Source organism: Buteo buteo, chromosome 15, assembly GCF_964188355.1.
Source record: "Buteo buteo chromosome 15, bButBut1.hap1.1, whole genome shotgun sequence".
In the NCBI taxonomy this organism is placed as follows: Eukaryota; Metazoa; Chordata; class Aves; order Accipitriformes; family Accipitridae; genus Buteo; species Buteo buteo.
The window spans coordinates 10,144,370-10,288,548 of record NC_134185.1 but is presented as its reverse complement, the minus strand read 5'-3'; the positions used below and the strand labels follow the sequence as shown (position 1 = coordinate 10,288,548).

At 40.7% G+C, this 144,179-nt stretch overlaps 2 protein-coding genes and 2 long non-coding RNA genes across 18 annotated transcripts; 1 reads left to right on the top strand and 3 right to left on the bottom strand.

The window, feature by feature from the left end:
* Positions 1–29,342: 29,342 nt before the first annotated feature.
* Positions 29,343–38,848, bottom strand: LOC142039724 (uncharacterized). Its single transcript, XR_012653043.1, has 3 exons — positions 38,710–38,848; positions 32,864–33,078; positions 29,343–32,316 (listed from the first exon to the last, which is right to left on the bottom strand). It is a non-coding gene; the product is annotated as an uncharacterized LOC142039724 (long non-coding RNA).
* A 4,637-nt stretch (positions 38,849–43,485) lies between these two features.
* LOC142039723 (uncharacterized) lies at positions 43,486–45,743 on the bottom strand. Its single transcript, XR_012653042.1, has 2 exons — positions 45,603–45,743; positions 43,486–45,425 (listed from the first exon to the last, which is right to left on the bottom strand). It is a non-coding gene; the product is annotated as an uncharacterized LOC142039723 (long non-coding RNA).
* A 129-nt stretch (positions 45,744–45,872) lies between these two features.
* CEP162 (centrosomal protein 162) lies at positions 45,873–100,482 on the top strand. Of its 12 annotated transcripts, XR_012653041.1 has the most exons (31): positions 45,993–46,186; positions 47,178–47,263; positions 48,127–48,217; positions 53,239–53,377; positions 62,041–62,193; positions 62,461–62,647; positions 63,641–63,693; positions 65,835–65,950; positions 66,907–66,937; positions 67,333–67,455; positions 68,142–68,333; positions 68,516–68,597; positions 69,439–69,706; positions 70,889–71,156; positions 72,906–73,048; positions 73,302–73,529; positions 74,251–74,388; positions 75,298–75,410; positions 76,219–76,324; positions 77,862–77,988; positions 78,869–79,032; positions 80,554–80,658; positions 81,745–81,969; positions 83,131–83,801; positions 84,679–84,820; positions 87,589–87,687; positions 90,674–90,808; positions 93,318–93,540; positions 94,129–94,925; positions 96,581–97,128; positions 99,637–100,482. XR_012653041.1 is itself a non-coding variant. In XM_075046544.1 (30 exons), exons 3-28 carry the CDS (start codon positions 48,158–48,160, stop codon positions 93,534–93,536), a joined length of 4,287 nt encoding a protein of 1,428 aa, XP_074902645.1. In that variant the 5' UTR covers positions 45,993–46,186; positions 47,178–47,263; positions 48,127–48,157; the 3' UTR covers positions 93,537–93,540; positions 94,129–94,146; positions 97,033–98,527. The 12 variants fall into 12 exon arrangements, 10 of the variants coding, with proteins under 10 accessions (XP_074902637.1, XP_074902645.1, XP_074902643.1 ...); XR_012653040.1 differs by lacking the exon at positions 99,637–100,482 and having other exon boundaries at positions 96,581–98,527; XM_075046544.1 differs by lacking the exon at positions 99,637–100,482 and having other exon boundaries at positions 94,129–94,146; positions 97,033–98,527.
* Positions 100,483–100,673: 191 nt separating this feature from the next.
* Positions 100,674–121,583, bottom strand: MRAP2 (melanocortin 2 receptor accessory protein 2). 4 transcript variants are annotated; one of them, XM_075046548.1, is made up of 6 exons: positions 121,465–121,583; positions 115,636–115,733; positions 111,371–111,475; positions 110,070–110,219; positions 104,655–104,754; positions 100,674–101,099 (listed from the first exon to the last, which is right to left on the bottom strand). In XM_075046548.1, exons 4-6 carry the CDS (start codon positions 110,194–110,196, stop codon positions 100,706–100,708), a joined length of 621 nt encoding a protein of 206 aa, XP_074902649.1. In that variant the 5' UTR covers positions 110,197–110,219; positions 111,371–111,475; positions 115,636–115,733; positions 121,465–121,583; the 3' UTR covers positions 100,674–100,705. The 4 variants fall into 4 exon arrangements, with proteins under 4 accessions (XP_074902649.1, XP_074902647.1, XP_074902648.1 ...); XM_075046546.1 differs by having other exon boundaries at positions 111,371–115,733; XM_075046547.1 differs by lacking the exon at positions 121,465–121,583 and adding an exon at positions 121,319–121,442 and having other exon boundaries at positions 111,371–115,733.
* Positions 121,584–144,179: the final 22,596 nt, after the last annotated feature.

Below are 144,179 nucleotides of genomic sequence, written 5' to 3'. Positions count from 1 at the left end.
GGCTTTGAGCAACCTGGTCCAGTGGAAGGTGTCCCTGCCCATGGCAGGGGGGTTGGAACTGGATGATCTTTAATGTCCCTTCCAACCCAAACCATTCTATGATTCTGATTCCCAGTAGGCTGCCAGGGTAGAAGGACCTACAGAAACTCTCAAGTTCCACAGCACATTCAAGGAACTATTTATTTTTGCCTATCCAATTTTAGGATCAGGGTTTTTTTAAGTGCTCAGATTTGGCTTAACTCTGATCCCACTGACTTCAGAAAGAACAGAAATGATCCACTGCTGAGTTCTTCTGCAAACCTCACTCTTAATTGTCATGCAAGAAGGAAAAATGCAGCCTAGGAGAGGAACGGGTCATGTAAAGAAGTTGAAATGGAGGATCTCTAGGCTCCTAGTTGTTTGTTTAGAAAGTACATGGATGCAACAGTGAGTCAGAGGCATTATACCAGCAAAGCATGGTATCATGTACACATTCTAGATGCCAACTAATTCTCTGCCAGGGTAAACTGTGAATAGCTAAGATTTCTTATTTGGGAAAGAGAGATCAAGGACTCAGGAGCAGGTCATATTTCACACAATGGAAATATGCACTTCTGGGAGCAGGCTGCCTTTTTCTTACTGCAAGCAGCTAAATAAAAAAGCTGAAAAAGAAACAGGAGCGGCCAACCTATGACTCTTGAAGCACATGTAGCTCACAAGCAGTACAGGAGTTGTTTCCTAAGCTGAGACTGCTCCGCACGAGCAGCAGCAGGAATGTTTTGGTGGATACTGGGATGCTCGGGGATAGGAAGAAGGGACCATCAGAGGCTACAGCAGCTGGTGGTCACTGAGTCTGTCAGGATCCTGGTTGCTTCCCTCCCAGTGGAACGAGTTGGACAGCTGCAGAACATCTGCCATCTTGCAGTGTTCTTTCTCCCCTTGGCTTTTTGAGGTACGTGGTACATACGCTGGACTTTTCAGCTAGGTCAAGAGCTTGATATACTTAGAGGGGCATCAGGGAAGGTTGGCGACTCCCATTTGTTATAAATCCACTCCCCTTGTGGGAGCAGCAGATGTAGTAACACCCAGTTGGTCCCCCACTCACTCTACTGGAGGCAGTAGCTCCTGCCCTACTTGCTGTCCGCTGATACAGAAGTCTCCTTGGGGGCAATGCTTATGGCAATACAGGATTCCCACACAGGGAGTAAATCTTTCATGACAGACTAGCAGACTTAACCCCTGCAGGTACATATTCTCCAAAGCTTAGAGTAGGGGTCTCCTACAGTAGGATTCCTCAGCTGGTCTTCAACTGCACTATAGACAGAGAAACCTGTGGAAGTGCTCGGAAGAAGCTAAGTACAGGTAGTTCCCTATTCCATCATACACATTAGATAAATTGACCATAACATACTGCCTTCCACCTCTGGTTGCTTTCTTCTCAAACAAGTGTGATCCGGGTGAATAAAATTTGGAACAGATATTTGGACCAATATGGAATGGCAGAGTCAAGCACACTGTCTCACTCCTTGATACATTGCCATATATTATACGTCTATAATGATCCTGGGATGCTTTTACCAAACCATGCTGTTGCTGTCAGTAAACTTACCAAGTGGAAACCATGGGAATTTAGAAAGAAAAGAATCAAAATGCCCTTCAGAACTTCTAGGGCTGTGTTAAACTACCTTGCCTTTGTGAATTGTCATTGAAATCAATGGGGCTTTTGGTGGGATGAAGAGGCGCATAGTACAAACTGTGCAAGCTGATCCAATACATCAGAGAACAGAATTTGATCTGGTCCTCAGTGTGCCAGCTATAGCTGGGGGCATTACTCAGGATGTCCTCTGGGTCAGCTGCCTCTAAGTGTTCCCTGCGGGTCTGGGGAGACTTGCTCTTTGCTGGTGTTATTGTTTCCACGTAGGAGGTGCATCAGAAATGGGCCAAGATTCCAAGTCCCTTATCCACAAGTCCTTTGGACTGAATTCCTATCACTGTACCCTTCCTGCTTTGCTTGTGAAGCCCCTGAAAGAGCGATCAAAAGTGCTTTGTCACCTCCTCCAGGCGGCATATTCCCACCCCATCTCAGCAAGCCGCTGCCGACTCCGGCACCTACCCTCATGTACAATGGGTGCTTTTTATGAATGTTGTCCAAATTGTCTTTTGATAGCTACAGCACTGCTTTGCATACTGCGAATGCTTAAGTAAATATATTAACCTTAGATCTGTAACTTCACAAAGCCTCATTATGTTTTGTATGCTTCACTGAAACCTTACCCTGTAGTACTTAACGTCCGTGATTCAGGGTGTCAAAGTGTTAATCAGCTGGCATGATCAAGATTAAACAAGTAGATTATTTTGATATTCTTCAGTAATATATTAAAAGTGAAACATGATCCGTTGGTCCTTGAGATTCAGTCTCAGCACAGGCAATTATACAAGGAGTTCCCTGTAAAAGTGATCTGGAGAGCTGAAAAAAGTGAGTCCTTCCCAGATGTGGTCTTAGCAGTGGTCCATAATACATGACATCAATGAGTTAAACTAAGGAAACTAGTGAAGGCCAACATCTCGGTTTTAAGTTTCAGATGAGGTTTTTGCTTATGCCCACCTCAGGAAATGAATATTGCATTCATAAATTGTTTTTCTTATCCAGGAGATGAACCTTAACATTTTCATTCAGCCCCAGAGTATTAGATTTCTTTAACACTTTGCCACATTAGAATATGTTTTCCATCTGACTCTGATGATGCAATATCTGAAGAAAAAGTTGGCTGAGTGGCATTCCATAACAAGCAATAAAAGTTTATGATGCACAGAGTATGATAATTGGCACAATATGAATTGAATGCTTCCTTATGGATAATATTTGATAAGATATAGCATGTGTAGCTATCATAACATTTCAATCAACCCACGATTGCTACTTTAAACTGTATTTATTTTATTGTCTCCATAATGGATTTTACAGTGCCAAAAATTGGTCTGACTTCACTAGAAAGATGAAAAATCAGTGTGTTGTTTTCCCTGGTGCATTTATTTCCCACTGAAATCCTTCTCTCTTATTTTCTTCTCATTTTCTTCTCATTTTTTTCAACCCACCTCCCTGCCATGAGCTGTTGACATATGATTTGTTGAAAGTCGAAGCTAGTGGACACCAGTGTTTTATTCCGCCCCCCCCTCCCCATCGTGGCATTATTTTTGCATAGGGGCTTTTACAAGGTTAATTAAACCATAATGGGGAAATCATTCACGGACAATGTCCTTTCCCAGTTTCCAGATTTTATAAACCTCACACCTGTTTTTCTTAGGTTTTTGTGCTACATCAGCCTATAAATCCTCCTATATTTCCCAGTGTAGTTTCTTATGAAATAAAACTTTTTTCCCTCCATTTGCTCAACTGTTTTCAATACTTGCAGTCAAGCCTGAAGTTGTCAATCAAGGAACAGCTTATCAGTCTGAGCTTTTCCTTTTCAAGCTTATACTCAGTGACTTTTGAGACCTGTCAACACCCAGTTGATTTTAGCCTTAACAATAAAGTCACACTCTATCTCCCACCTAGTAGCTTTAGATTAAATTCTGATGTCATATACGTCATATTTACATAGTTAAAACTCATAACAAAGCAACCCACAGGCAATAGGATGTAATAACCATGCAACAGAGCCATTTCCTGTCCCCTTTTTTCTCTCACACTATGTTTCGTGTAGTTTATTGGATGTGAATGTTTTGAAAATGAAAATCGTCTGGGAGAAAACTGCTAGCCAGGCGTGAGGTTTAGAAGAATTCAACTAAAAGAATATATAGAGTTGTAAATGCTTGGCCACCTCTGGTATTGTAAAATAGAAACTCTTTCAATATTCCTTTCATTTCCACAAGAAGAATAGATGGGAGGCCACAATTATGTGCTCCAACAGTCGATTTTTAATATCTTTAATTCTGCTCATATTAAAGGAAAACAATTAACTTGGAGTCAGAAAGCCTTAAACACCAAAAGTTTTACAGTTTTCATTTTAAAGCACAAAGGACCTACTTCAAATACAATGCAACGGGAACTTTAACCACGGGCTATGTTTAAAGGACAAATCCACCATGGTACTTTAAACAATCAATTAAGGCAAGTTTAACAATTTTTTTTCAGCCTCACAAAATAGCCCCATTAAAAGTAAGAAAATAAAAACTGCTGTGTGCTTCTCTCCCCCCCGCCCCCCCCACACGCACACACAGAGTACTCTAAGCATAGTCATATCAAGAGATTGTGTTTTATCTACAAATAAAGGAGTAAGCCTTAACCGGTGAACTGTATGTAGAGCAGTGCAGTACCTTCTGCAAACTGGCTTTTCAAACTGAGACCAACTGAAACACACCCATTGATTTGAACATTGCTAGGACTCTGAGTGAAAAGTAAAATATCACTTCAAACTATTTATCGAGGGGGATTTTTTTTCACTAGGAGTCATTTATTTTAAAATTTGAACCTAATTCATAAATAAGAGAATACAAAGAGTGAAGGAAGTTTCTGCCAGAAGGCCAAAGAGGACCCTTCTGGTGGGCAGACCCTGCGATGCTTCCCTCCTACCCTAGCCATGCCCTTCTCCATGATGTTCCTGCATGGAAATAAATGGTCCTTTAATGCTGAAGGGGAGCACTCCAGGGGATCCTCCAATTGCTAAAAGCTTACCGGTAGGCTGGGCTTAAACGCACATGTCTGTCTGCATTGAGCAAGGCTTGCATCATGGGTTGTGTGTGCAGTGGGCTTGCCCAGATGTATGGCTGGCATCCAGCTCCTGAAAACCTCCCTGCTCCTGTTTTCCTTGCTGCTGTGGCTGCTACTATTGTTCCAGCAGCTTTCTTTACTACGATGGCCTGGCCAGTGGAGGTTAAATCAAACTGGCCTTGGGGTCAGACAGCTCTCCACAAACTCGGGAGAACAGTTTTATTTGTGCTGAGTTGTCCAGTTTTTCCTCAGGAAATAATGGGCCGTTTCAAAATGAACCATGTGTCAAAGCACTGGCTTTCGAGTTTGTCCTGACAGTGCTTTATTCCTTAGCAATCGGCAGCCTCAGTTCCTCAGGAGGGACAGCTTGTTACACAGCACGCCCATGGAAAAAGGACCCTATGGGTGACCCTGGCTTGGACATCAAATGTGAGCTACTGGTGCCGCACAGGGAGCTGCAGGGAAGGTGAATGCTGGGGGCAGAGACAGGAGCAATACTCGTGAGACATGCTTCAGCTCGCTTGGAGGACTGCTGAAGAAGAAACACATCTGACAGGAATGGTTTTGGCACAGCAGATCCTGTCTTGAGCCAAGGAGATGGGTAACAACATCCCATGGCTTCTCACACCGTTGTTATCTCTAAGTCTATGCTCGGCCTTTGTTAGTCCTGACTGACTCCATATCGACACCTGTCCCTCCTCCCAAGCCATCCTGCTCAACCCCGCAGCCCCTCCTGAGGCAAAGTTAATCATCAGCAGGCAGTAGCACTCACTGGAATTAGCTACCTTTATTCCCCCAGCTCCTGCGGCTGTTTCCTGACAGGAGCTTACAACGCGGGGAACGGATGACCAACGGCAGCAGCAGAGAAGGGAAGTCACCCAAGGTCAAGCTACTGGTCAGCAGTTCAGCAGTCATCTTGGGCCTCCTGCGCCCATAGACTTGTGAATCCCGTGGATCACGTTATGTCTGTCAGTCAACTGGCCTTCAGTACCAGGGTTTGGCTATCTCTACAGAAGGAAAAAATATATGGGTATAGTTAACATGTGTAACTCTAATGCATAACACATGTAGCCATGTATGTAGCCAGAAGGTGTTCATTGTGCTTGCTGGAGTGATGATTGCCTCAGCTTGCACCACATTTTTTGTGCCACTGCTGCATTTCCCCCATCAACTGCCTGTTTGGCCACAGAGCATGAGTGCTTTTTTCTTCCTGCGTAGTGAAACAGCCGGTCTCATGCCAGCATCAAACCCACTGTGGACCTCCCTGTACCGCAGAAGATTTCAGGATGTCACGCAGCCAGTCTGACATTCAGAGTTGCTGAGCTCTTGCTGAGCTTTTGCACCGTGCGCTGAAGTCAGCAAGAACAACAGATGTTCAGCAACTTTGGAAATCAAGCCAAGAGCCTTTGCTGGGGTTGGTCTGATGGCAGGAGGACCCTGTTCTGTGTATGTCATATAAAGCCCAAGCTGTAGACTGCCAGCTTGTCAAATGGACATGCCATGTACAGTGAAATTGCACTCTAAGTCTTCTGACTGCCTCATTTTGTAGCAAGGAGGTTCATATGAAGCCTTCAGAGAAAGTATAAAGCCTACGTAATGGAAAACTTGAAGGAGTGGACATAGACTGCTTAGTCTTGCAGCAGCCAAATTTTTAAGGGAGATGAGGCAGACTTTGTTTTTCTTTCCTGGAGATTACATGTGCCTGTAGAAACACATGAGATGCTGCTCATTAGAGAAGCACGATGCCACTGAGCAGCATCTGTCCCTGGGCTTCTCGCAGGCTGAGGTTAGTGAAGGCAGGATGCAGGAGCTGGTGCCCCCACAGACACCCCTTTTATGATACTGTGGTTCCCATCTTCAGGCCTTGCACCAGTCCTGCTGCACGTCAGCCACCACGTCCTGGGTGCCAACCTTGGCGCTGGAGCGGAGGCTGTTGACCCGCTGGTGTAAGCTACCTACAGGATACCACCCAGTTGCTTTAAGGACTCAGTGGGAGAGCTTTTCAGCTGACCTGAAGTAGCACACATATATGTGTGAAACAGCTACTGCCCTTCTCGGTTTTTGATCATTGAATGAGGCAATGAATCCCGATGGAAGAGCTGAGCAAGAGCCCACATTGGTGGACCTGCGTATTTCAGCCCATGAAGGCAGTCGGTCCCTTCTCAGCTTTGCACGCAGAATGATGCTGAGGGATGAGGTCTCTGCTGCCCTCACAGCTCACAGTGACCCAGCTCTACAAGGGCTTGTCTCGACCAGCTGGGACGCTGGCCATGACCCTCAGTGCTCAAAGCCCTTTCGTACTGCCTTCTCTTCTTACTAGCAAAGCTTTGTCACAACTTTTCAGACAACGTACATGTTTCTTCTTCACTTTCCTTACCTTTTTGTTTATTTAATCAGAACATTTCCTCTTCCTATTTACCAAGATTTCAATTTGTCTAGGATAAAGGTGCTTTCTTTTAATCTGTCACTCATTTGTACAGTGGCTGAGACATTGCTCTGAACCACTATTACTATTACTATTCTTATTTAAAGAATAGTAGTGGTGATGATAAGATCTGTAAGGCTTTATATCTCAGGGAGACCTGAACTGGGAGCCACATGCCTGCAGGAAATGTTGGGAGAAGGAACCTAGAGGTGACTTGCTTAGTAAATGTATCCATACATTTTCTCCTGCGAGTCTTGTATCATACATCAGGTTTTCTGATTCCTTGGTGAATGAAGCATAGTGTGTATAATATGGAATGAAGACATTGCACATGAGAAGTTTATGATGATTACAAAGACAGAAGCCAGGGTGCCATGTGAGTTTCCTTCAACTAGTCTTCTACCAGACAGTCTAACAGGGAGGAAATACAGGGCTAATAAAGCGAGTAAAAGAGAGGAGTAACTGAATTAGTTGGAGGAATGAAACAGACTGACATTCAGCTTGCCCAGCTTGTCACTATTAGATGTGCAAGTGACAAAATAATCAGATGAACAGAATGGCCTCAGATACTGCACACTGTTACACAAGTCAACTCCGTGTGTCACATTAATGAGTATTTATGAAAATTAATATGAAACAATGGAAATGTTCAGTCGTTAAAATATGACCTGCCAACTGCTTCTACCATTGTTTTCACTGCACCCCATGAAACAAAGAACATTTGGAGTCCAGGCCTCTGCTTCATTTTCAGCTTGTCCCAAGCTTGTGATTTGTTGTTGCAATTTTGTCAAGATGCAAGAAAACAGTGGCTGGTTCCACCACCAGCATCTTCCAGCGGGCTCTACAAGGACTTTGCTATGCAGCAACTGCCACGCTGAAATGAACCGTTTCTTCTCAGAAGAGCATTGTGTTCTCTTTTGTGGAGCTAAGGGCATTCTCCTGTCCTTAGTTATGCAGGACAAATCCTGGTTTTTTTCCACTGGGAGCTGGGCCTGCAGGGCTGGGGCAGACACCCATGTGATGAAATGGCAGAGCAGACAGTTGCAAGCCGAAATCAGGGCTGAAGCGCTACCTCTCTACTGAAGCCGATCAGAACTGAGGACCTCACTCAGTATCATCAGCATATCAGCACGGATCTAGAATTCACACACAAGGATATCTGAGATTAATATGTTTTTTCTTTACACTTTGGCTAGAAGATATCTGTGGTCCCAATGAGGTAATGACTGGCAGACGCTGATTTTCCAGTGACCTGTAAGGATGCTTGCTCTTGATCTCTATGCAGCACTCCTGCTGGTATGTTTTCTTACCCTTTTTTAACTCACAGTCTTGGACTGGCTCCCACACATCCAGCCTTAGTTTTCTCAGGCTACATGTAGCAAATGCTGTCCCCTTTCTGCAAGAGCCTCTTTTCTAAATTACTTTCTAGTCTTCAACAGGTTTTACTCCCTTTTTTGTTCACTTCCTTTCTCCTCTCTGTAAGTTAGCTTTCCCTGCTGAACTGTCGGTCTCAACTTTCCGTTCAGCCTTCATTTCCACCTTGGGCTTTCTGCACTCATTATGCTCTGCCACCCCTTGTCTTTGGCTGGGGGCCTCCTCTTGCTTTTGCCAAGCCCCGTTCCGGGCCACAGGAGGCAATCTCTGAGCAGTGCCAGCTTCTCTACACCAGCTCTGTCGCTGTCTCGCATCCCAACCCTCCTTCTTTCCAGAGCAAAGGATGGAAAACCAAAGTAACAAATCATTTTCTTGACTTGGGGGTTTACGCGTGGATCCCTCTATGGTCCTGGCACCTTCCATTCTCCTTTAATCTTATCCATAGCTCCTTCTTATGCCATTTCAGAAGTGAAATGAAATATGCAGCATATAACGCATCTTTCCCTTGCTTCCTGCTTTCGCCAGCTTACTTGCTCTTGGAATTTGAAGTGTTGGTGCTCTCTTTTAATGTCTGAATGTCATTCTTTTTGATTCCCACTCTTGGCTTCGAAATTTTGGGGCATGCTGTCTCCTCTTTGCCTACGTGGTGTATCTTACAGACACTGCTTGCCCCTCCGAAGAGAAACCATTAGTACGAATACAGAACGAACAACCGAGATGAATGAATACCTGGGCAACCGTGATCAAGTAAGAAAACTGATCAACTTAGAAAAATTGTAACACAAACTTTTAAGAGCATTTGGGAAAAAAAGGCTTTGCTTTTTACATAGCTCTTCCTTCCAAAGACAGCTGCAAAGGACAGCTGCAAAGAGAGTGGGGGTTTTTTTTGTTTGTTTCCCTGGCTTAGATGGTAGATTCATGTGGTAACTTGAAAAAAAGTTCATCTTGGCTTTGGATACAGTCAGTTGTCCCCTACTGTTATATCCAGAGATAAACCAGTAACGCAAGCACGGCTCTGAACACAGGTGGATTCTGCACATAAATCAGACTGTGCCCAACAGTCCCAACACCATCTCTCCCCCGTCTTGAGGTCCCACTGGCATCCCCAACACAGGCAACGCATGGGGTTTAAACAAAACCAGGAGGGTTGGAGCCAGCCCTGGATATTTCAAGTACCTGTTCATATTGCCTTGTCCAAGCTCATTGTCTTTCATAATTGCTATCATATGTTACTACGTGCAATGTGACTGAAAGATAGCTTTATATCCTTTTCGTTGTTTGCTTATGCTGCATCACAGTGTATAGAGCAGGAGTCTCTCACAGCTCTACAAAAGTCGGGACCAAAGAGTCCACAAACATGCACAATCAGTAGCCTGGACTAGTTTTCACTAGCAAAAATATTTTAGTTGTGTGTTTTATGATGGGAAGTAGCTAAAATCAACTCTCTGCTTCTACTGATATTAAATGCAGATAGTATTTTCCCTGCCGTATTTGTGTCTCTTCCTTTAGCTGTAGTTTGGTTAAAGCAAAAGTAGACTATATCACATTTTAAAATAACATTTCTTTTGTTTTTCCTCAAATGTAGCAATAATATTAACTTAATATGGCAGAAAAAATACTTTATTTCATTCTTAAAAAGTTCAACATGAAATTCAATCTATGTACTTAATTTGTCTCAGATTGCTTCACACACTACTGCCAATACTGCTTTGCTTTTTTTCACGTGTTTGTTCATTTTGTTTTTAATACGCCCTAATTCTAAAATTGCCATGAGGAAAATTTCACAATTCTGTGTACTCAAGGAAATTTGACAATGTTACTTCACCAAAGACATTTCTACTTGCAAACTAAAATGAAAGAATTCTGAATGGATGGCAGGACTAAGTTATAAAATGAATGATAGTGTTGCAAACTTCACAGCACCACTATAAATCAGGATTTTTCAATCTCTAAGTCACATGATCACCATGGTTCCTTATTTCCTCCACAAATTAGGAATATCTGTCAAACTTCAAATCTATCTATTGACAGGGAGGAACATCTCCAAGCTCAGTAAATACATATCCAGTTACAGAAATACAGTAATATCAAGAAGATCCTGTGCATAAACAGAGATTAAAAGTATCCTACATAGTTTCATAATTTTACACAGCATCACCCAGACAAAAGAAAATCATCATCTGAAGTCAAAGGACTTGAACTTAGACAGCATCACTCAGAGAATAGTTCATTCATCTGGGAGACTGGGGACTTGGAGTGCCATCAAAATGTTCATAATGCCTATGATGAGGTGCACTGCTAATTATCAGTAGAGTGCTCCCTTAGACAGAGATTTTCATGGGTTAAACAACTCCCAGGGACCAGACAAACATGTCTACACAGATGTCCCTCTGCCTGTCTTGGTCACCACCTTCTAGATTTCAGCCGAACTGTGTTTTCTTTCTGCATCAAACCATCAAAGGAGGCCAAACACAGTCAGGGAATCCATTAGAAACCTCAAACCTTGGTCCAACCTGCTAAATATTTATTGAATTTGGAAAAAATGTGAGACAAATTTAGACTGAACTTGGGCTGATTTATTGTGTTTGGCAAAACATGGTTGTTTCGTATGATTATGACTCTCAAACCAGACAAAGCTAAGTGGTTTCTTTTGAATGAAACTAAAGCTTAAATCAAAGCTGGAGAGACATTACTGGAACAAAACTTGTTGGGGTTTTTGTCCTTTTTTTTTTTTTTTTTTACAGGAACAAATGTTATTTTGGTTTGGTTCTTTTTTCATCTTGAGCCAAACTCCATAAAATATTTTATCTGCGGCTTTATTCCGCCTGCACATATACGAATGGAAAATCATGCTGATTTTTGGTACAAGGTTTTTCCTGATCTTTATTTACCTATCTTCACCAAAATGTATGAAGTCCTCACAGTCTTCTCAAGGTGGATTTCTTCACAACGAATAGATTGTCCAGAACAGAGAACTCTTTTTGCCTAAAATATGCAGAGACTTTCAACCAAAAACAGAGAAAGAGAAACGCTCATGGTTTTATTGGAGAGGTTAAAATAAATTACTATTCCAAATGTTAAATTACAGGGAATAGGCAAGTGAAAGCAACAATAAAATAGCAACAGAAAGATGCAGAAAAGAGAGGCTAATTTTGCTATGCTGGAAAATTCCTGTGCATTGCAAAATTTATAGCACTTCCTTATACCATCATCTTCATCGTTATTACTTGGAATCATCAAGTGGAGTGGTTTTTCCCAGACAGAATTGTTTTGGAGAATGTAAGTTGCAAACAGTTTTCTCCTCGTTTCATTGATATTTTTACATAGACTTGATTTTTACCTAGTGAAATAATTCATTTGAAAAAAAAAAAAAATCTCATCTTCAAGCTGATGCAGATATATAGCCAACTCCTCACAAAACCATATCTTAAACAACAAAAATTAACCAACTTGGGCAGGTAGCACTACATTTTTTCCTCATATGTTTATACAAAATCATTTCCTTTCAGGTTTGAATTATAAAATTCACCAAAGCAAACACAATTTTTGCTTTGAATTGCAGATGTTTTCCTTGACAGAAGAATGCATTTAATTTAATTTGCAATGCAGCTGATGCTGGAGTAAATATAACAGCAGTTGTACTGCAATTTTTCTTGAGATAGAATTAAAATGTATTTAATATTTTCATCACTGGAGGGTAAAGGAGAACATTTTGGTACCACCAAGGCCACGTAAAGCAGAATACGATGTAGTTATGAGTTCATTTACAGAGATACTCTGGCAACTGAAAGTAGAATCAGGGCCTTTTGAGTGTCAATCAGAAAAACCCAAAGACGATGTATAAACCTGAGCAAAATGCAAAGGGAGGGCACAGAGTACTTTAGCACAGTACATGAACAAAGGTGAGAAAATGAGGGTTAAAAATAGATGGGGTTTTTATAGAGCTAAGAAGACTATCTAGAAATGCAATGGGTAATGCTCAGGAAAGAGGTGGTGAGAAACACGCACCTCGGAGCTTCATCCTGGGATTGTTTATCCCTCTAACACCCCGTAACCAGAGCGTGCCCTTCGTGGGGTCAGCCCCTTGTGTAGAAGCTGGCTGTGCTCCCCGAGCCCTACTCTGCTCCCCTCCGCGGTGGACAAGGGGCACCAGCAAGGCACGCCGCTGGGGCAGGGGCAGGGGCAGCTGCTCAGTGCCCCCAAAGACAACGCTATGGTAGTAGAGCCACGTGAAGGACAGTGTAAAGCAAAAGCCTGCAAAGTTTCGGTACGGCAGATGCTCCGCAGGCGGCTGCTGGCTAACCCCTAGCCCGGCCGGGGTCTCCCCCTCGCCTTCCCCGCTGCCCCGCGCGATGCCGTGCCGCTCAGTCTGAGGGACGTTTCACAGCCTGGCCTTTCGGAGGGTCGCCCCAAATTAAACGTTTGCAGAATAACACCCCAGAAAGGTAAAGCGAGGCCATTTTAAACTCTGCCACAAGCACATCTAAAATAATACCCGCTCCCACTGTGGCAGGAGAAAAAGGCTAGCTGTAATTAAGCTGCTGAAGTATAGCGCTTTCATTCATTAAAAACAATTCTTTGATTTAGCGCACAACACAAAACACCCACAGACCACAGGAAATCTCTGGGCTAATTCTCCTGCCCTTTCACCTCTCACACATTCGAGCTTTCTGCTTTCTTCCTCCTGTCCATCTGCTTTAATCATTAGCAAAAGCCTTGTGCAACAGCTCTAGCAAGTAAAGTCAGCTGTCATCAGAGCATATTTAAACTCTGACTGTTAGTTTCCACTAAATCAGCTCTATGCCCACAGGCCTCATTAAGCACAGAGAAGGGCAGTGGTGCAGGTCCCAAAAAGCTCTAGGGGGAACCAGCCTTTCCCAGATGAAATTGTCGTCCACGCGGTCCTCGGACCAGCTTTATCCTTTCCTGAGTTTTCCGATAGCTTTGAAGTGGAAACACGATCAGCGCAGAAAACAGTCACTGCGTGACCAGCACATTGGGGGTGGATCTGGGGATGGTGGGTTTGTATTGTAGGTATTTAAGTGCCAAAATATACTATTGTTAGGAGGAAAAATAAGTGCAGCTCTTCACAGTGGACTAATAGGATAAGTACAGAGAAGACTGCAGTAGAAGACCTGCAGAGGGTTTGATTATGCTTAGGAAATGAGTTCTCCTTTCATGACATGCTTGCCTTCCCACAGAGCAATGGCTGGAAGAAGAGAATGAAGGCAAGGGCAGGGGAAGCTCTTGATGTCCGACCAGAAGACGCACATGGGCAAAGAGGCTTGGAAAAGTCACAGTGCTTGCCCTTGAAAGCAGCAACAGCATTCATAATAAAGCAAATAAAATGAAGATGCAGTCCTGTGTTGTGAAAATGTTTACACACTTGGATTACCTCTGCTGGAAAACAGTGTATGAAATTCAGAGATGTAACTGAAACTACCAAGTTAGGCCAAAAAAACAATTGGCAAAAGGTAATCAGGCAAGCTGAAGGGATACCAGGGCACTTCAATTTCCATTGTCTTAGAAGAAGCTTTGGTTTTTTCAGCCATGCTCCTAAGTGTGCACACATTATCTACTTTGTATGTGTACTATCCACCAGAGTGGTAAATCAACCATTAGGTAGACCTAGAGATCAACACATCAATGGAATATAGTCAAGTAAAAAATTGAGGCATTTGTCCTGCATATTCAAGTTAAATGTATGGCTAAGTACACATCTTTGGACTAGATCCTCAAATGGTGTGAATCCATGTACTAGAATTAGAGAAAATACAAAGACAGGCAACACATAGAATCATAGACTCACAGTATGGTTTGGGTTGGAAGAGACCTTTAAAGGTCATCTAGCCCAACCCCACCGCAATAAGCAGGGACATCTTCAACTAGATAGGTTGCTCATAGCCCTGTCCAGCCTGACCTTAAATGTCTCCAGGAATGGGGCTTCTACAACCTCTCTGGGCAACCTGTTCCACTGTTTCACCACCTTCATCATAAAAAATTTCTTCCTTATATCTAGTCTGAATCTACTCTCATTTAGTTTAAAACCATTACGCCTTGTCCTATTGCTACAGGGTCCACTAAAAAGTCTGTTCCCATCGTTCTTATAAGCCCCCTTTAAGAACTGAAAGGCTGCAATAAGGTCTCTCCAGAACCTTCTCTTCTCCAGGCTGAACAACCTCAACTCTCTCAGCCTGTCTTCATAGCAGAGATGTTCCATCCCTCTGACCATTTTTGTGGCCCTCTTCTGGACCTGCTCCAACAGGTCCATGTCTTGTACTGAGGACTCCAGAGCTGGACACAGTACTCCAGGTGGGGTCTCACAAGAGAGGAGTAGAGGGGCAGAATCACAGAATCATAGAACAGTGTGAGTTGGAAGGGACCTTAAAGATCATCTAGTTCCAACCCCCCTGCCATGGGCAGGGACACCTTCCACTAGACCAGGTTGCTCCAAGCCCCATCCAACCTGGCCTTGGACACTGCCAGGGAGGGGGCAGCCACAGCCTCTCCGGGCAACCTGTGCCAGTGTCTCACGTCCCTCAACCTGCTGGCCACACTTCTTTTGATGCAGCCCAGGATATAGTTGGCTTTTTGGGCTGCGAGCGCACGTCACTGGCTCACGTATGGCTTTTCATCCACCAGTACCTCCAAGTCCTTCTCCACAGGGCTGCTCTCAATCCCTTCATCCCCCAGCCTATATTGATACTGGGGCTTGCCCCAACCCAGTTGCAGGAGCTTGCACTTGGCCTTCTTGAACCTCATGAGGTTCACATGGGCCCACTTCTCGAGCTTGTTCAGGTCTCTCTGGACGGCATCCCATCCCTCAGGCATGTCAGCTGCACGACTCAGCTTACACAGCACCTGCCATTCAAGAGGAGAATACTTAGGTTAGGTGTCCTCAGTTTGGAAAAGTGACAGCAAAAAGTGGTATTACAGAGCTACCAACAGTATTGTGTCATGGTAAAGATGGATAAAAAATAGTTATTTACCGTTTGGAGGGAGCCGCACTGCCTTTGGACCTACCCTTTGCCCTGTGCAACCTGTGAAATTTTCAGATGCTTAAAATGCTTGTAAGGAAGTAGTTTTTAATACTGCATGCAGTTAAGTTATGGAAGCTAAAAAGAATCAGATTTATGGGAGGTAGGTCTATGTCACGTTACTAATCACAGTGGATGTCAGTGTAGGGCATCGCTCAGCCACTGATTTCTAGAAGCTGAGAAGCTGGGTGAAGCTCTACATGTCTTGCGTTAGTATTCTGTCACTTCATGCCTGCTGCCAACCACCGTTAGAAACAAGATACTGGCTTTCAGTGATCTTCAGCTTTCCACAATGACAAGAACATGTTTATGTTCTCCAGAGAGCTTAACAACTCATAGGACATCTTGCCAGGTATTGAATTCAAACATTAAAGTTACAGACTGAAACACTACAAAGCAAACAAAAGAATAAGCAGTGAAAACTCATGTTCCCATCACAGGATTGCCAAATTATCACCTGGTATCTTGAATAGTGTTTTTAATCTCCAGCATACTTTACTTATTAGCTGGAGGAAGGGTGGCAAGTCTACAGAGGAAATTACCCTGAGCTTCAGAAAATAAGGTATGTTCCCCTTACAGCAGCAACAGATTCAGGTTACCCTGACTGTACACTCTATAAATGGGTACATTTAATGAAATAAGTTTGAATGTTTCAACAAAGCTGAATCACTAGCATTAATATAAGCATAACTGAAGTTATATCAGCACCTTTGTTCTGAAATTGCATTTTATCAGGTGAGTTTCAAAAGTGTATTTTGGACACCAGTTTCATCAAGTAAAAAAAAATATCTGTGCTGAGGATGGTCCGAGAGAGGCAGCTCCAGAGGGTGCAGCTACACGCAGAGCTCCTGACTTAGGGCTCCAGGTTCCTGCTCTCCACCTCCCTCCGGAGGAGCCTGGAGCTCTTGGTGGTTAGAGAGCGAGGGAGCGCCTTGGACCAGCCTCCCAACTAAGGCACCCTTCCATATGTCTGCTGAAATGAATCTGGCTGTTTTCCGCCTTCTTACACCTCTCTAAATGGCCACATTTTAAAATACACACATACACAGCGCACACGAGAACATTTCACATTTGGTTTTTGCAATGTAATGGTTTTGCTTGCTTTGTTATGGTTTCTTGCACCAGATGTAGGAATGCTGAGACATATGGAAAAGAAAATCAGCTACAGCAAGAGCAAGCTACCAGTCATTGTTGCAGGTTCCTCAGAGGTAGGTGAATAAGATTAAAGACAACATCAACCAACTGCCAGAACGATTTAGAGAACCACTAGCGTTTCCTTCTTCCTTATCGACTCCCTCAGCCCAAAACAGTGTAATGCTGGGGCACGCTTGCTCGGTTCTTCAAAGGAAGCAATTCCAGGAAAAAATCCTATGATGACAGTCAGTAATTAAAGATCCCATTGTGAATGTTGCAAGATCATAGCAATTGAAAGAAATTTAAGCCTCTTCACAGGCTGGTTTGGGTCTCCACCAAACACTTAGGGAGGTTAAACTGACCTCTTACAAGCAGTCCAGCCTTAGAGATGTTACACAAGACAAACATCACAGAACAAAGTTTTAAAATCTCTCCATACTAAGTGAAAACTTGGATGTAGAATGGAAAGACTCGTGAGGATCTACTTACTCCTGCTTTACAACTTAGCACAGTGCCCTCCACTCCACCCCAGCCTTACTAAATGTCACCAGTTCCTCACCCCTATCTGCCTGGGAGACTCAGCGGAGACCACACGGGCATGCTTGAACTAGCTTTTATCTCCCCAGCCTCCGGACCTGTGGCTAGGGACCGGCACAGGCACAGTGACGGCCGCAGAGAGCTGCACGGGGTGCAGAAAACACCCACAGCTCCGACATCTGCCCTGCTCGGCTGCCCCTTGTTTAAAACTAGCTTAAGTACGTCTGCCCTGCACCACGCTTCCAGCCGCGCTCACCGTCTCAACCACGCCGCGGGCAATCTGGGCTCCGGAGATAACCCGTTGCCTGCACGGTCGTGCACAGAAACCCCTGGTTTTCGAAAGGGTTGACTCAACCTTCAAGCAGGCATCAGGATCGCTTACAGAAGCATACAGAACACTTTGTTTCAGCGCTCAATGGTCTGTTTGTGTGTTTACCAACTGGAGGGGGTTGTAGCATGCAATTTTGCCAAGGCAAAAAGGTGTTCCAAGAAGAGCAGCAGCAGCTGTGAGCAGGCTCTGGGAATTAAATAATGGCATCTTATAAAACTTCACAAATTGAGCCAATAAGTGTGCAATAAGTCAGTTTTGAAATTACTGTCTTATATCAAGTTTCTCTAATAAAAGTCAAATTTGTGCTTAGAAAAGCTTAAAGCCCATATGTAGGAAAACTTTATAACTCTAATGGGAGCCATGATAGAGCAGCATGTTAGTAAATACATGTGTAAGCAGCGCAGTACAAAGAGAAAAGTAGCAATATGTTAATTATCTCCCTCCTGTATTATTTTTGGTTGTCACTATGGATGCAACTGCAGCGAAACACATGCACGTTCCTGACAGCTGCTTTGTTCTACGAGGAATAAAACGGCAGGAAGACTGGCAATGTGAACGAGAGAAAACAGAGGCTTTCCTTCTGTAAAAATTAATTATGTGTCCATCCAGAGATAGAAATAACCTTTTTATGCTCTCGGTGACTGATTCAGATGCAACTTTTTTAAAAGAGATATATGGGTTGGAAAAGAAAGCTGTCTGATGCTGAAGAACTAGTCTGTAGGGACAGGCTCCTTATTAACAGCCATAGGTTCTCACTTAGCTTGGAAATGGTTGCAAACCGTCGTGCCAGCACTGACAGAGAGGTAGTCTCTCGCATCCTGAAAGCCCGTACAACCTCTGGCAGGCTCACCCAGCGCGCGTGGAGCCAGCCTGGAATCCAGTTCTCCACCAGACGAAAGGTGAGCTAGGCTGTTGCTGCTTTGCAGGTGTGAGACTTGGACACCGTGCAGAAGACACGTCCTGTCGCTGGAGAGGTTCCAGCCGTGCCGTGCGGAGCACCACTGAGTAATGGCAACTCAACCAGTGGCTAACTGTATTTGCCAAGTGGGCAAGCTTTCCATTGCCCTAAATAAAAGTGGGCAAACTCCTTTTGCTTGCATTTTTCCTCAGCCACAGTACAAAGCAGCATCACTCTGTCCTGTCCAAATGAGGTAACCACTGCTCTATTGGTTGAGGTATAATAATAAAAGTTCAGCTGAAATGAGCCAGGCAAGCTCTTCAAGGACAGATACTGGTCCTCTCATTTGAGCTTTTAGAGAAAAAAAGTATCTAATAGAGCACCAAGATACAGGACACTGTAGGCCTTTTTCCACTGCAAGAGCATACCCTTAAATAGGAAAGGTGGAATGACAAAGGACTGAGCAGCTTGACAAGGTGGTTTCAGACGCTGAGTTAATCCAGTAAATTATGGGATAAAAAGAGCATGTGACACATGCAGTCATCCCTGCGTCCTCTAAACCTCACCAATCTACCACACCGCAGAATCACCTTCTCACCTAGAAGACATTAACCATAATGGGGCAAATAATCAGAAATTTTTCCAAAGTTATCAAAGACTACTTTGGCCAATCCACAAAGGTGTGGATGACTAAACTGGAGATGTTGCATAAAAAGGGTGACAGATTACTTAACTCGAAAAGGACATTCAAGGCTACAAGTCTCAGTGAGTCCAGAGTAAATAATCTAAGTTCCACAGTAGGATGGGTCTTTAAGATATACCTCTCTCTTCACCATTTCTTAGTTTATATGACTCCAGTTCAGCCTATTGAATTTTGTGGTTTCTGTTCTTAGGCACTTGACCCATGTACTGCACTGCATAAGCACCAATCCTAATATCTTCATTAGATAATGTCTAAAACTTGGGCATTATAATGCCTACTTTGTTTTATGGAGCTACGCTTGGGCTTAATGTAGTAGGCCAAGTCACCTGTTTAAATTTTTTTTTAACATTTTGAGTTATTAGACAAGGCCACTTCAAAGATTTCCTTTGCCTTTGAGAAAAAAATGTAGCTTCTATAACCTTTCCTTATCACCAGGTCTCGTTAAGACCTACTGTTCTTCAGATTACTGCATGTTGTGCTTTTAGAAATAGACAAATTATGTCCTCTTCCTGTGATATGGTGACTAAAACTGTATAAACAAGCGTTTCAGATAGCAATGTGTAAACAACACACCGGGTCATCCCAGTCTGCAAATATAACAGGAATGCAAAATTTCCTGGGCCACAGTGAGGGTGTAAGCAAAGTAACTTCCCAAATATGCAGGGACTCTGGACTTGGAGGCCAGAAAAATTGCTTTATCTGTTGGATTCGACATTACTTTGGTCATCACAAGAGTATGCAAGTATGGAAGCCCCTTTCTTTAGCATGGTATCTGTTATATATGGCTGGTTGTCTGGACAAGAGTTGTGTATATGGCAGTGGTTTGTTTTGCTTGGGCTTTTCCTTTTGTGTTTTGCTTTTTGGGTACACAGAGAGGTCGGGTGTGTTGGAGAGAATGGGTCACGGATGCACACCTTGCTCATCGGTCAGGTGTGGGTGGTCCTCCTTTCTCATAATAGGTTATTCCATGGGCACGGACGGTCCCTGTTTCTGCCAGAGTCTTCAAGGTGAAGGCCGGAACCCATCCATGGTCTTCCCTCCCAGACCTCTTAGCCAGTCCTCTGGAAAACCTGAACTCAGGTCCTGTCTTGTTTTGAAAACAAGCATCAACACCTTGAACTTGATTCACAATTCAGGGGAAAAACAGTTTTCCTGCACATTCCAAAGAAGGAAGAGCTGCCTAGAGCTCCTTGGTCCAGATTTTGGCCAGCCTAATTCCACATAAATCCTTGTGCTTAGGGTTTCCTGTGGCTGGCCCTAGGCCTTCAGGCATCCAAGGCAATATAAAAACACTAAAAAAGGGGGTTTGGAGGCAATTGAGGCTGACTGAACCTAGGCCTGTAGGTTTTCACTCCTAAAGGTGTTTTTTTCCCATGTTTTATTCTGTAGTATGATCAAGATAGGCAGGAAGTGTCCAGGTTGAGAACATATTACACAACAACCTCCTGCAAACAGCCTTAACTAAACCACTTGACTTTTAATAGGGCTTCCAACTCTAGCACTCTGGATCCAGCTGCTGGTCTTCAATTTTGGCTGCAACACAGGGCAGAAAGCTGCAGCCTCCGTTGAGTGCAATGAGAGGAGGAACACCCAGAGATATTTTGGTCAGATGTTGTGAGAAGGGCTAAGGTAAATAAACAGAGTTCCAAAATCCAGTACCTGAAATAGCAGCTCTTGCCTGCACCTTCACAGCACTGTATCTCTGACGTTTCAGATTTTTCACTCACCCTCTTGATTTTTTGTGTGTGTGCATGTATACTATGAAATGGAAGAAGGTTCTGGAGCAAATAGTACAGTCTGGTTTCACGTAATGACTCATGCAAATCCATAAAGCTGTAGTAGAATTTAAGTTGCATTCTATTAGTACAATAAATACACAGTGTTTTAAAAAATATTTGTATTTTCCCATGAAAAGATTACAGTTTATCCCTAGCTTTTGAAGCTTTTTTGCCTTTGAGATGATAAGGCTCCACAAATGTGTAACGAAGAGGGTTTTTTCCTAGAATGTCACAACATGCTCTGCTCCTAAATTGGAAAATATCACTGTCTCCATATTTCATGATATTCTGGGGAATACGAAGTGAGCTCTTTTATGGACTAGGACAGAGGGGCATTGGAACAGCATGTGCAGGAAGTCACAGAGCGACCACTGGGGATACAGTGAGATGCAAAAAACTCACATTTCTACCTACAGTGCTATCTGGGAAGCAATTTCCCAATAATATAAGAAGATATATGGATAGTCTGACCTATTTTTTTGTAGAGACTCACTGCAGCTGAGTATTTCCTGTACTGACCTGGATCCAATATCATAGAACCTAATAAATCAGTTAATATTTCAGGTAACTAAAATATTAAAAGATGCCTTAAAGATTCAAAATTTTTCCACACATCATACTCCAGCTTAACAAACAAAGGTAATGTGAAACATGTAAAAATTCCCCTCCTTTATTAATTTTTCATTCTTTTTTTTTACTTGAAAGCTATCCAGCTAAGCAAGGGGAAGCCATGACCTTAGAAAGCGGTTTTGTCTTTACCAGAGTGTTCAGAGACAATGTGTGTGGCACATTTAAGTGATACATAATCCCCAGTTCTTCCCCTCAGTCTCTAAGGAATAAAGACAGAATCTCTTGTTGTGGTAAGAACTATTCCCCAGAATACAGATTTCATCTATTCGGTGCATCTAATGCTGTTCAGTTATTAAACATCCTGTTTAGTTCTGATCTGTCCCCAAATAAGAGATTTTCTTCTGTGATTTGGCTCAAGAATCCAAATCTTTAGTTGTGTCACATAGGCTCCACAGTGATCCTTCACTTCTCCTACGTATGGAGACTCCATATAACCACCCCAGCAATAAATATACTTGGAACAGACCCAACTCCTTTCACTTCGTTGGGCTGTGCTGACCATGATGCAACTGCACAGGCATCAGCTGCTTAGCCCAGGAGAATCTGTCCATTAAAAATGAAAAAAAAAAAAAGAAAAAAAAAAAAGTAGCCTTCCTATTGTTTTCCTAAAACAAAAGAATCCCAGTTTCATAAAGCCAAGGCTTTTGTATTAATCAAAGTATCCGTTGATCTTTGCCAGCCACTACATTTCTTGGAAGTTCGAGGAGCTGAAACAGTTAATTCAACATGATGTCTAAGAAAGATCCTAGTAGCAGAAAAGGGTTGGCTGAAGGCATTTTCCTGTACTCAGGGTTTTAGTTAATTTTATACACAACAACTAGGATGACATGCTATTATGGAAAAGGTCATAATTCATTCCAGTCCATTTGCAAGCCAGGAATTTTAGGATTTGTAGAAGTCTTTTGTAAAACGGCCAATTTCATGTAGAGCATGCAAACACTCAGAATTGCAACTGTCAGGAGACAAAATTCACCAACAGCCGAATGGAATTAAACACAAAAACATTTCAGTTACTGTCTTTCATACTAGATAAGCTCTCAAAGAAATTTTACAAAAAAATGATTGTGACATCAAAATAATATTTTGCCATCTCTCCATAGGTATGAATCCAACCCCAAAATGCATAACACTCAAGGTTTTGCATTCTTCATGAAACCCTGATGCAGGCTTCTATGCTTTTCAAGTTATCCTGCCTCTCCCAGCCCTGCAGTGAAGCGTGTGCACTAAAAGTCCTTGGTGTAGCCTTAGCTAACAGCCTAGTTACTGAGTTTAGTTGATTTTCCTATTTGAAATATTCTATGAGCAGGCTGTAGTTTGACTACTTATTTCTTTCATTTCATGTAATTTCATAGCTGGCATAATGTGTTTCAGGTTACAGACCGGACACACGGTATGCACTGCAAATATCAAGCAAAATCCATCTAAGATTCGAGGTAAGATTTCAGGTCATCACTGATAAAGCAGTAGACAAAGACCTAACTTTGTGTTTCCATGCTGAGATTTAACTACATAATGTCATTATGTTTACACATATACCTAATGCTAGAAGTTAAGTAGTTCAGCTTGCAGCTGGATCAAAGGACTTGTCACATGAGGCACATCAAAATGCTCTTCGGCATTGTTTTTATTTTAGAATAAAGAATAAAAGGGGGTTTTATTTCATTTAGTTGTTTGATTTTTATTTTTTTTTTTTGCATAAATGTCAACGTGACATCATTTTTTTTAAAAAAAGTTTAAGAAGTCCTTAGACCTATAGGGTCCCTAATGTTTTAGGATTTTAGCTGTACTATCCACCAAAAATCTCTGAATGTTTTAGGTTTGGGTTAACTTGATTTCACACACCCCCCCCTTGAAGTGCAAACAAACCAGCCTTCCTGGAAGAGCTCAACAGAATGACAAACCAGTCACAAGCCAGTCTGGAACTAGCCCGACTTTCAGTCCCCCTCGATGCCGTAAGCAGGGCTGGCGGTGGGACCTTCCCACGGGAAGGCAGCCCCCTCGACCGGCCAGAGCCCCTTCAGCCACCCGATATTAATCCGTTGCCACATGCGAGTCAGAGCCCGGAGACTCCCCGGGGAAGAACTGCCATTTCATAGCAACCTTTCCCGGTGCGCTCTAAATCTGGCCAAGTCAAGGAGCCGCAATCCTACGTTAGTCGTTTGGCAGGCAGGTTGGTCCTGCAATTTGTTGAGCGCACATAGTAGTCCTTTAATGTATTTCATTAAACAAACCTCGATGCATGTGAGCAGTCCTCGAATTCAGTGGGAATACTGCAGCAATTGAGAGATTTTGGTTTCAAGTGTCCCATCCTGGCCAGTACGTGGGAATTTTGCCATTGAATTCCACCAGTGTGTGGGGGGATACTCCAGGAACAGATCAACTCTGTAACTACACGGAGGAAAAAACACTTTTAGGTGTCACGTGTGGTTTAACCCTGCATTGTTGTTCTGCTACAGAAAAGTTTTCTGCATGCAAAATCTGCATTTTCACTTTGTAATCTTACAATTACAGTCTTTGCAAGTGTCTGCTTGGATCCACTATGAAAGTGGGGGTAAAACTGAAACTACTCAAATTAAAGGTGTCGCATGTTTGCAAAGGCTTAAAATGCCTTTTTCTCCTAACTCCACACAACATACATCCTCCCGGCTAATCCCGTGAATCCAGGGAACAAAAAGCCACTTCACACAGTCTGGCTCCTCTGGATAATGAAATATCCAGAGGAATTAGGTCTGGGGAAATGCTCTGATTTGCAGTTGTTTGAAGGCAGGACAAGTTAATAGTGTCCCTGGTGAAGATAATCCAAGGAATTTCAGAGATAAACAGGAGCTGAAATGTCCCTGGTTTAACGGATAGCTGATGTTACACCTTGGGGTTGTTTTTTTTAAAGTCTGCACCTGTAAAGACTGTCAACAGCAATGGATATAGCGGACTTGAGCCTCCTCATATCCAGCAGACAATCCTGTTCTTACCCGATTCTCATATATTCTTTGACTTGCAGCTACTTTTCAATGTACGCTGCTACACATCAGTGCTGACCCAGCTCAATTTCAGAGCATGTGGCTATTGCTGTTCCCAGAGCACTGATAGCTGGCTGGAGGCTCTACCGTGGAGCAGAAGAAAAGGTCGCTGCTGAAATAGCTTTCCAACTACAGGCCCTGTCTGCAGGGGCAGATGCATCTTCTCACACACACCCTGCGTCCCCCTGCAGTCAGAGGGCTCCAGGAGGAGCAGACAGGTCTACCTGCACGGAGAAACTGAAAAAAAGCGCAGCTACACGCCTGATAAGAGAGAGGGGTCAAGAGAAGGGGAAATAAAAGTGCGCTGGAATAAACCTTGCTCGTTACAAGGGTCTGGAAGCCAGTCTGGGTGATTTTTTTTCCTCTGACCTGTAAATGCCTCTTTTGAAAAGAAGACATATAAGCCACTTAGGAAAAGTGCATTTTAAGGAAGTGGTTAAAAGAAAAGAATATGAAGGCAGAGTCAGCCAGTCACTCCAGGCAAAGGAGACTGTTTTTATCAAAGTTGTTTTAATAGCAGAAAAAAAGTCTATGTTGGTCAAGTAATTTCTTCCTGCTGAAGACGGCAAAAATATTAATTGAACAACTTACTTGACAAAAAACTCGGGCTATTATTTAGTCAGCTGTAGTTACAGCCTAATTTATGTCCGTTTCCATCCTCATTGTTGTGAGAGTATCCCTCAGGAGCTAACAGTGTGAGATAGTACAAAAATGCTTTTATTTTATTTTATTGCCTACACCCAAATGTTTGGTAATTGTACTAGGTTTTCTCAACATGACAAGCAGAGGACATGCTGAGTGAGAGTTTTAATAGCAAAAATTATTTAAGAAACAAAAAGTCTTGTTTCCCTCCACTCCCAAGCTCTTGGACACCAGCAAATAACTGAGTAGAAAAATGTCACCCAGAAAGAAGTACTCGTGACCCAGCCAGTGCTTGAACTGGCTTTAATGACATGACAAAGTACCTAGAATCCAGCTGTCTACAGCAAATCTCCCGGGTCATCAAGGTGGGGGTACTTCCACGTCATCACGCTAGTCTAGTACCCGTACAGCAGGCTCTGAGATCCCCATCACAAAGCGTCCCTACGACCTCCGCTTTGCACGTACACACAAGGCATGCATGTAGTTTTCAAAACGCCCGGAAAAGCAATCACAGTACGAAACAAAAAAAATGCAACAAAGCTGGCAGGTGTTTGGGGACGCTGGAGTATTTCCTCCCTTTATTCTTTTGCTTTTTTTCTTCTGCTTTTATCCTCCCTCTCCTCCCGGCAGCAGCCCTTTCTGCGCTCACCCCTTAGCCGCGCTACCCCTCTGCCGCAGCCCTCCTCCCGTCCCCCGTCCATCCGTCCATCCCCGTCCATCCCCATACGTCCTGCGGCAACCAGCGGTGCCAGCAAATACTCAGCGGCCGGCCGTGGCCTGCCCACCCAAAAGCAGAGGGAGCAATCGAAAGATTCCCTCCAGGGTTTCCCTTAAGCATTGCCATCAGGAAACTCGCTGCTGACAAAGGCGCTGTGCCGGCCCCAGGAATCAAACGCCGGCCGAAGAGCAGGGGCTCTCGCCGTAGCCCAAACACAACTTATTGTAATCCCTTGCTGCCTCCTGTGCTTATACAGTACAGACCTTCTTGGGTTACAAGACACTTTGAAGATCTCACCTTCTCCCATTACTTGTCTTTTACATAAAATGTCCACAGATGTGAGTCTGCTAGTGTGTCGGAGGACTGCGGTTAATAATTTATAAACCAATACTTCCTATTGGGTGTATTGTTGAACGGAGGGGTGTATGGCAGAGGGAGCGGGCTGCCTTGCTGCAGGAGCACCCTCTGCTGACTCCCGTGCAGGGCAGCAGCCCTGAGGTGGGGTGACGGCCGCTGCGGGGACGCTGCCTCTCAACTTCTCCAGGGTCGTGGTGACTGTTAAGCCCCTTGCTCTGCAGCAAATAGCGAGGCTTAATGTCCCAGCAAAGCACAAATGAAGAGGACTCTAGTGGAAATGCTCCAGTGCGCAATCCTCGGGAACCCCATGAGATGCACCCCTACCTCGTGAAGCATCACCTGCAGGGAGCCCGGAGTTCTGCCGTGTGCATGCTCCAGCAATCCCACTCAAAAGGCTCCTCTTGAGCCAAAGCCACAAGGAAATGGTCTAGACGGCTACACCTGAAAATAGGCTCTTGTGCGTGACGGCGTTTGCCCCGGACTCCTAATTCCCCCCAGGTCCGAGTGGAGCACAAGAGAGGCTGTGGGCAGATATATCTGCCATGTCAAAGAGAACTCTCTGCAGGTGGGACTGATGCTCTGCACCAGCAGTCGCAGGCTAAGAAGAAGGGTCCTCCCTGGAAGCGTGCACTGGGTGGATCTTCTTCAACTCCCTTCCCATCCGTGACAGCTCTGGAGCTGGAAATGCCGGTAACAATGGTGAGAACAGTTGAACAGCATCTTCCTGCAGGGACGTGTGGACTACATCATCATAAATAAACAATGTGGCATCGCTAGCAATGGCTGCTCAATAAAGAACCATTGTGTAGCTCAAGAGCGCTGGTGGCAAGTGCTTGTCCTTCCTACTCTTACCACATCTATCTCGAGGAACAGTAAGTCCATTTACTATTTCACTTTTTAAAAATATTTTTTCAAGTTTCTAAACACTTTTTAAGTATTTGCTAATTGGTGAGCTAATGGTTCTTCACATCATCAGGAATCCTTGAGAGATTTTAAAATGACAATTAATTTCAGATTCCCCAAATGCAGTAAGTGGTATAAATGTTACAGAAATGCTTTCCAGGGCACTGTGCAATTTCAGCTTGCTTCCAATTTTGCTTAAGTCTTAGGCCATTTTTTTACCGGAAAAGTGATTACAAAACCAAAACGTTCATAGCTCTCTAGGCACACCTTTACTGACCTGAGGAAGAGTTTGTCTGCTGAAAGCTTGTCTGCTTTTTCAGACTACTGTAATAAAAGATATTGCCTCCCCTTACAAACCTTGCTTCGTTGACTGATCAAAATGTTGCAAATGTTATTTCCAGCAGTGCGTTATTATTCAGATTAGAAGGGCAGGTTTAAAAACCTACGGTAGAGGCATGCCCTCATTTAGCTAGAAACCAAACTGACATCCTCCTGCCTGAAACTTTCGGCTGCTTATCTCCAGCCTGTGGCAGAGGAGCCCATTTTTGCACCAGCGGGAAACACGAACGGCCATTGGAGGCTCTGGGCTGGAGACCCTCCACGGCGGGATGGAGGTCAAGGCTTCAGTGTCCTCTCACCATGCGCCAAAGATCCCGGCTGGGCTATTCCTTCCCCCACACTGGTCCTTGTGAGCCCCAGGCTGCCCTTTCCTGCTGTCCTCATCCTGGACTTGCTGCTGGTTTATGCATAGCGGGAGGCGTCACCAGGACAAGCGGTGGGACATGTGGAAGCTGCTGTGTTGATACTCACGCCGAGGACTGTCAGAGACTCCTTCACACCCACAGCACGGTCCTCACCTGAGCTAAGGGCTACCTGTCTTCACAGGCTGCTGCACCTCCAGGAACGCCTGCAGGGACTGCTGTTACCAAATTTCATTACACTCTGCTGTCTCAGATTATCATACGACATAGAATTTGTCTTGGTGGTCTGCTGTTAACAGGGCAGGGATACAGGCAGAGGTGATTTTATGGTAAAAGCTGAAATCTTTCCCATTCACTCACCCAGGGGGAACCAACACCTTCACAGAGGGCAGACCTGAACCTTTGCAAGGACAGACAGTAAATCAAGACCAACTGCTGTCAGAAATACTGTGTGTGTTATACTGTGGTGGAGAGGCCATTTATTGAGCCCTGTTTCTATGTATCAAGACATTTTATATTTTTAAAGGAGGTGGAAAAAATACAGACAGCCTCCTTCTGCCCAAACGTAGATGGTAAGAGATCTTGGGCTATATTTAATTGGAAAACTGTTCTCATTGAACTGGCTTTTGGATTTTACTTCCAATTCTGTTAGAGTTAGTGTACCAAGCCCACACATACCATCTCTTTTCCGCAGCTATGTAAGCATCTCAGTTTCCTCCCAGTGACTTCCTTTTGTCACTTTTCCTTTTCATATCTGTGTTTTTCTCTTCCATTCAATAGGGAGGAGGAGTTTCCTCCAGATTGTCAATCATGACGTGGACCAAAGCTGGGCTCTGCAAAATACCAGCCTTAAGCTGGGGGCTGTAGTGTCACAAGGTGAACCGTGTTCCTATGAAAAGGCTGAGCCTCTGGGGTTTTCGTCAGACCGTCACTTCCATGTGACAACAACAGAGCAAAGACTGTCAGTAGCAATCCTGGGCATCTTGAACTTCACCCGGTTGCAGATGTCTGCACACAGCGACTTCCAGCCTGTTCTTTTACTTGGCTGCCTTTAACACAGCCTTGGGCCAAAGCAATCCTCGAGTAAAATCAGTGGGAGTTCTTTTCACTGGAAACCAGGTGTTTCCTCGTGGGAGATGCCATGTTTTTCCACCGCATATAGTGTTCAGTTTTGTCTTTTAGGTGCCTCCTACCTCAGAGGCTCATCCTCTGTATTTTTTCCAGGTTTTGGATCAGCAACAGTTTGCTGTTATGTGTGTGCTTGCTATTCATCCTCATTGTGGATAGGCAGTCATTGGGTACAGATAAAAGGCAGTTTTAACTACACTTTGTTTCACTAGTGCTTGTTACAAAGCAGCATCTAACAAATTCCCTGGCTCACTCAGCCAAGCACCCACAGAGAATAAGGCGCATGCTGTCCGAAAGAGAAACCCCCTTGCAACAGCAGTAAGAGGATTTGTTCTGAAGGTCTTTTATTTAGGAAGAGGAGCAAAATGTTAAGAAGTGCCAAGATTCTTCTTTTGCATATAAATCCCCTCACTTTTTATTTCAGAGGTCATGCACCGCTGAGGTATGTGGTAAGGAAATAGCATCTTGAACTTGCCTTATACTGAAAAATGAAACAGATCTTCAATATTCCATGGAGAAGAGGGTGTGCATCGTTTCTTGAGAATAAGGCCTTTGTGTCTCTATTATTTTTACAATGCACTTTAATGACCTGAAAGCATGTGTGTGCCTTCTTAAATCATCGCATACAAAACTACATTTTGACTGTAAAATATATTAAGAATCTTATAGAGGAATTTATGCCAGGTGTGGGGTTTTTTCCTCTGTTTTCAAAGATAGGATGAGTTGTGCCCATATTACAAGGACAAGCTCCAAAAATGAAAAAATAAGGTGGGAAGGGGGAAGGTATTTTTTTTTAAAAAGAATAAATCCTAGCCCTAGACACCAGTGTTAGAAAAGTCACCCTTACCAGATGGCTAATACAGACAAGGGAAAATAGCCAACTTGATTTCAAATGTGAGAGTGATTTTTAAAATGAATGATAGAAACTACTTCAGATTCATTATTTTAAGCGGGGAAACTCATGTGTTTAGCTTATGGGTCTGGTTTGAATAAAAGTTTGTCTTTCTTGAATAGAAATCATATGTGATTCCAGGCAGTGGCCTGGACCATTTGCTAATACTAATTGTTGCTGGTTGAAAGTAGGGTAGAAGATTGTTAAAGTCTTCCCTGGCAGTAACTTGATCTGTGGAAATGTACTTTACAGGAACTGTGATGAGGTTTACAGCTGGCAGAAGCTTGTGATAGGATGGCCACATGACTTTACATCTCCCTTTTAATAACTGAATAAAAGCTCGCATGACACAAGTTTGGTAGGTAAAGGATGGCAGGGAAAAAAACCCACTGAAACAGGGATATATATTTTTATAAACATTTCACATTTTGAAAAGTACTCGATGATATGGCTATTTTGCAATAATATTATCACAATATGCTGAAGTAAAGCTGGCAAGTTAGAAAACCACCAACTGAGGCCAGATGGGCTGTTGAAGTTCTCACATGAAGCATCAGTGGTGAAAAAAAAAGTGTCAGATTATAATCATATCAGTTTGCCCTTGCTCAGTCTCAACAGAAACCTGGTCAGTTGGTAAATACTTCATCTGCTGATAAGGAAGAGCTCTAACCTTAGTTAAATAGATAAAACGTGATTATTCTGCATAATTTACATGTTAGCACCAGTATCCTGGTAAATCCCAGAGTGAAACCTTATCTTCGGTTTCTGAAATGCCAGGGTTACACTATTTCCAAGCTTCAGCCATAACCCATAGCGCAGCGTTGCTGCCCACATTCCCATCCAAGCTGGCTGCGTCTCACCACCGTGTGAAACTCCTAGGGCATGATTCAGCTGCCCCAAATTAGGTCTGGGTGCCCTTCGAAGTGCCCTGACGTGTCTGAGACATCCCCAATGGGCTGGCAGACGTGGTCCACAACCCACCGCACCCCACGTCCCTGCATCCCCCTCCGGAGTGGCAGCCAGCTGCCTCGGGGAGACGCCCTGCGGCATCGCAAACAGCGCAGAACGCCAAAGGTTGAAGCGCTGATCCGAGTCCCCTATGTCTGTGGTGTAAACCTGCTGAGCCACCTCAGGATCAGGCTTTGTAGGGACCTGTAGCAGAGCTGTGGCTGGGGAGCAGAAAGGAGCTGTGGGTTTGATGCCCCGGCGGGATGCCGTGGCTCCTTCCCCACAGGGAGCGTGCTGGAGTTGTAAGAAAAGCTCGGCCCTGCTCGAAGGGATGAGCGGCATTTCGTTGGTGTTCATACTGATGACATGTCACTCGTGAGCTCATCCAGAAGAATTTCAGCCTGCAGTTCCAGTCAGAGAATCGCACACTTATTTTCATTGCATATCCAATCAGTATCAATGTGTTTTATGAAGCCTTGTCATGCTCGGGTAGACAGAAAGTATTATTTTCACTAATATTTGTATTGTTTCACATCTGGTTCATAATAATTCTTATGCTATTGTCAGTGGAATTGCTCTGCCATTCCCTTTCATGATGTGCTTGATGGCTGCTCTGGAAAACAGTTTATTTACAGGTTCAAGAAGATGCCGTGTATTTTCCATTTGGCAAACTACAAAAGTAACATTCACAGTTATAAACACCTGTGTAGACTAATGTATATGTTGCATAACTTTCTTGACAGAGAGGTATACACATAAATATCGTGTAAACAGCTTTCCACAAGTCAAAATGAATGCAGAAAAAACGCAAGACTCTTAGGGAAATAAAAAATAGAGAAGTGCAACTTTTTTTAAACCTTTTCACTTCCGTTCCTTCCCAATCCCAGTCATGGTTACTTCACATTTTCTCCAGCGACTCTCTTTTGGAAGTAGTGAGTATTGTGTACTCGTTCTATATTCCATCGAAAAAGCCAAAACCTTCACAACCACTGATTCTTTTTATTCATGATTTTATGTCTCTACCCATTTGCAGAGTAGCAGCTAGCTGTGAAAATGCTCTCTGTTGTGTCCTGTTCTGTGTGCTCCTATAAGAAGTTTCAGTGTGCTCTTCTTTGGGGAAAGCTGAGCTCCTCAGCTGAGTCACATCCGCGGCCAAAGCTGTCATTAAGTCCTTTCATCTTTTGCTGGTTCTCGCCTGAGCATCCTCTGGCATTTTTAGGTAGCACAATGTCCTTGCCCCAAACACAGCTAATCAGTTTTCAGACTCATTGCTCAGATGGAGAGCAGATATGTAACTTTTAGGATTAATATACTTGACATTAAAATGTGGGCTTCAGTCATGCTGTTGACTGGGCTAATTCTTGCTTTTTCTTGATGGTTTGTTTGGGTATTCTTGGCAATCTCTTGTGAAGATGACAATAACCTTCCAAGTATAGCTCTAAAAGCGGATTTTTCTAATTTCTTCACAGTTGTCTGGTGGAAATAAATGTAGTAGGGTGGCATGTAGAAGAAAGTAAATATTTCCATTGTTCTGACATGTTTTGAGCAGTATATTGCAGCATCAGGTACATCATTCATGGACAAGCACACAACACTACCCATATAAATACTATGTTTGGATACGTAATGGCCACTTGGGTATAAACACTAAAGCTTCCCTGACTGTGGAGTTTCCAGAAGATTGTAACAAACTCACAGCTGCCCACGGCAAAAATCCCTGGGAGAAAGTTCAGCTCTGACACTCATAAACCTGATATTACTGACTGAAACCTACCTCTTGCCTGCATCTCTCTCAAGAGGAATGAAGATGGCTGTGGGACAGACCTTCTCGTCTCTGATTCAAAGACCAACGCAACATCTCCCTTGTTTTCCTGGCCCTCACGTTCCTGAGGAATTGCACATTTTTTCCCCCCGCCCCTTGTATGTCCTTCAGTCCTCTTCCAGTGGAGGACATGTGGGCAACAGGCACAAACGGTGCAACAACACTCATTTCACTGCCTGCGGCTGGGTGAAGCCTTACCTTGTAGTCATCTCCCGCCTCTCCTCCGGCACACTTCTAGGAGGTGCAAAGCAGCTCCGGTGGCGTGGAGAAACAGATCAAAGGACCAGCAAAGGACCAACTCTTTCGCTACAGACAAGGCTGCAGCATGGACCCCTGGGCAGGTTCTGGGAAAGGACTGATTGAACTTAGCAGGGTCTCCAGAACTGTCAAGATTCGGCAGAAGACCACTGAGGCTACGAAAAAAGGAGAACAAGATAGATTGAAGCCACCTGAGACCCACACTTTCTGAGGCACGCCTCTGAGAGTTTCCGCACATGTCAACCTTTCACAGGCAGTTTGGTGCAAATGCTGAGTAAATGTTGGCCTTTGCCAGGAACATGCTTTAGAGAATGGCGTGGACAAAGGCTAAGAAAAGCTTTCACAAAAAGCACAGAAAACAAGAATTAATGGAATCCCTTCCCCAGATGTAATTCACGTGTGTTTTGAATACTATTAACGCAGACAAAAACAAATTCTCAGATAGTTTCTGTAATAGCAAAAGCGGTTGCTATTGTAACAGGTTATGATTCAACATTTCATTTTCTTTTATGCATTTTAACTTACATCCAGCCATCTTTTAGCTGGCTCTGTCACCAAGTCCTGACTCCCTGTTAAGCCTCAATCTCTGGCACTCATAACTAAAGCAACGAGACCAAGTCCTTAAACTTATCCACTAAATGTGTTGGCTCTGAGAGCTTTTTCCAGAATTATGTCAACCCTCCACTTATCACTTATCTTCCTACCTCCTGCAAGTGCCCCTATTCACAACACTTTGTACATAGCCTGGGACTTTCAGAGACCATCATGCAACATATTAAAACCATTCTAATCTGCTGCTTCACACATAACCCCTCAATCACAGCTCGTACTGATTCCAACCATCAGGCTCATAATCTTTGTAGCACATTAGCCAAAAAAAAAAAAAAAAAGAGAGAGAAAATCCATTTTCATTCTATCTTATCCACAACATGTGCAAATATTACCTCATCCATCCCTGAGCTGGCTCCAGAGATTAACCCAAAGCTGACATGATAGATGTCTAATTTAAAAAATAGTCCGTTTCCTGGCAGTTGATTTTATTGTCAGTTTTGTTTTAAACTTCAACTTCGGGTGTGACATTGCTACCAGAATTTCATATTTTTAAATACCATTTCACTTTCAAAGGCTGAAGCCAAGGATGATGTCATGTGTGCTAGTAGCTTAGCACATATCTGCAGTGGGAGCCTGAAGATTAAAAAGAAAGTTTTCCTTGCAAAAACAAGAGCAGGACACATAGGGAAAAGACTTTTGTAGGAAAGCAACATGACACTATTTAACCTTCTGATTAGGTAAAGCATTACATGAGTCCTTTTAATTGAGGGAACGTCACTTAAGCAGTTTACTAAACAGGAAGCGGCTGCTGATGCCTGTGGAAAGCAGGCTGCATGAGGTTTGAAGCAGCACCCTTTGAAGTGAATGGAAAGAGTTTTACTGAGCTCAGCGGAGGTACTCTGCATTTGTACTAATGCAATTCTGAGTACAATTTGACCCATGGGGATGAAGGGCACCGGCTAAATGAAAAAATAGCATGAATCCTTTGTTTATGTTACAGAAAAGCTCATATTGTATGCAATATTACTAAGAAATAAAATATCCTTTGCAGTGAAACAGTTTGTTCTTCCTAATCCAGTATTATTGTTACGCATGTGTTAAATCATAGGATACACATGGTTGTAAAAGCTGATTTATTAACTAACTAAAAATCAGAGGCATCCACCCAAGCGCCACCCAGCATCTGCTGGGACTAATGTCCCTCAGAAACATCCCATATGTCAAAGGAGGGTATACGCTCAGAAAAACACTAATCCCAGCTGGTCAAAAGGAGCAAAAGAAAAACAGGTTTTGCTTTATAGACTACAGTATTTTGTTTGTTTTCATTAAACACTCTTACTGATTTTAAACATCTGTATTTGTTAACTTGTTTAGTTCTTTCAAACTTAAGAGTACAAACAGTGCCATATGTGCTCAGTGCTGGCATTTCTGTTCCCCATGTTAACATTGGCCTCCAGAGCCAGGCTTATCTCTGACAACTCGGTAAACACAGCTCACGACGAAATCTGAACTATGCGAGGTAGTTCACTGCCTAGAGAAGGCAGAAGGGACACGCAGAAACCTCTCTTTTAAAACCTACGACACCCGCTGTGGCAATGTCGGCTCAGCTGAAGCAAAGCTGACATACGGGGGGACCGCATGGGGCCAGCTCTACTGTCTCTGGTCATTAGCTTTCTCATCATTTGTGTTTGCTTGTTGGAGTCCGCGCAAGCAGGTGGAAGGGTAAACTCCAGCGACTTGCACATCCCGCTGTTCTATTATCGTAGAGGCTGGTTTAAAATGAAACGAGTAGCTTCCCATGGTTGTATGAAGCAAGACTGCTTGCCTCAAGTCACAACTGGTCAAGAAGAAGATTAAGAAGTGGTTTGGCTTCAATTTATTAGTACTTTCACAGAGACAAAATAGAGTGCACTCCAGGGCTCTTTAATCTAGCAAAGGATGGTCTCACAAGTGGAAGGCTCAAGCCAAACACATTTAAGTGATGAATTAGATGAGTTTTTAACAAAAGGAATAATCATTATTACTGACCGGAACCAGTTACTAGAGGAAGCGATGCCTTTATGGCTGCTTTCCTAGAAGACAGGTCACGGTCAAACAAGTTACCAGTCCCGGTACAGCAATACTTCCGATGGACAGGAGATCAGACTACACGATGTGTAGTCACCTTCACCCTGTATACTCTGGGAAGGCACCAAGCTGTGGATACGTCACTTACGCTCTCCAAAAGTGTAGGGAAATGACAGTCATGCTGCTTCTTCTTCCCCTAAGGGACCAACTGAGAAAAAAAAACCTTAAATTCTGCTGATTTTTGGCAATTTGAGCAGTCATGCTCAGAAAAAACAGACTCATTTAAGGCATTTCCCATAGAGTGTCCCCATTTGAATATTCAGGCTACTTTTTGCAACCATTAATCTAATTTCAGGCTGATCCCTTTTCCAGAATATTTTTACTTCAACTCTTTTTTTCTCCTATGATCAGCTTGTCATGTCTAATTCCAATTTCTAATATATACCTCCTTGGTAGGCATATAATGTTGGAACCTGGTCTGGAATTATCCAACCCAATTTTTGGCACCCAGGTTTCCTGCAGAATAGTTAATTCAAATGGGCACCTCTTAAGCAATGGTTCTTAGCTTCTTTTTCTTGGGTAGTTTGCCCCTTCACACAGAGACCATAGATACTGACATTAAACATTTGCCTATATTTAGCATTACAGAAACATGTACCTCTTTTGTCCTCAAACCCTGTCCCCTTTGCACTCAAGACTTATATTTCACACTCAGTCCTTCTCTAAAGCTTTGCACCCAGGCTGTGCTCCATGCTACAGAGGTACAAGTCTGTGCTCACCTCTCCCAGTTCATTTTCCATGAGCCAGGCAACCACACGCTCCTTGAGACAGGGGTGCACCTATACACAAGAGCATGTGTGAGCACATCTGTGTTCACACACACACACTCACTTTTTAAATAGGTGCAGCAGCTCTGCCTGCCTCTCTCCAGCAGATGACGTGGGAAATACCGATACTATATAAAAGCTGGGAGAGCAGAGGCAGGGCGAGGGGGTGATAGGTACATGTATACACACATTTCTTCAAAGGAGAAGAGGAATGGTTAGTGGAATATGTATATGTGTTTAAATGGGAAGCGAGGTGGGAAAAGCAAAGGAATGGCAGAGCTTATTTGTCAAAGACTACAGAAGGCAAAGGACACAAATTGGGCTTGTGGATATAGGAGAACTGGGGACAGCTTCTGCTGTTCATATGCAAGTGTGCATACATGTTGGGGTGAGGGAGAATCATGCTGTGAATAGAGGAAAACTTCTCCTGATCCTCTCTGGGCACATTCCATGGGAGCCTGAAGCAGCTGGATAAGACGACTAACAGAAGATGAGGTTGGGCAAGAGCTACAGTACAGTCTTGGTTCATTGAACGCTTCCCAAGTTTTAGGAAAGGTGCATTACAGTCCTTCAGAAGTCTAGTAACAATCCTTCAGAGTCACTGAATGTGACCACTACTCCTAGAGACTTTCTGAAGCCTGTCTCAACATTTCACTAGCAAAAGTGTGTTAAATTGTCTTTTTTAGCCTTGCACACTTCCTTGCAGGAGGCACCAGCAATATGAGCTGCTCAGAGAACACACAGGTTTCTAAACACGCAGTTGATACCTTTTTCTTGTTCCTCCTTTTCCTGCAATACCCCTTTTGCTCCACTTCATTCTTTAGTATGTATCTTTTTTTGGAGTACTAACATTGGCCTCCAGGGCAGCTACTCTTAGAACATCAGTAAGAATGTGTATGTTGATCTGATTAGACTCAAAGTCCACTAAAAAAGCAAAAAAGCATCTGAGGGGATTATCAAAAGCTTCTAGGCAATGAAATATCTCAAGAAATCCAGCTTGACTCTCTTGGGTGTGGACTGTGGCTTGTATACATTTCTGAAATCAGGGGCAGGTGTCTGGGAATGCTACTGCAAAGAAAATACGCAGGGGGGTCTAATTCATATCACTTCACATCCCCTTCTGAATTTGCACCTCTTTCCATGTCCAACTATTGGGTGTTTTTTATCGCTTATTACGTTTTGAACTCGACACTGTGAAGATCAAATAAGCAGCCAGTCATCAATTAACTTTCCAAAGCAAATACTTCAATATTCACAACACATATGTGTCGCAGGCTTAAATATTGGGGGAGGAGGGGTTGTTGGTGTGTGTGTGCACACATGTAGAAGGAACCGGGGCAACGGGCTGCTCAGCAAACACACAAGTTCCCAAACATGTGGATTATACACTCTTCTTGTACCTCATTTCCCTGCAAGATCTCTTTCACCCCAGGTGCAGGCAGATACGCATACACATACACGCTCACCTTTGGTATGAAATCAGGCCTGGCTCTTGCTGTGAATGTAATTTTCTTCTGCTCAATGGCTCTCTTACGCTCCTCTGTAAGTGGTCTGAGGGGGCCACCAGGTAAGGAGAATTTTGGCCCACCATGTTTCAAACCTCATTGCACATTAGGGCCAGAAGCAGCAATAGCTTCTCATTGCAAATTGTGCCTGTTGTTGTAATTTATCAGGATCAAACAGTTGCTGGCAGCCCTTTCCATAAGATCCGGTTGCAGTGTCTATATCAGCATCAAGCAAAATCAAACATGGCTTGCGAACAGAGGTTTAGCGATAAATAAATCACTCAGGGAGCTTTAGAGAAACAAGTCTTCACACACACCAATGTTATGGTGCTTGTCTTTATTTCTCTTCCAGCTTTCTTTTCTTTTCTTTTCTTTTTTTAATTTGATTCACAGTGTTCGGATGACATGTGTTTTGCCTTATTCAGCCATTTGGAGTACAGGTGCACGACTGTGTTTTTGATGGAGTGTTGCTATTCTGGAGTGCTCCATCCAAAACACAATCCCACACATGTAATCCAAACTGCCGAAGATGAGTCAACCATCTTCCCGTTGCCATGATAATTAGAATTTTTTTTTCATTCAAAGTTTCATAGTCTTTATTATTAGTTGCAGATGCCATGCTTAAACAATATTGTTGAATCTTAAAAGGCTTTCGCACCGGCCTATTTTATCCTTCAGAGTGGAGGAAATTAACAAAAAGCCCAAGCTTATCCAAACTTAAATTAAATCAAATCAAATATTATTACACTGCAAAAAACCAGTGACACCTAAATACCTTTAGTATTCATGTAAAAATTGTGGCTTAATATTCTATTAAGTAAATATAGCAGCTCACCAGGGGAGGTTTGTTGTGATTAAGGGATTCATGGAACAGCAGCTTCCAGTCTTACTAATCCACGCAGGCCACACATCTAAGTGTCTTTTCTTTGAAAGCGTTTCAGTTTCTTATCACGTTAAGAAAATGACCACTTCCCAGAAGCCTGAAACAACAAAGAACCTCACTGGGTTTTAAATCCTTAATCTAGGTATTATTTTCCAGACAAATGCTTGCAAAAGGCAGTTTTCACAGGCCTTAATATACACTGTCTGAACCTTGGGGCTGCTGGTGTTTATTTCTGGTACCTTAGGAGCTAATAGGCGATTAGTGGGGTAGATATGAAGAGAAAGAGAAGACACGGGAAAGCAGGTGTCATAGTCCTTTGAGGCGAAGCTTTAAGGACCATTTTAGTCCTTCAACAAGCCGATCTCTTGGTGGAATTTTGGTACCAGGTGGGTGGCAGACAGACACCAACTGTTCAGCTGCTGGAAATCTCTAAGTAATGACAGGTTGTATCCCTACCTAAAGCACTGTTTCTGAAAAAAAAATAAATAAAATAAATCTTCTGCCTGTCCGCATTTGAGAGTTTCAGAGTGGTGAGGTTTTCCTTTCCATAGTACCTAGCTGGCTGGCTCTTGTTTTCTGTACACAGAACATCAGTTTAGATTATCTTTCTTTCCAGGTATGAAAAAATATACCGAAGAGGAGGACACGTGCTGACTCCAGAAAGGTTGTTTTGCCTGGTGGAGAATGAGACCTCCTTGTCAAGCGCTGCCAGCACCGGGCAACAAAGGCAGCGTGCTATAGACCTGTTGGAGGTGAGGGATCTGCACCCAGCTGAAACGGCCCCCAGCAGTGCTGGGGATGTGGCCGTGGAGAAGGAGACCTCCGATTTCTCCGACTTCCCCATCCCCCGGCTCTGTACTAACAGCATCTGTACAAACAGCATGGGACCGGGCCCTGCGTCTCCACGAGCGAGAGGATGACGAGTGAGACAGCTACATTAAATCGACAGACACGTGAACTTGCTTCACACAGAGAACAGACTTGTAATAGTCACCCCGTCCCCCCCACCGATACCGGTTAACGCATCCCGGGGTTTTTGTTATTACGTGTGAACCTGAGTACTGGGGGGTTTATTCCTTCACCGGCCAAAGACAAAAAAGGGTATCCGTGTGCACAGAAAAGGGTATCCATGTGCACTCATCTACCTTTTTTCCATTCACTGGGGGAAAAGGGCTTCCTACACATTCAGCTGGGCAGTCCACTGATCAGCCGGTGGAGCAGAGCTTCTATAGGCAACAATTCCTGGCAAGGATCTGATTTTGTCCCCTCAGCTTTTAAGACCTGATGCTCAATTCCCTGTGCAGGATTGTGAGGCTGAACCTCACAGCATGATTTCAAAGAAAATAAAAAATGTGGAGCAGATTAGCTTAGGATGAAATTATAATGAGAAAAAAAGCTTGAGGAAAAGGGTAAGTGGGATAAATTTCACACTCCAGCTCTCCTGTCCAAATGCACACTGTAACTACCTTTAGCCTGCTGAAAATGCCATAGCAATACCACTAACAAGCCACTTGGTTCACAGGAATACTGTTTATAGCAGACATGAAGTCAGAAAAACTGTGGAATACATTATTGGTTTAAAAGTTAAATCAAACTCCTGGCAAATAAATCAATGGTCATTCCAAATTTTCTTTCTAAAAATGTAGACTAGTATATGGCAAAGCAAGTGATTCATTAACAAAGTAATGACCTTTCAAGCCAGAAGACAATCTTGTCCTGTAACTAACTGCTTAATGAAATTATTACCTCAGCAGCATAATTACAAGCCTTTTGCCAGAAGCCCCCAAGAGTTGAGTAGACCCTGCCCATCAAGCTTGAACTCTGGTGCTTACAGCTCCACCGCTCCATTTCAGTGCAAAGAGCCACGCAAGGATGCTGGAAGCCCTCAGCCCGGCACGGGGGGCTGAAGCACTGGAACAATAACAAACTGCTGTCGGATTAGCATCAGTTATCATACATGTATGCACCTGCTGCTATGCCCCACATCCGTCCTGGGAAAGACAGACCTAGAGTTACCGGAGAAATGCCAGCAGTTACACGCAGGTAAAGAACAGGTTGGAGGGACTGGTCTCATACGCCTCTGTACGACGAACAAGCACCATGTTCCTCAGCTGCAGCCAACTTTGAAAACATTTTGACTGATTTTCCTGAGAGGATGCACAAATCTCTCTTTCTACCTCTTCACTTCAGCAGAGACTCCAACCCAAAATAAGCATCCTGCACTAAAAGTAGGGAAGCACGATCCTTGGCCAAGTGGGTGTTCCATGTTCCCACCACTCCAATAACAGACCATTTTTAAATCAACCCCCCAAAAACCTGAAGACCTCCCAGTTGCACTAAACAGAACAGTTACATCCTTTTTTGGCCAGTAGGATAAAATGTGATGTTATGACTCGCTGTATTTTAGGGAGAAATCTCCTGTGGCAATCCTAAAGCTAGCTTACTTTCAGAGGAAAATGTTGAAAATTCCAAATCTATCACTTGAGATCTTATGCTGTTTCTGCACTGACAAATGTAATCGCACTTGCCATACTGCACTTTTTCGGATACTTCTCTGCAGAGAAACGATGTTCCCCTAAATTAGCTTTTTAAGATAAACACACATGCATGTGCTGTTTATTGTACTTTAAAAATACAAAAAAAAAAAAAAAAAAAAAAAGTTGAGTGCAGAGAAAATTCTTCAAACTGCATTTGGAGAGTGACCCAAGATGTGGGAAAGTTGTCTATTGCTTATGTTATTTTTTTCACCCACTTTTGAGTGCTTTGAGGCTACATTTCCCCTGAGTTATGACAGATATTGCCACCCACCTTAGTTCTTCCTGCCTCTGCCCTAACAGAACCTCTTTGTTGTTTTATCTAATCAGATTCAGAGGCCCTGCTAGAGTTGGCTCTTTCAGACTGTTCAAAGCGGTTATATTTCTTATTTCCCAGGCTTCAGAAGAACTAAAAATAACCAAGAGAAAAACTGAAATGCAAAGCTAATATTCTTGCCAGTGTTAAGCAGATATGTTGTCAGGATTAACGAGAGATTTTACAGATCTGAAAAATTTGAATAAATCAGAACACTTAATTTTTCTTTGCTGAGTTTTCTGAGTTTAATCTTTTCTAAGCTACTAAGAATTTTTTATAAAAATATTTACCTTAGTTTTTTTCTGAACTGAAGATACGGGGTGTGTCTTCACACAAAGAGAAAAATTTATTATAAAACTTTCTATATACAAAGGAGAATATTCATGGCAGATGAGGGTTTGCAGTTCAAACAACTTTGTGGTGAGAGCGACCCAAGTTGTTTCTCCCGTCCCCGTGTGGAGTAGGAGTCATAGGTGTGTCGCCCAATGCCAAGCACTGAGAGTTTTCACTGGCAAAGAAGGACCAGCAGTAGGCATGGGACAGGATCATTAGGCTAGTTCAAATGTGCTACAGTTGGTCAAACCAGCCATGTTTGTATCTATCTTTGCACAATAATTTTCCCAGGATTTGTCAAAAATGAAAGCTCGTAACAGGAGGGATCTTGCTCTACTGGCTGGATTACACAGCAGAGCAAAGTTTCCTAACAAGTTTACAGAGAATCTTGAAATGGAAGAAAAAGCAGCATTAAATGTTGGCAAATGCACTTCTTCTAAGTTGAGAGAGTGAGAAGCAGCTAATTATTGACTGCAAACATTTAACCTCTTGAAGGAAATTTTAACTGCTTATATTTGCTGGTGATAGCACTGTTTTCTCTATGATGGGGAAGGGTTTACTCCTGCAGCCAGTAATTACAGCAACTTTGCAACACCCCTCTTCCAGAGGAACTGAAAAGTTGGCAGCACAGGGCACAACATTAAGGCAACTAAGCATTTACACAAATGAGCCAAAGGGATGATCCATTTTCAAAAAGTCTGCGAAACGGTGCATGTCTAACTTCCAGAAACTGGGAAATGACCAGCAACCTGACAACCCAGCTTCTAAACCTGCAGCTCTGTTCAACAGATGCAAGCGTGAAGCAGAAATAAGATTAGCAACAGGTCTAAGCCTCATGACACAGAATTTAGTTCTCAGCCCATGGAGAAACTGCATGATGGAAAAGACCCAGCGGGTGAGATGCTAAGCTGAGTTCAGGCTAGCTACCGTAACACAGTCGACCATAAATTTGGCCCTCGGGATCTCAGGACTACAGCTAATCAGTGGCGGAACAAAATAAGACCTGCAGTGAAACAAAAGTGAAAGTATAAAAAATTATCTTTTAAACTGAAATTATAGTTAGGTGAACTATAACTAATCCTAATTTAACAATGACAGACCACTGTTTTCTCTCACACAAAATACAGTTCCACATAATTATTCCATTTTCTGTGCAACTTGTACTTTTATGGAAGGCTCTTCCTTTTTCTGATGTGTATACTGGAAAGGGGTTTTATTGCATAGTCATGTAAGGAAGTATTATCACAGTGGGCATGCACAGAGAATGCAGTTTTAACTTCTTAATTCACCAGTGTTTGTTTGCTTTTCATTCAGTATGAAACTGTTAACCTTTAAAAAAACATAATCAAGAATATGGCTAAATATTTGTTATCATAATCTCATATTTCACATATTTGCAAGTTCAGTACTGAAATACTATCTAATGCAATGCCTCAGCCAAAGTGGATGTGGCAGACGTTTTGTTTCTTTTTTTATTTGATGTCTTTTTCCCCATTGACATCTAGGGATTATACGAATCTGAAATGAGATGAGCAAAAACAAAAGTATGGATATTTTATCCCTTTTAATTTCACCATTAATTGTTTGAAATTATTACTCTAATACATGAAGCCTTACATTTTAGCAACCTGGAGAAAAAACAATGTGTTAAGTGTACACATGCCACACATTTAAATGAGAAGCTAACGACTACAGCAGCAAAATCTGGTTTCACAGAAGTCAACAAAGGCTTCCCACCCATGTCAGCAGAGCCAGAATTTTACCTTATAATTTGGGGCTCTGTCCAGCAGGATCTATTTCAGAATTTGTGACCGCCTTTCTGCTTTATTAGCATTGCCACCCAAATTGCCACGTTCCTGGCTGAAATTCATGGCTAGCCCTGCTCTCCGTTTTTTAAGCTCCACTGTCAAGAGCTCTTGAGAAAACTGCTCCAACTGGTTGGCATTAGAAGGAAATGAAAATCTTTCAAGTGGCTATTGTGCATGTTATTTGAATGCACTGGATGACATTTCAACACCAGGCAATGCCTCCTCTCCACCACAGTCATCAAGAGTGGTTTGGGTTTTTTTCCTTCCCATATGGGCACTGAGGTTTCTAACAGCATTGATCACTCCACACATTTTTCTAAACTTTGTACAAGCCTCTTTGAACATATTTCTGCAAACAGAAAGGCTTCAATGTGCAACAGTTTTTTAGCAGCTTGCAGGATTGAGCCCTTGATGTGATTATTTGATTATATATGAAGTAACTCTCATGATCAATGAATGATGTCACAGCTATTGCTTTGAAGTTAACAGCAAAATTTGCATTGGCTTAAATCTGAGCAGGATCAAGGCATGCAGCATCAGACTGACATCCCTTAATTTCCATATTTTTCTTTAAATGCTCATGCCTCACTCCATGCTTTTTCATGAGATGAGAGAAAAGAGCAAACGCTGGAAACTGATGTTTTCACCAGCAGTAGGCTGTCACGCTTAACAAATTGTTCTAGTATATTAGTTTATGTGGGCATCCTGTCCTTGATCAGCTCCCACATTTCCCATAGACAGCAGCAGAAGTTGAGCACAAAGATGAAATGCATGACCCATACTTTGCAAATGAAAATATAATACTCCATCTGCAGACAAAAGATCTGATTGAAAGAAGCACTGCAGCACCTTTAGCAAAGTAAATCCTATAGACCTGGGTGGAAAATATAGAGCCTGCATTTCTTTGCTTTGATGAATTTAAACTGTAATTTATACTTGCATAAAAAAATCTGGGATACATAAAGGCCATATTGGAAGCACGGTCTTTATCTCTCAAGCTAACAGGAAATGAGAGACAGTAACAGGATTTTAACTAGTTTCTCACTTGCAATGAGTATCCAACACTCACCGAAAAAAACTTTCTTTCAAAATCTTTTCATTCTAAGTCTGCCCAACAGAGAATCAAAACGTGTGTGTGTGCGTGTGTGAACAACGTTCATTTGTATTCTTAAGTGAGCTTGTTTTATTTTGCCATTTACTAAATGCTGGCGTAAAAATTCCTAAAGCAACGTGACTCTCACAACAAACACAACTGACAGACCCTAGCTGGAGAGCACATGCAAGCACAGACTGCAATTGTTCTGTGGTTATTTGAGAGACAGTGGTCAGGGAAACAGGGGTCATTAATTTTTCTGCATTATTTTAAACATTTGCAGAGATGTGCTAAAATGCGTTAAAAGCACAGCAGCCAACATCTGAGGCTGAAACGTTAGAAAAGCTTTAGAAGGGAATTTCTGCGTAAGAGCGATAAGGGATGAGTTTGGTTTTGACCTCTGCATTAGAGGAAGCGATTAACTCTTTCCATCTTGCTTTTCCAGAAGATCAGCTAGCTGAAGGACTCCCGGAGAAGCGCTTCCCTCAGAAACGTGACGAAGAGACCTCGGCTGCAGGTGGCAACGCAGGCTTCCCGAACAGGAGCAGGGGTGGTCCTCTGCGCCGGCCTCGCATCGCCACCGGCTGGAGAAATAAACCGAATTCTGTTGTAATCCCCCCCGCTTTACCCCGCGCAGCTCCTAGAGAGCAGGGGACAGAAAGAGCGCGACGACCTCAGCAGAACCGGCAGCGGCCCGGGGAAGGGGACGACGGGCCGGGCCGGGCCGGGCCGGGCCGGGCCACCAACGCCGCGTCCCGTACCTTCGCTCCCGCCCAGCCGGCCCCGAGCCCGTCCCTGAGGAGGAGTAGGGGACGGGACGGGACGGAGAAGCCCCCGGGGCCGGCAGCGGCCTCCCCCCGCCTCGCTGGCAGCCCCGGAGGCAGGTGCGGGGGGGGTCGGGCCTCGCCGGCCGCCGCGTTATCCCGGCGCGACCTCCCCCTCACGGCGGACGCGGCCCCTCTCCCGCCGCCCGGTAGGGGGCGCCGCTCCGCAACGCCCGGCGCGCCGCCGCCGCCTCACGTCACCGCGCGGCGACTTCCGCCTCCAAGCCGCGCCGGACGGACCGGACCGGACCGGACCGGACTGGACCGGGCCGGGCCGAAGGGAGGTGACCTTTGCCACGGTAGTAATGGCCGGCGGACCCCCTTTGTCCCCCGTCACGTGTCTTCCACCCGCGGCGCCGGGCGGGGGGAGAAGAAAGCCGGTGGATTGGGGGGGGAATCACGTGACGCGCCGCCCCGCGGTCAGTTTTGGCGGGCGGTACGGTGGCCGGGAGGGTTTCCTAGGCAACCGCGCCGCCGGCGAGGGAGGCGGCCATGACGGAGAGGGGCCCGACGCGGGCCAGGTACGCTGCCGGCGCCCCGAGGCAGGGCAGCGGGCGGGCCGCCGGCCCTCAGGGTAGCGCTCGGCTCTGAGCCGCTTCCTCCCCGGTCCCCCGCCGCTCTCTGGAGCGTCCCCTCGGGCCGCGGAGTCGAGCCCCACCCGCCGGCTCGGCCTGGTGGTGCCCCGCCGGGGGCTGCTCTTCTCCCTCCCTCCTTCTTCCCGGCCCGCCGGCCGCTCGTCTCCGGCCGGAGCAGAGCCGGGGAGTCGTGGCTGGGGTTGGGAGGAGCGCGGCCCGCCGGCCCCAGGGCTGCTGCCCGGCCGCCGCCTGTGCCAGCGCGGCGTCTGCTTTAGGGGAAGCTGGAGGAGGACCGGGTGACGGCTGGTCCTAGCGCTGGGGTGGTTAAAAGATTACCTGAAATGTGTTAGGCTGTAGAAGCTTTCTTTCAGCCCTGTGGTTTAGGCATACCTTCCCAAAACTTCGTCTTTCCGCACTGTGTTATAGCAAATACCCCAGCAAGTGACTTCTCTGTTTTATGTACAAAGTCATTTGCGAGCCTCCAGTTCTAAAGGTATGGCTGTATTTGGTAAGGGTAATGTTTGTCTGTAATCTTCTGTTAGGGAAATTGTCCGACATATTTGTTGTCCTTTTGAAAAATAAAGTTTTATACGGTTAGTTTTTATAAAAGCTGTAATTATAAGGTAGACAGAAGTACAGGTGATGTCAGAAGAATCAGTTTGTTTTTCTGGTAAGGCTGGAATTAAGTATTCTCTGCTTGCTGAAGTAGTTGGCACAGCTAGTAAACTGTTAAAGCACCTAATGTTTAGCATCTAGTGTTCTTTGATGTAAAAGTATAAAAGGACACTGGATTATGTGTGTCATGAGAGGTAACATTCTTAATCTTCTTACCGTGTTTTCAGAGATATTGTCCAAGTGCTTACATAAGGATATCTTACTCAATTCAAAGTCAGGGCAGTCTGCTATAACTTTTTTTTTTTTTTTTTAACTGCCAAAGCCAAAGTGTCGGGTGGTCTATGGATGAATAAGGAATGAAAGCAGGAAGCAGTTGTCACAACTCGCCTGTCAAAATCGATTTACTAGGTAGGTAACAGTCCTGTGTACTGAGAGGGCTCCATATTGAGAGAAGTTTTATTTAATGGTAGGAGCATTTCTGCAAATGTTTAGCCCTTTTATGTTTACATAGCACTTCTCAGCCAGGAGGATGCTAGAGTAGTTTAATGCTGCTATATGTATGCAATTTTGAAGGTACCCATATGCGTTGAACAGCGTGATATACAAAAGCTTTGTAGTGTTTTGTGGGGGGGCCATATTTTATACCTGAGAAGTCAACTCAGACTTTTGGGAATGGGAGGGGGGCAAGTGCCTTTGGCTTTCTGTGTCAGGACAGACTAAACCAAATGTCATCCTCTAATCTTAAAAGACTTCCATGTTTTTATTGTTTACTGAGTCCTAAGCATGGCAGAGACTATGAAACAAAACTTATAATGCCAGATGTCTCCAGTTTTGGAGAAGAAACATAGAAAGGAGTTAAAAGCCCTTGACGTGGATGGGAAGTATTACTGCAGCGGATTCTTGTTTGATCATTGACAAAATGCTTAATTGTGCGTAGCTAAGAGAGCTGTCTTTTGAAGAAAAATGTAAAGATGGTGAAGAGAATCATATGTTATTTATCCCTCAGAGTTTAAATGCTGAAACTGTTGTTTTGGAAATGAGTATTTTGATCATAAGGAATTTGGGTAATCCAGGTATGTTTGCATTGATTGTTTCATTCAGTAAATAATTTAGATTAGGGGTGGGAAGAATGAAATTTGGCATCTCTCGAGATTTTTTTTTTTTTTTTTGCTTATAGCTCTCTAGAAAGCAGCAAATCACTAGGCACTTCTAATTTCAGAATGCTTTTAATTAACTTTATTTTCATTTTAAATCTTCGTTTTTAAACTCAGTTGTTTGGAAGGTAACGTCCAGTTGCAGATTATGGCTCATCGATTTTCAAAAGAAGAATTAGATGAGCAGTTTGAAGAGTTTCTGAAAGAGGTATGTTTCAGAGCAAGGTCACATCCCTTTTCCCTATTAAAATACAGGGTGAAAATTGAGTATGGAATAATATGAAATGGAAGTTGCAGCTGTGCTTTTATCACATAATTGACATAGCTGTCTTAGGTGTGGGTCTTTTGCAGGGTCTTAACTTCATTGCTTAACTTAATTCATACTATTTTGCTATATTGAAATCAAGAGAACAGTTTTGTGATTAAATAAATTTTTTGTGACTGCTAGGTTGTATCTTCAGAAAGCCCTTGCTTCTTGATTTTTGTTTCAATTTGATTGTGTGTGTTATTTAGTAGCAGAAGCTTCAGACTGATATATAATTGAAAATGAGATAAAAAACTTTTCCTGGATGTAGGCATAAGCTATTTTTTAAGAATTTCCTTATTTTTCTGTGCAATACCTAATTTCACTGAATTCTATTTAAAAATTCTTGTATTAATCCTAGCAAAATAAAGTATGTTGTAGTGATTAGAAAATTTTAATTCAATTCCTTTTATTCCTCATGGTGCTCGATGATTTTGAGTACAGGCAAAATCATACAAGTCTATGAGTTGTGACTTAAGCTAACCATTATCAGACATGGTCAAAATGCCCTAACTTGGTATGTTTTTTTCACTGTAAATAGACCTGTAATTTCAGAATTTGTGTGTCTGATATACCAGAGGGCAGTGTGGTAGCCCTAAGGTGTAAATACCGCATACATAAGGACTTTACTAGATTCTATTACTGGCTATAAGTGTCGCTGATCATGGCAGAGGATATTCTTGGGGTCTCTTGTTGTATGTAATGTATGCTTAAAGTTTTTCTGATGTAGAGGCTGTGCTACAATTTGATTACTTGTGAAAAATGTAGGTGCTAGATTATATAAAAATTGCACTTTGTACTGTGTAGTAAAGATCTGTAGTAACCAGAAGCTTCTTTTCAAGAAGATTTTAGCTTTTCCAGGTAGGTGTGTAACTCTGCCTTGACCATGCAGCTTTGGAGGTATTTTTACAGATACAGAGTAAATGTAACTTCACTGAGCAATTGAGAGAATAGAAAACCAAAATGCCATCTGAAATGTATGGTTCACAAATAACTTAAATTTGATGATGTAATTGAGTTAAAATTCTTGAATTCACTGAAATTACTAACGTTAGTAAAAATAGAAAATTAGGCTCTGCATTTCTGTCAAAAGTTCTTTACTATTGTTATGAAGGGAGTTGCTCTGGGGAAGAGAAACAAGTTTATTCTTTTATTTTGCGCATCTGTCAAAACTCTGCATATGATTGCTTCTAGTATTTTGTTCCTCATTTGACATGCTCTCCTTGCTCCTCAGCTATTGCCCACATTGAGAATGCTCAAGTTAGAAAAAAGTCAAAATAGCTGTATTGAATTACTCTAAGTGGTATTTGGTGTGTTCCAGAGAACGTAACTTTTAACAACTCATGTCTTACTTTGAAATGATAAAAAATAATTAAAACTGTATGTAAAGTGTTTAAGCTTGCTTAAACACATATACTGCCACTCCAATCATTAAAAATATGCATTGTTTTGTTTTGCCAGCTAGATACAAACCTAAACAATGACATTATCTACTCTCTTACTTTATACACATGCACCTTTTGTTATGTCCCTCCCTTTGCTTTTGTTTTTTATAAAGTGTGCAGCCTTTTATTGTTAGAAAGATGAGAAACTGGTGTGCTCCATTGTTTGAAATTGCTGCGTAGGTGATGTTTGTGTTGAGAGTGTAACAGTGGGGGAGGGAATAGCAAAAACTGTTTCTTAGTAGTTTGAGGAAGACTTAATATTGTTTAAGCAAATCTTTCAGAAAAGAAATGGAGCAAGATGGTTTTTTCCTTTTAAATAACTCATAGTGAAACTGCCTTTATTGGGAGGGTTTTATGTATGTTAGCGATTAAAACATGCAAAGTTAAAAGCAAGGCTATATATACAGTTGGATGATGCAGGTCTAATAGGATTAAACGAAGTCTTTTGGCATATGCACTGAACTTTAAAACCTGTCAGTGAAGAGTTTTTTCTAGTCTTTTATCATTAAACAGAAGGAAACACAATGTGCATTAACAATTACTGCATGTAGGGTAGGTCTTTTAATGATTCCTCTGCATGGTCATGCTTATTCCCAACCCCTTGCCAGAACAGCCTGTTGTCATCCATGATTGTTCTCTTCCTCCTCCATTGTCTGTGTGCCTGTGATCCTTCCACTCCCCACCACCAATATCTTGCTTTAGTGTGCTTCCCCTATTGTCACTTTAATTTCCCTTAAGCATCATCTGTCATGTTGGTATAGCTCCTAGGTTTTCAGAGTGTTGGCTGTGAAGTTCCCTTGGGACGTGCAATGTGAGGAGCTCTTTCTAATACACAGTGCTTCAATTAACTCCTTTTTTGATGACACTTCAAGCAAAGCAAAGTTATGAAAAAGCCATTGTCTTCTTCTGGTCTTCTAGGTTGACTTTCATTCTACTTGATATTCATGGACAGCTGAGAGAGAAGACTTTCAAATGGAAAGGCTACACCATCTTTATTAGAAAATCTGTAGTATAGCACCTGGAAGAGTAACACTACACATTAAACCATGTTTGAAAAACATTTCTGATTTTTATTAAAAGATCAGATACATTAAAATATTATTTTGTACTAAAAATATAATTCGGAGTAGACTTGTTTCATTGAAAAGGACTTGTTTTGTAAAATAATTAGGATAACTGGTCATGAAAGTCTGAGTGTTTCAGATCCAATTCTGTATTACCTATTTACTTAAGTTCCTTCATGTGTATAGGAGGTGGTAAGCTGATTATGTGCCATGTAGTTGTCCCAGTTCTTAAAACTGACTCTTTGGGCTTTTATTTAAGTTGAGATTAAACAACTGACACTTCTTCCCCCCCATCCTTCCCCCCATCCCGTGTCTGTGCTCCTGAAAGGCTGACAGGCTGTTTTATAGAGGAGGGGAAGGAAGAAATCAGTGCCACTTAGTGGCACTGAAAAGCCATTACTGGTCCAAAAAGTTGATTGACTAATTTATTTACTTTTTTTCAAAGGAAGAAAAAAATCTGTAAGTTTCACTGTTGAGACAACTGACATGTTGGGAAAAATGCACTAGTATTTTTGTGTCAGCATTTCTTTCCCAGCTGCTGCAACTTTACTGTCTGCAGTTGACAAGATGGCTGGACATAGAAAGTTTCCAGAACTTGAGAACAACCTGTGGGAGTTTCAGTTTCTTTAGTTACAATACTCTAAGGAGTACAAGCATCATTGAAGTTCTGCTTGCAGAGTAGAGGGTACTGTTAGTCGTAAAAGAAACAGCAAGCGATAACAGAGCTTGCATCAAGCACCTGTTAGTACTTCTAGCTAGCAGGAGGCAGTCCGACCTTTGGGGACAATGGCACTAGTACTTGTGTTGTGACTCGTGTAAGGAAGTTGTTATTTATAGGACATTTATTAAGAATGTAAAGCTGGTTTGTTCTATGTCACTGAGCCAACTTAAAGAAATTGCAATACATCCTGTTGTCTAGCAGTTTCATAATTTATTAAAATTGTGTTTTATTAAAGTGCAAGGCTCAGAGCACTTAAATTTTCTTTCTGAGACTGTATGACAGGCATTTAGTTTTCTCAAGTGAAACTCTAAGCTCTGAAGATGTTATTGGACAGTGATATTTATAAGAATATTATTTTCTTATAATTCTTTATTTTCTGAAATGGTAGTTTTGGATAATTGGCATTTGATTTATGGATTTTCTTGTTAGGCCCATATAAATTGAAGCGTTAGATATGTAGTAAAGGTAGGCTTTTATGGTAGTGCTTTTTATGCAATAGGATCAGGCAGTGGACTGCAGAGGCTTGTTTTAATAAAATACCCTCTTGTGTTTTACATATTAAGTACTCACAGTCCTGTTGCCTCTAGTATTCTGTTTATATTATCACATTTTCTTATTTGTGACTATTATGAAAGTGAAGCGTTTGATAATTTACCATATGATGCATTTCGTATGTGAATTCTTTGTTTCTTATGCTTTATGGCTTTTGCTAACTCTGTTCACAGTGTTCTTTAAGACACTTCAGGACAATTGGTTTCAACAATTATGGCTAAAACATTAGATAAAAAGTATGTCATTGCCCTTAACCCCATGTTTACTGAGTTTAAGTACAAAGAATACATAGCACATAAGATTGCAGAGTGCTAGCTTAATGAATATATTTCCTTGTTCAATGTCTGGAAAGCTAATTGTGGCTCTAAGCCTGCTGTAAGCCACAAAGAGCTTTATTAAAGGAAAAGAGCAGAGATTAGTTGTTGTTTTTTTAAAAAAAGCAGCATCACTTAAAAAAAAGTGATGCTGTCTTATGAAGTGTCTGCAGGTCTCTTCCTTCCCATTACTCTTCAGTAACTTAAATTCATAGGATGTTCATACTCATAGACTTTTTTTCTCCATTGATTTAAGCCATCAGTCAAAATCGGCATGGGTAACTAGCACATATGAAAGCTTAATACACAGAGTTGGGTAGGAATGGCTCTGGCATTTCTATTAATTTCCATGAACACAAAGTATGAAATTAATTTCTGAAATCTGATTTGCTGGCAGCTAGAATGTTGCTTGTGAAGGTTTATTTTTAGAATATTAATAGTGTTGTTCATGTACAAAGGAAGGCTGAGGCAAAACTGTTTCTGCTCTACTTCATTCTCTTCAGGGATGTAGTTGGGATTTTGGTTCTTATATGTTCTAACTAACTGAAAAAGAGCTGATTATGCTGTTTATTTGAACATTTACTCTACTAAGCAGTTAACTTTTAACATATCCAGATTCTGGCAGTGGGGTTGTTATAATATACAGTATTATGCCACATGAATATTGTTATTGTTTCTTACTCAACTTTGTCATGCATATACAAAAAAGGCAGACAGTGGGGAGTAAAGAGAGGCATCTGAACTCAGAAGTCCAGAACTGAGTGGCTGAAAGACAGTTAGCAATGTGAAAATGTAAAGCTGTCTTTAATCTTGTATGCAATTGACTCAGTCTCTTTCAGATGATTCACTTGGAAATTCAAAGAAAAAATCCAGCATTCTTGAGACATTGGGACAACCCAGGAAAAAAGAAACGAAGAAAAAGGATTCAGTGCCGTGGTGGATATCTGAGGAAGATTCGGATGATGGTGGTAAATAATGTAGTTTTGCAAATTTTTGGCCACAGGGGGTCAGGCTAGTTCTTTCTCATACTTCATGTAGGCCTGGTTTCAGATTAAATTGATGCCACTCAAGTGCTTTAGAACATTATAATGCAAGTTTGTAAAGTATAAAACTCAAATGTAATTGTGTTTTTTTAAAAGGGATTGTATTCAAGCTGTAAGCAAGCTTTCTACTGTTTTTTCCTGTAGCTTTCAAGTTATTAAAACTTGTAAAGAGTAAACCGTATAAATAGTAAGATAATTAGAAAAAGTAACATATGAATTCTGCTGAAATATTTGTAGGTGTGTTTTGTAACCAACCTGTTCCTTATACGGACTTTTTACAGATTTCTGTTTTCAAAACTGGAGAGGAAAAAGACCAATTTGTCTGATCTTATGCTAGTTACAACATTTGTAATAGGTTGGGGAAGCACAGAAAAACTTTTCAACAGCAGCTGGATCAAAGATGTCTGTCTGTCAGTATTCTCAACATTTTCCTTGCCAAGAACCATGGCTTAAGGGGAAAAGGGCTGTGATGACATGATTGCTAGTTCAATATTGACTTGGTCACATAGTTCTGAAAGAGAATATATTATTGTTTGCAAGCTTTCCACCTCTAGTTTTCCATTTCTTCATCGTTTTATTTTTCAGTAGTAAAGCCTACGAGTAGTTAGTTTCCACAGGGTGATTGCCTCTTGTTCTTGTAGTAATTGGTGGCTTCCTATTTTCATGATTTTTGTAACTTACAAATGGAGCTTAACAGAAAGTTCCAGAAATCAGTTTTTCATATGACAGAGTTAAGATACTGCTGGTAGTCTCCAATTTTAAGCATAGCTCTTTCTGTCAGTGTTGTCATAGTTAGGAGTCAAATCTTAGTTAGCAGTTGTGCCATTTAGGCATAACCCTAACAGGTGTCATCTGGACTGCTTATCTGTCTCTGTCCTTTTAAGATGTTGCTGGAAAAGTCAGATGGATATGAGAGAGTTCCTATCAGGTAGTTATGAGATATTATGATTTCCTTGCAGCTTTTGAAAAAATGGAAGGACAGAGTGTTCTTGCTGGGTAAAATGTGAGAATTAAGCGGTTAGCATGACCTCCTTTTCCTACATACTATCAAAGAAAATTTTCAGGTGACTTCAGAAGTTCAGCATTCTTCCATGTTTTTTCTGAGATGCTTGAGGCAACCCATAAAGCACTTTGATGCTTCTCATGCTGCTTAAACCAAAAAGCACTGGAACAGGTACTTGAAAGGCAGGGTAATGACAAGTTTTAGAGAACAGTGCTTGTGTAGGTTAAGTACAATGCAAAGCAGAATCAGAAGAATTAATGTGATTGTATCAAGTTGTTCCCATCCACACCAATTCTACCACTTTTAGTTTTTAAATTAAGAATATCTTATCAGCAGTGTAGTTTAACCAGAGGTAAAGCTATTAGAGCTGAAACATGCTGATCTGCAGTTTATTGAGGTATCAAATAAAAAGAGAGTTCTGGTAAACTATTTAAGGTGTCTTTTAAAAAAAGCTTCTCCATTAACAGGAAAACATTCAGAAGGTGAACCTACTCAGTTTTGCCAGTATGGAATCTATTTACTTGCGAAAGAAGCTATCTTGTTCATATTCATACTCTTGATGAGGAGCTGGATTGTTTTGGCAGGAGTTGAAATTAATCTGTGTGTAATGCTTTTTGAACCAAAGGTCCAACATGTCTTGGCAGTTGGACATAGTAAAACTGAGAATACAAGAACATGGGGCAAATATGCTAGATCTGTGCACTGAATTCTTCCCCAAGCACCATTTTTGCCAGCCAGATTTAGTTTTATTTCATCTACATCTCTGTCATCACTCTCTGCATAGAATTCCATGCTTGTGGGACACACGCAGTAAGCCATATGCCACCTAGTACTTTAATATTGGCAAGCAGAGAGGCCTTTAAGTTTTACCAGAGGGCTTTCCAGGTTCTGTCTTGGCAAGAAGAGGATAGCTCTGTGGCGTGAAGCAGAGCTCTTTGTTGTATCAACCCATGAGGAAAGGGCTGTATTTGTCACACTGGACACTTGCAAATGGTAGCAGTTGTATTAACATATGCTGTGATAGATTAGGAACTGCGCAGCACAGAAGCAATCTGTACTATGATGAATGCCATTCTGCTAACTAAAGTCTAGTTGTAGGGCAATTAACCTGGAGACAGAAGAGAGCTATTTGCAGAGGCCAACTTGGCCGCCTTCGGTATAAACTGAGTTTTCTTCTGCAGCTGCAAAAGTAGGTAACTTTTTTGTGGCTATAACTGAGAATGATGAATCCCACACATAAAGGGGGATTTATACATATTTGTACACACTACAAACTATGCTATGATTTTAGTTCATGTAGATATACTTGCAGTGCTTTAAAATGGCAGGTCAGGTGACTATAAGGAATTAAGTGTGGATAGGCTTCTAGAACTGCTCCTTTTTTCCCCTGTGTGTCTCTCTGTTTGTCTTGCATGCTTCCAAGTACTTTGTCAAATAAATACATTTTTGCCAGATCTAATATTCTTCAGCAGTTGTATGTTGTGTAGTATGTTACTCAGATGTATTAATAATGGATGAAGGCACAGCAGCGTTGCAATAGAAGTTACTGCATGGAATGACTGAGAAGATGATTCAGATTTGTTGCTTTTTATAAGGTTATTAAATGTGCCCTACATAGCAAAATAATTGTCCTGTGGAAAAAAATAATAATATTGCTGTGATGATAATAAATACGGAGATAAGCTGAATTTAATTTCTGAAAAGCGTAACGTTGGCATGCTTTGAAATTTTGTGGAGATCCTTGTGTGTTCTTCTAGGCTTGAACCACAACACTAGTTGCAGACAGGACTTTGTTAACAGGCTGTCAGCTAATAGAATTATTATTTTTTAAGTGTTTTGTCATCATGAATCAAACTTATGTAAATGTATAAATCTTACCTCTACCTACAGTCCGGCACCACATTACAAATACGGGCTCCATATGTATGAGTTGATGTGTTCGGGTGGCACTGTGTAGAGATATTGTTACGTTAACAGTCTGGCTAATTAGCTTGACTAACACATCAAGCTGATAAGTTGTTTCCAGTTTGAGGTTTTCATTTTGCATTACTTTGGTATCTATATCATGCTTTCTTGAAAGACACAGAGAGATGACTGGAAGACTAAATATATGCTATACATGTATTTGTTGTCTGATTGTTTTTTCCAAGGCATCTTGTTACAGGAGTGCCAGGAAATAGGTAGAGATTTAAACTAATAGCCTGTTTTCACTTGGTTTTGTAAATTAATGGTAAACAGTGTAGACCATTTCTGCTCATTTGGCTGAGAAGTATAAAGTACATTTTAAAATAACTCAACTTGTTATTCAAAGCATGTTTGAACTCTTTGTTCTTCAGCTTTAAACTGAAATGTGCAAATTGTGATTCAAAGTATTGTCTTCCCTATTTGACAGCTTAAAGACCTACCACTAACTCATGTCCTTTCTACTTGCTTTTGTCATTTAAATGATGAAAAGAAATTGGTTAATAAGAATTCCTGTCCTGTCTTGCTTGCCTGTCTGTTCTTGCTGTTTGTCTTACTTTTCAAGATTTTCAAACAAGATTTGTTAAACTGAGAAAAGAGAAGAAACTGATGGAAAGCCATGCTGAAATAGCGGAAAATAGTGAACAAAAGAGTCCTCATTCAGATTCCCAGTCTGGTATTTGATTAAATAGGTTTTGTTATATTTATTCAATATCAGCTTTGTATTACTAGTGCATTTCCTGTAGAAAATCCTGTACAATCATCCATTTGATGTGTTGTCACTGAAAGCAAGCTGCCACTTACTTCATTTGTCATTTCCAGAAGAAACTAATAACTGTGTGAACTTTTGCTCACTTGTTGTTCCATCATACATCACTACCTGCAGTGATGTAGTAGGACAGACAGTATTGAATGTAAACCAGTGTGTATAGGGGAATAACTTTGAAAATCTAAATAAAAACCAGTATGTTTAGTAAACAGAAAAATTTCTTACGCTTTCTGTATTTCATACTCAAGAAATATTAATATTCACTGTTCTACTTCTTTAATTTCAAAGACTGCAGTCGGATAAGTATCCTAATTATTTTCTTTTGATGTGATTCTTTTCCCTCTGCTGACCAGTAGGCTGCTCTGTGCACGCTGCCCCTGGAATGGAAACAGTACAGTTGGTGTAATAATGACAAACTAAGTTGTTTAATCTGCAGGATTATTTTAGTCAGTGTAACTTCAGATTCAGTGTTTTATGTGAAGTCACTTTTTATGCTATCTGAAGAGAAACTCCTAATTAAGAGTTATAAGCGTTGATCCATTAAATACTTTGTGTATATGACAGTAGCCATTAACTTGTATGTAGTAGTTTAAGTGTGGCTTTGGTGTTAACTTCAAGCAGATCAATAATATTTTGGAGATTCATGACAAAGAAATATTTGGCACTTGGTCTTTAGATCATGTTGGTGACCTGCTATGTAGCCTATAGAACATTTCCCTATGTTAGTTTTCTAGAGTGTATGTGCTGCCCTGTTTTCATAAGCTTCATTTGCATAGAATAGCTATAAAGCATCTCGGTCTGGGAGATAAACAGTAAAATTGAATCTGTTTCTCAAATTATGCTTAATATTTGAAATATAAGCAATAGGAGGACTTTGGTAGTTGTTTCAAATTACTGTTTTAAAAGGCATCAGGTGTTTGTGTAATTTACAATGGAAGGCATGCTGTCAACACTTTTAGTTTTGCAGTAATTGTGGGAGAATATAAATCTAGAGAAGTGATGCCTCACTAGTGGACTTGGACATGAGTTGAGGCAATAAAGAACCCATGCACTGTATCAGAATGGATTTCATACCATTTCTCTTTTGCAATGCACCTGCCATATGCTCACCAGCTTCTTTTAGTCATCTTGGATGTTTCTGAGTTGTGTTAGCTTCTAGTCACATACCCCATAGTCCCTTTTCTAGATAGCAGAAGTACTTGGCCTGATCCCCTAGACTACTTTTGCTCTCTTTTGTATCAAGGTAAATTCAAAAGACCTGTAACTAAGAGTTTTCTCTGAATTAGCCAATTTAGAAGCCCCCTCAACCCTGACAATTTGAACAAGGAAAAGTCTAATACAGTGCATCTGGCTAGCCTAAGGTATATAAAGTGTGCAGTGTGACTATCAGCTAAGTATCATGAGAGAGCAGAGTTTTCAGCATAGGTACTGTTATCTAAAACTTAATTCTACTAATGTGAGTGGAAGGTGTTTGGTTGTATTTGCTGCTAAGCAAGTCCTCACAAGGGTTTGAGCAAACAACCTGCAGTTCTTGTACCTGACAGTGATAAAACAGTAGTAATTCACATTTATGTACCTATGTTTTTCCACTTTTTTGTGAACCGATCTAGATGCTTTCTTTCAAAAGTTGTACAAAACTTCTTTTATTGTTGAAGTAGTTTTACTAGTTTTCTTTGTTTTCTGGTAATATATTGAGTTCCTAGGACAGTGTATTTGAATGCAAGGTATACGTGGAGCAAGAAGGAATTTGTCTTTTTTTAAATAAAAAAAAGAGGGGAAAAAAAGAGTTTTATTCTCAGAAGTTATAAGTATTAACTTTATTTTTTAGTTATAGCTGGAAAACTATAAATAATTCAGTCTACAAGAAACTGAACTGCATTACTTTCAGAAGTGTCAATTTGCAATCTCACATCTTATTTTTCTCTTTATTCCCTGTCCATTATGTATAAAAACTTATAAATGTTTGTGTACACTTAAAAGTAGTTGCCCCTAAGGCTTCCTTCAGTGCATCTCGCAGCAAGGCTTTGTCTAAATTCAAAATGCTGGAAAAATTTCATAAGGACAAGAGAGATTTGAACTTAAACAAAGAAGAAGGAAGCCTCGCTTCTGACAGTCCAGACAATTCTGAGGGTAACAAATTTACTGTATTTTATATGATATTAAAAAGGTAGAATGGCTCAATTCTGACAGTCCTGGACAGATTAAGGAGAAAAGAAGTTACTTTTTAAACAGATGTTTGTCATTGTCTGTAGGTTTGTATCCTTTGTATTTATGTTTTTAAACTTTTCTCTGTGAGTGTGGTGGTTAGAAATATTTTTCTAAGTGAAACTCAGGTTCTTATTTTAATTAATTTCAAGTGGCAGGACTTTAAAAAAGAATACTGTATATCATTAGCCTTACAAAATATTGCATGTGAAGATATGGGTAGTGAAATCTTTGGAGTTAGGAAAACTGCTGCTTCAAGAAGTTTTTATGAAAAGTAACAAACGCCCCCTAAAAAATAAATCACTCTTGCAAGCCCCACAGAAATCAGTAGGACTGTTCAAACAGCCAAAAAACACAATGAAAAGAGACTTTGAAATCCATCCAAGTTGATATTTTTTCCAAGTTTAACAGGTTTCTCAGAGTTCAGATTGTGTAGGGCGAATAAAAAAGAAGGCATTCTTGCCTTCATTAGAAATGGTAGTATCCCCTGTAATCTGGGAATTGGGAGTGGCAGAGTTGCAAAACTCAATGGCTGCAAAGCAGTATTTGATTTTCAGATTACTATGGGAGGTGCTTTTTTTAAAAAAGCTCTGGTCTGGTTTGAACTGGCAAAATACTTAAAAAATATTCGATAGCTTACATAAATCCTATGAAACCTGCAAGATCAGTGTAAAGTCTGTGAGAAAGTTCATTGCGTTTGAGGTGATTTAAATAAAACAACTCAGGAAAATTTTTTTTTCTAAAATCTTGTTCTGTTAAAAGTTCTAATTGTCTTTTTACTGAAGTATATTCCCATCTCCTTTCTTGCAAATCTTAGATAGGAGGGCAGTAACAGTTTTTATCTTTGAGGCTACTAACATATTTTCACTGAAAAATAGGGTCTTGGAGGTCTGGTGAGATTACGGCTAATCTAAAGCTCTGCAAAAATTTTGTGACCCAGCTGCAGACAGACTTCTGTTTGCAGTCCTGATAACTAGAACTGAGCACCGTCTGGGTAAATTACTCTAAATTACTGCACTTAGCTACCAGAGAAAAGGACTATTCGTGCTTTTTACTTCTGTTCAGCACTTTGAGCTTTTCATTTTATACTTTTCAATGTAGTAGGCATTAACTTTGTATATACACGTGGAGCTTTGACCTTTGGACAATGTCTCTGACATTTATTTGTTGCATGGAAGGCAAATCAGTCAGAGCTCTGTATCGGGGACAGAGCTGAAGTTAGATACAGGAATGTGGAAGTCGTTTCCAGGATGTAGAATCTTATACACTTAGCCTCCCAATAAAATGCGCGAGGGGACTTTGTCATTGAAGTCAAGAAAAAAAAAAACCTGTTCTGCTTCTTAACAGAGAGGCTCTTATAATCAGAATGCACGTGCTAAGGGCTGCCCAGTAGGGAAGGAAAAGGTGTTCAGACTTCTCCTTTCCCCACCCCGCCTCACCCTGGTTACATCTTCAGTACTGAAGGGAGAGGATTCTCCATTGTCGTGATCTAGGCAAGTATAGCATTTCTTAAAAGGAACTTGGCTGGACCTGTATAGAGGACAGAGTAACAGCCCAGTTGAAGCGCTTGATCAGCACGTGAGAGACTGGTTTAGTGTTCTTGATCTGAGGGGTTATTGATGTACACATCTCCTGCAGTCCCCTGCCAGCAGGAAATGGGCTGTTGTCATTGTCTTCACCCCTCCTGGTATTTTCAGTACCAGGACACAGCTACAGTCCAAACATCATTTGGCCAGACAGAACAAAAAATTCTGAGTTTGTTTTACCAACTGGAGATTCGTGTTGGAAAAGATGGACACGGTTTCTGTTCCCTTCTGTGAGAACTGTTAAATCATTTCATATGTCATTGGATAAAATGCATATGCAGCTTTTCTCCTAGCCCTTCTCCTAAGGAGAAGAATCTAAGTATAAATGTGCGTGTGTGTTAAGGGCAGGTAGAAGGAACTTGGTACTGCTTTTTAACTAGTAATGTACAGCAATATTTGGCTTTTAATTTTCCATAAGGAAGTGGATAAGGCAGTGTTCTGTCTGAGAGTAGAATTCACACATAAGGTTGGTAAGATGATATTGAACCCTCACAACAATGAAAAAACAGTAAGGAGAGCAACTGCATGTTGTAGTTGCATAAACATACAGAATAGAAGCACTGGGTGTTCATCAGTGACCTTTGGTTACTAGTTTTTTCCTTGAAGCATTTAATTTGCAACAAATGAAAAGGAGCTGCTGGGCCAATGGCTACAGTTTTCAAAAGTCTGTGGGTAGTAGATCAAACAAAATTAATTGGCTTTTAACAAAGAAATATTAATTTCTGTACAGGATTTGTGTGTGTGATTGTCCTCCATAAGTAATGGTTACAGTAAGTCAATTTTTACAGTTATTATATTTGCCCCATGCTGAACTATGTGTTTGCGTGCAAATGTGAAGAATGGGAAGAAAATGTCTATAATAGACTAATTAATTGTAATTAAACAAGGTTTACATATCTCATATTAGAAACTGAAGTTAGATGAATGTGACTTGTGAGACTGGGTATCTTTGCAGTTGCAACATGAGCTTAAAATCGGTGGTTCTGGAAAATGACTAAAAGACTGAAGTGTGACACAAATAGCTTTTAGATAATAGTCAAGACTCTTACAACTTTTTTCCTAGGAATGCTTGGAGCCAATGGAAGCTTTGTCAAGATACAGAATGCTTCACAACCTGTGGGGGAAACTGATGAGAATACACATGTGGAAAAAATGCAGCTTCAGAAAAGTAATGGGGTTGCTGTCTCCTTAAGTAAAGACAGCCTGGAGACAAATGGTGAGAACTGAGAGTGCAGCCATTTCGTGAAGTTATCTAGATCTGAATAAACTATTGTTACAAACTGTTTCCCTTAATTCATTGCAAGACAGGATTCTTCACTGCTTTCAGCTGCGTCTCGTGAGCTGAAGGCTCCTGGTACTAACTTGTGATTATTGGATACTGTTAATATTTTGTGAGTCTGTCTATAGTTATTAACTATTATGACTATTCTATGTGGATGTACAGCACAGACACAATTAGTTTATTCTTTGTTTTGAAATTTAGATTCAGTTTTAGCTTCTGGGCCTAATCAAAGTATTGTGGGAATTGGATTGGATACCTTGGAAGAACAAGAAGAAAAAGAGATCTTCTTTGCCAAACTTGAACAAGAAGCTTCCTCTACTATTGATTATTCAAGATTAAATAAAGAGCTGGATTCCAATGATTCTGTATTACTAGCACCATTTGTACGGTAATTTAGAGGGAAGAAAAGTTGTGGACTATATTAGTGGGCATATGTGACTTGGGTATCTGAATACCATGGCCACTGAGATTTTGTGGGACAAGATCCTGTATGATTTCAGTCAATTTTTTGTTTGTTTATTGTGGTTTATTTGTTTTGGGTTGTTTGGTTTTTTTGGAAGACAAGGACAGAAGTGAGCTGAAATAAAAGAAAGGAATAAGGTGAGAGCATGACTTGGTGATGAGTGGAGATAGCTACACAGTCTTGTACATAACTCAATAGTTACAAGTCGATTTAACATTCTGAATTGTAAGATGTAACTAAATGAAAAGTTAACAGCTGAAAATAACAAGGAAGTAGATCAGGAAAGATTCTGTGTCCCCTTAGACATGATGTTACAAATTAATCTAGAGGAAAGATACAAAATCTTCAGAGACTAGGGCAATCCATTTACAATCAGTTATGTGAAAATAAGTTCAAACATACGTGAAATGGATGAAGGGGCAATTCAGGATGCTGTTGCCAAAAATGCTGAGTGCAAAGGCAACTTCCAATATGCAAACAGTTGGAGCGTCAGAACTCTCGAGAGGTTTTAGGTAAGGACAAAGCTTTAACTTTACAGGAGAAGGGGACAAAAAGGAGAAGGGGGGGGTTGGTTTGGTTTTTTTGTTGTTAATGCAGAATGAGAAGGTCAGAACAGGAAGCAAACCTGTTGATACTTTCTTTGAGAAGCTAATACAGATGTTGGAGGGAGTGCAGAAAGGGAGTAATTTTAAGAGTTAGATTGAGAATTTTAACTATGGACAGTTGTAAAAATTTAAATATTTATTTTAATAATTGCTGACATTTATCCACCTTTCTTACCTATGATTGATATGGTAGACAAATTCAGGTTTTTAATTTTATTGCTAATTTTAAGAAGTATCAAAGTTTAGAATTGGAGAAAAAGGACTATTTATTTGCTGTCCAAGAAGAGAGTAAAATTTTCATTTTGTTTCTCAGAAATGAAGAAAATGAAAAAGGAGAAGAGGAATCCTCACATGAAGAGAAATCTGGTAATACCATCTTTCTAAATTGTTAATTTGAATTTTTGTTGTTGTTAGCGTGTGTACACTAAGAATTGTAAGAACCTCATGAAACAGAATAACGGAAGTGAAAGCTGTGGATTAGTGCTCCAGTTCAAATGCAAAGTCTTCAGAAAACATCACAGCAGGGTGTCAGAGGATAGCGAAGGATCTTCATGTTTGTAGTGGGATGTAATTTAAAGATCTGGAAAGAGGAGGTAGTACTACAGCCTTATAGCTTGCTCTGTACTCTGCATTGCCTTTGGAGCTAGTCAGAAAACTTGACTCTTTCTAGGTTTCAGATTCACAAGACAGTCCAGCATCCTAACTGAACTTTTTTGTTCTGAGTAATATGTAAACCGATTGACTTCTGTTCCCATATCACCCTGAGTGTTGTGGGTAAAGCTTGTATTTATCTAAAAGCTACTGTAATTTCCCTATTAATTATTTGCATTTATCTGTAGTCTCGCATCAGCCTTTTAGTCTGCCTTTGCATTATGACTGTGCAGCTGGTGTTCAGACAGAGGGTTTCAGGGGTTTGCTTTTGGTTTGTGCTTTTCTGTTTTGAAGTAGATTTTTAATCTATTGTGACCAGTGTCTTAAAGAAAAACAGCAAAAAAACCCCCAAGCAACTGTCGATCAAAAACTGAAGAAAAAATGACCTTGATGCTGGAATACATCTTAATGTTTTAGTTACTCCACTGTCTTAACAGTCATCTGTATTTTTGTACTGTCTTTTCATACCTGAGTTTAATCTCTGTAATCTGCAGTATTACTCTTACCTGATCTTTTTCCCAAATTTCCACGCTACACTCCTTCCATCTTGCTTATTTGTCTTTCACTTGTCGTCTCTCTTTATTTCACTCTTCATTGCTAAAATATGATAGAGTGGATTCCTGTAATTTAACCAACATATTGTATTTTCAAATTCATATATTTAGCTGAACTTTTGACAGGTCCTGTTGTCAGGCTTGAATTTCCCAAATGTAAAGAGGCTGTATTTGTAAACCTTAATCGCAGGAAATCTTTTCTCCTTGCAAGTTTGATTACTCTGTAGATTGCAAGAGATCATGATAGTTGTAGGAGAAATGCTACAACAATTTGGTACTCTTTTTCTGAACAAAACGGTTGAAATTACTTGATTGTTACAGTCAGTTTTATGAAATTGATACTTCTGATTTTTAGGAGAACAGTTTCTATGGAATACCTGGAATGCCCAGTCTGTGTGTTGTGCATGGTTTGGTTTAGTCTTTGCCAAACTGCTATTTCATGAAATAGCAAACGAAGTAGTGGATAATACATGTACAGCAATACTATAAGCATTGTGTATGTCTTAAGTCAGTATGAGAAAGCTATTTTCAGCTCATCAGACTTCTCATGGTCCAAACCCAAAGAGAATGCTGAAAGAGTTACTTTTCATAGAGTAGTGTTTACATATGAGTTAGGCTGTGTGTCAGTTGTATTGGTGACAAAACACAGAAAGAACACATTATAAACCAGGGGTTTGCGATGCTTCTAGATTTAAGGTTTACAGATAGTGCAGACACTGAAGCCTGTAACCACAGGAGCTGAGTGGAGGAGATATGGCAACAGGGAATTAGAACTTGTGGAAGGACCTAGGTAACCGAAGGAACAACATTTGGCTTGCTTGTAAAATACGTTCTCTGACACACTTGTGTTTTTAAATAATGCTTACTCTTGAGAGTGGCTGTTGGGCCACCAACGCAGGTCAGAGGAAGCAAAATTACAGATTTTGAGCCTAAAAACTGCTGGAGTTGTCAAAGTGGATGTACAGAGTAATTTGTTTACTATGGGGGGAATTGCATCACTTCACCCGTAAGTGAGAGAAAGTGATTGAATAAAAGGGGTCAATTCAAATACACCTTGAGGAGACAGAGGTAAAGTATATCTGATCATAAGACAAACTTCATTCAAATTTAGAGATATTATGTGTGACTTTTACTGTAGTTTTAGTACCAGACCCAGTTTCAAAGCCTTTCTGTTGCCTTTGTGAAAGGAGTAATAGTGGCAGTAGCTCTTAGACGAGAGATTGGGGAAGAGGAAATAGCTTTCCCTTACTAGTTTATCTTCCTTGAAGATTCATTCTATTTGATGTCTATTTTACTCTTCAGGCAGCTACAGTGAAGATTTTGAAGAAGAAACAGATGCTAATCCTGCCTTTAAAACTGAGGGAAGTCAGGAGAATCAGAACATCACGTCAGGAGTTGATTTAAGTCCTCAAGAACAGGTATAACTTACCAAATGTTTATATTACTTGCATGAATTGTAATAGCTCTGCAATATATAATTGTAAATATAGTAAACATTTATATAAAAAGTACTAGCTGAAAGAAAAGAATATAGTCGTCCTGGGACTATATTGTTCTATTAAGAATATACACTTTCCTGTGATAAATCACTGAAAGGATTAAGTTCTTCACAGGGTTTCCTGCTTACTCCTCCTTTGAATTAAGAACTGTGGATGGGAGTGCATAAATGATGAGCTCTGGTTGGAACCTCAGCCCCAGAATTGGTAGTGATTAATCTCTCTCTCGGAGCTATTAAGGTGGTGTCTACACCAACAAGTGACACAGACTGAGGGAAGTAGTTCTGTACAGAGAAGCAGCTTGGACAGAGGACCCAAAACCTATGCTGTATGAGCTTTGGGGGTATCACTGTCAAGTAGCTTAGTCAGGTCTTTTGGTGTGGAATACATGAGGTGCATTCCTGGAGCACACGTTCTGATTTGTTTTTTGTTGAAAGGAGTCTATAGAGCACCATGTGTTCATCTATAACAGATAAATGTTTTCTTTAAATTCTTTTTAAGTAAGTTTGTTAGGGTAATATTTCTAATAAACGTTTGAAGAGACCAACTAGAATGGAAGTGTAATGTACTTACTACTACATTATTTTCTTTCCTTAAATTACAGTATAAGAGAACCAGGGAGGTTCAAAAATATTATTCCATTTTTGCATAGTAGCATTTAGTTCCCAGTCACTTGTGAGAGGGTTTATAGAGTACAGGATGTTGATGACCTTCTGGCATGCTATGGAGAGTTTTAGAGAAGTGCATATTCTTGGAGCACCAACAACTGCTTAGTTCTAAGAACTGTTCTTAGGTTTTGGACCAACTTTTGAAGTTTTTCCAGATTTTTTTTTTTTCCTGAAATTCAAAAAGTAATTGTTTTTCTTTATTTTTGTTAGGAAGAAGCAAATGCTGGCATGCTGGCTAAAGGTAAAATATAAACTTTGATAAGTAGGAGAATACTAAATGTAATTTTTTGAAACTTTCGTACCTGATTTTTACTATTTTGATATTTTTCACCTGATTTTATTGTGTTCTACTGAAAGTCTGTTGGACTGAAATGATTAAAAATTAATCTATATGTTAGCACTTCAAAGTGATCATCAGTGTAATTTTTTGTTTTACTACATCTAGTCAGTACTTGGATTTTGATGCTTGCAATCAGAGTTAATCAGTTTACTGTTAATGGCATTAGAATAATCTATATAGCATTTTTTGCATGCTTAGGACATCAAGATAAGCTTTGATATACTTCTAATTCCAGTGTAGACAGAGTATAAATAAGAGAATTGTGTTTTCTTTAACATTTATCTTCTCGGTTTTAGTTGTATTACTTGATTCACAAGATTCAACTACAGAACTTCAAAAGGCTGTTGAAACATCAGATGTAGCTCTAGGTGAACATTATCTGCCTGAAGAAGTCAGTGGAATTGAAATGAATGAAGCAGGTAAGGGTTGCTTAAAAAAAAAAAAAAAAAAAAAAAAGGACACAACAAAACCCAAACTCCAAAATCTTACTTTAGTAAAATAGGTGGCTCTGATGTCTTCATTTGTTCTTAGGTTATCAGTGAACGTGAAGCCCTTGGCTTTTAGTAACAAATCTTGAAAGGAGGAAGAAATATTTCAGGAAAAAGTCATGTTTCTGCTAAAAAGACACCTTTTTACACTTGGTTATTGTAAAGTTGCTTTTAACATTGCAGTTTGATTTTAAGTACCATCTCCTTTGGTTATTCATCATAGCTAAAATTCTTCTTTGACAGCATTGAACACAATTATAAAATGCGTTCTCTTATCAAACTTTGTACAACAGTGTATGCCACTTATATCCAGAGTATGGCTCTGATGGCATCTGTTAAAATAGTTATATTGCATACACTGTTAGTTTTAGTACTGATAAAATATTGAGGTGGGGGAGGGGGTTAGAGTGTCATGCAAACTGTAGATGAGACTATTTAGTATGTACTGATTAACTTGGCAACTGTTTAATTTTATAGTAAAAATGAGATTTTAAAATATTTTTTTCATAATAATTGTTCTCACCACATAATAGACCAAGCTAGTAACAGGCTCCAGTGGGATGTTTCCCAAAACAGAAAATCCTGTAGTGTCTCTTATGAGCCTGCATTTTTCACAGGCACTTCCTATGGACAAACCACCAGTGACATTGAAGCATTACACCAAGCATACCATCATATTGATCAGTCTTTGGGAGACACTGATGAGCAAAAACTGCATGATTCTGCAATGGTGGTCTCGGAATGCTTAGTGCAAGGTGTTTCACAAAATAATGACATCTATTCAAAAAACATGTCAACTATTGAATCAGGTAAATACCTCTAAGGCAGGCATGTATTGCACAAGCACGTAAAAATGAGTGAACTAGTAATATCTTTAATACTCCATTTATGAAATATTTTTAAATGTTGTCCTTTTTACAGATTTTTTTCTAAGGCTTGGTTTGTTGGGGGTTTTTTGTTTTATTTTGGTTTGGTTTTTCCCACTAATTAGATTTACCTACTGTGGAAGAATTGATGAAACCAATTAAAGGACATTCATGTAATACCAGAAGTTTTGATGTGGAGCCTGAAAGGTATTTATTTCAGAATGCATTTTAAGAATTGTAGTACCTTAAGTCCATTAACTATTTGTGAAAAACAGCTTAGTAAATCACTCATCTGTCTTTTTCCCTAATTAAATACTGAAATTTCATTATGTATTGCACTGGCATTATGGCATTTACAGTGAATTGCAAAATTAATATACAGGGTTAATTTGTTTATACCAGGGATTCCTAAACTTTGTTTGAGTGATAAGCAGCAATATTTGCCAAATCATTTGGAGGAGTGTTGTCACTCTCGCAGCTGCCATAGCAAGGATCTCTCCTTTCCTAGTCTTGGGCTCTTTCCCCTCCTCCATAGAGGGATTTCAGCCCACATCCTATCCTTGCTCTCCAACCTCCATAATCTAAGATCAAATCCTCTTATTCTGCTTACTCTCACGATTCTTACTAACCTGGGCTCCATACTTTCTTCTAGTTTGCTCCAACAGTTGTGTCTAGAGCAGAAAGCACAGGCCCTGGGCTCATTAGCAAATGAGTTTGGGGAGCTTGTCACATAGCTGCACCCAGCAGAGATTACCATTCATTGTTATATTAGCATTAATTCCATGTTTACAGTTGTTCCTCTTGTAGCCGAGTTTGTTACCTCCAAAAAGAGTCACTACTGGGAAATGGCTTTTGTTCCACAGCATGGGAGTGAATCTGTATAACTAAATCTGCAAGGTTGTTCTTAAAAGGAGCCTACTGGCTTTTTCAAATTCAAGCAGTCTTTACAGCTGATACCTAAAGGAAAAATGGCCCACTTTTTCCAGAGTAATAGAAAAGCAAAGGGCAAAAGTCTTATTATATATGACTTTATTCTTTTCTCTTGTAGTCCTGTGAAACTGGTAGGCAGCACAACAAATGACTTCATCAGCCACTTGCCCTTTAAAGAGCACCAGAATAATGTGGTTTGGGAGACAAACTTATTTGAAAAATGTAACAGAGAAGAGAGCATCTTTCTGCAGACAGCTGTGAATGATGATAATTTTCAGAGGGTGACTGAGAAAGAAATTCAGACCAGTGAAGTACAGCCAGATGTACTAAGAGAAAAAATAGTACAAGAGTCTCTGCTTTCACAACAAGGCAGCAAAACTAAACAAGTAAGTAATATCAACCAGATTTTATTATATGGAAATACATTTAAAATTTATATATTTTTAGACTGCCTGTCATTTGGTTATGCTCTGATGTTTAGAAATTGAGAGGCTGTTGCTGTTTTTCTTGAAACTCTCATGTTACCATTGCTATTGTTAGAGGTAGCCAAATCCAGTGGACTTTGGGACCAGCGGGATTCTTCCTGTCCCAGTCCAAGACACACAAGGCTGCTGCAGTTCCATGTCTCCAGCTCAAGCTAGTAGCAAGTCTGAGCACGTGTTCTGATTGGGGGTACATGTATAAACACACACAGGCTCAGAATAGAGAGCATACCTGTGGAGAGGACAGTTAGAAATACAGTTTAATAAGAATATAGGAGAGACTGCAGTGATCAATGTAGGGCTTAGTCAGGCAATCGTACTGACCAGCAACCTGGTCATGTCACAAACTTTAATCTTATTTTCCCTCTGTTTCCCACACTTGTTCTTACCTGATCCACCTTAATCTCTCACTTCACCTAGTTTTTGTCCTTTCCCTAAACATCCCATAAGTTTTGCACATTCCACAATCCTCTCAAACATTCCATAACAAGATTTACACGATCCTAAATCTTCTCCCTGAATCCCCAAATTCTCTTCTCCCTGCATCCCCTAAATTAGCCCCCCGCTCCTTTAGGCAATCACTGCTTCTGTCTGCAAGGCATTGCAGGGAGAGGGGTTGTTTGGCTGATTCATCCTGGTGGGTTTTCTACCAGGGCCAACAGGCTAAGCTTCCTCATTTGCCGGTCTTAGGAATTGCATGCTCTGTTTTCAATGATTAGGTATAGTAGTGTTCCTCTGCCCGCCACTGTTCCTCTCTTCATCGCTAGGTTTCTGTGTTCACTATGATTAGCCCTTAGTCATGAGCTACCTGCTTTGGTAAGCTAAAGATCCTGTAATGTAATACAACTTCCCAGAAGAATTAAATGGAGCTGGTAGAAAATAATTGCACTACATATACTTCCGAAGTAGTAAAGTTCTGCAAAATTACATACTATTAATTTGGTTTAAAATAATGCTTCCTGCCACCCCGAGTCTTACAGGTGTGTAATTCTGGTAACTGGTTCTGTGTTTTTTCAGTAGTGAAAGCTACCTTCAGATCTCACTAGAGCCTAAAACTTGTTTTAAAGAAATGTGCTCTTATCACAGGCTCTTCGGTCTCGTTCCTTGAAGAATGAAAGATCAGAATCAATGACAACTAAACCAATGTTACATAAGAATATCAGAAGTCCAGCACCTTTACATAAAAAGAAATCTTCGTATGGTCCTCATGGGGTGGTTAGAAGTTCTGGGTATGGGAAACCCAGTTCACTCTCAAAACAGTCTTTTCCAGCTAATGAAAAGAAAGCACCAAAAGAAACTTTCAAAAAGACCAGTGTGAAAGCCAGAAGTCCTGCAGATAGAGCAAGATCTAAAGGTAAGTCTATCATAAGAAGCCTGGGTTTTAAGAGCCAGAGAGCTTTACTCTTCATGCGTCACATTGGAAAAAAAAAAACAAAAGAAAAAAAAAAATTCAAAATGTTGTAGAAGAAATCTAAACCCAAATGCAATTATGTACTGAATTTTTTCTGTATCAGCATGAAGTTGCTGGAAGAGAGACTTTTAAATAAAGCTTTGCACTGTAGTGTTGTTTCATTTCTATTCACATATACCACCACTATGTTTGAGACTTGCCTATTGTTCACCAGTAGGACCAAAACAATACAAAAAGAGAAATAGAAATAAGTATCTACAAGTTAAATTTTTCATTACAGTAAATGCGAAGATTTGCTGACACACTAACTTCTGTGTGTGATGACAAGTTTCTATTCTCAGCTTCTTTTTATCTTTGCTTTCCTAGAATACAAAGAAAGCACTAAAAAGAAAGCTTTATTTTTCTATTCACATCTCTTGTAACACTAAGGAAAGGAGAATACCAATATTGTCCTGTGAAAGCTGAGTTACAAGTAAAGGACCGAACTTTTTTATTTTTGGGTGAAGCCTAAAGAGTTTCATTAGATAATTCAGCTTAGCATCTTTGCAGACAGTGTTTGCTGTCCCTGAGGCATGGGAAGATAACTCCATAGATGCCCAGGTTTTAGCACGCTTTGAGCATGTAATGCTTTTAAAAACTCTGTAAGTAGTGTTGGGAAAAGCAGTTTAGGATTATGTTGCCCATCTTAGGGAGATGCTTCAGTGGCAGCTGTCAAACTAAGGGACCTTAGTTCCTCAGTGCATTTCTGTGGCGCTCCCTGAAGAAAAGGAGGGTGTACAGCCAGATGGAGGTCGTGAGGTGAATAAGTAGTCCTGAGAAAATGAGGCCACTAGCCTCATTCAAAGATGTTCTTCCCTCTCTAGCTATAACCATGCTCCATAGCAATTTCAGGTGACTTCAGAAGTTAATGTCACTGGGATGCATTCTGCAGGGACCTCTAGAGCTAGGAAGAGAATGGCATTGAATCAAATAATCCCCTAATCGTCAGCGCTAGGGGAGGATCTTTGTGAGGGCGTAGTGTGAGAAATGCACAAAGTATAAAATTTGGAAAATGATCATTGTCTGTTTGTTTTCAGGTATAACATTCCTAAGCAGGAGCTCTTAGCTTAAATTGCTATAGGCAGAAATGAAATGGCAGTTGTAGTTACTATCTGTATTGCAGAAGACTAATACATGAATAGTTCCCTGTATGTTAGTTACTCTCTAAGGCAAACTTCCATGATTTTTAATTTCCAGTCAAGTTGCTATTTGATGCAACAAATAAATGTTGCATGTCTTTCTATGTTGTCTACACTCCAAAGTCCATTTTGAAAATTGCTGTGTCTTATCTTCACCATACTTTGAAATATATTGTATTCCTATATACAGAAATATCTAATACTTAGATACCTGGCCACTTCTCTGTTTGAGAAGGTTAACCTTGTTTTATGAAGGATTTATTATCCAGCTACTTGTTTCTGTTGTTCCCTTGGGTTTTGGTTTATCTTGTCATCAGTTCCTTACTTTAAAAAAAACAACCTACATTTTCCATAATGTCTCATTGCTCTCAAGCTGCTATATTTAATTAAAAATTCAGGTTGTAGAATACTTAATTTATATGCCTAAGGGGTGGATCACATGAACAGATATTTTTGAAAGGACATTAAATTCTGAATTTAATTTTGTTCTATTGTACTTTCTGCCTAAATGAAGAAGCCTTATTTGCTACTAGGATAATAAGATCTGCAACAAATGAATCAACTCTGACGGGAAGTATTAACAGAGTTATGTCTGGGCAACCAGTTGTTAATAATCTTGGACACCAGGCTGTGGATTATTGCAGGCAATATCAGCATGTAAGTAAAAATCAGTGATGCTCCTAATTATGGTACGTATAACTTGGTTTGCAAGCCTATTTGTCAAGACCGTTAATAATTATCACAATGCAGGATGTTTTGTTATTAGAATGTTGGGGGAGGGTGGGGTATTTTCAAGTGCCTTGTGTGGTTGCTGAGAGCCAGACAAGCCAGTTAAATAAAATTGATGAGTGGAATTTTTGGTAAACAATCGGCTCGATGTAATGTTTCCCTGAATTTTTCTCTTCACTAGGATTTATCATTTTCTCCTATCAAAAGTTGTGATAGAGAACTATATTTGCTAAAACGAGTACAAGTTGCAGAGGAGGACCTGAACACAGCTCGTGATTTGATTCAACAGCTAACCAGCACAGTTTCACAAAAAGAGAAAGAAATAGAGACAAAGATATTAGAATTGAAAACTCAGCATGAAAAAGAGCTTTCTCGGTTGGGTCAGGAAAACTATGTTCTTCAGAGTAAGGTACTTTATCATCTTGTATCCCATGACTATAGAACAGAAGAAACGTTGCTTCTGAAAATTAAATTAATGGTATTTTACATGGGTTGTTAATGAGCAGAAAATCCAGATTTACACACAGCTAGTTTGTAAATGCATACCAGCTGTTACATTTATTGCAGAAAAGACATGATCTTTTTTTCCTAAAGATAAACTATGTTATCCTGAGTTCCTTTAGTTTGCTATTTTGAGAGTTCCGCAGCAGGTTTTTTGCAAAGATTTAACTCACTCTTACGTAAAAAAAAAAAAAAAACAACGAAAAACAACCAACCAACCAAAAAAAAACAAAACCCCAAACCAAAAAAACAAAAGATTAACAGATACCACTTGTTATAGATAAGTACTATATGTTGAGGTATTGTTTATTTTTTTTGATGCATTTTTCAATGTTGTGTTTTATCTATATGGCATATTCCTGGGGTTATTCTACTATACCCTTCTGTCTACATACATAACAAAGTTTTACCCTCCCTCTTCTCTTCTTAACTTTTCCCAAACTTTTTATACTTTGTTCCTGTTTCATAACGCTTCTGTAAAACTCCAATAAGAAGACTAGCTCATTGGTCTCCTTTCATATCTTAATGAAAAGATTGACCTATTTATATTATAAAAGTGTAGTCTTGTAGAGAATTCCATATTGCTAACAAAACTTTATTAATTGTGTGTCTTTTTTTCTTTTTGAAAGTTAAGAAGTATGGAAGAGCTGAGTCAAGAAAAGAGATGGACCCATCATACAGCAACAATTCCTGTCACTGAAGAAAAACTGGCACAAATACAAAAAGAAATTGAAGATCAAGAGGTCATTATTCAAGGTTATCAACAGGTATACCACACAGCATATTGAGCTTTGTTCTAGCCAGTTCCAGAAACAAAATTGTTTAATGGTTACTACTTTTCTGTTGAAAACCGTTATTTTGTTATCTAAAAAGTGGATGAAATTTAGGTGTGAAGCGCAAACATGTATTGCATGTTTAAAAAGTATTTCACATATGTCTAGTTTGGGCTAAGTTTTTCCACAATTCCATGTAGCTGTTCTAAATTGTAAAAATATGCCAACTTCTCAGTTGAGAACTGGGAAAATACTTTATGGCCGATAAAGAACCACAAACTTTTTGTCCCAAATGTAGTAGAAAACTAGTATTATTAAGCAATATTAGAAATCTAGAGGGTTCTGCTTTTAAGATGATTTCAAGGAAACCTTATTAGTGTGCCAGATTTTTATTACTTAGTCAAGTGTAGAAATAGATAATGCAAGCTTAATAATCCTTTTGAATGCTTGCAGCTGTATAATCAAATAGGTTAGTTTAACCAGCTTTCAGCTGGTGCTCAGCAGCATTCCTTGGTGTAGGCACAATGTCTTGTTAGTATGGCTGTGAGCATCTCGAATTGGTGATGGTTTGCGTCTGCAGGATTGGAGCATGGGCAGGCTGAGCTCTGGTCTGTCAGCACCCATCCATGTATGTCCTTTTAGAATATAGTTGGGATAGCTTTGTAGAGAAACTGGCTTAGGTTCTCCAGAGTGAGCAGATTCTTGGACAAGATTGTAGAGGTCACTGTATACTACTTTACCGTAAAGATAATAAAAGCAGATATCCATTTTAAAAACCTAGTAATAAAATATTTAGAATTTGCTTCCACTGTTTCCGTAGGCAAGCTATGCAAGTCATAGGCAATTGTTTTTGAACTCAATAAAACAGTAATTTATAAACATACTTTGTTTCTCTCAACTTAGGAAAATGAGAGGTTATACAAACAAATGAAAGAGCTACAAATCCAAAACAAAAAAAATGAGGAACGAATGTTTAAGGAGAATCAGTGTTTAATGTCTGAATTAATAGACCTAAGGTAGGCTCATTTAAACATCTAACCTAAAATCTCTGGCATTTTCACTGTGTTTATTATTTTATTTATGAAGAATCACTGCAGAGTCTGTCAGGTACATGTTTTCTAGTGTTTCTTGGCTTTGTGGTTTTGTTTTTTCTTTTGAGAATTGATTTATGTTGATTATGGGCACTTCATTCTTAGTCTTCTTGCTGATGTTGCATACCTGCGGGAAGACTAGAGTCTTCCATTTGGGGAATATTTCAATGCTAAAATTCTAATACTCTTATTCATATCAGAATGTGTAATATATATATATATATATATATATACACACTACGCTTGTTCTGGTATTGTGGCTCTGTTCACATGTCAAAATGTTTTGATTATTGTTGTAAGATACACGGTAGATCAGGGGCTACGAGAGATCCTGGTAGTAGAGGAACCATTAGATTCACTGCACTGTAGGTCTTGTAAGTTTTGCATCCTGTGCTAGTAATGAGGAAAAAACCTAGCAATTGTCTGTACTCCTAATTTACAAATCTTTGGGAGAGGCCTGTAGATGAGTTCCACTGATGCAGAGTAAGTTTTGTTTCCTGCCCTTGTGTAGCCCCAACAAACAAGTCTGGGTGAGGTGAGAAGATTTCACCTTACAGGTGAAATATTTTTGGTATAAAGATGTACTGCATAGTTGCTTCTTTCTTTGTTTTGAGCCTGCACAGATTGACTTTGTGGTACCATTTGGGTGGGGGGTTGTGTTTGGTTTTTAGTACGCCACTGTTAGTATGCCAAGTCACCACATTGTGTAACTAGTTTTGCTGTTGTGGTTTAGAGAAAAGATAGAGAAGACTAATATCCAGTCACGAGTCATGCAGGATTCTGAACCAGCCAGAAACCAGAGCTTCACAGAATTGATTTCAGAGCTTCGAGCAGCACAGGTAGGTATATACCAAGCCTGTTTTTCATGTGTTCTTATAAAAAATGCATAACCATCCATATTGTAGACTAATAATGTAAATTAAGTAGTGGAGCATGCTACTCTTCTACAGTGATAATTATTTGCCACACTTGTATATCACAAATGTCTCATCAAATGAACTTCCAGAAGTAATTCCATGAGACATAGATTCACTGAAAGAAGTGCATTGTTGCCATGTTTACTGGCAAGTCTGAAATATCTTGTGAGAGCTTGCAGAAAGTAATGATACCTCTATAGCTTTCCCATGTAAGACAAATTCAGAAGAATATTTATCCCTGCTCTGTACCAAGTAAGTTCTAGGAAAGCACATCAGAGTGACAAGAATCTTTTGTTACTCACTCATGTAACATTTTTTGTAGTCCTACAGATGCTTGTGGTTTTGAGGGAGGATGTTCAGTAAGCTTCATGTTAAAATCAAAGGTTTTCAGGAACTTCTGGTGCTCTGCTTACTGCAAGTGGGGGGACTATTCTGGTACACACTTCCTCCGATAGTTAGACCAGAAATTAAAAGCTGCTTCCTCCATTTTTGTTTTTTTTTTAAAAAAAAACCAACAAACAAACAAACCACAACTGATTAGGTAGGTGATAAGAGGATCTGGATCCAGTGAGCTTCAGGACCAGCAGAGGCGTTCCTGGTCTGATAGAGCTGACTGAGCTCTTAAGACTCCAGGGGCTCCCCTAGCTCCAACCTCATAGGTGCTGCTGCTACAATTCCCTGTCCTTAGGTCCAGCCTGTAATGAGGCTGAACACAAGATCCAAAGATGGAGAGAGACACACAGACACCAGTAACATGGTCAGGCACACAGACAACGCGGACAGCAGTGCCTTTGCTCACACCACAGAAATACAAACAATACTGTTGGAAACACAAGGAGTGCATATGGCCTGATCACGTTCAACAGAACAGGATGGGAGTTTGCTAGCAGTAACACATATGTGCACATGCTGGCCCCAAAATCTCAGTCCCCTGGTTGCTGCTTCCTGTACCTGTGGGTCCATAGGACCAAGGACCTCCATCTCCAGACGTGGCACTGGCACTGAGACCTTTCATCCTACTTAGTCTTGAAGTTTGCTAGTGATCACACATACACAAACAGAACAGAGAGTGCATGCAGAAAATGGTGAGAAATAGAATGTAGTAAGGTGAACTGTTGGATAATGCATCTGTCCATTTAAGCTACAGTCTTAAGTCTTAGAAATAAGTAAAGCCATTTTCTTTACTGACTGTCTCAAAAGGCAGATATTTTCTACTTCTAAGACAGTTATGTAAGACTTACTAAAAAAAAATTTTTTTTTTTATGTTTAGCTTAAGTTTTCCCATGCTCTGCTATAGCAGGGCCTGAGAATAATAACAAAACTAGAAAACCTCATTGCTGCTGTGGTCTGACGCAACTATTGTGATTTAATCATTTTATGGTGAAAAAGTATGTTCAGTTTTTTTGTATGACAATGCATGTTTAGTTTTTCTTGTCTTACTGTTTTCTCTAAAACTCAGAAGGAAGAAGCTAAATTACAAGAAGAGATAAGACGTCTCAAACAAGATAAGCAAGCTCTTGAGGTAGACTTGGGACAAGCAAAGAAGGAGAGAGATTTAGCAAAAGTCCAGATTGCATCCACATCAGGTAAAGCACCTTCATTTTGTTGAATAATTTAGCCTACTCCATGCTTTGCTAAATAAATATGTAACTAAAACTTGTTTCTTATTAAAATATTACTTAGTCAAATGCATCTAGACCATTTCCAAATATCATCTAAACTTCTAATAAAAGCATACAGTGAAGGACACCCTGCAGTACCTTTGGTACTGTATTAGAAAGCCTTTTCTTGTATCCAGCCAACTCTCTTTTATTGCCTATTAAGTTTGATTTCTTGCCCATCTTCCACTGGGCATGGAAAACAGACAATTCCATTTATTTAGATCTTGCCCATTTTTTATCTATAATTTATGCCTTGTGACTTTTTTTCAACATTCTTATCAGAACTCTTTCCAGTTTGACTTTAGCTTTCTTAATGAGAGGGCCAGAAATTGGACTCTCTAACTTCCAATATCAGGCATCACAAATCCTAAGAGCTGTAATACTTAGCTCCATGTCTCTTCTCAAAATGCTTGATCCATAAATGGGAGGAGTATGGTCAATACATATCTAAGCATATATTCTATGTTGTCATCCATGTTGTTACTGAAAATTTATTTACTAGAACGTGATCAAGACTAGATCCCTCTGGGATTCTGTTTTAAATACTCTCCATGGTAAACTTTGAAACATTGAGTACTACTAGGTATGAGAGAAAAAAAGTGGGTTGTTTTTTTTTTTTTTTCAAATATTGTTGCATTTAAAATCCTAATTAGGGTCTGGTTTTAAAACTTCACTGCAGTAACAGGATTGTCAAAAAAGTAAATGTATGAGATATGCTGAGAAGGATAGTGTTGACTGATTACTTCTTCAATACATAATTACTAATTACTAATAAAACAATACTAAGGAAGTTTTATTCTTGTAGGTGAGAAGTCTTATGAATTTAAAGTTATGGAAGAATCATACAAACAGGAAATTGCTCATTTAAAAAGAAGACTTCAGTGGTATGCAGAAAATCAAGATCTTCTGGATAAAGATGCAGCCCGTCTTAAAGATGCAAAAGAAGAAATTAAGAAACTAAAACTAGAGGTGATAATGTCTAGCTTTATGTAATAAGTTGGAACTTAAAATTATTTCTTTTCTAGTGATGAGTATAATGTAATTCTGTCCTTCGTAATAATCCCATTTTTTTCAAGAAAAAAACATGTAAACCCTTTATAACCTTTAAATCAAATATGGAGTTTTTATATGCAAAATTGATATTACTGCATATGCAGTGAGAGTTTCAAGTGCAGAATGCTGGTTTTGCTTCTATTGGACCTCTTGATGATGCTTCTGGAAACAGAAGTAATGTGTTTCCTTAAAACCTGCAAATTTATTGACTAAGAAAAGGAAGTACATTGTTACATTAACAGCTTGGAACATCCCTCTTGTCATTCTCTTTTCCTCCTTTTTACTCCATGGTGGCATAGGCAACACCTATTTTTTCTCTAAAGTACCGGTTCTAAATTCTTTCTTAGAAAAATTCTCTGGTTGCTTTAGTAGGGAAGAAAAAGCCAAAACACTTGAAATATAAAGCAAGCAAAACTAATACATGAATCTTGAATAGTTCTGAGACTTGCATTGCCTACTTGTCAGTAGATTTAACTTAGGATTCACAGAAATAAAGAATTTTACCAGTGATAAAATATAATTATCTTGGAATTTTTTCATGGTGTTTTATTAGAGAGATCACAGATGAAAGGAGGTGCTTCTGAAGGAGCAGCCAGGGAAAGAGATCCCTTAAACACCACTATATCAAACTTTGATCAACATATCATTGCTGTGAGAGAAAATATTTTTAATTGCATTTTCTCCAGTATGGACTGGTATTTAAAAACAATGAAGAGCTCTGACTTCATAGAAACAATCAAATTAGTCAAACTATGCTGGCACAAAAGCATTACTTATGCTAACATTGCCAATGTGAGAGAGAAATCAAGATAGGAATACTTCCAAATGTACAAGGTGTAGTATCTCTTTCTGTACAGTGATTGTAGTGGCTGATAAAGGTAGGAAGTTCAATTTTAGATTAAAGCTTTGAGTCTTTGTGACCAGACTTTATGGGAGTGCAGGAGTGTTAACTATCCAGTTCCTTCCTCTCATCCTGGGAGTCAGCTTTTATTTAGGCACAACATAATGCTGCTTTTTGGCTGTTTCTGTATCTCATCATGGAGCATAGCCTTGCAAATCACAAACTATTTCCTTAACTCACCCTGAATTCATGTAATGCACTGTAGTACTTTCCATTATAGCTTATTAACCAAACCTGCATACTGGAAGTATGGGAGAAAGAAGCGGATTTACTGGTCTGAAGACAAGAATGTCCCAGAGCTGAAGTTCTCTTCTAGATTTCCATAGCTAGTTTCAGCTCCTTCGATCTTAAGTGGCTTGAAGAAGCTGTAACTTAGTTTAAGAACCTGAAGAATCAGTTAGTACAGAAATTACTGTTACCAGGTTTTAAGTTGCAGAATTTCCATTATATTGTGTGTGTTTGAAATGCTTGCTTTTGTACTACAAAACAATGTCTCTGAATATATATTTCAATTTATATTTTCATATATCGGATAGGTTGAGAAGCTCAGAACTGAACCTGGAGATCAGTGTGTGCAACAGAAGAAACATTTGCGAGACAGAGCAGCAGATGCTAAAAGAATTCAGGATCTTGAGCGACAAGTATGCAATAACACTGTGTTTCTTTTAACCTTTACTTCAGATAAGGTCTCTTAAAACGCTTACCAGCCCTTTCATAAGGACAAAGCATTGAATGAAGCCCTATGATAAAGTAACTTGTGCTATGGAACACTCTTAACACAAAAAGCTGCAATTATTTACTTACAAAAGACTCTTCTGCTACTATGTTCTACTAAGCTATTTACTGATATCCCTTTTTTAAATCCTTTAATGTTAAAATACTGTTTAGAGTTTCTGGGAAAGGGGAAAGAGGGCAAAAGCACACACAAGCTTTCTGTTTATCTTGTAAGACTCCTTCTGTCTATGTTCAGTAATCCCTTAGCATTATGACCAATTTCAGCTAAGTTGATTCAAGAGTAGGGGTTTAAATTTTAGTTGGATCACTACAAGATTCATGAAAACTGGGGGAGCAGAGACTTTAAAATCCCTGTTTCTACTGAGGAAAAGTCAGGTGGAAGTGGGCTTTTCTGAATTTTAGGAGATGGCAGCTGCATTTGGTAGGGATGTGGGACAAATGGGAAAGAGCCTCTGCAGTATCCTAATGCAAAGAATATCTTATCCGTAGATAAGAGGGGCTTGTTATTAGTCTTGCATGCAAGGTGTTAGACTGTTTTATTGCAGACTCGAAAATAAAAGGCATATAATCTGTTATTGGGAGAATAATTTCAATACCATTATGAAATATCTCTGTAACAGTTGGAAAAGTAGAACATGAATGCAAGTACAGAAAAAAAGCAAATACTTTAACACCATTAAGAGCCATATACACTTAAGTGCTAAGAAAGTAAATAAAAGGTCCGTTTGACATAAGACAATCTGAAGACCAGAGCAGTATTTGTTTAAGATGATGTATAAGTCAATCAGTAAGAGATGATGAGTCTTGCTTTTCTGTAAACAATAACATAAATGTAAACAATTTTTAAAAATTCTCAACATATGCATCTCTAGTTTTCATTCTTCACCCAGCTTAAATGGATGACATTTGTTAACAGTCTGTCACTTATTTCAGTTCACTTTTCATTAGAACTTTATTCTTTTTGACTTCTGACTTAATTTTCTTTCTGATAGATCAGAGAAATGGAAGGAATTCTAAAAAGAAGGTATCCAAATTCTTTGCCTGCTTTGATTTATGCTGCTGCTGCTGCTGAGAAAACTAATGATCTTTCAGCTAAAACAAACACAGTTGATTTTTTGGAGAGAAGAATAAAAAAGTTAGAAACAGAACTTGAAGGTAAAGATGATGAAGCTAAAAAAAGTCTCCGTGCCATGGAACAACAATTTCAAAAAATAAAGGTAAAAGTTGGAGGCTTGTTGAGTAGTCTATGCCACAAGTAACAGTCACAAGGTTACTGGGGTCTAACACAGAGTAGTGGTGAAAACTGAAGGCAAAGACCACATTCAAGGGAAAAAATATTTGAAGGATTTATAGCCAGAATTTCAGTACCTTCAGCACCTAAGATAAAAAGAGCATTGAAATTGTTAGAGTAGTACTGAAACTGAGAGGACAAGTTCTTGAGGCATAATAATTTAATTCTTACAATTAAGAAAAGTGTGTTTCATCCTGTGGGTCAGAGTAGCTGCTCGCCTAATTCCTTGCTGTACCCAAGGCTGTGGTTTCAAAGGTCTGCTGACCGAGCATTTCTGTGGGGAATGTCTGGGAACACTAAACGTTCTATCCAAAAATTACATGATAGTGAGTCTTAACGCAAGTCTTAGGAAGCATGGAAGTCTGGCATTTTACTTCGTGGAAAAGGTGAACTGCACAGGTGCTTAATGAGCAGGAAAGTAAAGCCCTGGCCAGTTGTTCCTCCTTTTCTCCATGTGAATAACTCATCGTACTTTCCTCAGAGGCTATCCAGGCTATTAAGAAGGGTTAGGTTTCCCTCAGCTCATTAGGAAGAAAGACTCTTTGTCTCTCTGAATTCATACTTCTATATTCATACTTACAAATAAAAAAACCCCCAAAACTGTCCTGTTAAAATTTAAGATGTTTTTAAAAATGTGAAGTACAATTCTGAGGCATGTGACAGTAATATTTGCAAACTGACACATGGCAAATACATAATGACATTTTAAAAAAATTAAAGAATTCCTGCTATATTAAAATGTTACTTTTGAAGAGAACTCAATTATATAAAAATAAAATAGTTTCTTGTCAATTTAATTTTCTTTCCCATAGTTAACTCCATTCACTTTGAGTAGAGGATTACTTTGCAGTAAATGTTTTGAGTAATTATGTTTTATAGCAGACTTAAGTCTGCTTCACGTAATTTTTTCACTCGCTAATTTCTGAACTGATTGAGTAGCATTGTTAGTAATACTGGTGTGTATCCTGTCTTGTGAAATCTTGCTTCAGGTATGCAGTAACTTCAAAGAATAATAGGAATAGCTAATAATAAAAGTACACTTGAGAAAACTACTTTTTCTTCCCCTCCTCCTACTCCCCTCCCTCAGATACAGTATGAGCAAAGACTTGTAGAGCTTGAGCAACTACTTGCCTACAAATTTATGAGTGAATCACCAAAACTGAATGGTGATAAAGCCAGTTCTACAGAACTTGAACAGGAGCTTCAGAATCTAAAGAAGACCCATCAGATCACTGTTAAAAACCTCCAGACAGAAATTGAAAACCTTAAAAGTCAAAATTCCCAATTAAAACTCAGAAGTAAAAAGGATAATAAAGACTTAGAGTCCACAGACTCTCCAATGAAACAAGGTAACACAAAAGACAGACTGTTAAAACTAAATGAAGAACTAGTCACCAAAAATAGAGAAATACAAGACCTTACAAAAACTGTAGAGAAACTTCAAAAAGAAAGGATGGTGATGTTGTCTGATAATAATTTGAGAAATAAAACCAATAATAAGGGAAGCTCTACAGAGATCTTGAAAAAGAATACCTCAGCAACAGATGAAAGGAATTCCAGCAACAGTGAACCCTTTCTAAGCATTTTCAACAATGACAGAATATACCAACCACATACCTTTTCTGATTCTAATCTCTTGGAAGTTCTGCAAGAAAATGCACAGCTGAAGGAGGAGCTAGAAAGATTGTCTCTAGAAATGAACCAGCAGAGGGTGAAGTCTCAAGCAACACTGGCTTATTCTGAAAATAACTTACGAAGGTAAATGCTCAACATGGTCATTTAAAAACCTTGTTACAGTGTTGGCTGATACAGGATTGAAGTGACACGTTAACATGTCAGCCATGAGTGAAGCTAGCTTATACCTGGCCAATGTTCTCTGTAAATTTAATTTTTACTGTTTGTTTTTGGTTTGTTTTGGGGTTTTTTTTCTGGGTTTGGGTTTTGTTGTGGGTGTTTGTGTTTTGTTTTGTTTTGTTTTTTAGAGCAGTGCACTGTCACAAGCAAACCTATATTGATGCTTCTTATTAATACTACAGTTCATTATGGTTTTGAGTAAAAAGATCTCAGTCTAAATTGTTGCATCTTAGATGCTTTGTATTTGTGTTGTATAGCATTAAGATGTGGTACAGGTACTTTCCTTCAAACTGGGGTATGCTTTCAGTGGGATTTACTTGACCAACTGCAGAAACTTCACACTTTACCTAGTCTCCCTTAGATCTCTTCATAGTTAAAGTAAAGGAAATTGGCATATTTAGATTGCAACACATTCTGTTCTAAAATAGATACCTGAAATAGGACAGATGCATTATGATTTAAAAGCACCTATTTTCTCTACTTTTTTTTTTTTTTAATCAGAGGAGCCAAAAAAGATGATTGGCTGAGTTTTCTGTATTCTAGCTGCCTCTAGTTAAAGGAGGCACATGTCCAGCATTGTAGGCTTCCTACCCGTCATCCCTCCAGAGCAGTTAGAAGTAATGGTGGTGCTGTTTTGCACGGTTTTGTTATGAAATTTCAAAGATATGCCACCTCTAACATTTTTGATATTTTATATGTTCAAGTGAGAAACTTTGCCACATTTTTGAAGAACTGTCTGTAGCTGCTTTACTACATCTTATTTTCCTCTCACTCTGTTCAGGATACAGGAAGACACAGCAGAATGCATTGCATCTCTGAAAGCTTCCCATGAGAGAGAAATGGAGAAGATTCTTTGCCAGCATGCAAAGGAGCATTCTACTTCTAAAGTAGCTGAACTAAACAGAAGAATTTCAAAACAAGAGGTAAGATATAGTACATACATTCATTACATATAGGTATCTGTTAAAGTTATTTCCTCCTATATTACTGTAAACTGTATCTTTCTGTGAAGTAGGATCTGTTGTTTTAAAATGGGCCTGTGCCACTGTGTTCACAGAATCACAGAATTTTGTCCAACCCCCTGCTCAAACAGGGTCATCTAGAGCCACTTGCTCAGGACCATGTCCAGATGGTTTTTGAATATCTCCAAGGAGGGAGAGTCCACAACCCCTCTGGGCTTAGAGACCCAAACAAGTGCTTGGACACCCTCACAGTAAAGAAGATTTCCTTATGGTCACATCGAACCTCCCATATTTCAGTTTGTGCCCTTTGCTGCTTCTCCTGTCGCTGGATACCACTGGAAAGAGCCTGGCTCTGTTGGCTTTGCACCCTTCTTCAGATGTTCGTAAACATTGATGAGATCCCCCCGAGCCTTCTCTTCTCCAGGCTGAACAGTCCAGCTCTCTCAGCCTTTCCTCATAGAAGAGATGCTCCAGTCCCTTCATCATCTTTGTGGTCCTTTGCAGACTCTCTCCAGTAGCTCCATGTCTCTTGCACTGGGGAACCCAGAATGTGGCCTCACCAGAGCTGAGTAGAGGGGAAGGACCACCTTCCTCCACCAGCTGGCAACATTGATACTAATGCAGCCCAGGATACTGTTAGCCTTTTGTTCAACTTGGTGTCCACCAGGACACCCCAGGCTCTTTTCTGCAAAGCTGCTTTCCAGCTGGGTGGCCCCCAGCATATGCTGGTGCCTGGGGTTGTTCCTCCCCAGTAGCAGGACTTCGCACTTCCTTTTGTTGAAGTTCATGAGATTCCTGTCAACCCATTTCTTCAGCCTGTCGAGGACCCTCTGGATGTATGCACAACCCTCTGGTGTATCGGGCACTCCTCCCAGTTTTACATGATCAGCAAACTTGCTGAGGGTACATTCTGCCCCATCATCCAGGTCATTAATGAAGATGTTGAACAGGATTGGACCCAGAATTGACAGTTCTACACACGACACCCCCTGAGTTACTGACCTCCAACTAGACTTCGTTACACTCATCGCCACCCTCTGGCCCAGGCATTTAAGTCAGTTTGCAATCCATCTCACTGTCTGCACATCCAACCCATACTTTGTCAGCTTCTCTATGAGGATCTTAGAGGAGACAGTGTTAAAGCCTTACTACTGAAATCCAGGTAGGCAATATCCACTGCTCTCCCACCTGCCAAGCCAGTCATTTCATCATAGAGGGTTATCGGGTTGGTCAAGCATGACTTCCCCTTTGTGAATCCATACTTACTAGTCCTGATCACCTTCTTGTCCTTCATGTGCCTGCCAGGTTTCCAGGATTAGTTGCTCCATCACCTTCCCAGGGATTGAGGTGAGGCTGACTAGCCTGTAGGTCCCTGCGTCCTCCTTCTTGCCCTTTTTGAAGGTAGGAGTGACATTTGCCCTCGGCATACATGGTTGCATCCCATCAGGGCCGTGGAATTATGTATGTGCAGTTTGTGTATTTCCTGACCGGATCCTCTTCCACCAAGGGTATATCTTCCTTATTCCAAGACTTGCCCCCTAGTCTCTGGGGCCTTGGATTCCTGAAGGCCAGTCTTGCTAGTAAAGACTGAGGTGAAGAAGGCGTTCAGTACCTCAGCCTCTTCTATGTCCTGGGTCTCCAGGGCCCCTGCCCCATGCATCAGCAGGCCCACGTTTTCTCTAGTCTCCTGTTTGCCACTTAGGTACTTACAGAAGCCCTTCTTGTTGCCTTTGCCGGTCTCACCAGATTCAATTCCAGGTGGGCTTGGGCTTTCCTAATCACATCTCTGCATGCTCTGACAGTGTCTCTATATTCCTCCCAGGTTACCTGTCCTTGTTCCCACGATCTGTAGGCTTCCTTTTTATGTTTGAGTTTTGCCAGGAGTTCCTTGTTCATCCATGCAGGCCTCCTGGCATTTTTGCCTGACTTTCTGCTTGTTGGGATGAACTGCTCTTGAGCTTGGAGGAGGTGATCTTCAAAGGTCAACCAGCTTTCTTGGAACCCTCTTCCCCCCCCAGGGCCCCATCCCATTGGACTCTTTCAAGCAGATCTTTGAAGAGGCCAAGGTCTGCTCTCCTGAAGTCCAGGGTTGTGATCGTGCTTTTCAGCCTGCTCCTTCATCTCAGATCCTGAACTCCACCATCTCGTGGTCGCTGCAGCCAACGTTGTCGTTGACATTCACAACCCCAACAATCCCTTCCTCGTTTGTGAGTTTAAGGCCCAGCAGACCACTCTCCTCACTGGCTCCTCTATCACTTGGGTCAGGGAGTTGTCATGAAGGCTTTCCAAGAACCTCCTGGATTGTTTATGCCGTGCAGGATTGTTCCTCCAGCAGGTATCGGGGTGGTTGAAGTCCCCCATGAGGACCTGGGCCTGTGATTGTATTTGTGCATTAAAATTTTGGGAGAAGTTATACACACGGTATGAAGGTAGAAGGAGCTATTGCATTCAGATTATTTCAGAACTTTTTTTAACTGAGGAAAGTAACTTGAAGATGGAGACTTGTTTTCATATAATATATATGTACATGTGTGCTATTTAACCATCCATGTAAAGGATTGTTAAATAGCACACATGCACATGTGCTAGAGGTAGTATGTTAATACATGCATCACATATACCTCCAGTAGTACAATATTGATTATATTTTTGGTGTATTTTTCCTGCATAGGTTTTCACATGTTGTGGGTATTTAAGTTAATGACAAACTATTTTTAATCTTTTTGTAGATATTAATAAAACATCTCCAAGAACAAATTGGTGAACAACAGGGACATCAGGAAGCCCTTTTAGTTTCACAGATGCGAGAGGAACTCCTACAAAAAGAGGTATATTTAAATTTGGATTGGGGGTACCTTATTCTAATAAGAGTTTTCACTTTCATCCTTGTAAAACCTCAAATAATATGTAGTAAAATAAGTCTTAGAAAACAGTATCTTTGTCAGTTGCTTCTACATCAATTATACCTGAGAATGCAAGATATTTTTCTAATGAGAACAAGAGAACTACACAGAACAGAAGGTGGAACTTTGATCTCCTTTGATTTTTTTTTTTTTTTTTTTAATTATTATTCATTTTAATTAGTTAGAAATGTCTGACATCCATATGAAAATTGATCAGCAGGTTAATCCAAGCATTTATAGCCTCTTCCCTGAGAGCTGTGATGGGTAGTAAATAGACCACGGGACTTTTTCTTTATTAAAAGGATATTTTATTATTTTTTCAAATTCTTTGTTCAGATAAAGCCTTCCTTTTCTCTTCCTGCATTGCCATAAAACTGACTTAGGCAATTATATTCTTGGTTTTTTCCTTTGATATCTGTGAAACTTAAGCTCTCTTAAGAGAAGGTTAGTTGTAATAGTTCTTTCGAAATTCACTGGGTTTTGAAAGAAGTATCTAGGCTTTTCCTAATCTTCTTTTAATAGCATATAGTCTAAAAATTACGCTTGTTCATGTTTTCACTTTGGGGTTAATATTATGTTATGCTGTCTGTCTTTTAGCTCAAGCTTTTTAAACTATTGGCTATACTTTTGTTGTCCTTGAAGTGTCGCCAATATTTTATTTTATTTTTTAATCATCTCCTGTTCAGGAGGAGGTTACAGCCTGTTTTAGCATTGTGCCTATGCTTAATTCACCATCTCCTTGATGTATGAAGATTGCTAATTTTACCTTCATTTTGATAATACAGTAATTAACCTGCAAGAGTTATTAAAAAGAATTCTCCTATTCTGTAAGGGACTGAGAACTCCAGACATTTAATCTTGTATGTTGCCCTTATTTAAAAGAAATGAGAGAAGTATCAGTACGTGTTTAATACATACTTAATATCATTAATCTTAATCTCACTAAACTCATTCAGTATTCATCCTACCCATGCAAAATTCCACCTCTGTTTTGAAGTATTTATAGGAAAGTGAGGGTTTGTAGGGAGAGAAAAAAAGGTCTATTAAACAACCTCTCTATTTGCAAAATAAAGGCTGAGACTTTGGGTTCGTATTATGAATCTAATGATAGATGTTGCCTTTCCATACAAAGCTTGTTTCCCTCCAGTCATCTCAGTATATATAATACTTCCTCCTGGGAGAACAGGGCAAGAGTACAATGAGACAAATGTTATTAATTTGTTTCTTCTATGACTGCTTTACAGATTATTAATTACAGTGATGGTTAAGAGAATGATCATCCTATCATCTGACCCACATGTTACAGGCCGAGTTCAAAGTGCTGGCATTTAAGTAAATGTAATGTTTTGTTACAAAAATCATTGCAAGACTATACAGAGAGAAATGTCAAAGTCAAGTCTTGCTTTTGCCCTCTAGCATGACTGCTGCACTGCTTATGAAATACATTTTAAGCATTAAATGGTTAAATAAGTAGAACTGAAAAAAGAAGGCAACCAAACCTGCAAATAGAATTAGTCATGATAGGGAAAAAGCACTACCATTGTAATAAGATTGAGTCTTCTGTCTAAAATGGTTGTACCTCAAAGAAGGCAAACATTTTTTTCTGAGGCTCCCTGGAAGTTTGTTATTTGAATACTAATTTCAGAAATGCTGTTTATGGATGTTTTCCATTAATTATATACTTCTTTTGCATAACAGCTTCCACATAGCACAGCTTTGTATTTAACATAGTTCTGTTGCTGGCAAAATATATGGAGCCCATTTTCTCCTGGGGCTTTTTTCCCCTCATAACATCTTTCCTTCATGAATGTTTCAGGTGTTTCATTATGTACTTGAGATCATGCATCAGCCCTTCCCTTCAGTGGGACAACTTTGCAGCCAAGCAGTGGACGCTCAGTTTCACAGACCTTACACAACCAAGACTTCTGCTCCTCTGACAAATGGGGCTGAAAGTGGCCCACAGGTTCAAAGCTGCTGGAGCTATGGACAGGCAAAAATGTAGTAACGTAGGCCTCACTGTTTTAGAAAACCATGTTAAAAAATGAAAATAATAGTAAGCCATCTTGGAGTCACTTCTCAGTAAGAGTGACAACATCTTATGAGGACACAATGGTTCCACCTACTTAAATTCAGCAGCAGAGAGCCAGGGATGGCTGAGTGCTTGAAGAGGGTTAGCAGTTCTCAAATATATTGCGTAAGGGGAGCTAAGGGTTATAATAAATGATTAAGACTTCAAAGCTTTCACTTTAGTTTACTTATACACATTAAGAAAGTGACCAAAAAAGACTTAAGATGTTAAATGAAGAAATATCAAGTTACTTAAAATAGGCAAAGAATGAGAATAAATCAGTAGGGCTTTATAAGAAAACTTACCTGAATTTCTGGAGGATTAGGAAATCAGTTGTAAGTCAGTCATTGGTAGAGTTGGTTTGACCTGGCAGTTATTAGACCAAAGGGGGTTTGTAATCGTGTGTGTTAGCAGCATGTCTTTTCTTAATTTATTCCTTAGAAATACACTGGTACGTTTTATATTTGATCTTTATGCAAGGAGTGACAAGGGATTGTGTAAGAACATCTAATCATAATATTCTCTATTAATTTTTTAGTACATTTAGAAGTATAAAAATTGACTGTGAATTATCACTTCATAACATATTATGAACAGGATTGGATTTATCAAAAGAACTAGATTTTCACATGTTCAGGCCAATTCTTACAAATGAAACATCCTAATCTAAGTCCCTGAGCCCCTGTTTAAGCTTTTGAATAAAGTAGATTTCCCTTTAATGTCTTCCTTTCTGCAGCTTTTGAATAGAATGATTAAACAAAACAAATACACTTTGAAATGAATCTGTTTTATACACTGCTTAATGCAATAACAACAATTTTCATCAATTCTTTCTAACTGTAGGTGACGAAATTGTTGGAAGAACTGAGAGAGGCTAAGGAGAGCCAGAGTCCTGAAATGAAACATTTTTTGTGCCTGGAAAAGAAAATCAAGCATATAGAGACCAGATATGCAGAAAGACAGCAAGAAATTCAAAAGGTAAACCAGAATATATCTGCATTTACTTCTCAAAAGCAATTTATTGGTTTAACTGTAATTTTATGGTATTTGCACAGGCTCATTTAGCTCACACTGTAGGGGGGCAAGTAATTCTTTGATACAGCCATGGTTTTGTCTTTGGTGCCTGCTGATGCAAGTGAACGTAGTTGCAGTCCTAGTCAGCATGTCCTTGCTGCGGTAATTAAGATTACTTGCGTATGACTCATGTATCAGGTGCGTAACTTCCTTGCAACCTGATCTATGGAGGCCTTGCTTTTGCAGAGCGTTGGACCACACGACCTCTGGAAGTCCCTTGTCATTAGGTTATTCCATATTTCAAGTACACTGGAGAAAAGGAGGCTGAGGGGAGGCCTTATCGCTCCCTAAAACTCCCTGAAAGGGGGTTGTAGTGAAGTGGGTGCTGGTCTCTTCTGTCAAGTAATGAGCAATAGGACAAGAGGAAATGGCCTCAAGTCATGCCAGGGGAGGTTTAGACTGGATATTAGGAAAAATTTCTTTACTGAAAGGGTTGTCAGGCATTGGAACAGGCTGCCCAGGGAAGTGGTGGAGTCACCATCCCTGGAGGTGTTCAAAAAATGTGTAGATGTGATACTTCAGGACATGGTTTAGTGGGCATGGTGGTGTTGGGTTGACAGTTGGACTTGATGATCTTAAAGGTCTTTTCCAACCGAAATGATTCTATGATACTACACAATGAAAGCTAGCTATTGAAAAATTGACAAGAGTTTGTAATGCAGAGCTTGTTAAGCTATGAGATATTCCTCAACTGAACTGTAATTTTATTTTCTAGAAGTCCCATTCAGAAAAGCTGCATTAAAAATATAGAAATGTCTTGTAGCAGTCTACCACATAGTGGTTTTAATACCCAAAACAACAACAACAAAAAAGGTTTTATCCTCCACAAACTAAAAATTTTGGATTTTGAAGGTTGGATATTTGTGATACAGCTTCTTGTATCTGACAGTTGTATCCCTTGTAAAACAATTTTGCACTGATCTTATTATATGTCACGGCCTCCATCCTGATTTCTCATCTATGAGGGGAGCTTCTATCATCTGGAAACAGTTTTCTAGTTCATATAGATTTTGTTCTCATGCTTTCATCACTTAAACATATGACTGTCTTTCATTAGTGTTTTAACTTAGGTTTTACATAAATATATGAAGTCAGAGAAGGGCAGTTGCACTGGAAGATCATCAAACCTGTAGCAGTTCTTTGTTTGTGGAGTTTGTTCTACAGTTTTGAAACCAGATCTCAAGGAATACACTTTTATGTACAGAATTGTTCATGGTAGAAGGTTTTATTCTCATACATTTCTACATCAGATATTTAATTTTCCTCCCCAAAAGAGCTGTGCATAAAACAAGTCACTGGATTAAGAACAAACCCTGCCACTACTGACAATTATTATTTTTGTTCACTTTCTGTCCTGCTAAAGGCAACTGTAATACAGTTACTTTTTTATGCTATTCATTTGCTTTTGTATAATATGAGAATTTTACCATTTCTGTAAAGTGTCTGCTGCTGCCTAGTCTATGATCTATCTCCACTAAATTTATTACCTGACCTATAGTATTTACTAAGATGTTTTGTAATGTATTAAAAAAAAAATACTAGAAGTAATAGTATATGCAACAATTCCTGCTAAGTAATTTCATCTTTCCTGGTGCTACTAGCCTTGTTATGTATTAAACTTTGGGGTTTGTTTGTACTAGTGTTGCACCTTTAACTATCTGCAGTGGGGCTCTGAGCAGTCCCCCAAATGAATGATAATGAAATGAACAATGTAGAAAAACTGAATTGCTGAACAAGGAAATAACAGGTTATCCTTAGTATCAAACTACAAATACAGTAATTATGGCCTTTAAGTGATAGAGCTTTCCTTAAAGAATCTATTGCAATTAATAGTGGTGTGGAGATTTTGATACCTTGTGACACTTTTTCTTTTGGGTAATCTAAGAGGATTATGCCATGGATTCATGTCAAAATTAATTCAAACTTCCGTCTGCAGCAGCTTCAGACCTTTGTGACTACAGGATATTTTCTGATAGTTCATAGAACCTGTGGTTTTTAAAAATACAGTAGTAGCCCAGAACATGTCATTCAGATTTGATTTGTTTTCCTTACAGAATGTTCTTTAAACACATTTAAATGGCAATTCAAAAGGTTCATTTTGATTATAGAGGGGTTTGTTATATGCTCAGCTTTGTCTTAAATAATCAAACTTTTAATTGCTGTTAAATTCTCCTGAGGCTCATTAGTCAGTGATGGATTCTACCCTTCTGTCATTAATGCAACTATTTAAAGGAATTCATTGCTATCAGAATGATTTTTGTAGTATTCAGAACAAATTGTTTCCACTTAATGTGAGCCTTGGGCTTTGAGACTGAGCATCAAACATAATGAAGTGGTGTATTTTTGCAAAGGGGCAGCGTTGGCTGAGTATTTGACTAGGAAGTCACAAGGCTGATTTGCTTCTAATTTGCAGGCAACCCAACTAACACAACATATTACTGAAGCAAGGCAAACCCACGAGGTTGAGAAGTGGCGAAGACTGGCACAACAGAAGAATCAAGAACTGGAGAAATTCCGAGTGGAATTGGATTCAATATTAGATGTTTTACGTGAACTGCAGAAACAAGGGGTTGTTATTCCTGCACCTAATTCCAGTGGATTTGGCACAACAGACAGCTGTTGGAAGACATGATTAGGTAGGAATTGATTAGAGAAGCAGATTTTTAATATTCAAAGTTATGTATAGAAAATATTATTGAAAATCAGTAATGTAACACTCGTAAATTGAATTACATTCTGATCTTATCTGGAATCTTGCTTGTCCAAAGGTAGATTTGCATTGAGCAACACCCCAGTCGTATTGTATGTCTTATATTTTGTTAGTAATAAAGTTACATGCAATTTTTAAAAATTATTAGTAATATTGAGGTTATTTGATAAATTCAATTACCATTGAAAAATTCCATTTGATGCTTTTTCAGATACTGTAGAACATGCCTGAATAGAACTTCCACTTGTAACTTGTCTTACAGTGATTCGTTTGTGAACAATTTGAGTAATATGCTGCTTGGGTTGTATTTTTAGTGTATCGTTATTATTTTTCATTTGGTAGGGCATGAAAATCTTCTTTTTCCAACATTTTGCTTCTCTCCCTCCAATTCATAAAAAGTTCCCTCCCTTATCTTTAAGACCCCTTTCAACTTTGTGAATGACTGAAGGGCTGCAGCAGAGCAGGCATTCTCTGGTGATGCTAAAATTCAAACTATTTTTTTTTCACTTGGCAGGTATTTCCAACTGCGCTGGTAAGAATGATGGCAGAGTGGTCTAGCTGAATTGTTATGGGGCAGATAGATACGAAAAAAGTCTGTAAAATACAGTTTGAGAGTAGTTAATAGTATCCCTTTTAAAAGAGAAGGCTGTACTGAGTAAGATTTTTACAATGGGCTGTTCTGGATCTGACACAGTAGTATCTTTATAGATGATCTTGACAGAACAAAGAGGCCAAACATGACGACAATGTACTAAAGCTCAGACTGCAGGGATATGTTGGTAGGCAAATTTAGAGTTAAAATTCTGAACAACTTGGAAAGGGGGCCAGAAGAAAAACCCAAACAACTAGAGTCTTGTGGAGTGACAAAGGAGGCTAGTATGCTTAAGCAGGAATAATCCACTACCCAAATACTGAATCTGAATCTAACTTTCTGCTGAACTGACTGGCATCATTGCAGGTAACAAGCTGAAGGTTACAGAGACCGTTGCTTCTCCCTCTCCTCTTATGCCCTGCTGGAGTTATACACCTAAGTGTAGAGCCTGTAAGATACTAGACACCATAGGAACAATTCCTAACGCATCACCAACGTGTAATTTAGTGTGCTAAGCTTTTGGTCCCTTGTTTCAAGAAAGAGATGGACCAGCTGGAGGGAAAAGAACAATCAGCAGTCCAGAAAATGTAGCCTTAGGAACCACAGAACCTGTAGGGGCTGCCCTGCTCCAGAGAAGAGACTGGGGAGGGAAGATGAGGATGGCTGTTACGCTTGTCATGTATGAAAAACCTGCCGCTAAAAGGATAGAAGGAGAAGCAGTAAGTAAAATTAAAGAAAATTCAAGACAGTTGGCTATTTGGTGGCTGGAAGGACAGGTTTTCAAACAAATCAGTAAATTATTAGTCTGAAGTCTCAGCACTGCAAATCCTTAAGAATTCCATAGCACATACACTGAGGTGGTAGCTCAATCAACTATACTTATTTAGGGCAAAGAGAAGACAAAAGCTAGACTGTACTCCTCGGGTCCCTGTAGTATTGGTTGAAGCTAGCATTTAAGTCAAACATGAAATAGTTAAGGTCTGTATATATGTATTTATGTATCGTGCTTCTTCAGGGACCAGTGGTAAATATGCATTTTATCTTAAACAAGCATGGGACTGAGCATGCATAAAGAACAAAATAGTGTAACAAATTATACACTGTGTAGGCACAGACAGTAGTTCAGTGCAAGGATGCTTTTTTGTTTTATACCATACACAAACATAAAGTGAGAGAGAGTGTATACACACATACATATACATATATAAAAAAAGGACAGTCAGTTGGCAATTAATATAGTAATCATGGTTGTTTCATATTCAGGTATTTTCAGTATTCTTAGTATGGAAGTTTTGTCCCCCAATAATGAAGTATTGGTCTGTATTCATAAAATGTGTAAATACAATAATGCTTTGTATATATCAGCTATGTGTAAATATGCTGTATTTTCTTGATTGGGGACTGTTTTGCAAATGAAAAGGATAAAATTGAATAATTTCAAATTACTTATTTCCTGTACAATTCGCTATACGTGTAACACTGTATTGAAGTGTGTGACTTCAAGTGAGATTTTTTTAAATTATAGCAACCCTTGTGTTCCCAGAGAGGCCGAGTCCTGCATGTAGGTATGCTAGGGCACTGCCTACGACAGGAGGGCCTAGGGGAAGCATTTCCATCGTCTGGAAACTGTCTCTCTCACATGTATAATCCTTAGGTCATCAAGAGGGGTTGCCTTAGTGTTCATGCAGTTCATTCAAACACTTTTTTAAAGTTCTTGTATTCGGTTCTCAGCATAGTTTGTAAGCCATAGTATCTTACGTAGTTTGAATTAAATTTCAAATTAAATTCTCTGAGTCTATTTTACTGACCAGGGTCAGTCAGCATTATTTACCATTAGTATAAACTATAATATGGTTTATACTGTGTTCTCACATGTATTTATGTAGTTGTATACTCACTGAAGTGTGGTCTTTAGGCATTGACCATGAAGTGGGCACTCTACACAGTAACAGACTCTCTCTGGTCTTGAATGGCTGTAGTAATGGTGCTCTTTTTGGAGAACTAAGGTCCAAGTTTTAACTTCCCTGCTAAAGTTATTAGTTGTTGACTCTCCAGCAGTCTTAACAGTACAGAAAGGGGGAAAATACCCCGAAGCAGAACAAAGACTAACAAAAGAGGTCATTAGCTTTTATTGTATTCCACTGAGGATTTCAGTGGTATCTTTCAGAGTCATAGAATTATATACTCCTGGTGTATGTTTTTCCTCTTCTTATGCCATACTATTTCATTATGCATTTCCAGAAGGCGTTATAATGGATGGATTAAAAGAATCTTAAACATCATTTCTTTGAACCATTGACTTATGTTTAGCTGGAATTCATTTGTTTATTATACTCCAGCTGCTTTACTGTAATTTGAATTCTCATGTTTGAAGCTTTTAGGAAATCAAGTGAGCAGTTGGCTGGGTGACTCAGTGACCTGGATTACAGAGAAGACATTTGCTTCAAGAGAGGAAAACAGGGTGTGCAGAAGAGCATCAGGTCTGATCCTGGCACTGGTGGCAGAGACATTAAGTGTTATGTTCAAGTTCTCAGAAATACATGTCAAAACTGCTCATGTAATAAATTATCATGGATGAAGACTTTATTTGATTGATAGTACATAATACATCTTGGAGTCTGCTACTATATCCAGTATTTAACCTAGTCTAGAAAAAAGAAAGAAAACAGCTCTGTATACTAGCACAGCAGTGCAAATACCTTTCTGCAGGGAAAGGGGGCCATGGATCAAGTGCTGCCCTGACTCTCTTGAACAGAAAGCCCTCTGGTAACTTGGAATGGTAATGTTTAGCCTTTCAGACAGCTAACTACATACCTCTTGTCCAAGCACAGGCGTCCAACTCTTGCTCTTGTTGGAGAACATGTGGTAAAAGGCTCTGCCTCTGTGCTGTCCTTGCTACCTGTCAATACCTGAGGCTACCAAGTAAGTTCAGTCCAGCTCTACAGTATCTCCTGCTGATTTATTTAGCTTTGTCATCTTTCACTGCCAGGAGGATAGAGCAGAGTAGAAGGGGAAAAGCACACTCCAATTCCTCTTTTGCCAGTGGCTTCTTAAGGGTTTTGTGGGGTTCTTTTAATCACAGAGTGGCAAAAAAAGTCAGTAACAAGTATTCAAGAGCTACAGCTCAGGTGCAAATACATGACAAATGCATGACAAATACACATCATTTACTTCACCTTTTAGCCTCAGAGACCATGTATCACTGGATTTTAGAAAAGTTCATGGTTTTACCTTTCCCTTTCTTTTCTCTATGAGCAGGCGTTTTCTGATTTTACATTGTAGGGTTCCAGAATTTTTTTTAAAAAAAAGGTACACAACTGAAACTTGTTTACACAGAAGAACATTTCACAAATATTCACCTTTGGAAACTAGAATACATAACTTGACCTAGTAAGTTCTTACAGAACACAATACATGTTTGTGCAAACACATGTAATTATCTTAGGGGAACTCTACATGAGGTTAAATCTACCACAGGTGATTCATTTAGAGTGAGTTTTGAGAAAAGGTTCTGAAACAGACAGCCCAAGCAGTAAGAAAACTTGCAATAATTTGATTTTCAAACACCATTAAATTCTGAGTACTCCTTTTGAAGGATTACCCTAGTCAAAGCACTTTCTATTCAATTCATAGTAAACCAATTCATGTTGGTTTTCTGGGAAGAGATGAACTTTTTAAATGTTATACAAAGTTGGTTATTACACCAGTCCCTTTTCCCTGAAGGCAAAACTTCATGTCTATTGGTTCTTAAAAAGGCAAAAGAATGAATGAACACCTTTAACATAACTGCTTTTAAAGACTGCAGAAAGATTCTCCTTTGCCTTTGAGGCAGAGCAAAAGTCTGAATCAGACTGTATTGCTGCTACAGTGCTTCTGAAGTCATGGGGGAGCTGTGCAGTGGGGACTGCCAGGTTATTTTTCTGTAAAAAAAAGCATGAAGAACTTCTTTAAAGATAGAAGGGAGATAAGATGAAAAAAGCAGAACCACCATCAGGGAAGAAAAAAAGCAGGAACCAAAAACACTTAAATATCTTTAGAGGATTAATACATGCTTCAGAAGGACACTAAGATTACAATTCAAGTGTGTTGTAAGTTAAGTTATCCTTTGATCATATTATTAAATACCTTTCATCTAGGCATTGTCACCAGCATCCATACACATGGATACTTCTCCTTTCTCCCCAAATTAGCAGTTATGCACGCAAACAAAAGCCACCAGGATTCAAGGTAGCAGAAGAAAAGCTTAGGTTAGCCCACTGGGAATAGCAAGCTTTTCTTTTTCTAAAACCAGACCTACATTATTTTAAAACTAAGTTTCAAATGCTTTAAAAATAAGCTTCATTTCTCAATTGCAGGGGGGATGGATTCTACAGAGGTTTTCTCCTCATTTAAGCAGCATGCTCTGTTTTCAAGCATGGTAAATGGAAAAAATGAAAAAAGAATAGATCAAACATCACTGAAGGCAGCTAACTCATCCAGAAGTAGGCTATAAAAGCTACCTTTAGTAGCAGTCCCAGAGCTTGTTAGCAAGAAAAATACTGAGCTTCAGTTCAGACAAAGCTCAACCATCAGTTAGCTAACAGTTGTTTGAGGTGCCTCAGCAGAAAGCAGTTGCCACATTCAGAAGGCAGATTTCCCAAATTTCTTAATTTGGGAAGGGAAAAGGGAAGTCCACAGCTACAGCCTTCATAGTTGTGGTTAAGTACTTACTATATAAGGAGGTCTTTTCTGCACCTGAAGCAGCATATTGGAGACCTACATTGCAACCCATGCAGCTATGCTCATTTGTAACAGGGTTTGCCTCAATCTTCTCTTGGGAACTATTTTCAACAATAATCTGCTAGTTTTAAACAGTCTCTGCTTTGCTTTAAGTATAATCCCATTACTTTAAACACTAGGAAGTAGTGCAAGAATTAAATTTGAAAACAGGAAATTTAGGTGTAAGTGGTTTATAGTAAGGTCACAGGAGATAAAAACAAAAGAGATTTCCCTCAGTCTTTCTATTCTTTAAATGCACAACACATTCACTAATTTTTCTATTTGTCACATGAAGGGAGAATGAATTAATCAGCATTTAAGTGTCTGAAGAATGTATCAGCAGGCCCTTGCTACATTTTCACTCTGACACAAACATGTTGTATACCAAGCAGGCTAGTTTCAAGAAAACTCAGTTAGGCACAGCATCTTGAATCCCCGAGTTTCATTTCAGTTAACAACTTCCTGCAGAGCACTCTTACTCCAAATCCCGCAAAGGATTTCAACCTGGTTCCTCTGCATCTAAAACCATTTGGCCATTAGTTACAATCTTTTGAAGAAAGCTGAAACATAATTTAAGTACTGGCTAAGTTTCAGAACCTTATTCTTTCTCTAAAAAATAAACTTAAAGGGTGAAATTACACCTATTCAATTCCTTAACAAACCTTTCCCTAGGAGAACAGCTGTGGTTGCAACACCATCCCAACTGAGTACAAAAAGAAGATGGAGCAAGTGCACCTCAGCTGTGCTTTTGGAGCTAGTCCTCTGAACAACTGAAAGCCTGCTACCCCTTCACTGGCCTACTGGCAAGAAAGGGCTGTTTATAGAGCCAAAAAGCATAGGAGGTTCAGCCTATAAGCAAAGCATAACACCAGCTTAACAGACAACCACCGTTTGCATATAGTAACTCTACTGACAAACAAAGAATAGTTTTAATCTGATTTCCTGTGATTTACCTACTGAATCCTGCACTTACCAAACTGGAAGTTTGCATCAGCAATTAAAAAAAAGTGAAATTACTGTTTGTGTGTAGAACACTAATTCCAGGTCATGGTCACCACTGGGCAGTTGTCAGAATGTCACTCTGAAGTACTACAGTTACAGGCACCAATTTGCTTTTACTCAGCAGCAGGTGGTGGTAGCATTTTGTAAACACTGTAACCAAACAGTTATGCCAGGTATTCCCTCTGGAAGCTTTCTAAGTTGGATTTCACCTGCACCAAAAAGCAGTTAGAAATCAGAAACTGAAGTTAACACCAAGCAGATATCCATTGTGCTGCTTAGTTTCAGGTGTCCTTTTTGGGAGTGGCAAAAGCTGCAGAACCTCCCAAGAGGCTGCCTGTTTATTCCTTACATAAGTCTTAATTTAAGGTTTACACTTATCTTGGCCAAGGAGTTTTCATACACCTCCCAATGCCAGGCTCCAGACTCATAGTCCCCACAAATTAATATGGTATCCTTCAGAAGCTGGACATAAGCAGTCATTTAAAAACAGAAGAAAACAAGGAAAAAAAGAAATCAGGAAGCAAAAATAATGCTGGGCAAAAAGTTTAGACCACAGAAGGCATCAGAATAAAGCATTTAGTATTTTACTTCTTGTTTAAACTGAATTCTGTCAGCACAGCCAGTCTTACATACAGTAAAAAGCACAGGTCTGAAATACCTTCTATCAAAATACTAGAAGGCCAAGAAAGACTTCAAACTGGACAATAACAGTAATGTTTACCTTAAAGTAAAAGACTTTTCAGTCAAGGATCCGATGGGAAGATTGCATGACTGATTTGCTTTCTAAAATGATTGGTGGCTCTGAGATGAGGAAATCGTCCTCGCCTAGTGAAGAGTTCTGCTCAGTGTTCACAAAGTTAGGAATGTTAAATTTTGTAAGACAATTTACGTCCTCCTCAAACATTCCACTGCTCCTGGGAACTTCCTGGAAGTGGACATTATTTTCCAGACCTGGACCTTTCTGACTTTGTTTTGCTTTGTCCAAATGTTCCACTTCATTAATACAGAAATGGAAAAGTGACTGGGATTCTTCAGCTATTTGACGAGAAAAGACCCTCTCCGACTCCAGAGGTCTTCCAAAATCTGCTACAAAGCTATTCATGCGAAATCTTTTTTCAGAAGGTTCTGCATTGCTAGGGAGGAAAAAGAAAAATACAGTAAGCATGAAAGTAGAACTATTTGACTTCTTAACACCAAATTTGGTTTCAGCAACCATTGTGATCAGGAAGAAAGGAAATCCTACAGCTTATCTACAACAAACTTTAAAAGCCAGCACTATTTATTATTTTCTGCTGAAGCTATTTTAAGTCTTGATTTGTCGTGATAATTTTCCATGGGAACAAGTGATCAAAGCCAGCACTCTCAAATGGCACTTCTAGTAATCAATATACTGTGATAATCAGCTCACTGAATGAGCTTAGAAATACTCTTCAGTATTTCCTCTTGGTATCAAGTAGTAACAAGTTTTTTAAAATGGCTTATAGAACACTTCCGAGAAAAATCTTTGATAGAGAAAAATCTTTCTGAGACACAGACAGCAAAAACAAGCAGTTACCAGTGAACTAATCCAAGCTCCCTTTTCTGGGAATCTCCCAGCCTACAGTGCTGGGTTCTGGTCTGCTGGATTCAGTATTAAGCTCTGGACTCTGCCCACTGGACTTGAGTGCACTGTCAGGGTACAGACCATTTTGCCCAGTATACCCTTCTAACAGGGGCACACTGGTTTGGGACTGACACTCAAGATTCCTTTATAGCTTTAACACCCCTTCTCTCAACACTCCCTGAAGTGACCTGTGGTACTTGGCAAACCATGGAAAGGAATAAGTAGCCAGTCCTTCAAAATAGTAGGGTTTAGCATCCCAGAGGGAACTTGGGGGAATCTAAACAGATCCTTAGTACCAATCCAGAAATGCAACCCTGAACCTGAGAAACCTTCCTGAATAAGTTTTCAGCAAACACATACATGTTTCTGTAGAAGTAGTTTTTGTTTCAGTGGATCTGCATTTCTCTGAGTGGGTTTCACCCCAGAATCCTTAACCAAAACTAACTGATTTCTTAAAAAAAAAAAAAAAGTCATTTCACCTTTACTGCAGCTAGTTCTACAACCTGCCTCAATAGCTGCATGAAGCTTTGACATTACATCAGCTGATATTTTGTACAAAGAGTTTACATGAACACATGCATTGTTGCACAAATGCATTTTTAAGGATGTTTTTTAAATGCAGAAACAAACATAGCATACTGTCTTCTCCCAAGTGATGAATGAGAGTACTTTTCAGGCAGAAATTCAGAAAGATTGTCAACACATTTTTTTGTTGTTGCTCAAGCTAATGTTCTACACATATTAATACACAAGCAAACAAAAGAAAAGTGCAACAGGCATCATTTCCGTAACTAATTAAATTTCTACCTCTCCCTGACCATATCCTGACCCTTTTCTTCTAGTCTGAGAATGTACCCAATTTTGAACATCTTGCACAATTTTGAGAAGTACATGCTATCATACCCCTTTATAGTGAGCCAAGAAAAGCACACTAGAAAAATCAGAGTATTCTACTTTAGATCCATCCATCTGAACCCAGTTACACTTACCTCTCACATTAATGGTACTTTAAAGAACAGCCAAATTGACTTACTGAAGTCAGAGACACGTCCATCAATCAGGCTGAATTTCTCCCAAGACCTAGGAATCCCATTAACATCTATTTCTAAAGAAGGGCTACAAGACAGCCCACTAATGAAATGATGAGTCATGAAGAATCCAGTCAGGTATAAAGACAGAAGATGCCGGCAAACTAAAACCACAGTCTGCACTGGTTTTACAGGTTGGTATTTATGTTCTCCAGTTTTTATATACATGTATCAAAAATAAGAGCAAACAGCAGTATTCACTGCCCTTAGCATATTTCTGGATGATCTATTTCCAGTACCATACACACTGGGTTATCAAATCTCAAAAAAACCTGCTCACATGTGTTAAAGGTGCCAACTCAGCATACATAGTAATTGGGCAAGCATTCAAGCACACGGCTCCCAAAGCTGCAAAGAAGTTTAAAACAAATACAGAAAGGAATAACTGGGCTCTCTTCAGCAAATGAAGAAAAATTACATTAAGAGTTAGACTGGAAGGGACTTCTGGAGGTTTCTAGCTTAATGCCCTGATGAAGGCAAGGCCAACTCTGAATTCAGATCAGGTTATCTAGATGTAGAAGTTGACCAAAGACAGAAGTTTCACAAACTCTCTAGGCAACCTGTTCCAAGAAAATTGATGAAGAAAGCAGAAAAACAGTGGGAGATATCAAGCAGGCCTCTGCTACCTGAAAGGACACTTTTACAAGTGTACAAACTTCTGACAAATATCCATATTAAATTCTCTTTGTGTATATTTGACTTCATCACTTCTTCCCCTCTCAAATTATTCATGTGGGATACAGACTCAGATGCTCAGTTAAGAAACAAGATCTTCAGGGAAGAGGCAGCACACCAATACTCACAAGAACTTTAAATATATTTGGGAGCAAGGTTTGGCTACTTTATGACAGTCTGTAAGGGAGGCAAAAATACCAGCAAGTCAGTTCTGGGAAGATGAATTCTTCTGCCTCTATTTCCTTCTCACAGAAGGAAAAATTTAGGAGCTCAGAAGAGGCTCATGATGTATGTTACGTCCTCTCTAATATGGCCCGGTCTCTAGAGATGTGCTATTACATGAAGTTTCAGAGCTAGTCTACATATGACTAAATAGCAAAGGGCCTTCAGTAGGCAGAGATAGACTGGCTGCTTTAGGAAGTGATAAGCACTAACAATTGCCTTCCACAATCAACTTCTCATCACCGCTACCTGCCTGCAGGCAATGTCACTCTCCGGAGAGGCTTTTTACTTCTACTTTTTGGCATGCAAGCCTGAGAGAGGTGGGTTCAACTTTCTCAGAGGAAGGGGCACTCACAGCCTGCTTGCTGTGCAAATGCAGATAAATGGTTGAGGTAAGGCATGGTCTGCACATACTTATCAGCCAGAAAGAACAAGAAAAAAAGGTTAGTTTGTGACTTTCAGGGGCCCATGGTGTTAAACGTGGAGCTGATCTGTACTTCAGCATCTACTGGAATTTCTCAGCAGAAACTAAGACACTCTGAGACTAGGGGAGCTACAGAGTTAAGGGAAGACTTTGTAACTACTACTGATCTACCTTTTGGATTTTAACACACAAACACGTGGAAGCCTGCCAGACTTCAACTTCCTTAACTTAACATCTGCACTGCACTTTATTTGTATATGCTCTGTCAATATTCACATTTCTCTGTTCCACTCCATCATAGCATGAGCCTAACTAGAATGACCCCATTTATTTGCAGAACAGTAATCTAAAGCCAGCTGTTTGGCAGCCTACCCACCAACTGCCTTCTAGCATGAACATGCATACATGCAGCTATTCCCTTCTCTTACTGCATGCCTGTGACTATTTGCTAAATAGGGAACACATTAATACAGTTCTTCAGAACTGGTCTCCTAGAAGTGCTTGGAACAAAGATTATTTGAAACAAAGATAGACTGCACCCTTTCATAAGAATGGACTAGAACAAGATGGTGCTGAGCCAGTGCAATGTCAGCACTGTTGCTGCTTGTTTGGGGGCCGCAAAGAACAGACACACCACTTAGCAGGCTGGATTTGTTATTCCAGTTTTCAGACTCACTCTTGATGTGGTGCTCCTGTCTTCGTCAGCAGGGTCAGGACAAAAAACATGAAGATGACAAAAACCGCAAGACCAACCCAAAATCCAATCACAATGGAATCTGGTGAAAAAGAGAAAACAAGATGATCAGTATTTCACCTACACATGCAGAAAGTTTCCTTCCACATGCAGCATGACTGCAAGCCCCAAAAGACTTTGCAGCTTATTCCTGGGTGGCAAAGAAGAAGGATGACCAGATTTATTGTTTTCTATTTTTAAACAGAAAGCTGCCATTGAAGGTCTCATTTCTAGCCCAAATTTTACTGACGTCTGGACAAACCAGAAACAAGCTGAAAGAGGGAAGACACTGAATTCTGTTGGTTAGTAAAATAAGAGCAGCTCCCTTTATGATGCCTGGCCCGTTTCCAAGCATTGCTTTGGAAACAATTTCAGTGCTAGAACTCAGGAGAGAGGATTGTTTGATTTTCAGCAAAAACCTCTGTCCCTTTAGAACAGAACCCCTGCTATTTTAAATTATTTCTGCCCCTGACCATTAGGTTTCTGCATTTTGATGGATTTCTTTGACACAATAGGTTTAGGAGGATCTAACTTTCTTTCAGTGGTAATAGGGTTCTGAAATAAACAGAACCACAAATAGAACTATCTGCTACCTCAACAAATATAAATAACCAACATATACAAGACATTTTTGAATAATTTTTAATTTGGGTTTCCACTTGCATACAGAAAACTGCAATACAATGTCAGAGGAGCCAAATGGATTTGGACAAAAAAAAAAAAGAGTCAAACCACCAGTTAATTAAAAGGAAAACACCAATGCAATAGCCAAATATAGAAGCAATTGGGAAGAGCATGCACACAGGCAAAAAGCCATAAAAATGTACCTACTGTTCTCATTTATAGCAAATGGACCCATAGATAAATTGCTAGTCCTACTTAAAACAAATCTATGTCCACTTATGACTTCAAAGTTGATCCACAGTTGCTTTCAGGAACTTATTAAAAGAGGTCCAAGTGGGACAAACCTATTTCCAGACAACAATCAATTGATAAGCATGGCCCAAAGTTACAGAGCACCAACCCAAAATATGACCTGGTCCAGGACCCACAGTATACAGGTACTTTTTCACCTGTCATTTCAGTTAGTTACTTTTTGTTCATGCAAATATTCAAAACTTCCACTGTAAAAGTTCAAAAAATTAACATACAAACATGCAAGAGGGAAGTCTTGGTCAGGACAGGTATCCTATCTCCCCTTAACCTCTCATTACACAGCTACTACTGAACCTCCAAGTTCCTTGCTGGCTGTAAAGCTACATGATGATCTGTCTGACCCAGCGCAGCAGGCACAGCACAGAACTTTAGCCAGCCTGTTCAGTCTCCTACAGGACTAACTGAAGATACCAGAAAACAAGGAATCAACTATCCTGCCTGGTGCTTGACCCCAACAGTTAATCACACTCCCACTGTGAAGTATCTTCCCCACTAAAAGGCAGATCTGGAAACTGGAAATCAATTCAAACCATTTGCTCTTTCTCTGTGAAGTCGAAGTGCCTGCTGCAATTTGAGGTTTTCTCCCTGTGAAAATACTTTATCACAATCAAGTCACTCCTTAATCCCTTTTTCTGGTAAGCTAAGGAGGCTAAGTTTCAAGTCTCCCACTGCAACATTTATTCCATCTCTCATCTGCCACATCTACCCCACTCAACCCCCTTTGTAAAACAACTAGAGGGTAGTTCAAGTATAGGTCTCCATGATGGGATGGGCAGGAGGGAAGTTCGTAATACTTTTTGCTTAAAGCATACTGGTATGAGTTAATTTCTGTAATTCCATGCATTATGAGCCCTAAATCATTTTCAGCATCATTCTGTGAGTATAGCCTGAATTTAGTGGCTCAAGATGCATCCTGTGTTTGGCCTTACTAATACACAATAGCTCATGATTATCTACCATCTTACCGGACTTTGTAGTACCTGAAAATTTCATCTAAAAAGAAACATTCCCATTAAAAAAATTTACGACTTAACCATTTACAGCTACTAGTAGCTACCAATTAGTCAGACATGCTTCAATGATATGCAACTTCACTGATAACCAGAATGTAAACTCTGATCAAGTAAGATGTCTAAAAATTATGCACACAGATTATATTGGTCAAGCTGCAAAACTTAACTCATCAACTAAGAAAAAAAAAAAAAAAAAGAAGAAGATTCTGATAAATTACTACTCCCCACAAAAACCACACCTGCCAGCATTGTGTGCTGAATAACAAGCCTGTCCTGTGGTTTCTTTGGTGTTCCCCCACTAACAGAATTCCTAAGTTTACTGAGCCTAAAGCTACATCTCCCTTGCTTTATTGTGGCTCCTGACGTACTTCCAACCCTCTGCTGTATCAATTACAAAACAAATCTTTGGATTTGTTTAAAATTAAAGCAGGTGGCCTGAGTTCTCTTCAATATTTCATTTAGGTCTCACTCATTTAAGTGCAAATTATCCAAACCTACTAACTTCTAAACATTTATTCAAAATAAACAGTACATAACACATCTATTAAAAAAATATGGCACGTAGGACTACATTTATAATACTGTCCCAAGTTACAAATTGATTGGGAAAGCATCTCATCACTTTCTCATGTTGCAGTATCAGCCTTCCTTTTCTTCCTAACACAGACTCGTAACATCCTGGCAGCAGTTCCAACTCCCCTGATCATTCCTACCTATTTTACCTCTCTCTAATGTTATTGATGTTTCTTCTGTTCCAAAGGCACAAAAAAGGATTTTATTCTTATCTCTACCAGTCACAGATTTTCTCCTGGCTATCTTTATCTATTTACTTTCTGAAGCTTTAATTTACAAAACATCTGGTGCCTACTCTTCTGGATTTTCTGATTTCTAGTTCCTGTCTTCACTTATCCTCAGGCAGAACATACTTTTTGCTTGCAAAACAGCTTGCTTTTTTTTTTTTTTGTAGTCATATATTTGAAAAGTCAGTGTGGCATTTGAACACCTCATCTTCTCCCCACCTTCACTTTTTTTTTTTAAGACGTATTTGTGTGTATTAGATTGTTTTGTGAATGCTTTTCTACACAGGTGACTTTGCATAAATTTTTCTCTGCTTTCAGAAAACAGGCTTCTGAATTCCTTTGTATATACATTATATTATTAGGAACCTCCCCTTGCCTACAATTAATTAAATCAACATTAACCTGAAAGCAGTCCCCAACTTTCTCTTGTGGAATTCATCTTATGTTATGATTCAAAACAGTGCCCTCTCATTTTGGGTGAAATACCTTGTGTAACAGAAATAAATGAATAAATAATAATTTTTTAAAAAAATCACACACCTGTAATTTTAAGAGGGGCCAGTGATGTTTTACAGCTGTCCAAGCATCACTACCAGCCTACATCACCTAAACTGGAGTCCACTCCCCTTTAAGCTCTCCAACATAAGTTATAGGCATTCATTAACACCCCTTCTTTGTCAATATTCAAGATCTCCTTCTTAATACAACCCCAGTGTAATCTCCTCTCCTCCTTCCTCCCCATCTTAGGATTTCAGTGAAGTTAAATGTCTGACCACATTGCCTCCACATTCCTTGACAGTCTCAACTCAGCTAGAAATAGCTAGAGCAAGAAACATACAAAGAACATACCATGTCAAGAAGTATCATGCCATACACAACAGACATAGACCATTCCTTTACTAGATTAAACTCAGCCCTCTGAGAATGTATGCAGTAACACCAAAGTAAACAGAGCCAATTCCAATCTGTGAGTTAAAACGCCCCAGAACCTGAAAAGAAAAAAAAAAAAAAACCCACCACCACAAACAGAAGGGACTTCCTAGGTGACTGATTCAATACCACTACTAACGTCTTTTATAAGTACATCAAGCTACACCTGAAAAGCAGTTGTTACTTCTGCCCCATTCTCTAATAATTGTCCAGAACCTTCCTGCTCTACAAACAGCACAGCCAGACAGCAAAGTTGAGCTGCTACACTTAGCATGGCAATCACTTCGATGGCAATCCAAGACCTGTTTTGCTGCTATACCTTCTGTAACTATCATTTATATTTTTTTCTCCTGTCACGCTCTTTGACACACTGAGCTAAAAAGAAGGCATGTACATAACACTGCAGCTGCTCTTTGTAATCAGTAATCTTTGTAATCAGGTTTGGCCTCTGATTAAGGGGATGAATGGAATATAAATTAGAAACACGATAAAAGCTAACCTACATTTTTTAAGTACCTAACATTTGTAAAAATACAGACAGTAATCAGCAGACTTTTTTTAGGGAAAAAAAAAAGGTAAAGTACAATTCAGGCTAAGAAGCAAATTCAGCTCTAGTTTTTTTAAAAGCGTTAATAACTTCAAGAAGTTTCTTCTGTCCCTTACAGAGCCTCCCCAAAAGCTCCTGACTGTGCAGAGCCACGGGAGACCAGCCTTTCTGGGCTGCTGTTTGCCACTGCAGGCACTCCTCTTTCCTAGTCTGACTCCTCAGCATGACAAATGAGGCACGCCAGCACTGCATGGAGACCCTTCCCCAATACTTCAAAGACTGATGCTCAAACCCTCTCACAGTGCATCCAGCTCAGAAACAAAGAAACAAGATGGTTTGCTTCTCTTTGGCAAAGTGCTTCCAAAACATGTCCAATAATTCTGAGTTTGTCTCTCTTACTTTTTTCTTCTTTTTTTTGTTTTCCCCCTCCACAACCATCTCCCCCTTAAAAAAATAAAAATTAATAGAAGCCAAAGCTATTGTCTAGATTTTAAATAAATGTTGGTCCAGCTGTACTAGCTTGTCGTAGCTAAATTTCCTGTCAATTCCTACCCATAATTTTAATCTCTCTGGTTCCTGTCCACCACTTGTGAATCCTGCTCCAGTATTAGCAGAACACTGAATTTAGCACACTTCTCCTATGAAGAAAGTCCCAATGATAAAAGTTTCTTCAGAAGGAGAAATTTCTTCTTTTGTTTTAAATCTTTTTAAAAGCCTTAAGTTTATTTTCTATCAAGAAAAACAAAAGCAGTAAGGCTGCCCACCACTGCCTTTTTAGCATTAATAGGAACAAGAACAAAGCAACACAGATCATACCAAGTAGTCACCAGAAGCAGCACTGGCTGTATTTGCTGTTATAAACTGTTCCTGATAGTCTGATATTCCTCAGTATTGACAAATTTCTACCACAGCCAAGAAATCCATGGTTCTCAACTGCACAAGAAAAGCAGTCGACAAAGGACACAGAATAATAAACAATTATATTAATCTAACGGAGTAATACCTCTAATTGCTGAGAATCCAAGAAATTAGGAAAGAGATATTTTTGTACAATAATCAGTTACAAATGAAGAGCAGGAGCATTAAGATGGGGAAGCCCAGCTGCAATAAAGTATGTCTCTACTGAACTTACATTTATGAGCCTTCAGGCCTTCAAATGACACTGGTCCGTACTCATAGTACTCGTACTCCCAGGTGTAATCAGAGTTAGACGAGGCCTGCTGGGAAGTTCTGTTAGAAATCAGCCTCAGGGCAGACATCTTGCACCTCAGTAAACATATACCTGTGGATATGAAATGCATTAATAGACACTACATACTTCTAGCACATCTTTTGATTTTATAAAGAATCCTTTCTTGTTTACAGGATCTCTTCCTCATCACTGTTCCCAAGAGCAGCCACTCATGCTTACAAAGGCTCTCTCTCACCTGTTCCTTCAAAATCCAGTATCACTGCCCCATCAGACAAGGCTATCACATCCCCTCCCATTACTTCCCCAGTCTTGGCTGACCAACCACCAGTCAACACAGAGCTTCTCTTCCATGGAAAGAAGAGAACCTATGTTCACCTCCAGAGAGGCCTGTAAGTGTACAAAGTATCAAACCCAGGCTCCTCAGATTGAATATAGCTTTCATAGCTCAAAAATAGTCAATACCAAAGACCACCAGCCTCAGCATCTTAGGATGAATGTTGCCATAAAAATCCAGGTGGAGAACTGGCCAGACTACCAGGCTCAAAGGGTTATATTATCTATACAAAGTCCAGCTGGCAGCCGGTTGTCAGTGGTACCCCTCAAGGACTGATAGAATGAAATGGAGTGCAGTTGTAGCAAAGTTCACTGATTACATGGGGGACAGTCAAGAGGCTGGAGCGCAGACTGCTACTCAGAGGGACCGGGACAAGCTGGAGAAAGGGAGTGACAGGAACCTCATGAGGATGTCCAGTGCAAATGCAAAGTCCTGTACCTGGGAGGGAATAACCCCATGCAGTAGTACAGGCTGGGGGTTGACTGTTGGGCAGCAGCTCTGCAGAGAAGGACCTCCGATAGACAAGCTGGACATGAGTCAGCAATATGCCTTGTGGCAAAGAAGGCCAAGTATGTACTGGGCTGAATTAACAAGAGTGTACCCAGTAGGTCAAGAGTTGCTGTCCCCAATAGTAGAAAGACACAGACATGCTGGGGCAAGTCCAGTGGAAGGCCACCAAGATGGTCAGGGAGCTGAAGCACAGGATGCACGAGAGCCTAAGGGAACTGGGTTTGTTCAGCCCGGAGAAGGCTCCGGGGAAGACCTTAGTGCTGTGTACAGTTACAGTCAGAGGGTGCAGAGATGACAGAGCCAGAGTCTTCTCAGAGGTGCACAGTAAGAGGACAAGAGGCAAATGGACACAAATTGGGAAACAGGAAATTTAAGTTAGACACAAGGAAAAATTTACCTGATCTAGTTGAACATGGTTTGAGCAGGAGGTTGGACCAGATGACCACCAGAGGTCCCTTCCAACCTAAATTTCTCTGTGCTAATGAATAGCTTCAATACACCACTAGGGAAGGAAAATAAAACAGGAGTGATTTTCCCCACAGATTAACAAAAACTGCAATGCAACATGAAGCATCATTAAATCGTCTCGATAGATATTTCTGTCATTACCATAACACCGCACTAGCGATTTCCATTTTGCAGAGTAATTTTTTCAGAATATTAGACAGTTTTATGCACACTAAAAGAGAGCGCATCTCTGCACAAAACATCTGCTGCAGCAGCTGGAGTCAGGACATCCCACTTGAAACATATTACAAAATACTTTTTGTAAGAGCAAATTGAGCTTTGGGTAATTTTGCATTCAATTAAAACTCAGCAGGGTGAAGACTTCATGCAGTTCCTAAAACTACTGCTATCAGTTGTTCTGTGGACAATGGAACTTCTCAGAGCACAAAGTGAAATCCAGATAAACTTTCTTGAAAAGAAGGGCCCCTAAATACCCATGTCACTCAAAATAACTGAAACTTCAGTCCTTCCTAAGGATAATTAGATTGATTAAGGCTGTGCAAGTACATCACTCAAGTGCTAGGAGGGACATGCATAAAGAGCAAGAATCAGGCACAAAATGAGGAACACAAATTCACCCAGGAAATATGAACAGCATTTCAAATTTGTAAAAAAGTTCTTTCTGCAACTATTTTACCATCAGCAAATGCTGGCAGGAATGCCTCAAAACAACTTTAAATAAATAGTGAGGTATGCCTGAAAAAGTAACCTTCATACCCAGTTACAGTTTTCAGAACCTTAAACATATACCAAAACTTGACTGGCAAGCGATAAATCCTTTAAAACAAGAAATGGATCTATTTTTCAACTCAAACCAGCTTAGTTTTCACAACAGGCAACTTGGCCAACAGGGCAGGGAGAAGTGACCAACCCCATTCTTAGGTAAGGATAAGGAGCTTCACATTACCCTCACCCTCCTTTGGCCGCTCAGAAAGCTCCCAGAAAAAAGATGGCTGTAATGGACAACCCAGTTCATGGCTGAGGGTGTTTCCCATCCTCTACTTCCAACCCTTTAAGGACATGACAGAAAGACGTAAGTCTAACTTTAAGTGCCTGTGTTAACAGTAAAGTTCCTCCTTTGCCTTCCCAATAACTAGAAAACCTTCTTATTTCCTGGAATCAGAGATAATGTCTAATTAAGCTTTAGACAGAGTTTTTCTTTTTTTTTTTTAATCAACTAAAGCAACTGCTGCCTCTGCGAAAAGCAAACAGCACATAGAAAAAACTAAGATTCCTGTCCTAGTTTGCTCCCATCTCAGCTCTGTCAGTTGTCTCTTACAAGATTTTGTATTTCATTTTGTGACTGGGCCCCAAGAGACTACATGGTGCTGCACAGGGTTCCCACTATCTTTTTTCCCCATCTCCTTAATGTTTGGTTGATGACGTGTCTGTCTCTTGACAAATTTTATTAGCATATTCCTGTTTAAGGGCTGCTTTTCTCTCCTATAGCCTTCCAGAGGAGTCTTTCATTTAAATATTTCTCATATGGCATCACCAATGTTCATCATCACCTCCTCACTTTTAGTATTATATAAAGAGCTGAACAGGAATTCGCAGGCAGAAAACATCAGAACAGGGTATATGAACAGTCTGAAAAGTGTTTCTTCTTCCACCTCAAGTGCAGGCAGATGGGATTAATTGGGCCACCTACAGATCTCTCTTCCAATCTAGTCACTAATGTCCATTTATGATTTATGGGGAGAATAGCCACTTGTAGGATACAAAGAATCTGTCCTGGTTTAGTCTTAGGTTAGGACTAGAAGCTCCAGTGTTTCACCACTGGCTACAAGCATTTCTAGACTTACTTTCACTGTAGACAAGCCACTGTCAGAGGGAGAGGTGCTAACTGAAACCTGGGTCACCAGCTCCCAGGCTAACTTGTGCATCAGGCTTTGTGGAACGTAAAATATGCCTCTAAATCATCCAGTACAGCTAAGCATAAGCATTGTCTCAAACTAGCTTACAGCTCACTTGTAAGCTTTGTCTGTCCAAATGCCTCCAAAACCTCAGCCTGAAACATGCTAAAACAAGTATTTTATTCTACTTAAAAAGCCAGCCTAGCATGGTGAACAAGGACCAGCACAGCAAAAGCAGTGAATACTAAGACCTTCCATATCCTGAGGAAGAGCAAAGCAAAGCAGGGCGAGCTGGCATGTTAGCAGCCTGTCAGGTGCATTTGCCAGGCTGCAGCAGGTCATGGAAGGACTGCAGGTTCCAGATAAGGGGGTCAGGGAAGGAATTCCCCCAGGAGACACACTCAAGTGCTCTTTCTGCCAGCAATGGACAGCAGTGATTCATCCCACATGCTCTGAGGCATGACAGGAAGCTCTTCTCATTGACCTTGCTGAGGGCTTTTTGGGGAGCACAGGAGTTTAAGGCAAACATGAAAGCCCCTCTGCTGACTTTGATGTGTATGGATGCAGATAGCCTTTCCTCATCCTGGCTCATTTCCTTCAGGAGCAAGTAAGTGAGCAACAAAAAGCTCCACTTTGATCAGTCAAGATACCTGAAAGCAGGGCTGTGTTCAGTGCTGCCAACCAGAAGATTGAGGCAGGTCAGTTTCTCAAAAACTAAAAAAGGCAAGTGCTCACAGCCTTCTTCTAGAGAATCGGGCTGCTCTCTACAGATGAAGGATGTCAACAGGTAGCCAGACACTCCCCATGGAGACGCTACACGACTGCAACTCCTGGAGCTGAATTATACCTTAATGAGAACTCATTTGTAACCTGTGTGAAATTTTGTAAGGTCACAGCTTGCCTGCCAGTTTGACCATTGGGCTATATTTGCACAAAATCCGCATCTTTGAACTGCAGCAGCAGGGCATCAAACACTGCTGCAGTTGGACTATTTGCTTCAATCTGGACATTACTGACACATTGCACAAAGCTCACAGCCACTTACCTTTCAAAATAAGTCACTGTAAAGGCAAAGCTGCACACACACCTGTGCTGGTTTTGGCTGGGATAGTTATTTCCTTCATAGCAGCTAGTATGGGGCTGTGTTTGGGACTTGTGCTGAAAACAGTGTTGATAATACAGAGATGTTTCCCTTATTGCTGAGCACTGCTTACACAGTGACAAGGCCTTTTCTGCTTCTCACACCACCCCACCAGTGAGGAGGCTGGGAGGGGCACAAAAAGTTGGGAGGAGACACAGCTGGGACAGCTGATCCCAACTGACCAAAGGATATTCGATACTATGTGACATCATGCTCAGCATATAAAGCTGGGGGAAGAAGGAAAAAGCGGGGTGGATGTTGGGAAGACAAACGCCATCACTCCGAAGTCACCGTTAGGCGTGATGGAGCCCTGCTTTCCTGGACATTGCTGAACACCTGCCTGCCCATGGGAAGTGGGGAATAAATTCCTTGTTTTGCTTTGCTTGCGTGCACGGGTTTTGCTTTACCTATTAAACTGTCTTTATCTCAACCCATGAGTTTTCTCACTTCTACTCTTCTGATTCTCTCCCTCATCCCACCAGGGGGGAGCGAGTAAGCGGCTTTGTGGTGCTTAGTTGGCAGCTGGGGTTAAACCATGACAACACACCTGAAGCACAACTTCATGGCTTACACCATCACTGGGGCCACAGAGGCAAATCTGGTGTCGTGTACATCTGAAACTGGCCTTGTATGTAACCAGCAACAACTACTTCCAAACCTGACCTGCATGCACAAGAATAAATCCATGTGGACTAGTCAATGTACTGTTCATTTCTGAAGCAAGAGAAACTACCAATATGGTAGACACAAGCAACTTGGTAAATTTTCAGTCAAAAATTATATTTATTTTCCACATACTTCCATTCTGCTTACTGCCATAGAGTCTAAGCACTTTATAGTCTTCATACAATAAATGAACAAACTGTTGGCCCCTCGAAGACTGTGAAGATCTCAAAAGTCAGGGAGGTAAAAAAAAGCTAGCTACATTTCAAACTATAACAAGTCCTACCCTGAGAAAGCACAAGCACTAAAAGGTGAAATCAGAGGAAAAGAGGTTAATAAAAAAAAAAAAAGCACAAACTTATTTACTCTGCACTGCATCAGCTGAAAGGTAATACAGATCTCACCTTCCTACAGCCCTACCACATGGCTATTGCACTGAACAAGCTGTGTCACTCCCAAGACCGACTAGAAAGAAGTCTGCAGGAAATACTTAACCAAATGGTCCTTGATTCTTGCTAATTCTCAAGATCCCAGATGGGCAGGATTTAAGATCAAACTTGTGGTCTTTTCAGGGCAATATCCAATCTTCCCACCTGCAATAAAAGAAAGGAAAGCAAGCTACACAAAACAAGTGAAATTCAGCAAGAAAAATAGAAAGATACCTGAAAACTGACTGTACAATTAAAAATGAATCATACATGCCAACTTTGAGTGCATGGTACCTGGGACTTTTCTTTGAGAGAAAAGAAAGTACCAATGTTAGCAGTAGTTATGTTTGTGATTGATGCTCGCAAACAGCATCATCTGCATAAGCTGTTGCACTAAAATAACAAGAATGATGCTGGATTCATCACAAAAGGATTTTATAACAACGGTAAAGAAAAATGCTGGCTTAGTCACTGCTTATCCTGGGAACTAAGGATGAGAAAGGACAAAGTTACAGACATCTGTGCTTCATGCTACTGTATTACACATGATATAACATACATTTTATCATCCTTATAACTGCAATGTAAACTAGACTCCAACAATAAACTACTTATACACCACACATATAAATTCTCATGAAAATGTATTATTTTCCATGTACTGACGCTTAATATCTTGCGCTGTGTGTGCTGCAGTGTAAAAGGAGGTATCCACACCACTGTATACAATTTACATGCTAATTGTCTAGCTACTGCTTGTACTTAGTTTAAAAGCGATGACATTATGACTAAAGTAAAATTTAACAAATAAAAGACCAAAACAGCTTGCCAAATATTTTCCTAAATATAATAATGATATATGCAAACACTAGCGCCCACTTAGTAGTTCAACTCAGTAGGGACCACCTGGAAGTTATGCAGAAACTAATATGAAATCATACCGTACTATGAGTTCACAGACAACTATATGGATCTGAAGATAGATAAAGCAAATACTATACAAGCTCATTCATAAGCCTTGTCTGAGAAGACAGCTAAATTATACCCAACGTGGCATCACAGTAGCTATGTATTCCTTTTGCTCTTGAAAAGTTTCAGTCCTACACTGACAGTAAAGGGACATGGAACAGTTAGTACAGAGCTACTGGGACTTGCTCCCAAAACACACTGAAGCAAATAGCTTAGCTTAACTCCAGTACCAAAAGCCTTAAAAATTACAGCCAGAATATACAGTCTTAAGAGACAGTATTATCTACAAATAATAAAGATATGGTAGCCATAATTCCATTTATTTCCTGCAGCTAGGTCAGAATTACACAATCAATCCATCATCTGGCTTCAATGTATGAAGTTGAGCTTCAGTTGAGCTCAGAAAACATTTCATTTTGACACTGAGCATGGCAAAAACTGATATTACAAGAATTGACCCTTCCACCCAAATAATACATCTCTACACAAAAAAACCCTAACAAGTTGACAGTTCTTACAGTCACAGTAGGAAACAAGAGTAAACCTTTCTTTTAAGCAAAGAAAAGTCTATTTTTCTGAGAAAATAACAGGTTTAAATTTCTGAGCAGTTTTTAAGAAGGAAGATTATGCTTTCAACAGCCTTTTTCCAGACTTGCCCCAGCTGAACCTAGTTCTGGACACAGCAGGAAAGGCTGTGTCAGAAGAGAGCTCTGGGTATTACTGAGCTTATTTTCCCCTCTCCGCTAAAAGCCAACCTCCTCTTAGATGCACAGGTATGGCAGCTTGAAAATCCAAGTTCCCTCAAGACCAACCAGACTAGAAGAAATCCTATCAGTAAGCACTAAAGTACTGAGACCTTTTCAGTCCTGTCATGTTACAAATGCTGACGTCAATGGTATATGTAAGTATATTCAACACTTTCCAAAAGAAAGGCTGCCTTTCCCTCAGCTGTTTATATTACCACCAATTTTAACATTTCACACTATGAATTTTTAACCTTTAACCTTTCAGTAAATATCACAGATAGATAGTAAATATGCCAGGCTGATTTGTTATAGAAAACCCTGAAATGAAAGAGCTCTGGCATATCCACTAATGAGGTAAGAGTAAACCATAAAGCAAGTTTGCAACTGGCCTGCCCTGAATGCCTCTACTTTTAGGCTGCACTACTTTCCTGAACTTCTGTGGCTTGGCAAAGTAGTCTTTTTTATTTTATTAAATGTCTCTTTTTATTAGCTTTATTCCCACAGAAAGCTCAGTGCTAAAATGGGGATGTTTTGGATTCCTCGCTAACCCTGAAGTCTGTCAATCTGATGCCTTATTCTGAGTAGAGAGAAAGGAAATCTTCCCCCCCTCCACACTCTTGCGATCAGCCCACTGCAGGTCAACCAGAATGGCTCCATCAGAATACGAGTTAGCTGTAAGAGTTGTTTTTAAAATACCTTCTATTTGTGTTACCATGTAAGAAGCTATAAAAAAAAGCAGCTTCCATAGTAGGGACAAAACAAACATTATAATTTATCATTTTTTAAAACTAAAAGATGACATTAAATTTTAAAGGAAAAAAAAAATCTGTGAAAAGAATTTATGTCAATGCACATAACCCTATGCATAGGGTTACTAGACTAGATTTACTCAAATTGGCTAGTCTGCAAGTCATGAAGAAACATTGGAAGCATAGAGCTCAGTGTAGCCAAAAGAACAACTGAATCCAAGAACAGAGGCACCCGGGAGTATTTTGAATAACCCCAGGCTGACCATTTGTAACAGGGGCAAGGCTGAAAGAAGGAACTACTCTTGTGTGATTGCTTCTGGGAAACTCGGCACTGATTAATAGCTGAAATTACCTGGGTTCCCTTTGTGTCAGTTACCTGGGCCTGAAGACGCCCTGTGGCAAGCAGCAGAGGTGCTGCTGCTGCACAGGCCACCCTTACCAAACCTGCAGGGTGCCCTATCGCAATATGCCAGCCCCAGGTTTAGATATGGAACAGCTGTTCAAAGGGTTGCACAGCCCAGAAAACGGATAAGTGTGTTCAGGCCTCATTTCATAGCTCTGTTTTGGCTTTGCATCAGTGAAAAAAACACCAAAGTGCTGAGGCTGACAAGCAGAGTGGAAGCTGAGTATATTTCCTCTCTCCCATTACAAAATAAGACTCTAATCTTCATGTAATGTCCATCTGGTTTGAAGTACAGGCCACAGCACACCTCTCGTAGCACCTCTTCACTTCTCAGTCGTTCTCCCCACAGAAATAGTTTTGTTCCTAGTCTACACTGAAGCCAGGGGAAGATAAACTGGCAAAGATGAAAAAAACAGGTACAATAGACCATTTGTTCAGAGCTACTCCCACACTTATGTATCTCAGCACCATGGTTTAACTGTGCTATGGTGGAAAAATCTTCAGCTTATACTCTCACCCACACAGGGTATGTGAAGCCATAATCTCTTAGATGCAAAGTAATGCTTGAGCTTTTCAATTTGAAGTCAGTTATGTATTACGTTTCCTCAAGAGCTAACAAAATAAAATAAAAAATACAGCTTTTCTTGAAAACTTCCACACTTGGATGACAAATATTTTCTGAACTTTTGTAGTTAGCCTGTAATATGATGCAGAAATTTTGCCTTAATCTGTTCAGTGAGAATTTCAAACAGTCACTGAAATGGAGTTGTTCATTAAAAGTCAAACTGGTTTGGGATTTTTCCAACCCAGAGCTGGTTTTTTTCCTGTCTTTAGATCTAATTTTTTGCTCCAGTGCTGCTGAAGCAGCAAACAATTTATTGTAGTGCCTCAAATACAAATTTCTTTTCAGGTAAATCAGACAGCAGTACACGACTCACAAGCACACATCTGAATTCTCCCATTATTAATCCCTGCCACATCTCTGTGCTACACCAGGCTATAAAAAAGTAACTAGGGACCAAGGAAACATCATTAAAAAGTACAACCAAGGCCCATTGCAGCAAGTATGCTAAATGAAGTCTTCATTTATTTGTACTAAAATTTGTACTAAAATTTTACCAGTAATAGCTCATATTATTGGTTCAAAGACTGGAAATTTGATTTCAACGGTTGAACAAGCTGCAAGACTGTCATCTGTGCTTCACCTTAAAACCTCTTCCACCACAAAGTGTATGTGGACAACCAGCAAAATAATAGGTACTAAATGACTTTGTCCAGCTCTTAATACTCTGGATTATTTTTTTTCTTAAAAAAAAAAGTATTCTCTTGCAATAGCTTTATTTATTTTATACATTTTTGCTTGTGACTGATACGCCCAGAATGTCTCATTATTTTCGGCAACAACAGAGCCAGACTGTCCTCAGTCAATGGAGAGTTCTCTTGTCATCTTTTTAGGTATTTACTCCTGGGGTAAAAAATTATCTTGGCTCTCTGATTAGGAACCTGAATAGGAAACCACAAATGGACAAGAAAAAACAAGCAGTATTTAAGACTATTACCTGATTATCTCCAAGCAGAAACCAAAACATCTATTTATTTCCACAGAAGTTACGTAAATCTGCATCCCTGTGTATGCAGCCTCTGGGGAGAGGCTCAAATGAGAGTAACAGACAGGAGCAGAGGGAGCAGCTCCAAACAGAGCAGTAAGCTGGAAAACACACCTGGAAATAGTAGTGCCTCAATGTTCTTGCAAACAAACCCCACCCAGCCCTGCCAAGGCAGCTTAAGACAGCATTGGCACTGCTGTCCCATCCCTCCATCAGCTACGGCTGTTGCAGGAGAAGTGGCAAACTAACGGTGTGCCTATGCTTCCAGTCACTGTCCAGCGCTGGAGAAGGCTGATATGCCAGGACAAGCAAAGCAAATGTCAGGGAACAGAGACTGTTTGGAAGGAAGCTTTGCCGGCTTGTCATTGAGGTGATCATCTCCAGCAAAAAAAAGGGGCAGACAGCTCAGGAGAGGGACCTGAACTGCCTACCATACCAGCTGCTATCAACAGGGGCTGCTCGCCAGAGAAGGAGACTGCTAAGACGACGACTTGTTAAGAAAGAAGACGCTGTTAAGTGAGAAGGAAGCGAGGGGGGAAAAATACAGTATGAGACTCAGCAGAGACCAGGGAAGCGCACACAGGGGAAAGGGAAGTGGGTAAAACTGAGAACAGGAAAAGTAATCTAAGGCTACGTGGAGAAGAGACATTCATCCCTTCAGTAAAGCACAAAGGGAGATGTCATGGGGGGGGGGGGAGCACCGCAACAAACATACCACAACAAACACACCGCAAACTTTTTTTTTCCCAAAAACATTTTAGATTAAATTTTTAACTTCATTCAAATGCTCAGCAGTCAGAGCAGAACACGACATACAGTCTGGGGCGACCGAAAGTAATTTCCACGTATTCCCGGCAAGCTATATGCTTTTGAATACACAGACAGAACATCAGAAGAAACCACCCCGTTACAAATTCGGAAACGTGACACAAGCCTTCTGCAGGCGGCATTTTCCACATCCGTCAAACGAACAGTGCCACCTCAAGCTTTTTTTTTATTATTTCAAATAAAGTAAAAATCAGAGGGATACCTCAGACCTGAAGGCTTGCGAACGTCGACCAGGAGTCGGTTTCGAAACCGCCCCGCCGCCTGTTAACGCGGGCTGAACTACAGGTACCCGGGGCAGCGGGCACCCCACGCCGCGCTCGGGGCTTTCCCCGCCGCCCAGCCGGGGGCACCCACCCACCCGCGGCGGCGGGCGAGGCGAGAGACGAGGCGAGCGGGGCAGCACCGCCCGCCGCTCCCTCACCCCCCGCCGTCCCCTCACCGCGCTTACCCGCACCGGGCACGTCCACCCGCGCCCCCCGAGCCGCCGCTTCGTCCCAGGCGAAAGGCGCAGCCCCGTCCCGGGCGAGTCAGCGCTGAGGGGGATCCGGGCGGGACGAAGCCGGCGGGGAGTGACGCCCACCTCCGCCCCCCTACCTGACCGGGCGGCGGCAACGGCCGCGCCGCGAGCGGAGCGGAGCCGAGCGCAGCCGAGCCGAGCCGAGCGCAGCCGAGCCCGACCGGACCGCGCCCCGCCCCGCCACAGCCAATGAATCAGCAGCAGCCGCGGCGACCCAGCCCGCCCGGGCGGCATGGCACGGCCACGTGACGCGCCCGGGCCAATAGGCAGCGTGGGCGGGAGCGGCCCCGCGGGTGGCCGCAGGTGCGGGCAGCGGAGCGGGTAGGGCTCTGCGCCGTGAGGCGTCCCGCCCGGGGGGACGAGGGTTCGCGTCCCGCCCCGGGCCAGCGGGAGCGTCTGCGGGCGTCGAGGGGAGCGTAAGGGAGCAGGGAGCTGCACGGCTTCTGGCGGGGGCAGAGCAGCAGTTGGGAGTAACCCCCGTGCGTCTCTTGCCTGGCAGGAGCACGCCCCTCCCAAGGGGGAACATTAATTTTGTAGGGTGAGGAGAGCGGAGGAGGATGGCCTGCCCCCGCTGGAAATGGAGGGGCCGGCCCGGTTGCGTATGGGTAGGCCCAGGGCCCCCCGACATGGGGAGCCGTTGCAAGTGGGGCCCTCGGCCAGTTGTGAGAGGTGCTCTCGGCTGACAGGAGGTGAAGGACAGTGCCTCAAATCCACGGGGATCTTGTGGCCTCTTGGACCATTTCCATCCCTATGAACCGCAGCTTCTTAAAACATGAGAGGCCTTTTTGTAGGACACATGGAGATCATCTAGGCCTGCTGAAGCCAGTCAGCTAGAGCATGTTGCTCAGGACATGAGTTGTACCTTCAGTATCTCCAAGGATGGAGGCTCCACAGCCTCTCTGGGCAACCTGTCCTGGTGTTTGATCACTCTCACCGCAAAAAAACTATTTGTCTCATGTTTAATGGGAGTTCCTGTTACTTCAATTTGTGCTCATTGCCTCTTGTCCTGCCACTGGACACAACTGAGAAGAATCTTGCTCCACCTTCTTTACTCCCAACATCAGTTATTCATACACATTGGTAAGAGCACCCTGACCCTTCCCTAGGCTAAGCAATCACAGCTCCCTTAGTCTCTTCTCATATGTTACATGCTCCAGTCTCTCTACCTTCTTCATTGCTTTTAATCATCTTCGTGGCAATCAAGTGCTGTAATGAATGACATGACTTAATTTTTCAATCCAGTACTAGGGAACAAGTCTCACACACCTATCCAATGACACCACCAGCCTGCTTGTCGTGGTTTAACCCCAGCCAGCAACTAAGTACCACGCAGCCTCTCACTCACTCACTCCCCCCCACACCCAGTAGGATGGGGGAGAAAATCAGGAAGAGAAGTAAAACTCATGGGTTGAGATAAGAATGGTTTAATAGAACAGAAAAGAAGAAACTAATAATGATAACACTAATAAAATGACAACAGTAATAATAAAAGGAATGGAATATACAAATGATGTGCAGTGCAATTGCTCACCACCTGCCGATCGACACCCAGTTAGTCCCTGAGCAGCGATCCCCCCGCCCCCATTCCCCCCAGTTTATATACTAGATGTGACATCACATGCTATGGAGTATTCCTTTGGCCACTTTGGGTCAGCTGCCCTGGCTGTGTCCTGTGCCATATTCTTGTGCCCCTCCAGTTTTCTCACTGGCTGGGCATCAGAAGCTGAAAAATCTTTGAATTTAGACTAAACATTACTTAGCAACAACTAAAACATCAGTGTTATCAACATTCTTCTCATACCTAACTCAAAAACATAGCACTGTACCAGCTACTAGGAAGACAATTAACTCTGTCCCAGCTGAAACCAGGACACTGCTGCAATACCCACCTTCAAATGTTATAGTGGATCCTTGCTAGTGCTCTGGCACTTACTCTTTACCATCAGCCTCTCTACATGGTTCATATCCATTTGTCTTCTTGCACTAGAATGCAGGTCGTGTGCAAGTAAGGGCATCTGTGAAACCACTGTTTTTAATCTATTTCTTTCCAGGCAGGACTGTGATCTTGGACAGTACTGTCTCTCTCCAGCAACAGTCATAAAAGCTATCAAAGCTGTCCTCTTCATCGCAAAAATAGAGAACTGACACTTATGCATCATCATTATTCTGATCAGAAAAGTGAATAAACACAATGGCAAGTCGGGTACCTCCCATCTCCTGCTAATTCCACTGCTGTTGAAATGGCAGAATGACTCAGGCTTTTGTTCATTTTTCTTAACCTTAAAAAAAAAAAAAAAAGGCATTCAAAGTCTCTACACAAGAAAGAAGCCGCAAGTAGCCCATACCCCACTTCTGCCACATCTCTTGTGCTTTGTCCTTTAAGGAAAGATTTTAGAGCTTTTATACAAAATGCAGAAGAGGCCAAACAAAAACAAACCACAGCTAGACTAATGAAACAGAATTGTGGCATTTTCTCAAGATTCTTAATTTCATTTCTAACACTTATTATTAGTGAAAATGCAGAATTAATGACTATTCAGTAATAGCAATGTGGCTGAGATTGCAGCGGAAGAAATGTAGTGTTCTTTCCCAATGACGTGTGGAACTGCAGGTGCACAAACTCCAAGCATAGATAAGGGTGCTGCACAATCTTTTTTCCACTCCTCTTGTCATTTCATTTTCTGTCTCTTCATGCACATCGTTGATGTCTCTTTCTCCTAATAGAGACAGCAGTGGGAATTTTTTAAAGGCAAAGGAATTCAGCTGAGGGAAGGGGAAAGGCACCAGGCATTCATTGCAGCTGACCAGAATGAGGATGGAGCTTCATCTGCAGCCGCTGTCCTCTTCCAGCAACTAAGCCCCACACAACCACTCACTCACTCCCCCCAAGTGGGATGGGGGAGAGAATTGGAAAGGCAAAAGTGAGAAAACTCGTGGGTTGGGATAAAGACAGTTTAATAGGTAAAGCAAAAGCCGTTCGCACAAGCAAAGCAAACCAAGGCATCCATTCCCCACTCCCCACGGGCAGGCAGGTGTTCAGCCATCTCCAGGACAGCAGGGCTCCATCACGCCGAACGGGGACTTGGGAAGACAAACGCCATCACTCCCAACGTCCCCCCTTCCTTCTTCTTCCCCAGCTTTATGTGCCGAGCATGACGTCCTGTGGTCTGGGATATCCCTCGGTCAGTCGGGGTCGGCTGTCCCGGCTGTGTCCCCTCCAACTCCTTGTGCCCCCCCAGCCTCCTCGCTGGCGGGGTGGGGTGAGGAGCAGAACAGCCCTTGGCTCTGGGTAAGCACTGCTCAGCAGGGACCAAAACAGCCCTGGGTTATCAGCACTGTTTTCAGCACAAATCCAAACCACGGCCCCATGCTAGGTACTGTGAAGAAAATTTACTCTATCCCAGCCAAAACCAGCACACAATTAAAGCACAAATTCTGCAGAAATTCATTCTACCAGTCCTTCTCACTTGCCAAATCTTTAGATTCATATATAGTTAGTAGCTGCCTGGGTTTTAGCAGCCATCTAGAAAGAAATAGCAAAGAAAAACACCCACCTCTTCAGTGTAGCTTAGTTAGAATTGACAAAAAAAAAAAAAAAAAGCAGTCTTGAAAAGGAACATTATTACAGAGTTAGAGCTTTGCAGTTCTTCCAGATCTGTGGTGGTTTAAATGGAAGGCAACAGAGGGACTTTCCTGCACCACTTAAGACAAGTAGGACTATGTTACAAAAATAAAGCTGTTTGGTTGCATTTGTATGTTACTAAAAATGGTATAAAGAAACAAACTTCAGCATATTTACCACTTTTCTGTACTACACTCTCAAAAAAACTTCTCAAGGTTGCAGATCTATTAACAGGCTGCCCTAGTCGGCTTCCCAGTGCTGTTGATAGACAAATGTACTTACAAATTCAGGGTCCAAAGCTGCCAAAAATTGATTCTGATTTTCTCTCAAACTCTGTTGAGTTCCTCTGTTTGTCATATTTTGAAAGAAATAATATTATAGGGGAAAGCATGTATTATGCACTTTACAACATGAAACTAAATTAAAAGCTAAAACTAAAACATCCATGAATGGAGATCGAAGTTTTAACAGAAGCCACCCGTGCAGGTTAGATGCAAATATACAGATATACATAACAGTAACAAAAAGTGGGTAAGTAATGAACTGTGTTCATATCTTGTAGCCATATCACTTTCACAAATGATAATTTTTAAGATGGAATTAATATTAAGTTGAGGTTGCAGAAAAACTATGGGGAACCTCCATGTTGAGCAAGTGGAATAGCTTCTGAGAGCGCCTCCTTGCCCACAGTAGCAGTAGGAGATCCCACCTTCCTCCATTGGAGCATCTTTCAGTGCTCTTACGCTCAACTACTGAAAATGCTGTCTCGTTTCCAGTTGGAGTTTGAAGCTCTTAGTATCATTTCTGTGTCAAAAAGCAAGTTGTTTCCTGGTATATCCTGATGGTAATTGTGTAATTATAAATAACATTCTTTGGATAAGGTTCATAGTCTTGAACTCTCCATCCCTTGGAGTGATTTTTTTTTTTCCTTTTGGTAACCTATTTCAATTTTTCAATAAAGAGAGATCAGAACTTAGGCATTATTCCAGCATCAGCCACATGAGAAGTAAATATCACCTCTCTACTGATCCTGAGTATTCCTCTTTTAAGTAAGACATCAGGCTGATGTAACTCCTTCATAACAGTAGTTCTGTCCTTTACTGACAGTTTTGTCCTTTAAAACTTCTTCAGAATCACAAATTTCTAGCATATGATTTTTACTTTATGTGTGACCTCCAGACTGTGTTCCTCTCTCTGTGGACTGAATGTTCTGAAGTACCTTTTAATAATTAAAAAAAATAATAATAAATCCAAGTAAGCTCATGTCTATACCAACTTGCCACTAATAGCTGTTTAAAATCTGAGCCAGCACTGACACCATCTGATATGTGCTTATTGGCATTTTAATGCAATTAATTTTCTTATCTGAACACAGTGCAGGTATTACATGTAACTTGCAGTTATTTTTGTGAGTCAGACTTGCAATCTAATTTAAAAACTGATTTATAATTGTTAGATATACCCTAATTCCCTTAGAAATACGAAGTGATACTTAGGCTTCAAATAAACCCATGCCTCTCTTTACTGTCAGTGGTTAAAACAAACAGCTAGCTTGACAGCCAACAAATATCAGTGATCAGATTCTTGGACAATTGTCCTACCACCCAGCACTTGGAGTTACCTCTCAGTCAATTTTATCTTCTGAAAAGAAAGAATAAATTGCCCACAGTACTTCCAGTCTGTGCTTTTATTAGATTAATCCTCTGCCAGTCTTAACACTCTTTTGCCCACCTGTGGCAAGCTATCTGGGCTGTGCCTATACAGATCCTCTCATCTAGTCCTTTCGTTAATGTGTTAGCACAGCATCCCTTTTTCTTGGTATTTTGATCACAGAATAAAATCTTTTCAGCTATCAAGTTTCACCCTAATTTATGGAGCATCTTTTCTTGTTCCTGGAACAGCTCCTGTTTCTGGGAGGAGTTGAGGGGAAAAGAAACCCTCAGAGGTTTCCAGTTCATTCTTGTATGCAAAGCAAGGAGAGGCACAGGCAGACTTCATTCCAATAAATTCCAGGTATTGTTTTCTAAATATTATGTTGGATATGAAGCAGCTTTATTGCAACAAAACTACTCATGAGTCACAGGCATTACATCCTAGGGTTTTTTTTACAGATTATGATTCTGTCGTACTCTAGCAAAATAATCTGCAGTGCCTGCCAAGCCCAGCATTAGTAAGTAACAACATAGAAATTTGCTCCATGTCACTGAAATTTGATAAGCTACAGCATGTAGTTCAAAGCCTTATCAGAAAGCCGTGTTCACCCTCTGTATTTGACAAGCCATGGCAACTGGTGGAAAGCACTGCCCTAAGCAATAGCTCTTCCAGGTTACGTATACTTTATTTTACAGACTGAGAAACCGGTAAACCTAATTTGCTTTTACTGCATGGATTCTGCTGTGCTGTGCAGAGGAGCAGTTCTGCAGTGGAAGCCAAGGCAGTTGTGTCTTTCCAGAGGCTCTGTACTGAAAGAGAAGGAGGGACCCTAAGTTCAGTTCTGCCTTCAGACATTGGGCTCACAAGTGCTCACAGACCCTTGCACTGAAATTCAAGTGTCTCTGAAGTTGTCTGTAAGGAACTTGCTGCTCTGAGGCTGGAGGAATGGAAATCTTTCCACTGGAAGTATCCCCAGAGCTCCCAACAAGGGCAGCCCTCTCTGCAGCTCTTTACACAGATCCATATTCTTCCCTAGGCAGGTCATTCCTGCCTAGCATATTAATATTGGCATACCTTGCAGGTATTGACACAGAAGTTTAGATTGTCGTAGGCTTTACTTCACCCACTGCCCTGCTCAGTCCATGTTCTCCCTCTTGTAGCTCAAGTCATAGCTCAGGTGGGCCTGCGAGTGGTGCATTCTCTCCTGCGGGGCATAAATGGGCATGTGCTCAGACAGGTGGAGACCATAAAGGCAGGAAAATAATTCCTTATTCCCTTAGACATAAGAGAGATGACGTTCACATATTCATTCTCTGGTCCTATACAAAGGCTGTCATCTTATGCTCAACCCTTAAAGCAGGTTGTGAAGCTTCAGTTTAGCCTAGAATTTGTAGTATTTTTCTTCCTGCTGGCTCCTCCTTAGAAGAGGGGAGCAGGTAACCTACACTGGGTATCACTCACTGCCAGAAATGTGTTTGCTCTTAGAAGATTCACAGTCACTTGTTCACTGCTGTGGAGAGGATCTTGATCAATCAGATCTGCACTTCTTGAGAAACAGGGTCATTGAACCACGACAGAACTCACCATAAAAAAATTATCACAAGACTTTCTGAGGCTTCGTTATCATTTGCTGCAAGAGACAATTTCTTTTATTAGATAAAGCAATATCATCAGACAGGCAAACTAACATGCACACAGCCCTTCTTCTGGTCTGAAAGAGAAGCTACATCCTCAAAGCTAAGTACAATTTGAATGAGATTTTAACTTGATTTATGTTCATTTATTAAATGGTTTGAAAGAAGAGGTGGCTGATACCTGTAAAGCAGAGATGGATACTAGAAAGACATAAGGCTGTAAGATTGGTAGCTCTAAAAAAAGAGAGAGAAGTCGTTTACTCCTTACAGAGTAGATCTCTAAGGGGTAAACCAAGGGGAGGAAGTAGGCAGAAGCAGTATATACCACAAACCCAGCTTTCTTTTCAGTCTGTGGTTTTCAGTATGCAGTACAGTTTAGAACTATACTTGCTGGACTCTTCTGGTTAAGGTAAATACCTTGAGGGTCATGACAGAGGTGAAAGGAGCACTTCTCTGAAAATGTCGACAGTATGACAGTTAGGAGGTGTTTGTTCTGTGCTGATTGCACAGCAGCAATTTGGTTTCTTCAAAATTCATAGACCAACACACCCATTTCTACAAAACCAGCAACTGTCCAACATAAGCAGTACAGATACTGAACAGTCACTGTAACGAGAACATTCATTTAAGAAGGATGTTCCTCTAGGGTAACACATCACTTTTTTGGGGAGCCCCTTAAATAGAGTCTACTATATTACAAAAACAAACCCTGTTTATGATACATGCGCAGTTGTCACATAGCACCAATACTGCTGAGTGTGTGGAAGAAATGTGCAATCAAGAGTGAATCATCATCTATAATGAAAGAAAAGATCCTTGGTGGGAAGGAATTGCCTCCTTCCCTCCAGGTGATCGATAGATACTCCTAAAATTTTAACAGTTTCCATTTCTGTTTGGTACTTAAAATACCAAACATAACTTTAGAACTCATCTCTCATTTAACCTCCAATGAAAATTTTGCTCTTTAATGGGTTTGCTGTTGTAAAAATTTCATTTCATTTTCAAATCTCAGTTGGTATAATACCACAGCTCACTGAAGTCTGCATGTAACAACATACTGGCTTTTAGCCACCTTCAGCTTTGAAAAGTTTGCTTTGATAAAACTACATATACTTCCACTATGATGGGGTTTTTTAGCCTCTAATCTTTGTGAGTCATGTTTCTTCAAAGAAATAATCTCTCTGCTTGGACTAGGATAGAGCTCAGAAATAGCTATTAATATTTAAGTAAGTGCTATTTAAATAGCAAAGTACCTTTCATCTGGAGGCCTCGGACTTTTGGCCAGCTTCAAATCTGACTCGAGTTCAGCAGAGTACGTTTAAGCTGCCTACTGTGTCAGAGAAGACCACACACTGTTTTATCTTCTGCATAATGAGAACTAATGTGCTCCAGAGACCAAACAATCTCAGCAGGTTGAAAGCATGGAGAACAAGGACGATCAATACAGGAATCCTGATGGCCAGCAGAAGGGTGGGAGGTCAGAACTTTTTACCAGCAACTAAGTGAGGAGTATTCATTCCTGCTCCTTTGAATGAGGCTACCCCCATCACAGAAGGCTTGCTAGTAAATCAAAAAGGCTGAACTTGCTAACCTGCAGGCCTTTCTTCACCAAGGGTCTGGCAATTGGATCATCCAACAGTTCAAAAAATATTTCACAGTATGGAAAAGTTTTGCTCTGCAGTGTTGAAAAACCTCAATAGGTAGCATGCAGCCTTACTTCAGTGAAAGTCCCTTGTGTCAGAGGCTGTACAAGTATGGAATTTATAAGTCTGTACTCAATAAGGAGTTTTTGTATCCATCCAAGATCTTTCTTTGGTAGGGAAAAAAAACCTCTCTTCGGCTTACTTAGGTCAAAACTGAGTCCAGTGACTCTGCTGGACCTAATACAAGCAACACTGTGTTTCCAAGTCAACCACGTTCCTGGTATCATCACTGGCAACTTGTTCTCAGATGGAATTTAATGGGACGGAAGAGGGAGGGACAGAGGTGGGCACCACCAGGCTCGAGCACCATTCAGCCCTCTGTGTACTCTGGACAAACACATGCACGGCCGTTCCCAAGAAAGAGTAAGACAAAAACCACTGCCACAAGAACATACTATAGTCAAGCATATGGTTTAGAAAGCTAAGCTAAAAGTTGAACACCAGTTATGTTTAAACTGTCAAATACAAAAAAGCCCTCCAGTGACAACAGGCATGATAAGCTAGTTCTCGTGCTAGGGTGGTCTTTAAGAAAGAAGTGAAGTTCAAACAGCTCAATAATATAAATAATAGGCAGCTTTATGGAATCATGCTATACACCTCATAACAAAACTAACAGGCCGTATCTGTATTCATCAAAAGAAAATAAGATTTTAGTATTTAAAAAGAACATAACAGTCATAAATTGGTATCAGCTTGACAGGGATATAACTGTGAAACAATTCACAGTACTGGTTTTATGATTAGTGTGGGTGGAAGTGATATGCCTGAAGTCTCCTCATGAGAGACACAATTAATGCTGAGGTGCTTCTCTCTAGCAGAGAGAGAGAGTTGGTTATTAACTCCTTGCCACTTTTGCATATCTTCGGGGAGAATAGTTTTTGGATTACATGGGAGGGAATGAAAACAAAACTGATAACATCCCTCCATCTTTCTTATAACTCAAGTTCCTGGTAATCAAGTTATCATCTTTTAATAATGATAATGAATTTAATTATGATAATGAAAAGTGACCCATGTCCTCTGAGCTTGTAAGAGTACAACATCCAGAAAAAAAGCTTGACATAGAAGAAAAGAGATCTAAGGAACTCCAAATAAAGTTGAAGAACATCAGTTCTTCATTTCCTTTTTTTTTTACCATAGGCCTTGGCAGTAGCTCCAGATATTGCCATTTCATTGTAGGAAGCATAGTACAAGTCCATATAATGGGGGAGGCCCTGTCCTGAAGCATGTAGAGGTTAAATGGGAGAGGAGGGATATTATAGCAAGAAGTCCAAAGAGAGAACTGAGAAGCCCAAAGTAGAAAAATATAGTCACATTTTGTGTCCAGCAAAGACACCCCAGATATCAATCCCAGGGGGGAAGTATAAAAATGCACTAGAAAGCCTGTTCCCAAATCTTACCTTGAGAGTGTGATTAAATCCTCCATCATTAGCAGTGAGAAAATAAACTCTGGTGAATTGCTGATGGATGTATCCTGTCACTGCGCTACGTTGATTGGTTTCATCTGGTACCAAATATTTCTGTGACTTTCCAGGAGAAAAAACAAGTCAGATAGGAATACAATATATTTAAACTTCATTTTCTTACCATCTTTACAGAAGCAATAAGGGCACAAAAGCAAGGTACATTGGGAGAACATAAGGCTGGAGATACCAGCACAACCCCATGATTAAGAACACCTCTCTCGGATTTTGGGGGCAGACAGGCCATCCTTTCTCTCATCTAAATGATGACACACAAAGCTGCCTTTGCTGCGAGCCAAGCCTGATGTTTCAGTAAGCCTGACTACCTCAAACCTGAGAACACTGACCTCTATACTCCAAGTCTGAAGCATGGCCTTAAGCTCACTTTAGAGTCTCTTGGGACTATGAAAGCTTTGTCTAGCCTGCCAAATGTTCACTTAAATTTCACTGCCAACATGTGTGGGTTAGCCCTGGTAGGCAGCTGAGTCCCACACAGCCACTCGCTCCCACCCCCACAGTGGGATCAGTGAGAGAATGGAAAGGGTAAAAGTGAGAAAACCCATGGGTTGAGACAAAGACAGTTTAACAGGGAAAGCAAATGTTGTGAACACCAGTGAGGCAAAATAAGGAATTCATTCACTATTTCCCATCAGCAGGCAGATGTTGAGCCATTTCCAAGAAAGCAGAGCTTCTTCCCATGTAACAGTGACTTGGGAAGGCAAACATCATAACTCTGAATGTTTCCCCCTTCCTTCTTCTTCCCCAGCTTTATGTGCCGAGCATGACGTCCTACGGTCTGGGATATCCCTCGGTCAGTCGGGGTCGGCTGTCCCGGCTGTGTCCCCTCCAGCTCCTTGTGCCCCCCCAGCCTCCTCGCTGGTGGGGTGGGGTGAGGAGCAGAACAGCCCTTGGCTCTGGGTAAGCCCTGCTCAGCAGGGACCAAAACAGCCCTGGGTTATCAGCACTGTTTTGGTCACAGACCCAAAACATGGAATTGTACGAGCTGCTGTGAAGAAAATTTACTCTGTCCCAGCCAAAACCAGTATGCATGGGGAGAAGATTAGGCCAGTTAAGCGCATGTCCACATGCTTTTTGCATGCAAAAAACGACTCTATTCTGCCTGTTCACTAAGTCAACCAGAAGTTATTTGGCCATGATAGTATTATCAGTGAACATGAGCTAGTATCTCTTAGGAATTACATAGATATAGCTTAGAGTGAGTAGTGCGCATGCAGTCTGCAGGATAATGTACTTATCAGTAAGAAGATAGAGATGAAGCTCCACGCATTGCATGGCAAGAGTGGAGACTTTTCACGGTTCTTAAGATATCTCTAGGCATCGTCTGTATTCAGCAAGTTTTCAGCCAGTTACAGAATCCACCAAAATGCTCTTGCACTGAGACCTGATTTGAACTTATTTTCCTTACTTGAGATACATATATATCTTTTGAGATACATGTATATCTTTGGGAACAGTCTTTTCAAACCTTGCATTTGGTATCAGAGAAGAAACAAATGTGGTAGCTGAACTAGCCACCACAGTCGTAGCTAGTCCTGAAATTGCCGGAGTGGTGGCACAATGTCTGTTTCTTGGCTGAGAAGCTGATTCGAAGGTTTCCAACACTGATACAGGGAAGAATTTATGCCATGAAAACTATTCATAAGCAAAATACTGGACAACAGCCAAGAAAGATGGAGAAAAGATTGCTAAAGCTGGGAAGTACAATGTGTACTAAGTATTAAATAGTGGAGTGAAGGGAGCAAGTGAGTCAGACGATAAACAAGGGGTGGAGGTGGAGCCCTAAATAAATTTAATCAGACAGTAAAAATCATGACAAATTTTGAAGAAGAAAAGAGTGAAAGGAAAATGCCGAGAGGCTGGAAAAGAAATAAAGTTGCAGAGAAAGCAATGGATTAAAATTGCCTTAATTTAAAAATGAAACCCTAGGGGGAAAATTTATCATTGGACTGGGGAAAAGAGATAAAGAGCTCTCTATCCTCCTTCATTCAGCATTCAATTTGGACAAGTCAGCTTCAAAGCACAGGAGAAAATTATTTGTAGCCACAATGTGTATGGTTATTTGAGCCTGATACTAAGGTTTTCTGTGGCTGTTTCCCGCTGCCACAGCACTGGAGCAGATGGCGTGGAGCTGAGGCACAGATTTGAAGGGTCTTGCCCAAGCAGTCCGTGGCTAAGCCAGGACCTGAAACCAGCTGGTACTTGAGGAACCATGAGCTGAAACCAACTGGCACTGGAGACCATCCTTTCTTGCTCCTGCATGACTCTGGCCTACATATTGGCATGACTAGACTGGTCATCCCAAAGCAGCTAGCACTAGAAGAAGACCAGGGCTTTCTAAGTCATTGTTGACAGCGGTGGATAGGACCCAGACCCATGCATATGTACCTAGATGTTCATGCCTGTTTATTTTCAGAAGCTCTATGACTTTCACCAAAGACAGCTGCTTAGTGTTTGCACTGGTAGGATCCACCCTATAAGAGTTGGTTGGCTTCAATGGCTTTAAGGATCTGCTATATGCATGCTAAGGATTACTATAACATCCCAATGCTGTGGAGAATATATACTGTTAGGTGTGGAATGAGTTACCTCTGGGAGATGAAAACATTGCAGCCATGCTGGTGTGGCTCTGTGTTAGGAATAATGAACCTTAGTAAGAGACATAGCTAACGAGTCAGCTGCAGGGCCACACAGACACAGCTTTGGGGATATAAACTAGTGCTCTGTGTATTTACCAGCTCAGCTGGTGCTAGCTGAAACACGCTTGGTATGGGCAGCGGAGACATGGTGATGGAGGGCTTGTAACTTGGGATCAACATTGTTAGCTTCTTTTTAGTTTTTACTTGTTTCAATTCTTGCATAGGCATGTACAACCAGGCCTTCAGAAACTCACACAGCTTGATTTGAAGTGGAAGCTGTCTTTTCAATGCAGTAATGTTGTATTGTGGGTTAACCCTGGTAGGCAGCTCAGCACCACACAACCGCTCGCTCGCATCCCTCTCCCACCCTCAGTGGGGCAGGGGAAGAGGAAAGGAAGAATAAAAGCAAGAAAACTTGTGGGTGAAGATAAAAAATGTTTAATAAGTGAAGAAGTGGAAGAAGAGAGAAAGAAAACAAACCAAGCAATGCAAAGGCAATAACTCACTACCTCCCACGGGTGGACCCATGCCCAGCCATGAGCAAAAAAAAGATGGCTCATCTCCCTAAACCCCCTTCTGACTGTTTTGTTGTTGAGCATGATGTTATATGGCACGGGATATCTCTTTGGTTAGTTCGGGTCATCTGACTGGTTGTGTCCCCTCCCCACCTCCAATCTATTCACTGGTGGGGGGGATATGCAGAGTGAGAAACCGAGGCGGCCTTGATGCTGTGCAAACACTGTTCAGCAGTAGCTAAAATGTTATTGTGTTATCAACACTGTTTTGGTCACAAATCCAAACCAAAGCATGCTATGAGCTGCTATGAAGAAAATTAAGGCAATTCCAGCCAGACGCAGTACACCATGCAAGATGAATGTTACTTTGAAGGGGTCTGTGTTGGAAAGATGCTGTTTAGCATTAGTCTTCCAGAAGAGCTCCCATGCCAGGTCTGTTCAGCTTACCATGATCCATACTCTGTATCTCTAACCTCTGTTTCCCCATTGTGTCCTAACAAGAACAGAAGACGACAACAAAATTCTGAAGTAAATGTAAATGTAAAACTTATTTTTTGAAGCATAGAGTTATCTAAGTTTCTGAAACACTGGTATGATCTCAGCAAGCACTAATACTTCTGTATTCTGGAAGGGTTTAATCTAAATCCTACATTTAACAGTTGAACAGTTGATCTAGGTTTGCCCTACAGGGAAAGGGGAGGGAAAGACGGCATTCATTGTCTAGTGGAAATGTGTCCGTCTGCAATCAGGTGAAACATGCTCTGTGGGCGCCCTTTCCCATCCATTTCCCCTTGACTATAAGAGCTGAATACCCTAGACTTAGCTTTGGATAGTTAAGGAAGATGAATCATGCCTCTCACCTTTCTGTCACCCCCAGCTACATATAAAGTTAGAATATCTTTTTGTTCATTGATGCTTTTGTTTGAAGGCAGATCAACAATGGTGATTACTGAAAAAACAGATGCGTGGGGTGGAAGAAATTGCACTTCCTACAACATGCTTAACGATGAGATTGTCCCTGTTTTGGGGCACTCATAATCAGAAGCTGAATGAAAAACTCAGGCCCACACACGGTGTGATAGCAAGCAGATTACATTGCTATGCAACTGATGAAGAAGTTTTAAAGTTTGAATCATACCCTCCCACAAGGGGAGAGTACTATTAGATTTACTCCTGGATGAGCCCTCCCTCCCGCTCCCCCCGCTACTGTTAGGGACGTTGTAACCCTTAAAAAGGAACAGGGTATGTTGTACAGTGTACAATTTTCCCATCCCAAAGGGAGGGTAAGTTTTTCTTAAGTTGTGATGTAAAGAATAAGAAGCTGTAGTTCTGTTAAATCATTGCTTTATTACAGCAAAAGCATCTTTTTTGCCTATCCAGCAATGCCAACTTTAACTCACAGATATTTAAATCTTGCAGATTGGGCTTTTCAGCTAGTAGATTCATACAGAAATATCTTTCCAATTTAACAGCAAACAGCAGTTGTCTACTCGTGTGCTTGCTGAATATGACCACTTATCAACCAAGTTAATGGACAGTGTCTGGGTACTGCCTAACATATAGCAATGGCAGATTTACAGGTGTTAGCCATTAGAAATAACTACAGGATACAAATGACAATAAATAAGAAAAATCTTGAAGGTGTCAAAACCGGATGATAAAAAGATTGTGTTTGTCCTGGCACATTTTCACTACTTCAGCCTTTTCTTGCCTACATCCCATCTCCTTGTCCAGACCGGTCTGTTCTGTACTTAGTCTTTTCACTCTGGAGATTGTAAAAATTACAGCTGAGGAGGGAACATGAAAACCAGAAGCAATAGCAGTAAGCTCCAGGAAAACCCTGATGGTTGAAGATCTACCCCAAACTAAGGTCACCTTGTCACTGAAGGCTCACTGGGGAACAGACTTCCAGAACAGTTAGCACCAGGTTGGCAAGACTCAATAATAAAGAATTTGTCAATAGTCCATGCTACAGGGCAATGATCACTTCGGAAAAAAATATCTTGTCTTGAAAGAGGACAGAAAAAAATTAGCTAAAAGGAAACTTATTGCCACTCTTCAGCAGCAACCTACCAGAGTCTGGTTTACAAGAATATCATGCTGCATAGCAGATAAAACAACGATTTAAATATATATATCAAGCTGGTGCTTCTTGAACAGAACTAATGGCAATACCAGCCAAGTAATTTTATTTACCGATGTTTCAGAAGGTAACTTGCACAGACAGTGAGGATAGGTGCTAGTGTCACTATGACCTGGTTTTTGCATAACTCTTCAATGGCAGGTTGTAGAAGCAAAGAGCTGCATAAACAGCCTTGATACATTTGCTCTGTTAAGTACCTTACTGAGAGTGAGGAGCGTAGGAGAGACACATAGAGTAATTGGAATAAATATAAGACAGCTTTCCACAAGGTGTAGCCGAAAGGCAGAATGAAGACATTTTGGACCTAGCCCCTTGCGGAGACACCAACGACCAACGGTAGGCGAGCAGGACACAAGATGCTCACCTCAGACTTCCAGAACCGATCTCAGAACTTTGAACAGATCAGAGTTTCTTGACAGCAGCAATAAAATAAAATTTCCAACAATAGATTTGAAGGGAAGTTGGAATGTATTACCTAATGAAATCTTCCATCTTTCAGCCCAAACATGACTTACGAGCGGCTATGGCCCTAGACTGCCTACTGCCTCTGCTCCAGGAGAACATGGTTTACTATGATCTCAGAGCACTAGCAGAGATTCTGCTTTAGAAGATAATGTACACGGAGCCTGTTTTCTGCAAACACCATATATACATTCAGATCCCTGCACTTACCTGCAACAAAAGCTGAAACGAAGGCCCCGCACCCACATCTCCCTAGGGTTCCCACAAAGGACTATGTGTATGCTTTGCAATGCTCCTTGGGATAAGTCACTTGCCACCAAAGAACTGAATTTGTTTTAAGAAGTCTGCACTTCCTAAATAATGGGAATGCTTGTAATGATTAGTTCCTTTTCTTCCATGAGATAAAGGATTTAAATTATGCAATTGTGACAGTGTCTGTGGTAATTATACCTCTGCAATACAGAACATATTATTTTCATGGACAAGGTAGTTTTTATTAAAAAGCAGTTTCAGGATTTGTTTTCAATAGCAAGCTAGACTTGAAGAAAAAGTCATGCTTACAAAAGAAGCAGGGGAGATTTGAAACAAATTAGCAATTTGATTAAATTCTGTCATGCCAAATATATTTTTGCCCAATGGGAAGAGGGGAAGGAGAAGACATACAATTACTGCTTATGTTCATCAAAAGAGTCCCCTGCAGGGCCAGGTGACAGTGGGAAAATATGCACTTCAGGCTCGCTGAAACCGAAGGAAAAAAGAAGGTAATGTTTTGCACCTTGGCATCACCTCTGGATTTCTGCAGGCATATTACAGAATTTCATGCCGGTTTCATTATTTTTTTTTTAAACACTTCTTAGAGCATCACATTCCCATCTCTAAACACCCTTGTGAACATGTCAGCAAAATAATACCCACTGGTCAAAACATTTACATTTAGCTCAGCTCTTTTCTCTGGTTATTTAGCTTGGCATTTCTTCAAGTAATGCTCTGAGGTGCTTTGAGGCACTCTGCAGTTGGGGATTGTGTCAAGTTCATGTTTTCCTCAACGCCTGTATTTCTCTATTATGCTGCCATTCCTTCTCTTCAGTGAAGGTTGAGGTGAGGGAGGAAGAGAGAGGGAATAAAGCGTTTGCTGCTCTTCACCTCCACCAACACATGAAATCATCCCAAGCTAGTAATAAGACAACAGGCGTTATTTTCAAGTCCACGTTTTCCTAAGTGACAGATACTGAAGAGCCCAAGTCAACTTCAGATAAGGGCACTGCAGCTTTCATCAGTTCATTCTAGTTTTAACTACCACTCAGGCTGGGTAGTACATTCAGTCCCAGCACAGACATCTATACAGTCAATTGTGTTTCTCAAAAAAGGATTCACCAAAATCAGTGTGCTTGGCAGGAAACAACCTGGCTGATGATCCCATAGGTGCATATGAAGCCAGCCCCTGTCAAAAAGGCACTAAATGAGGGAACTCTGCATCCCCTGAGGAGTCATGGCCATGGTGCCTCACCTGCACGTAGCTCTCCGTGTCTAAGCCAGCACAATCCCAGGACAGAAGCCACACTTGGGCTGTTTTAAGGTCACAGGTTAGTCACTGCTGCCCTAAAGCTCAGTGGCCAGCACTGCTTTGAGAAGCAGGACATGCCGATCCTGCTGCTCCACAAGCAGAAAGGACTGAAGGTCTCCCACATTTAAGGATGCTGCCCTGCTTACTAGTGGCTAATAGGTTTCTTACCACAGAGAAGGAGCATTTTTTCAAACTGAGCAGTTTCACAAGTACTAGGATAGACACTATCACAGCATCAGCCCGAAGCAGTTTTTTCCAGTGCCTAGGAGTTCACATTCTATTTGCTGGTGCCACCATTGCTAAAACTATTTTCAACACTTTGCAACACACAAACCTGGATTGGAAAGAAAATTTCACTCACTAAACCTTATGATCAGTTGCATCTTTTAATTCCAAAGGGATGGATGACTAGTGGACATAGAAGTAGGCTAAGCCAATTGTACCTCAGTTTGCTTTTCCAAGAGTCTGAAGCCAAAGCATCTGCTGAGGTACCCCACGCATAGGCTGCATCCTTATTTAGTCAGGACCATCCCTTTCTGAAAACAGTGCCAAAGAAGAAGTGTGGGCCAGCCGTATCTTCCATCATATAGAGCACTGAGTACAACAGCTACTCAACAAAAGTCTTGAGTAATATTTATTTATTTACAGCAAAAACAGGACAGGCAGCTTTCCTGAGCAACAGCGTTGACTATCTTCTTTGGGCTAATGGAAGCAGTCTTTAACAAGCCTAGGGGAAAGGCCTTCTCTACAACAGGGCTGTCTTCACGGACCCTCTTCCCAAGAGACTACCTGTCATCTTTCTACTAAAATCTTTGCCTGGGGTTTGCTTCCCAAGATGTTCATGTAAGTTCATTGACAGGATGCAGGTCCCACTCTGCGTGAGTTGTGGACATAGAAGTAGGCTAAGCCAGTTGTACCCTGCGTGCTGTCAGAGGGCTCTTACATTCTTGGCATCCTGGCAAAGCTCCCCAGTACCTGCTGGGCAAGGGATGGCCAGCAGTTTTCCATTTTGTCAGGAACAAGTAGCTGATTTGATGAGGGAAGTATGAGGAGACTGAAGCATCTTCATTAAACCAAGTTCTCAGCTTTAAATCTGAGATATAAGGAGGTCAGGACTGAGGATGAAAGTGGAATGTCCTGCTGACGTTGTGGCCTCACCAAAGACCAGCAAGGTCAGAAAACCCCATCAGAGCGGGGATAACCCTGGCTTCCTAGACTCAAGGTGCTTTGAGCTGAACGTGCATAGAGCCCCAGCCTAAACAACGAGGGGACTTTCTGCGGTTGCAGGGTCAGTCACCTCCGATGTATAACAAGAGAAACCCCTGTGCCTGCGTGATGGATTTATCCTGCACGAGGCGCACGCTTACCTATCAAGCAGCGCACATTAAGAGATACTCCCAGACAACCCCGCTTCTCTGGGTCCTGGTCTGTTAGCTCCTTTTTCTAGCGTTCAGGTTGTGTGAGCAACTCAATACACAATTCACAACCGTTGGTGCCGTGCTTAGAATTAGATTAACTCCTAATAGCCTTACCAAGAGGAGATTCCACTGCATTAAAAAATGTATATAGTCATTATTTATTGAGTAAAAATTCACTGTCTTTGGGTTTCACTGTACACAGCTTAAAAGGATGTAAATTCTGAACTTGCCTCACACTCATACTCTCTTGAGTACATAAAATTTATTTGCAAACACTGCCATGATACTAGTCTATTGAAAGGGGAAATAAAAGAAACATGCTTTCACTTAGGAAGCCGGCTGGACTGCCAAAACCACTGCATGCCATTAGCAATACAACTGTGTGTGGAATACAGACAAAAATTGTATTCTGTGCCTCCTTCTGTAGGATTTTGCCCACCTGAGACATACTCTGGTCTTGTCAGTGTCCTGTTTTATTAAACATGACATTCTTCTTGTTGGCTTTATTCCCAGTGAGGGGAATCTGAACTAAGTGCTGTTCCAAACCAGCCATGGCATGGTTCAGCTATTTTCTCTCTTATACTGAACAACGCTTTCATTACTATGGTAACTATCCAGTTGTTACAGGATTAGGGTAGCAAATCACTTTTGGTAATTATTTCTTAATTTCCTCAAAAAGGGAACTCTTTCTTATACTGCTATATCTACATATGTTCTGGGCGGCAGAGATATTCACTAATTACTGAACCTTTATATATCCATGCCTGCAAAAGGAAAAAAACCAACAACAAATCCTGCAAGAAACCCACATCCCATGCTGGCAAAGGGATCTCTGCCATACGCAGAAGCAAGGCTATGTGCATTTTCCAGGTTCATGGCATAAACTTGGTTTCAGGGTTGGACTACAGAAACTAATACTGAGAATCAAAGCCAGACACCTTAAAACACAAGCTTGCCTGTCAGATCAGGACACCTCACTGTCTTGCTCTGATACACCATTTGGCTTTTTAATAGATTAAACTGTTCAGGCACAATCCAAGCTGTCCATCAGTCTCAGTTTATGGCTTCTGGTATAACAACTACAGATCAATGACACCACAAACCCAACCACTGACGCAGCACAGACAAAACCAGGAGCATTAAATCTGCTGCCCAATTTTGCTGGAGGACACATTGGGATATCAAAGTAGAGTTCACCGCAAGTTCTCTCAATGGCAACAGATGGGCTGATGAAGCTGAAACAGGTGTCTTTGTAGTACTAGTAGTCATTAAAAGGTTAATAATTGATCTCAAGCTGTTCAGTTATTTTCAGTTATTTTTAATCATCCTTAGTGTGCAGTATACAGATTTCATTATTTTTTCTGCTACCTTAAAGAATAGACAAAATTAGAATTTCTAATTTAAAAATAAGCAATTATGAACAGGATCCATGGGCTTTCTTCACTTCTGGCAAAGGATGAAAAAGGAAAGGAGCCGCACTGAATTTTTCTTTGCAGTCACTTTGAAGTAGTCATAGTAATAATCAGGAAGAGACTACATAAAAGTTCAGCCTCTGCTTACAAATTTTGTTGCCAGATCTTAGTAATGAATGTTTAAGAAATTATTTTCCAAAGCTTTATGGTCTGGGAAAAGCTCTTTAGTAGCCATAGATACGCCGATATATTTTATTACAAAATTATTCTTATCTTACTAAAAGAATGCCAGGGAATACTATACATTTAAGTGTTCACCAAGATAAGTTACATATTCATCACAAGGCCTTATCAAGAGAGAGGCTGGCAAATCTCTCCCTTACATAGGCAAGACACCATGTTCTTATGTCCTTAACATGTGCTAAAGGGTTGGGGGTGTTTTTTTAATCTTAACAAGACGTGGTTTGCTGGGAGATGTTATTTCTTCTCTTAGACAAACTGAAATAGGAGAAAAAAATAAGGGCACACCAGCTTTATGTCTGAAACAGATACAGACTGCAGGCTGAAATTTGAGATGGTTGATCTGAATTTACTGATTCTGTTCACCAGTTATTCAGCTTAAGGGGAAAGGAAAGAGAGCAGCGTGGAGCAGAGGAGAGCGCTGCCGCGAGGAACGGTGAGCACTGTGTTAGTCACAGGGGACGGAGACACACACACAAGTCATTAGTGATGTTGAGCATCTGGGCTACATTCATGTATATGAGGTGGTTGGAGCCCTTAAATTGGAGGGAGTAGGTGCAGAGAGACATTTTGAGACAACAGCACTGGTGAGGTAAGCTAAGCTAGAGATTAGTCTCATTGGACAAAGTGATGTATAAACAACAAGTCTGAAAAACGACTCACCAAACATCCTGTATAAGCAGAAACTGGTATGTTATCGATACAGAATTTCCTTCCTTGCCCTTGTTCACTGACCATTTGTGGTTCTGCAGGACACCGTTGTGAAGGCCTGATCAAAGTTCCTCCTGAGTGGAGTTTTTGAGAGGCTACATCTCAAATATAAAGAAAGAAACTCTTTCCATCCAAGTGAAAGCTCAGAGAAGATCCTAACTGCTTTCAATGTGGTGCTACTCTCCTGCAAAAAGAGGAGAAGCAAGGTTAACAATTTCCTTCAGAAAGGGGATCGATACAACATCAAAACCATGCTGGACTGCCCAGCCAGTCCAGTCTGCCTCCTCTCCCACGCGGCACGTAAAGCCCTTTCAGCAACTCTTGCCTACCCCAATTGGGTTTAGCCTGTTAAGAGGATTCAGTCCTGTATATCCAAGGAGTCAAGAAAGCCTATTACTGAAATTCCCCAGATTTTGTCACTTAATATTAGGTAAACAGTATAATTTGTAAAACATCTCTCCAATTGTCCTTGTGAGAGTCTAGGAGACGAGTTCAAAAGACAAACAAAACCTCATAGGTTCACATTTGAAATAACCGATGTATTTTTTTAATGTGAATAAAACACCTGATAAGGCCTTGGTAGCAGCTTGCATCATCAACCAAGAGAAATGCGTGAACGAGCTGACTTCAGTTAGCGGAAGACCAAAGCTATATGACTGAAAATCCATTAGGTCTGCTCTTTTGGAGGGATGAGTGGTTTGCTTAAACCAGAGCATATGGTGGGTCAAACACCCGCTCTGCAAGCTGGCTCTCTGCGGGAGCTGGCACACTCCACTTTTTCTCCAGTATGCATTGGCCCATAGTCCCTGCGGTCTGCGAGACGAGCCCTGCACTTCTCCTTACACAACTGACCGCTCTTCGGCAGATGCAAGAGGAGGTGCAAGGCTTGCAGAAGCATTTTGGCAGGGTCCATCTTTACTGTATGCACAAAGTCCAAAGTTAGTGGAGTACCTGTCCTATAGTACCAGTATCCCTCACATTAAGAGCCTGAACAGAGTCAAAGCAGCCTCCACAGAGCTGCATGGCTTCCAGGCTGCACGCTTGGGAGGGCTGGTCAAGTCCCTGGCTGTTTCTCAAGAAGAGGACATAGCAGTAATTCAGCATGTAAATTCTGAAGCTTTGCTGGCAAGTTTTCTACAGTTTGTGAAACAACAATAGGGAACATATTAAATTATTAAACTCGTTTCACTGGTTTCAAAAGATGCAGAAGAATCTCTGCATGTAAGTCCTACTACCCAGGAAATCTATTATTTAAGATTTCAATGTTCAGTATTCTTTACAGGAAAATAATTTCACAGGATTTTCTGCACTGAAAAAGAACATTGTTCATTTAGCAAGTGTACTGAAGCCCTGTTAATAGACTTATTTTTCCTGGAAGGAATGATGTAGAATCTTGAAGGGACAGAAGATGGATTTAAGATGGTTATTTAAACACTTCTCTGGATTTAAACGTGCTGCCATGTATAACCTACTCTGCTTTTAGTCATTCATCTTGTTGAATGGCTAAGGGCAGAGGGTTGGTGAAGACCACCTTACCTGAAACTCAGAGCAACTGTGGCATTTAGGAGCAAACCCCACTGCTCCAAACAGTCGGA

Bases quoted from the DNA above. Each gene is read 5' to 3' on its own strand.
- MRAP2 (XM_075046546.1), bottom strand. From the start codon at position 110,196: ATGTCTGCCCTGAGGCTGATTTCTAACAGAACTTCCCAGCAGGCCTCG. The intron at 104,755-110,069 runs GTAAGTTCAGTA...CTTTTTCACCAG, and splicing joins AGGCCTGAAGGCTCATAAAT to ATTCCATTGTGATTGGATTT. The intron at 101,100-104,654 runs GTGAGTCTGAAA...TTTCCTCCCTAG, and splicing joins ACAGGAGCACCACATCAAGA to CAATGCAGAACCTTCTGAAA.
- CEP162 (XM_075046541.1), top strand. From the start codon at position 48,158: ATGGCTCATCGATTTTCAAAAGAAGAATTAGATGAGCAGTTTGAAGAG. The intron at 73,049-73,301 runs GTAAGTAAAAAT...TCTCTTCACTAG, and splicing joins ATTGCAGGCAATATCAGCAT to GATTTATCATTTTCTCCTAT. The intron at 80,659-81,744 runs GTATGCAATAAC...TCTTTCTGATAG, and splicing joins TTCAGGATCTTGAGCGACAA to ATCAGAGAAATGGAAGGAAT.